Source organism: Ovis canadensis, chromosome 12 (genome assembly GCF_042477335.2).
Source record: "Ovis canadensis isolate MfBH-ARS-UI-01 breed Bighorn chromosome 12, ARS-UI_OviCan_v2, whole genome shotgun sequence".
NCBI classification, from domain to species: domain Eukaryota; kingdom Metazoa; phylum Chordata; class Mammalia; order Artiodactyla; family Bovidae; genus Ovis; species Ovis canadensis.
This window is the reverse complement of record NC_091256.1, coordinates 20861587-21005765: the sequence shown is the minus strand read 5'-3', so window position 1 is coordinate 21005765 and position 144179 is coordinate 20861587.

The window sequence follows — 144179 nt, the reverse complement described above, 5'->3', positions numbered from 1 at the left end:
AGAGTTTCAGCTTCAGTATCAGTCCTTCCAGTGAATGTTCAGGGTTGATCTCCTTGCAGTCCAAGGGACTCTCAATAGTCTTCTCCAAAACCACCATTCAAAAGCATCAATTTTTCAGTGCTCAACTTTCTTTATAGTCCAACTCTCACATCACTTCCCTGTAGCTCAAATGGTAAAGAATCTGCCTCCTATGCAGGAGACTAGGGTTCAATCCCTGGGTTGGGAATTTCCTCTGGAGAAGGTAAAGGCAATCCACTCCCATATTCTTGAATGGAGAATTCCATGGACAGAGAAGCCAGGCAGGCTACAGTCCATGGCTTTGCAAAGAGTCAGACACGACTGAACAACTAACACACACACTCATATCCATACATGACTATTGGAAAAACCATAGCTTTCACTAGATGGAACTTTGTTGGCAAAGTAATGTCTCTGCTTTTGAATATGCTATCTAGGTTGGTCATAGCTTTTCTTCCAAGGAGTAAGCATCTTTTAATTTCGTGACTGCAGTCACCATCTGCAGTGATTTTGGAGCCCAAGAAAATAAATTCTGTCACTGTTTTCCCATCTATTTGTATGAAGTGAATTCACTACCAGAATTAAAGCTAAGAAGTGAAGGATGTTGTAATATACTGTCTCCAGTTTTAAGGAAGTGACAAAGGAAGGGGAGCAAAGACTCTTGGAATGAGAATTTGAGTTTGTTACTTTTTATTGATGGTTTGTGATAAGAAGTATATGATCATTTCACTGATGAGTTTATTACTTTTAATATCCCAGATCTAGACCCCAAGTCTTTGAGAGAGGCAAGAAAACTTTCAGATTCAACCTTATTGTATTTTTTTTTCCTCCTCTAAGATTTAGGCCCAAGTCAGTTTATTCAAACTACAATAGCCTTGTTTCCTTTTTTCTTTTTCCCAGAAATCCACAGATCACACATGAGCCCCCTCAGATTTTCCTGTCCTTGAACTAAGGCTCTTCTCTACATGAAGACTTTACCCACTTTATTGGAGGAAAGAGCTAGAGCTTGTGAGTCACAGTCACCTGATATTTCTACCCCTCTGTTTTTGTCCTTGCAGCTTCAGGAAAGTGAAAGTCACTTGGTTGTGTTCGACTCTTTGTGACCCCATGGCCTGTACCTTTCATGGAATTCTCCAAACCAGAATAATGGAGTGGGTAACCTTTCCCTTCTCCAGGGGATCTTCCCAACCCAGAAATTGAACCAGGTCTTCTGCTTTGCACGCAGATTCTTTACCAGCTGAGCCATAAGCTTCTTTCAAATCATAGCATCATTAATGTCACCCCCCCGCCAGCTCACTTGCAGAGAGATTTTACTTTTCCATAAGTTGGTTGTCTGAGCATAATAGACTGATGATAGATAAACACATATGCAGATAGATAGCATGCATATTACAGACTGTTTACATGTAAACAGTAAAATATGTGTTTACATATTTTATATGTATAAATACCAGGTTTATATGAATTTTTATAATTTCTAGACATATATTTTAAGTATAAGTGTATGATGTATAAATGTATGATTCATGAACTAAATATAAACCTTATCCATAAAATATATGTTATAAAATATTCTTCAAAAGCCACTAAAAAGCAAAAGTTAAGTAGCCTTGTTTTAGACAAATTATTAAAGGTTTTTAGTAAACATTCTAATATAATGAAAACATTTATAAAGAAAACAAAAACAGTTTTTGATAATTTTGTTCAATGTGAAATAAATGTTGGAAAATCATATAAAGTCTGTGTTAGTGAATCATATTAAATAATAGAAAAAAATTTTCTATGTCTGATAACAAATATGATTGCAGATTTTTTTTATCCATACAATGAGATATTTCTTGGTATTTCATGAAACTTAAGATAATTTGCCCTAAAAATTTGATGCAAATTAACAAAAAGTTTGTTTCCTTCATGTAAGTATATTCAGACTTGAGTGGCAATGGCAAATAAAATACTAGATTTTCTCCTATTAGAGGTGTGCTTTAGAATATCACGGGCTTCCCTGGTGGCTCAGCTGGTAAAGAATTTGCCTGCAGTGTGGGAGACCTGGGTGCAATCCCTGCATTGGGAAGATCCTCTGGAGAAGGGGATGGTTACCCACTCCAGTATTCTGGCCTGGATAATTCAGTCCATGGGATTTCAAGAGTTGAACACAACTGAACAACTTTCATAGACACTTTAAAACATTATATTGTGAATTATTATGAAAGAAATATAGTGATGGCCTTGATTTTTAGAAGGTATTAGATAGAAAGATGGAAACTTTGCAAGGAAAAGTTCACTGGACTGGGAATTTCTAACTCTGGCACAATTCAAGTAAAAAATCTCTAATGCCTAAGAGAAAGACAAGTACATTTTATAGTTGCAAATAATATTTCTCAAAAGTATAAAAATAAATAGACCTTTTGGGTGACCGATAGGATAAATGGAACAGTGGTACCTTGTGGGATTCTTTTTTTAAGATATCTCAATCATTTATGCCCATAAAATGGTAGATTATATTTAGAACACTAAATTTATTTCTGTCAATTAGTAGTTTTTCAGTTTCATTGGGTGAGACAGAGGGAATGATATAATGCTTTTCTGAGAAGTTTGGGATATAATGGGCTGTTCCATGCAGATTTTAAATGTTCTGATAAGTGCCAGGTCATGAATTCATGACTACCTTAACAAAAACAACTGAATAAAAATTAAGCAGACTTGTATTCAAAATATTCAAATCAGAAGGGATGGGAAAACATCTTTCCTTTATAATTTTTTGTAAAGAAAATTGATGGGAAAACAGCTTTACTTTACAATTTTTTAAAAGTTGTCTTGTATAAAAGTAAGCACTGTTGGAAACTCAGGACTTAGGAAACAAAGGATAAAAATAAAATGAGAGACATAAAGAGCACATAAGGTTTTTGTAATCTATTATTAGGTCTCCTGGAAAAAATTAGTTAAAACTGATATAGAGTGAGACAGAAGAACAATTTTCTCTGATATTAAAACAGATTCACATAATTAATTTTGAGGTAATATATCAGAGATATGATAAGCATTTGTTGTTTTCTAATAACTTTTCAAATAATAGCTTCAATGAAAATCTTAAAAGCTGTTTAGTTATTAGTATAGGAAAAAGGTGACTTAAAATTAATATAAACATTTATTCAAACACAAGTTTATGAATTCATATAAAGTTTATCTGAATTCTAGCAGTTGGATTGCAGTCTTGTCAAAATCCTGCTCTTTTCATAAAACCATTTTATGTAATTATATCTCCTTAAACTAAGCAGTCTAAGTAGTGAATATTCTGTACTTATTTTTACATTTCCTGCTGGTTTGATGAATTTTAGAAATTTATTGAGGGAAAATTTGTCAACTATAATTGTATATATTTCAAGTGTACAACATGATGATCTAATGTACATACCCATTGTAGAATGATTACCAGATTAACATAATTAACATCCATCATCTCTGTGCATGTGTGTGTCTGTGAATGTGCGTGTGATGAGAATGCTTAACATCTACTCTCAGGAACATTCAAGTATATGAGTATTATTAATCATTGTAGCTATGCTATGTGTTAGATCCTCAAAATTTTCTGTTTTATAACTGAAAATTTACATTATTTGACCTATACTACCCTATTTCCTGCTCCCCTAGCCCCTTGGCAATCAGCATTCTAACCTCTTTTTGTTTGATAATTAGCTTTTTTAAAATATAAATTTATTTAATTGCTTTTTAAAAAGAGATTTCACACATTAGTTATTCCATACAGTCTCTGTCTTTCCCTGTCTGAGTTATCTCACTTAGCCTAATGACCTGCAGATTCATATTCATGTTGCTTTGTTATGGCAAGTGGCAAGACTTCCTTACTTTTTATGGCTGAATAAATAATATTCAATTATATGTACTTATATGTGACTTTTTCTTTATCCAATCATCCCTTAAAAGATGTTTAGCTCACTTCCATGTCTTAGCTATTTTTCATTGCTGCAATGAACATGGTATGAAGGCATCTTCTTAAGATACTGATTTTAATTCCTTTGGGTAAATAGCCAGACATGAAATTTTTGAATCATAAGGTAGTTTAATTTTTGAGAAATGACCATATTGTTTTCTGTGATGGTTGTGCTGTTTTACATTCCCACCAACAGTGTGTAATTGTTGCCTTTTCTCCGCATTCTCACCAGTGCTTTTCACTTGTCTTTTTGATAATAGCTATCCTAAAATGTGTGACATGATACCTCATTGTGGTTTTGACTTGCATTTTCCTGATGATTAGTGGTACTGAGCCCTTTTCATATACCTATTGGCCATTTGTATGTATTCTTTGGAAAAATTCCTACTCAGATTCTTTGTATATTTTTAAACTTCATTTTTTTTCTTTCTTTTTTGCTTTTGAGTTGTACACCCTCTTTTTATACTTTGGATATTAATCCCTTACCAGATATGAGGGCATTGTCTTCATTCTTTAGACTGACTTTTCAATTTACTGATTGTTTCCTTTACTGCACAGAAGGATATTTAGTTTTATACAGTCCCACTTTTTCACTTTTGTTGCTTTTGCTTTCAGTGTTTTGTCCATGAAATCACTGCCAAGACCAATATCAAGGGTCTTTTTTCACAATGGTTTCCTCAAGAATTTTTGTAGTTTCAGGTATTATTAATACATTGAAATCTTTGATCTATTTGGACTTAATTTTATGAGTGGCATAAGACTGGGGTCCAGTGTCATTCTTTTGCATGTGGAAATCAAGTTTTTTTTCCAGCAGCATCATTTATTGAGGAGGTTGTATTTCTCCATATTATGTTCTTATGTTCTTGTCAAGTACTAGTTGACCACATATATGGTGGCCTATATCTGAGCTCTGATTCATTAGTCTGTGTGCCTGTTTTTAGCCCATACTTTAGTGTTATGACAATATACCTTTGTGGTATACTTTGGAATCAGAGTACAACATCTCCTGATTTGTTCTTCCTCACAGTTGTTTTGGCTATTCAAAGTCCTTTTGCTTCTGCACAAATATTTGAATAGTTTTATTTTCTACTTCTGTGAAAAATGCCACTTAAACTTAGATAGAAATTACATTGAATCTTTAGATTGTTTCAAATACTTTGGACATTATCACAAATTAATTCAATTATTTCAATTCAAGAACATGGAATAGCTTGACGTTTATTTGTATCTTTTTAACTTTCTTTCATCAATATATTTAGCTTTCAGTGTATGGGTCTTTCACCTCCTTTGTTAGATTTATTCCTAAGTATTTTACAGCTTTTAATACTGTTGTGAATAGGACAGTTCCTTAATTTCTCCATAATTCATTAGTGTATAAAATGTAAGATTTTTGAAGTTAATTTTATATCTTGCAGTTTTATTATTTTATCCTAACAGACAGGCTCCAAATAGGAAAAGGAGTATGTCAAGGCTGTATATTGTCACTCTACTTATTTAACTTCTATGCAGAGTACATCATGAGAAACACTGGGTTGGATGAAGCACAAGCTGGAATCAAGATTGCTGGGAGAAATATCAATAACCTCAGATATGCAGATGACACCACCCTTATGGCAGAAAGTGAAGAGGAACTAAAATGCCTCTTGATGAAAGTGAAAGAGGAGAGTGAAAAAGTTGGCTTAAAGCTTAACATTCAGAAAACTAAGATCATGGAACTGCTTCCATCACTTTATGGGAAATAGATGGGGAAACAGTGGAAACAGTGTCAGACTTTATTTTTTTGGGCTCCAAAATCACTGCAGATGGTGATTGCAGCCATGAAATGAAAAGACGCTTACTCCTTGGAAGGAAAGTTATGACCAACCTAGACAGCATATTAAAAAGCAGAGACATCACTTTGTCAACAAAGGTCCATCTAGTCAAGGCTATGGTTTTTCCAGCGGTCATGTATGGATGTGAGAGTTGGACTACAAAGAAAGCTGGGCACAGAAGAATTGATGTTGTTGAACTCTGGTGTTGGAGAAGACTCTTGAGAGTCCCTTGGACTGCAAGGAGATCCAACCAGTCCATCCTAAAGGAGATCACAGTCCTGGGTGTTCATTTGAAGGACTTCTGTTGAAGCTGAAACTCCAATACTTTGGCTACCTCATGCGAAGTGCTGACTCATTGGAAAGACCCTGATGCTGGGAAAGATTGAGGGCAGAAGGAGAAGCGGATGGCAGAGGATGAGACAGCTGGATAGCATCACCAACTCAGTGGACATGAGTTTGAGTAAACTACAGGAGTTGGTGATAAACAGGGACGCCTGTCATGCTGCAGTTCATGGTGTCACCAAAAGTTGGACACAACTGAGTCACTGAACTGAACTGAACAGTTTTGTTTGGTGAATATTGTCAAGTTTTCTGTGTATAAGATTGCATCATCTGCAAATAGATAATTTTACATCTTCCTTCTCATATGGATAGTTTTTTATTTCTATTTCTTGTTAACTTACTGTGGCTAGCATTTCCAGTATTATGTTGAATAGAAATGGTAAGAATGGCCATCTTTCTTTTGTTTCTGATCTTAGAGGAAAATCTTTTAATTTTGAACCACTAAACATGATATTAGCTGTGGTCTTTACTATGCCAAGGAGCTTTCTTTCTATTACTTATTTGTTGAGAATTTTTATTATGAATGAATATTGAATTTTTTAAGTATTTTTTGATACCTATTGAAATAATCATATTATCTTTTTCCTTCATTCTATTAATGTGGTGTAATATCTTTGGTGATTTGCATGTTTAGAATCATCTGTATACTGCAAAATTAAGTCTCATAATGTAGATCATTTTGTAATGTATTCTTGAACTCAGCTTGCTGGTAAGTTGTTGAGAATGGCTGCACCTATGTTATCAGACATATCGACCTGCAATTTTCTTTTCCTTGCAGTGTCCTTGACTGTAAGTCTTTGTCAGGATTGTAAAGTCCTTGTCAGTCTTTAGTCAAGATAATGCTGATCTCATTAATGAGCTCTTTCCTCTTCAATTTTTTGTTAGACTTTGAGAAATACTTGTATTTATTCTTCTTTAAATGTCTGGTAGAATTCACCTATGGAGCCATCTACTCTTGGGCTTTTACTTGCTGGAAGATTTATAAATTATTGGTTAAATCTTCTTGCTAGTTATCAATCTCTTCAAATTTCTGTTTCATGATTCAGTCTTGGTAAGTTGTTTCTAGGAATTAATGCCGTTCTTTTAGGTTTTACATTTTCTTTGTATATACTTGGTTATAGTAGTATCTTACAGTCATTTGTATTTCTGTGGTATCACAATGATTTCCTCACTCATTTATAAATTCATAAAATGGCATCACCTCTGTTTTCTTCCTGGTGAGTCTAGCTAAAAATACTTATCAATTTTATTAACTTAGAAAAAACTTCATTTTGTTGGCATTTCACTGTCTTTCTAGTCTCTTTTTCAGTTATTTTGACATTGGTCTTCATAGTTTTTCTTTCTGTATATGTTGAACTTAGTGTGTTCTTACTTATTTTCCTTGAGATTTAAGATCAGGGTGAGATAATTTGATATTTTCAAAAAATGTAACCCTATGTCACTATAATCACCCATCTTAAAACTGGTTTTGCTCCACCATGTGAATTTTGGTATGTTGTGTTTTCACTGTTTTTTTCCCACAACATAATTTTTGACACTTTGACTAATTCTTTGATCCATTAGTTGGTCAGAGATGTGTTGTCTCATTGTCACATATTTGTGAATTTCTAGCATTTGTCCTGCTTTTGACTTCTAGTTTCATACCATTGTGGTAATAAAAGATACTTCTTATATTTTAATTTTCTTAAATTTCTTGGGACTTGTTTTGTGATCTAACATATTGTCTGTTCAGAATGTTCCATGTGTGCTTGAGAAAAATGTGTATTCTGGTGTTATTGGATGGGATTTTCTGTGTATGTCTATTCATTTGATATAAAATATAATTCAAATCTATTATTTTCTTTGATTTTCTGCCTGGATGATCTAGCAATGGTCAGCAGTGAGATATTGATGTTCTCTAATATTATTGTATTGCTATATATTTTTCTCTTCAAATCAGTTAATAATTAATATATTTATATGCACCATATTGAGTTTGTGTATGTTTACAAGTTTTCAATCTTCTTTGGGCTTCTCTGGTGGCTCAGTGGTAAAGAATCCTCTTGCCAATGCAGGAGATGTGGGTTCAATCACTGGGTCAGGAATATTCCCTGGAGAAGGAAATGACAACCCATTCCAGTATTCTTGCCTAGAAATCCCATGGACAAAGCATCTGGCATGCTACAGTCCATTTGGTCACAAATGAGCCAGATACAACTTATTAACTAAACAATAGCACATCCTTTTCAGGAACTGACCTTTGTGTTAATATATACTGACTTTCTGTGTCTTGTTACAGGTTTACACTTGTAGTCTATTTTGCCTGAAATAAATATAATTACCCCCACTCTCAGTGAAGATCTCTTTGAGTGGAATACCTTTGGGGATATTTGAGCTTTTGGTACTTGAATGACCATATCTTAACCACAGTTTGGAGGAAGATTTTAGCCATTATTTTTTGAAATAAATGGTTTGTCCCTTTCTCTCATTTTAATCTAAACTTCCATAACATGTTTAGTTTTGTTAGCTCGTGTCCCATAGTTCATGTAGATCTTATTTACTCTTTTCATTCCAGTATCTTTTTTCCTCCTCCTTCGACTGGATAATATCTAGAGATCTTTCTTGAAGTTCATAGGTTCTATCTTCTGTCTGATTGTGTCTGCTGTTGAAGTTCTCTATTTCATATTTTATTTTACACATTGTGTCCTTCATTTTAGGAATTTGTTTAGTTCTTTTTTTATGGTTTCTTTTTGTTGAAATTCTCATTTTGTCCATGCATTGTTTTCCTGAGTTTAGTGAATTGTCTATCTGCAGCCTTTTGCAAATTGCTCAGCTTTCTTAAATCAATGATTTTGATTTCTTTTAGATAACTTGCAGATCAACATTTTTTATGTAGAGTTATTGGAAAATTGTCACCCTGCTTATTTAACTTATATGCAGAGTACATCATGAGAAACGCTGGGCTGGAAGAAGCACAAGCTGGAATCAAGATTGCTGGGAGAAATATCAATAACCTCAGATATGCAGATGACACCACCCTTATGGCAGTAGGTGAAGAGAAACTAAAAGCCTCTTGATGAAAGTGAAAGAGGAGAGTGAAAAAGTTGGCTTAAAGCTCAACATTCAGAAAATGAAGATAATGGCATCTGGTCCCATCACTGCATGGGAATTAGAAGGGGAAACAGTGAAAACAGTGTCAGACTTTATTTTGGGGGGCTCCAAAGTCACTGCAGATGGTGATTGCAGCCATAATATTAAAAGATGCTTACTCCTTGGAAGAAAAGTTATGATCAACCTAGATAGCATATTGCAAAGCAGAGACATTACTTTGCCAACAAAGGTCCATCTAGTCAAGGCTATGGTTTTTCCAGTGGTCATGTATGGATGTGAGAGTTGGACTGTGAAGAAGGCTGAGTGCCGAAGAATTGATGCTTTTGAACTGCAGTGTTGGAGAAGACTCTTGAAAGTCCCTTGGACTGCAAGGAGATCCAACCAGTCCATTCTATAGGAGATCTGCCCTGGGATTTCTTTGGAAGGAATGATGCTAAAGCTGAAACTCCAGTACTTTGGCCACCTCATGCAAAGAGTTGACTCATTGGAAAAGACTCTGATAGTGGGAGGGATTGGGGGCAGGAGGAGAAGGGGCCAGCAGAGGATGAGATGGCTGGATGGCATCACGGACTCGATGGATGTGAGTCTGAGTGAACTCTGGGAGTTAGTGATGGACAGGGAGGCCTGGCGTACTGCAATTCATGGGGTCGCAAAGAGTCTGACATGACTGAGCGACTGAACTGGAAAATTGTTTTCCTTTGGTGTAATGTTTCCTGGATTTTTGTGTTTCTCATGCCTTTGTTCTGATGTCTGCACAACTGCGGGCACAGTCACCTCTTTAGGTATTTTTGAACTCGGGTCCGTGGGGAAAGACTTTCACCCCATGGTGGCAGTGAGGACACCAGCTGGATGGGTTGCAGTAGCTTTGGTTCTTTGTAAGGCATGGTGTCCCAGCAGCTCTGTAGCTGTAACTCTGTTAGGTACGGTACATGACTTGTGGGGAGGGGTGTCTTCTGTAGCCAAGACTTCATTGGTCATTTTGGCAGTTGTGATTAGGGTTATGAGTATCCTTAAAAACAAGGCTTGGAGAAGGAAATGGAAACCTATTCCAGTATTTTTGCCTGGAGAATCCCATGGACAGAGGGACCTTGCAGGCTACAGTCCATGGGGTTAGCAAGAGTCGGACATGACTTAGCAATGAAACCACCACCACCAGAGACAAGGTTACTAGGGTCCTCTTGTTTGTTTGTTTGTTTGTTTGTTTTTGCCTTGGAAAGGAGGTTGTAGCCAAGGGGATCCCTCCTAGAATCTGGTCTCACATGCTGGCACTCAGAGCAACAGCAGAGCTAAAATCCTGAGATCAGGCACATGCAGAGCTAACATATCACGTGGATACTGAGGTACAAGTTGACTTGCTGCAGAAGTAGTACTGCAGTCTAAGGTGGGGTCATGTGTAGATCTCCTGTGGAACCAAGGGTCTGTGTCTCTAGAGATCACCATGGTAACTCTGGCTGAGGGGTCAGTGCAGCAGCGGCAGAGGTCCTGAAATGACAAGGACTAGTGGGTTAGGTGCAGAGGGCAGGATGTGGTATCAACACAGCCTGGAGATGGTGGATCTAAGTCTCAGCTGGAGCTGCAGGGGACAGCAGCAAGAGAGCAGCAGCATGTCACGATGCATCAATGCCTTGTTTTGGAAACCTGTACCAGAGCTCAGAAGAGGCTACCCAGATATCCTGGGACAAATCTATGACCTGGAACTGTGAACAGGTCTGAGTATTGACAGCTTTGGTCTGTGTGTGCTGAGGCACTATGTAACCTGGTTTTGGAGAGCAGGGCCCAGCACTGACTGGGGCCCCTTGCAAGCAGATTTCATCATAGCGACACCCTATCCCCTGGAGTAGGTATAGCAGGGGGTTGGTCTAGGCAGCCCCATCAGCTGGGGTCAGCTTTAATGAAGTTTGTAGGAGATATTTTTATCAAAGTGTGCAAGAATCCACGTGGCTAGGCTTCCAGGGATCCTCCTGCTCTCTCTTTCCTGTGGGCTATCTTTCTTCTAAGGCAGTCCCACCTGGCACTGTGCTGTTCTTGACTGGAGGATGAGGTGATAGGGTGATGCAGGCAAAATGTTCCCTGTGATTTTCTATGTGGCCATTCTCAGTTTTTTATCTTGGTGGAATTTTTGCTGCTGCTTTTCTGTAATCCAGAGCTTCCCCTGAGCTATTTTTGTTGAATTGCAGCTGTTTATTTGTTGCCTTTTTTTGGGGGGGGGGGAGTTGGGTCTGTGAGATAAGTGTTAGAACCTCCTAACCCTCCATTTTGCTGACCTCGCCTCCCGTAATGTATTTTTAAAATTACACTGATCTATGTAGACTTGGGAACTTAGGCTAGGGACACACAGGTCCATTGCCTGGAAAATATCTTATGGTTAAGATTCCATTTGGATTTTCTTGTCTTATATATTTTGGTATTGAATTAAACACTCAGAGACATAACACATATTGTGCCTCAACTAATTCTTCATCAAATGTAGAAACAGCCTTAGGTCAGAAACATCAATATCCAAATTATCAATGCTATTTTAGTACATATTATGTTTAAGATACTGTTTCAAGCACTGTTTCAACTCTGAAGTTTTATGGTATGATCATTTTTCCTCTTGAGATGCCTAGTGTCTAGTTATGATATTGAAAGTATACATAAAAGATTACTATGACCCATTTGAGCTTTTAAAGTGAAAAAGCATTTATAATAGGAAGGAGAGTCTGTTTTGTGAAGGTACAGTGATGGACTAGGGTTATTACAGAATGTTTGTATTGTAGTTACTGAGGCTTTCCTCATATAAGCATTTTTAAAAGTAAGGATACATAATCTTTTTCCTTCCACAAATGTTTCCAATCCAGATATATTTAGGAAACTCAGGAAAATCACATTATTGAACTTCTTGCAGCAAATATGCATTGTGAGCATATAACCAATGGTAATTGTATTTTGATTTCCCAAACTAACCTGGCAGGAGAATCAATTTTTGGGCACAATATCTCAATATTCTGTATAAGATAGAGTGAAAATTGTTGCCATTGTTGAATGAAATTAAATAATACTTTCTTTCAAATGCGATATGAAGGGAAAGTTATGATATGCATTGCATTGATTAATAAAACATTAATATATACAAGACATGAACCTGGTACCTCTGTGTTACAGATGAGATGTTAATCAATCTCTACATTTTCTGAGATTACACAATCGTTGGCATTCTCCAATCTCATGTATATATTGATTTGTAGCATTAATGTTAACTGAGCACTAGAATGATGAATTTTCATTCAGCTGGTTAGTTCATAATAAGTACTTAAAGCTCGTCCCAGAGATGCATCAGAAATTTATGAACACTTGCAGATAGATGGTTTGCTGGCACTCATCAGGGCTCTCATCTCTTCAAATATTTAAGGATGGATTTTACTCAGTTAATATTCTTTTTTTATTCTAGGGAAACATTTATTTTTTTCAGTTGAGGGAAATTTGATGTACAGTCTTACCAGTTAAGAAGTGAGCTATACATTTGATTTTAAATAGACATGACTCCACACCTTTTATTTTTTGTGTTGTACCATGGACACACATTTGTTTGATTGCACTTCTGTGAGCCAAGAATTTGAAAATAACTAGTTTTTTAGAATGTAGTCAGCTAATCTCTTCTAACCTCCATTCTCTAGTTCATATCAAAATTCTGACATTTATGGGAAAAAGGCATATTTTAAAGAGTGCCACTAGCATAATAAAGTACATTTTTACCATTTTGAGTTTTCCAAAAGCAGTTTTTACAGTAAAATCATGAGTTTTAATCTTAGTCAACTGTTTTAGGAGGCCATTCATTTTAAAAAATATTTACTGATCATTGTCAGTCTTTCAAAGATGGAAGGTGAATTTTTATGTGTCATTTTTAATGTTCAATTGATGCACATGTAAAGACTATGTATTTTACATTGTCAACAATAAACTTTTACTTTAGGGGTCTCTCAATCTAAAAACTATATCTTGTGCACACATTAGCAAGAACAACTTAATTGATTATATAGATAAGTTCCTTATTTTAGTTTTACCAATTCTTTTGATACCTTCCCAAGCATGAATATTGTTTCACATATTTTGTTGTTTCATTCCACTTGGAAGTAAATATTAACTTTGTTTATACCAGACAATAGATATTTTCAGCAATAACATGACAAGCTATGGTATGCTTTCAAGTATGTATATCCATCAATCATTAAGAAATTATGTTCCATTATGTTTACATTTGTATAGCTTTTTACCATGTACTTTCATACACATAGTTTGGTTTCAAACTTTACTTTCTGCTCTCTTAGTTTTCCAAATTACATTAAATTCTCATATTGACTTTTTTGACAAATGTAATAGCATATGCGGTAATAAACTTTTTGTAAGGTATATATTAATCATTCAGAATAAAAGCATTTTTATTAACTTTATAATGAGAAAGCAAGAAAACTGAATTTTACAGTTATAGTCTAATTCAACAATATCATTTAAAGGATTTCAACTCCATTTTGCCTTTTTATTATTTTTATCCTCATCATGTCTCTGTCTCAGAAACAACCACCAGATTTCTGTGATAACAATTCACAATTACTTCCAAATTCCCTCTGCTGCTGCTGCTGCTAAGTCGCTTCAGTCGTGTCCAACTCTGTACGAGCCCATAGACTGCAGCCCACCAGGGCCCCCCATCCATGGGACTATCCAGGCAAGAGCACTGGAGTGGGGTGCCATTGCCCTCTCTGAAATTCCCTCTAGTGATACTTAATTAACAAATGCACATATAATTTATAAATATCAGTATAGCTCTTGTGTTCCATATTAGAAGAAAGAGTGTCTTTACATTTCTTTTCTTTTTCCACAGATTAGCTACCTTGACAGCTTGAGAACTATAAACAAAAGCATATTGTATTCTAATTAATTGACATGATTGAGCAGAAAAGCAAATGTACAGGAGTATTTTGAAAGTAAATGCAAAAGAAAGACAAGCATAATAAAACTTTCAAGAGGTTAAGAATTAAAATGAAATATAAGAACATTTTTATTTCTATTTTTAAATAAACTTTTTAGTATCCTTAGTTTCAGAAAAATTTAAAAAATAATACAGAGAAGTCCTGTATAACTACCTCATACCTAGTTTCACCTATTATTATCATCTTGCATAAGTTTGGAAACTTTGTTACAATTAATGAACAGATATTGATAATATTATTTTTACCCAAATACTATAGTTCAGATTTCTTTATTTACTTGTTCTGTTCTTGAATCCTATTCAGGATCTTACATTTAGTTATTATACCTCCTAGGTTCAAACATTCTTTGTTTCTCATAAAGAAAGGAAAAAGTTTTCCTTGAAATACATACGCCTATGACTGATTTATGTAGATATATGGTGGAAACCAACACAATTTTATAAAGCAACCATCCTCCAATTAAAACTAAATAATTTTCTTAAAAAAGAAAATTGCATGGCATATGTGTCAGCCATTTGTAACATGTCCTTCAACTGGGACCATTCCTGATGTTTTTCTCATGATTAGACTGCTCCTGTGTCTTTTGGGGAGAAAGACCACAGAGGTAAAATGCCACTTTGATGACATCACATCAAGGTTACATGCTTATCTGCCTGATTTATGTTGATATTGACCTTGATCACGTGACTGAGATTGTATTTGACAGTTTTCTGCACTGTAAAGTTTTTCTTTTTTCTTCCTTTTCATGCTCTAATCTTTGGAAATAGGCCACTACACTCACATCTAAAAATGGGAAGTTATGCTCCTTTTCCTCAAGGGAGGATTATTTACATATTTAAAAAAAAAAATTCTCCCTGAGATTTATCTCCCAATCTCCATTTATTTATTTATTATTTATATCTTCATGAACTCATGGATATTTTATACTTTGAAATATAATCTAACACTTTGTTGGTCAGATTATTCTAGCTTTGACCAGGTGGAGCTATTTTGCTTGGTTCCTATGCACCTTTGAAATGCCCTTTCTTAATGGATTGTGCACATTTGTGTGTGTTTTATTTTGCTTTTGAAGACTTCCATTAGCTGATTCTTGTCTATTTCCTGTTCCTGTCCTGGAATCAGTCACTTCTCCAAAAGTCCTAGCTTCTTTTAGTAGGGAATGATACTAGAAACCACAATCTTAAGTGCTAGATACAGTCGTTTAAATTATTTTGGCTTTACTAAGTCTTTTGCCTTTCCATATAGAATTTACAGGCAGTTGAGCATATGTACAAAATAGTTTTCTGAGATACTGATTGAGGTTGCATTGTATCTATAGGTGGATTTGGGCTGCGTGGGCGCAGGAGGGCCTAGAGGAGCTATCTGACATTGAAGGTCAGGAAGGGTGGCAGTGAGGCGATACCCCCTCATCCAACGTAAGAGGAGCAGCTGTGCTTTGCTGGAGCAGCCGTGAAGAGATACCCCACACAAAAGATAGAGAAACCCAAGTAAGATGGTAGGTGATGCAAGAGGGCATCAGAGGGCAGACATACTGAAACCATACTCACAGAAAACTAGTCAATCTAATCACACTAGGACCACAGCCTTGTGTAACTCAATGAAACTAAGCCATGCCTGCAGGGCAACCCAAAATGGGTGGGTCATGGTGGAGAGGTCTGACAGAATGTGGTCCACTGGAGAAGGGAATGGCAAACCACTTCAGTATTCTTGCCTTGAGAACCCCATGAACAGTATAAAAAGGCAAAATGATAGGATACTGAGAGAGGAACTCCCCAGGTCGGTATGTGCCCAATATGCTATTGGAGATCAGTGGAGAAATAACTCCAGAAAGAATGAAGGGATGGAGTCAAAGCAAAAACAATACTCAGCTGTGGATGTGACTGGTGACAGAAGCAAGGTCCGCTGGTGTAAAGAGCAATATTGCATAGGAACATGGAATGTCGGGTCCATGAATCAAGGCAAATTGGAAGTGGTCAAACGAGATGGCAAGGGTCAACGTCGACATTCTAGGAATCAGTGAACTTAAATGGACTGGAATGGGTGAATTTAACTCAGACGACCATTACATCTATTATTGTGAGAAGGAATCCCTCAGAAGAAATGGAGTAGCCATCATGGTCAACAAAAGAGTCCAAAATGCAGTACTTGGATGTAATCTCAAAAATGACAGAATGATCTCTGTTCGTTTCCAAGGCAAACCATTCAATATCATGATAATCCAAGTCTATTCCCCAACCAGTAATGCTGAAGAAGCTGAAGTTGAACGGTTCTATGAAGACCTACAAGACCTTTTAGAACTAACACCCAAAAAAGATGTCCTTTTCAGTATAGGGGACTGGAATGCAAAAGTAGAAAGTCAAGAAACACCTGGAGTAACAGGCAAATTTGGCCTTGGAATGCGGAATGAAGCAGGGCAAAGACTAATAGAGTTTTGCCAAGAAAATGCACTGGTCATAGCAAACACCCTCTTCCAACAACACAAGAGAAGACTCTACACATGGACATCACCAGATGGTCAACACCGAAATCAGATTGATTACATTCTTTTCAGCCAAAAATGGGGAAGCTCTATATAGTCAACAGAAACAAGACCAGGAGCTGATTGTGGCTCAGATCATGAACTCCTTATTACCAAATTCAGACTTAAATTGAAGAAAGTAGGGAAAACCACTACACCATTCAGGTATGACCTCAATCAAATCCTTTATGATTATACAGTGAAAGTGAGAAATAGATATAAGGGCCTAGATCTGATAGTTAGAGTGCCTGATGAACTATGGAATGAGGTTCGTGACATTGTACAGGAGACAGGGATCAGGACCATTCCCATGGAAAAGAAATGCAAAAAAGCAAAATGGCTGTCTGGGGAGGCCTTACAAATAGCTGTGAAGAGAAGAGAAGTGAAAAGCAAAGGAGAAAAGGAAAGATATAAGCATCTGAATACAGAGTTCCAAAAAATAGCAAGGAGAGATAAAACATTCTTCAGAGATCAATGAAAAGAAATAGAGGAAAACAACAGAATGGGAAAGACTAGAGATCTCTTCAAGAAAATTAAAGATACGAAGGGAACATTTCATGCAAAGATGGCCTCAATAAAGGACAGAAGGGTATGGATCTAACAGAAGCAGAAGATATTAAGAAGAGGTGGCAAGAATACACAGAACTGTGCAAAAAAGATCTTCACGACCCAGATAATCATGATGGTGTGATCACTGTACTAGAGCCAGACATCCTGGAATGTGAAGTCAAGTGGGCCTTAGAAAGCATCACTATGAACAAAGCTAGTGGAGGTGATGGCATTCCAGTTGAGCTATTTCAAATCCTGAAAGATAATGCTGTGAAAGAGTTACAATCAATATGCTATCACCATTTGTAAAACTCAGCAGTGTCCACAGGACTGGAAAAGGTCAGTTTTCATTACAACCCCAAGAAAGGCAATGCCAAAGAATGCTCAAACTACTGCACAATTGCACTCATCTCACATGCTAATAAAGTAATGCTCAAAATTTTCCAAGCCAGGCTTCAGCAATATGTGAACCATGAACTTCCTGATATTCAAGCTGGTTTTAGAAAAGGCAGAGGAACCAGAGATCAATTGCCAACATCTGCTGGATCATGGAAAAAGCAAGAGAGTTCCAGAAAAACATCTATCTTCTTCATTGACTATGCCAAAGCCTTTGACTGTGTGGATCACAATAAACTGTGGAAAATTCTGAGACAGATGGGAATACCAGACCATCATACCTGCCTCTTGAGAAATCTGTATGCAGGTCAGGAAGCAACAGTTAGATCTGGACATGGAACAACAGACTGGTTCCAAATAGGAAAAGGAGTACGTCAAGGCTGTATATTGTCACCTGCTTATTTAACTTCTATGCAGAGTACATCATGAGAAATGCTGGACTGGAAGAAACACAAGCTGGAATCAAGATTGCTGGGAGAAATATCAATAAGCTCAGATATGCAGATGACCCTACCCTTATGGCAGAAAGTGAAGAGGAACTAAAAAGCCTCTTGATGAAAGTGAAAGAGGAGAGCAAAGAAGTTGGCTTAAAGCTCAACATTCAGAAAACGAAGATCATGGCATTCGGTCCCATCACTTCATGGGAAATAGATGGGGAAACAGTGGAAACAGTGTCAGACTTTATTTTTGGGGAGCTCCAAAATCACTGCAGATGGTGACTGCAGCCATGTAATTAAAAGACGCTTACTCCTTGGAAGAAAAGTTATGACCAACCTAGATAGCATATTCAAAAACAGATATATTACTTTGCCGACTAAGGTTCGTCTAGTCAAGGCTATGGTTTTTCCAGAAGTCATGTATGGATGTGAGAGTTGAAATGTGAAGAAGGCTGAGTGCCGAAGAATTGATGCTTTTGAACTGTGATATTGGAGAAGACTCTTGAGAGTCCCTTGGACTGCAAGGAGATCCAACCAGCCCATTCTGAGGGAGATCAGCCCTGGGATTTCTTTGGAAGGAATGATGCTAAAGCTGAAACTCCAGTACTTTGGCCACCTCATGCGAAGAGCTGACTCATTGGAAAAGACTCTGATAGTGGGAGGGATTGGGGGCAGGAGGAGAAGGGGACGACAGAGGATGACATGGCTGGATGGCATCACTAACTCGATGGATGTAAGTCTGAGTGAACTCTGGGTGTTGGTGATGGACAGGGAGGCCTGGCATGCTGAGATTCATGGGGTCGCAAAGAGTTGGACACGACTGAACTGAACTGAACATGTTAGCAATATCAAATCTTCTACTCCATAAACATGAAATGTAGCTCCATTTATTTAGAATTTTGATTTCTTTTATAAGAGTACTCTATTTTTCCATAAATATATTCTGTACATAGTTGATTAGATTTATACCCACATATTTCACTTTTTGATGCAGTTTAACTTTTTATGTTTCAAATACATATTATATATTTTTCTGTATATACAAAATAATTGGTTTTTTAATGTGAATTTTGTATCCTACAGACTGGCTATATTCACTTTTAGTTTCAAGTTATTTTTGTTGATTCTTCAGAATGTGTTACATAGGCAATCATATCATCTGTGAACAAGGATAGTTTTATTTCTTTGTTTCTGATCTCTATAATTTCTCTTTTATAACATTCAGCACATTGTTGAATAGAAAGTAGTCAGAAAGGACCTTCTGCCTTGTTCCTGTCTTTGGGGTCAGAAGGTCAACTTTCTCTCATTAGTATTCCTTTAGCTATAGAGTTTCTGTAGAAGTTCTGAAGTCAAGGAAGTTTCCCTCTATTTCTAGATTTCTGCAAATTTTATAATAAAAGAATGCTGGAATTTTTCAAATAGTAGATGATGTTGTTGTTGTTTACATTGATCAATACAGTCATTTGTTTATTCTTCTTTATCCTGTTGATGAACTGGATCACTTTTATTAATTTTCAAATAACAGCCAGAATTGATTCCAGTTGGGTATGGTGTAAAACTTTTGTATGCATTTTTATGTTTAATTTGCTAATACATAGTTGAATTTTAGGTAGGTTTTAAGATAGCAAAACCCCACATAATATTATATAACATGCCATTTTTTGATATATGTTACTTTTGCTAATTATGTTAGTGAAAAACTATCTTCAATTATTGCTTTTATTTACCTAGGAGAGCCATGTATTTTTGTCACAATTATAGTTGTAATGTTTTTAAACATTTTGATTTTTCAAGCTTTCATTTTAAGAATAATTATTGGCATATAGATTTTTCTCTACTATAAATGTTCATATCTCTGGTTTACTCTTTATTTTTGATATTGTAGCCTTAATAGTAATAACCAGATGACATAATTTTTAACTTACATATCACTTTTTAACTAGATCTATTCACATTTTATTTTTTGCTAAGAAGTAATGTTAAAGGCTAAAGAACATTTTATGGTATGTATCAAATATACATGTATGAAGATAATTTCATTTCTATCCTTTGTAATTGTACATAAAATTAATATTTTTCTATTTTGGTTTGAATGTAGACAATATTTAGAGATTATTATTTAGAAACGTGTCTAGTCAAGGCTATGGTTTTTCCAGTAGTCATGTATGGATGTGAGAGTTGGACTGTGAAGAAGGTTGAGCACCGAAGAATTGATTCTTTTGAACTGTGGTGTTGGAGAAGACTCTTGAGAGTCCCTTGGACTGCAAGGAGATCCAACCAGTCCATTCTGAAGGAGATCGACCCTGGTATTTCTTTGGAAGGAATGATGCTAAAGCTGAAACTCCAGTACTTTGGCCACCTCATGCGAAGATTTGACTCATTGGAAAAGACTCTGATTCTGGGAGGGACTGGGGACAGGAGGAGAAGGGGACGACAGAGGATGAGATGGCTGGATGGCATCACAGACTCGATGGACGTGAGTCTGAGTGAACTCTGGGAGTTGGTGATGGACAGGGAGGCCTGGCGTGCTGCTATTCATGGGGTCGCAAAGCTTCAGACACGACCGAGTGACTGAACTGAACTGAACTGAATCTCTATTATGGAGCTTCCCTGGTGGCTCAGTGGTAAAGAACCAACCTGCCAATGCAAAAGACATGAGTTTTATCTTTGATCCAGAAAGATCCCCTGGAGAAAGAAATGGAAACCCATTCCATTGCCTAGAAATTCCCATGGACAGAGGAGCCTGGTGGGCTATAGTCCATTGGTTGCAAAGAGTTGGATATGACCTAGTGATCAAAAAGAAACAATCTCTTATTATATTTTTAGCACATACCTTTGGTAATAGTCAATATAAAGTATATGGTATATCATGACTTTTCTTATGTTTTTATATGTTAATTGCTGAGAAACATTCATGTGCAGTTCTGCTAGATAAATGATGCTTGCACTATGCAATCCAATCTAACTCTTTATTTTTCAATAGAAAAAAACACTCAAAAATCAGAATTATATAGTTATTATAGGATATATTTGAAAGTATAGAAACAAAGCAAATAAGCCAATGTTCTCTGGCTTCATGCTTGTTGTCACACATTGCAGGACTTCCTTCTTTTTAAGGCTGAATAATGATAAGAGCCATGTTTTCTGTATGCATTCATCCATCCATGAATTTTTAGTTTGATTCCACATTTGGCTATTGCGACCAAGGCTATAATGAATATAAAATTGTACTAGTTATTTCAAGATTTGCATTTCAGTTCTTGTGGATAAATACTCAGAAGTAGGATTGTTAGATCATATCATAGATATATTTTAATTCTTTGAGGAATCTCCATATTGTTTTCCATAGTGACTTTAGCATTATAACTTTCCACCAATACTGTGCAAGAATTCCAACTGCTCCACATTTTCACCAACATCTGATATCTTGTTGTTTTTTTTTAATAAGATTATTCTAATGGGTATGAGGTGACATCTCATTGAGATGTTGATTTCCATTTTCTTGATGAATAGTGATGTTGAGCATCTTTTTATATACCTGTTGACTATTTGTTTGAACATTCTTTGGCATTGCCCTTCTTTGAGATTGGAATGAAAACTGACCTTTTCCAGTCCTGTGGCCACTGCTAAGTTTTCCGAATTTGCTGGCATATTGAGGGCAGTATTTTCACAGCATTATCTTTTAGAATTTGAACTATCTCAACTGGGGATTCCATCACCTCCACTAGCTTTGTTCATAGTGATGCTTCCTAAGTCTCACCTGATTTCACATTCCAGGATGTCTGGCTCTAGGTGAGTGATCACACCATTGTGGTTATCTGGACCATGAAGATTTTTTTTGTATAGTTCTGTGTATTCTTGCCACCTCTTCTTAATATCTTCTGCTTCTATTAAGTTCACACCATTTCTGTTCATTATTGAGCCCATTTTTGCATGAAATGTTCCCTTGGTATTTCTAATTTTCTTGAAGAAATCTCTAGTCTTTCCCATTCTATTGTTTTCCTCTATTTTTTTGCACTGATCACCGAGGAAGGCTTTCTTATCTCTTCTTGTTATTCTTTGTAACTCTGCATTCAAATGGATATATCTTTTCTTTTCTCCTTTGCCTTTAGATTCTCTTCTTTTCTCAACTTTGTAAGGCCTCCTTAGAAAACTAGTTTGCATTTTTTGCATTTACCCCCCTTATGGCAGAAAATGAAGAGGATCTAAAGGGCCTCTTGATGAAAGTGAAACAGGAGGGTGAAAAAGCTGTCTTAAAACTCAACATTCAGAAAACAAAATCATGGCCATCTGGTCCCATCACTTCATGGGAAATAGATGGGGAAACAGTGTCAGACTTTATTTTTGGGGGCTCCAAAATCACTGCAGATGTTGACTGCAGCCATGAAATTAAAAGATACTTACTGCTTGGAAGAAAAGCTATTACCAACCTAGCATATTAAGACACAGAGACATTACTTTGCTGACAAAGGTCTGTCTCATCAAAGCTATAGTTTTTCCAATAGTTATGTATGGATGTGAGAGTTGGACTATAATGAAAGCAGAGCACTGAAGAACTGATGCTTTTGAACTGTGGTGTTGGAGAAGACTCTTGAGAGTCCCTTGTACTGCAAGGAGATCCAACCTAATGGAAATCAGTCATGAATATTCATTGGAAGGACTGATACTGAAATTGAAACTCCAATACTTTGGCCATCTGATCCAAAGAACTGACTCCCTGGAAAAGACCCTGATGCTGGGAAAGATTGAAGGCAGGAGGAGAAGGGGACGGTAGAGGATGACATGGTTGGATGGCATCACCAACTTGATGGACATGAGTTTGAGCATGTTCTGGGTGTTGGTGATGGACAGAGAAGCCTGGCGTGCTGCAGTCCATGGGGTCACAAAGAGTTGGACATGACTGGGCAAATGAACTGAACTGAACTGACTGTTTATATTCTTGGAGAAATGGATATTCTAGTGTTTTCTGCATTTTTAAAGAAACTAAATGCATAATTGAGAACATTCTAAATGTCTGTTGTTAGCCAAAGATAAGAATAACAGAAATCTTCATCAAGAGGGCATTGATTAAAAAACATTTTAGAAAAGTAGATTATAGAGAATTGTTCTTTGGGGCCTGTTGGAATTGTTCTGTATTAGAGTAAAATGGCTAATTCGTTACCTCTTCTCTATCATTGAAAATGGACCACCTCAGGTGTGAGCTTGGGGCAGGTTAGCCCTTTGAAGCTGAGATGTACCTTGAAGGGACTGACACTGACAACACTGAAGGTCACACACTGATGAGACTCCCAGAAGTTGAGCATAGTTTTGTTTTGTTTTTTTTTTTCCTTGCATTTCCATGTCCATCAAGGTTTACCTGTGATGCTTGCATCCATTGCCTTATATGCCTTAATGAAGAAGCTCCTCCAGGAACCACATGGGTCTCTATTCCCAGACAAAAAAGAAAGGCCTAGTGAGAAGAACTTCAGATTCTGTTGCCTCAGCTTGCCCTGGGACATAACTGATAATTATGTTTCATTGTCTACTTTTATTCTAAATTTTTCTCAGCCTCAGCTGGTCACGATGTGGGTCTTGGTGTCATACCTGGTGGGGGTAAATCAGATCTTTTTACTGAGGCTTCTGAGTCACTGGTCACCATTGTGTGTCTCATTCTGAGATTACTGCTGATTTTAAGGTATTATTAAAACTGGATAAGGGAGCAAACAAATGGGGAAACAATGGAAACAGTAACAGACTTAATTATTTTAGGTTCCAAAATCACTGGAGATGGTGACTGCAGCCATGAAATTAAAAGATGCTTGCTACTTGGAAGAAAAGTTATGACTAACCTAGGCAGCATATTAAAAAACAGAGACATTACTTTGCCAACAAAGGTCTGTCTAGTCCAGGCTGTTTTTTCCAGTAGTCATGTATGGATGTGAGAGTTGGACCACAAGAAAGCTGAGCACCAAAGAATTAATGCTTTTGAACTGTGTTGTTGGAGAAGACTCTTGAGTCCTTTGGACTGCGAGGAGATCCAGCCAGTCCATCCTAAAGGAAATCAGTCATGAACATTCATTGGAAGAACTGATGCTAAAGCTGAAACTCTAATACTTTGGCCACCTGATGGGAAGAAATGACTCATTTGAAAAGATCCTGATACTGGGAAAGATTTAAGGTGAGAGTAGAAGGGGTTACAGGATAACATGGTTGGATGGCATCACTGACTGAATGGACATGAGTTTGAGTAAACTCTGGGAGTTGGTGATGGACTGGAATGCTTGGCATGCTGCAGTCCATGGGGTCACAAATATTCAGACATGACTGAGTAACTGAACTGAAGGGTATACTGAACTGAAGCAGTATTACCACCTATTTCTTCTGCGCCCATTGGTTAACAGCAGTGCAATCCTAGTTCCCCTTTCAAAAATAGGAAGTACAAATTTCCCAGGGGAGTCTTTGGGAGTGGTAATAAGTGGGACCACCCCTGCTCTTGGCATCAGTATCATATATACTTCCAACTGGTGATGCAATACTAAATAAGGAACTTTGATTCAACTATTAACTGCAAGTTTTCAATCAGTATTGTTAGTAGCTTACACGTAACCTCTATCAGCCCTTTCTGTGAATGCAGAATGATACAGCCAGTGGATCTCATGATCATTAGCTTGTCTTACACCCCCTAATTCTGATGCTTTATTCTGTGGGATTACATGCTGGTGGAGCAAACACTCTGTAAGACCCTGGGTGGTTGTGCTGACTAAGGTCTGGAATAAAGCAGCTAAACCTTTATCTGGGATATGTATCTACTTTAGTCAAAATGCATGAGTTGTTTTAAAAAAGATAAGTAACTGTAGCTGGCCAATGCCATGACTTTCTCTGGAACACTAGGGGCCCATGAGGTAATTTTCCCACTGAGACCTTTCATGAATATAGCACTTTTGTACAAATACGACTAGGTTCTTTCATTTTCTTGAACATCGTAGTGTCTGCCAGGTTGTGTGGCCCAAACAGCAGGACTATTGTGGAGTAGCCTGTACTACTTGTGGATACTTTTCAGCTCTGTGTACCCCCTCCAAATTAAAACCCTTTGTGTTATTCATCATAAGACCCTAAGTTCCTCATATACAGATTGTGCCTTTTCTGGGTTTTGAAGAAACCTCCAACATTGTCCTTCTTTCTTTGTGGCAGGAAATGTAACTGACAATCATTTTTCTTAAGATGGGATGTCCTTGATTGCTAGGTCCCTAAATTTTACTGATGTGACTGGCCTCTGATCATTCTTCCTAATGATGGTGCGAGTTTAGCAGATCCTTGCTGTTCTTTTTCCTTTGAGTTCTTTGTTTTCTACTATCTCCACAATTTGCTGAAGCCTGGCCTGCTAGTTAAGCGAGTATATATTAATACCTTTTATGCAGTCTAGCTACTAAGTGTCATGAAGCACATAAATTGTTCAGTCCTTTATCATCAAAGAAATGCGTATCAAAACCGCAATGAGTTACCATTTCATACCTGTTAGAATAGCTCTTATTAAAACACACACACTTGTACACATTTGTAAAACCACAAAATAACAAGTGTTGGCAAATCAAACCCTCTTGCATTGCTGGTGGTGATGTAAAATAGTGTAGCCTCTGTGGAAAATAGTTTGCAATCCCTCAAAAAACAAATAAACAATTACTGTATGATCCATCATTATACTTCTGAATATATACCCAGATAAAAGAAAAGACTTTAACAGATATTTGTACACCTATGTTCATGACAGCATTATTCACAATAGCCAAACTGTGGAAACAATCCAACTGTCCACTGATGAACAGATGAATATATACATGTTTACAAGGGACTATTATTCACTCTCAAAAAGAATCAGATTCTGATGAATGGTATAGTATGGATGGATCTTGAAGGCATTATGCTAAGTGAAATAAACTAGTCACTAAAGGAAAAAAATATTGAATGAAACCACTTAAATAAGGTATGTAAAGTAGTCAAATTCATAGAAACAGAAATTAGAATGGTGGTTTTCAGTGGTTGGGGGAGAGTGGAAAGGGAGTTTATTATTTAATAGGTATAGAGATCCAAACTGGGAAGATGAGAAAGTTCTGGGCATGGATGCCAGTGATCGTTGCACAACCACATAAATATAGTTAATTCCACCAATTTGTCCACTTAAATATGGTTAATTTTATGCTATGTATAGTTTACTTTTTTGTTTGCATTCTCAGTTGTTTCCAACTCTCTGTGACCCTATGGACTATAGCCTTCCTGGCTCCTCTGTCCATGGGATTTCCCAGGCAAGAATATTGGAGTGGGTTGCCACTTCCTCCTCCAGGGGATCTTCCTGACCTAGAGATCAAATCCACGTTTCCTGCATTAGCAGGCAGATTCTTAGTTTACTAATGTGTGTGTTTACTAATACTTAGTTTACTATTTTGTTTGTTTACTATATATGCTATATAGTTTATAATATATATTATATATTTGTCCATTTTCCAAAAATAAAAAATATATAAATATTTTGTGTTCCTTCATTTCAAATGATACCACGTAATATTGCATGCTCTCAACGTTTTGTGAACTACATACCAATTCATTAAATAATAATCTCGTAACTTAATAAATACCGATAAAATATTCATTCAGAATTGTATAAAATAGTTTTTTCACTAAAGCATAGTGTCCTTAATATTTGAGATTGATTAATAATCCTCCCCCAAATAATAATAATATTTTCTTTCATTTTCTATAGTTTCTGGACTAATTATAGCAAGACAAAGTTGATTTTCAAGACATCTAAGTATCTTCTCTGTCTTTACTCTGTATCAGTCACTGCTTGCTGTCGTATTACTTATTTACTTCAATATTTTGTTATAACAGAGGGTAAACTCCATGAGGGAGAGATTTGTCCATTTTATTCTCTCAAATAATCCCATCCCACTCTCTGTAAGGGTGCTGAAAATATAATAGAGTTCCTAATAAAGTGGTCAAAGAGTAATAAATGTGATTTTCTTACTCTTGATTTCAAGTGACTATATTACTAGATACTATTCACTGGATGCTATTCACTTGTTAGGGCTTCCCTGATAGCTCAGTTGGTTAAGAATCCACCTGTAGTGCAGAAGATCCCGGTTTGATTCCTGGGTTGGGAAGATCCCCTGGAGAAAGGAAAAGACTACCCACTCCAGTATTCTGGCCTAGATAATTCCATGGACTGTATAGGTCATGGGGTTGCAAAGAGTCAGACATTACTGAATGACTTTCACTCACTAATTTATTCACCTGTTAAGTAAAATCTGTTATGAATTTTAACTCAAGACATGTAAGCAATTGCAATTACTAAGTGTATTTATGAATTTTGCTTTTTAAAGTGCAATTATTTTTTTTTTTTTGGTTGTGCAGTGAGGCTTATGGGATCTTAGTTCCCCAACCAGGGATCGAACCCAAGCCCTTAGCAGTGAAAGTGCCGAATCCTAACTACTGGACCACCAGGGAATTAGCAATACATTTATTTAAAACAAATTTAAACTAATATTTTTTTGTTTGTCTTCATGTGTTATTGACTATCCCTAGTTTCTGTATGCTCTCTTGGATTATTTTCAGAAATTCTGTGTTTGTAGTCAGACTCTGTTCAGAAATCTGGATAAACTTCTTTGGGAATATGAAGTTATGGTAGCATTTCAATTGTACTTGTTTTCTGTTTGTCTATTTGTTTCTGTCTGTGGTGACTCTATTGGATAATATTGTTACTTCTCTTGAAAAAATCTCTAGTACTATATGTGAATTGATTTGGATATCTGAATAGTTATGTAACTAGATGGAAACATTAGTGTGCAAATTTTCTTTATGCTGTCAGTCCGGCCCTGTCATGAGTCTGTGTCGTTTGTATTTACCTCATCTCTAATTATAAAAGATCCAATTTTCAATGAGGTGAATGGATAAATATAGTAAACAGCTATTATATAGGAAACAGCGTATCAAAGTTTTTCTTTGTTACTGAATATATGTCATTAGCTCCTAATATTCTGGTCCTGTAGAATAGCAGGAACTATAAGAACCAAAAGTGTTCGTCTCTGAGCCTTGTGTGTACTCTGTGAAGCAAATTCTTTAAAACAACAGAATCAACTTCAAATACATACCACTTATTTTTCAACAATCAGGAGTTAGTGTTAGGTTTATTCATTTATTTTATGTATAGCTTAAATGTTAATAATTTGTAAATCATCCTTCTATTATCTGTTAAACTTATAAGTAATCCAGTTGTTGTAAACTATTTTATTGTGTCTTAGATTATTTAAATTCTAATATGAAGACTTGGCTAAATGACAAACAGCATAGTTGTTTTCTCTAGTCAGAGACTTGCAAACATATTCTCACAAACGTATACTACTTGTCACCAAAGAAGTTAGATGCATGGGTAGAGATTACTCAGGGTAAAACTTTAATTGTAACTGAAAAAACAAAGAAATGTGCTTGCCCATTTTAAGACTGGTTAACAGTATTATCTCTATAAACAAAGAATAGCCTATTAAACACAGAGCAAATTGGTACGACACAAATAAAAATACTTATTTTACCAATAGAATAAGACTTGCATAGATTTTAATATTAAAAATATATTTATATACTATTTGCAGAAAATGTAATTAAAATGGAAATTGGATTTCCATTGAGAGTAGAAAAAAATAGCAATATTGGGTAAATTTATTGTTGCATGTATCTATGACATGTGACCGTAGCATAATTTTGGCTGTATAATTGGGTTTCTTACAAAAGTCAAAGACCCCAATTTTACCTTCAGTTCAAAGCAGAAGGTAGACATATGTTATTGGAAGTTTTATATGAAAAACAAATGATAGAATTTTACTTATTATGTTTATTTCATGCTAGCTACTGAAAAATATGAACAATATATTTTAAAACAAGCAGTATAATTTGATTATATGTTTTGGAAGGAAGTAACAAATACTTGGCATTGCAGCATTCTTTACAATTATCAATATTTTATAGTAATTATTCATAATTATATATGTTTACTTTGTTAATTAAACTACCATAAAAATGTCTCAAGCTATCACAGTGAGAAAAATAAACATGCTTTTATTTAGTATTTCTTGTTAGCCACAATAAGCATCTAAAATGTATGCTTTATATAAAGTTCTGTCACTGATTTTAGTAATTCTAAAGAAAAGGATATATTAGCTCCACTTTCAGATTCAAAATACAAATGTAGAGGCTTAGGTATTAAATACCTTTCTATAGTAAATACTGCTAGTATCTGAGACTCAAATTTACTAGAGATTCAGACATACTTTAATTTTGTAATGTCCTGATGCTTTTTCCAAGATACAAAACTGCTCCAGATTTTGCCGTATTTTCTGACATAGCTCTAAAAACTAGTGTAGCTATATTAGCAACGTAAGTTATCAGACCATGAGATAAGCATTAAAGTTGATTTTTAACAATATCACTATCTTTTTGCTAATATACTTTAAAAAAATACTCTCAGTACATAAAACATAGCCATGGGTCAAAATTCAAAACTTCAGGGACTAAACATTTACAGTGAATTCTTGTTATGCCTTGGTCCCCCATAACATTGTTTCCTTTCCTAGGGCAGCTTTTGTTCTCAGTTCTTCCTGAATGTAACTAGAGACAATTTATTCATAGAAAAACAAATAGTTATATAGTCTTGATCAGAACTGTTAATTATCTTGATAGAATCTTTACTAACTTAATTCATATGCATTGATTTATCTATGGATGGATAGATATGATTATCTATGGATTGATATTAAAAATAAAACTATGTAACTAGACAGATGTTTCAGTTCAGTTCAGTCACTCAGTCATGTCCGACTCTTTCCAACCTCATGGACTGCAACAAACCAGGCCTCCCTGTCCTTCACTGACTCCCAGAGTTTACCCAAACTCATGTCCATTGAGTCAGTGATGCCATCCAACCATCTCATCCTCTGTTGTCCCCTTCTCCTCCTGCCTTCCTTCTTTCCCAACATCAGCATCTTTTCAAATGAGTCAGCTGTTCGCATCAGGTAGTGAAAATATTTGAGTTTCAGCTTCAGTATCAGTCCTTCCGATGAACATTCAGGACTGATCTCCTTTAGGATGGACTGGTTGGATCTCCTTGCAGAGAGATAGGTATGCAGAATCTGGAGAAACTGTCCTTTTTGGATCATCATTCTATGGTAGTAACTCAGTCATATTTTCTTTTCTTGCATTTATTGATTTCCACCTGTGGTAATTCTGTTGGATAAGCTTTACCAAGTGTTGCAGTGATGTTCAGGGTTCCACAAAGCCTGTGATAGGAGAATGCAGCCAGTCAGTGATTTATCAAAATATTCCTATTAAGTCCCTATTTAATAGGACTTGTTGTTACTCTTGACATTAAGTAGAGCTTCACTGGGCAAGCAATTGAGAGTGAGGCTAAGGTTTCAGCTACTTTGAAGATCTACAGTTAGGAAACATGCAATGGCAACCACTCCAGTATTCTTGCCTAGAAAATCCCACGGACGGAGGAGCCTGCTTGCTGGTCCAAGGGGTTGCAAAGAGTCGGACACGACTGAGCGACTTCGCTTTCACTTTCAGATACCTTCGAGGAAGCCAAGATGGATAAAGGGAGAGGTTTGGAGGGTGAGGTGCAACTTAGAAAGTAAGAAGTAGTGTTTCCATGTGTTAATTGTGAAAGAGTTTAGTGTCCAGATAATGCAGGGCTTTCTCAGTCATGTGAACTATTCAGATAGCACATAAATATCACGGAAGATTTTAAAAGGAATGATGAGACCAAATGAAGGTGTTCAAAAGTTCACAAAATAATGAATTAACCTTAGTGTGAGAGTGAGAGACACAGACACAAAATAATTAATAGGAAGATGGCATAGAAATTGAGGCAAGATTTGGCATAAGCCTCTACAAAGTGGTGGTATTTGACATGGAGGGCAAAGGTTTTCAGAGAAGATAGGAAATTAAAATTGGTAAAAAATGGTAGTGATTTTGAAGACCAAGTGAGAGCCTCTATCAGTGCTTTGTGCTTTTTATCTGGCATGCTTCTCTGTGTTCTGGAAGAGAACAGACCACCCTAGTTTATCTCATGAGAACAGGAAATGGAAATACTGGATCTGGGGACCCAGTGTGTGATCCAGTTTGCTGGATTTGACACAATTCCTTTAGTTCTTTTTAGAAAATAGTTATCTGTTTTTGTTTTTTGCTTGGAGATTAATTTCTAAAAACCAGATATAAGAAATGAGGCAGAATACAGTAAGAGTTTGTTTATGCCATATACTGATCTGACTACCAGAATCCTCCTCTGAAATCCTAATTATTATTTTTAGCAGCCACTGTTTCCAGAGCACAACCCTCTCCTGGGTTCAGTAGGCAAATCGAACTCCTTCTTTGCTGTCTTGGTTGTTGCTCTTCAGTTATCGACACATATCCTACTCTTTGTGAACCCATGGACTGCAGCACACCAGGCCTCTCTGTTCCTCACCATCTCCTGGAGTTTGCTCAGACTCATGCCCATTGAATCAGTGATGCCACTCAACCATCTCTCCCTCTGTCATCCCCTTCTCCTCCTCCCCTCTGTCTTTCCCAGCATCACGATCTTTTCCAATGAGTCAGCTCTTAGCATCATGGGGCCAAACTATTGGAGTTTCGGCTTCAGCATCAGTCCTTCCAATGACTATTCAGGGTTGATTTCCTTTAGGGTTGACTCGTTTGATCCCCTTGCTCTTCAAGTGACTCTCAAGAGTCTCCTCCAGCACCACATTTTGGAAACATCAGTTCTTTTGCACACAGTCTTCTTTATGGTCCAACCATCACATCCATACCTGACTACCGGAAAAAGCATAGCTTTGACCATATGGACATTTGCCAGCAAAGTGATGTCTTTACTTTTTAATATGCTGCCTAGGTTTGTTGTAGCCTTCTTTCCAAGAAGTGTCTTCTAATTTGAAGGTTGCAGTCAACATCTGTAGTAATTTTGGAGCTAAGAAGAGAAAATCTGTCACAGTTTCCATTGTTTCCCCATCTATTGGCATTGAAATAAATGCAAATCACACTGTTGGCAATTTGATCTCTGGTACTTCTGCCTTTCCTAAACCCAGCTGTACATCTGGAAGTTCCCAATTCAAGTACTTCTGAAATCTAGCTTGAAGAATGTTGAGGGTAACCTTACTAGCTTGGGAAGTGAGTGAAATTGTCTGATAATTGGAACAATTTTTAGCACTGCCCTTCTTTGGAATTGGGATAAAAACTGACATTTTCCAGTCCTGGGGTCACTGCTGGGTTTTCCAGTTTTGCTGACATGTTGAGTGCAGCACTTTAATACTGTCAACTTTTAGTATTTTAAATAGCTCAGCTGGAATTCAGTCACTTAGACTAGCTGGATTGATGGTAATGCTTCCCAAGGCCCACTTGACTTCACACTCCAGCATGTCTGGTTCTAGATGTGTGACCACACCATCATGGTTATCAAGACCTTTTTTGTACAGTTCTATGTAGATGGTGTATGGTTGAGTTTTAAATGGTGGACCACAAGCTTTTTTCTTCAACTATTCTAGACAATTCTTTCCTAGCATTTAATATTTGGATTTGAAGTATGATGATTTCCATTTTAAAAATTCTTTTTCCATACACGGATGCTTGAATGACTTTGTTCTATTTAAATTTCCATGCTTTTAATGTCTAATAAGGAAAATTCCTCTTGTCAGACATAATTGTTAAAATTATAGCAATTAATTTTGATAACTATTCTCCTGAGAGTCACATGTACCCTTTATTTTTACATCATTTTTCTGTAAATATATTTGAAATAATGATAGACCGAGCTGGAGGAATACAATAAATAGTATTTAATGCTTTAATAAAGTTATTCTATAACACAAGATAATTGGAATCCCAGAGAATCTCTCTCTCTCCTTCTTCATGGTGAATTCCTACATTTATGAGGTTTCATCTTGAAGGTGAAAAGCAGATTCTATCACTAATTGTTGTTTCTGTCACTAATTTTTGGAACCCTTTCGTGCCTGTCTTTCTTAAATGAATTCCATAGCAGACCGTGTGTGTGTGTGTGTGTGTGTGTGTGTGTGTGTGTGTGTGTGTGTGTGTGCAGTCAGTCACATCAGTCTTGTCTGACTCTTTGTGACCCCATGGACTGTAGCCCCTCAGGCTCTTCTGACCATCGGGTCTTTTTCCCAGCAAGAATACTGGAATGGCTTGCCATGCCTTCCTCCAGAGGATCTTCCCAACCCAAGGGCTGAACCCAAGAGTCTCTTGTGTCTCCTGCATTGCTGGCAGATTCTTTACCTACTGATCCATCAGGAAGCCCAAAGCAGGCCTTGGATTGTATGCAAATAAGCCTATTACTGCAGTGCCTGCTATCTCCAATTCCCAGAGCAGCAGTCTTCTTTTCTTGTACCCTGTACTTCAGTTGTTCTGCTAAAAAGAGATATATTATCTATTAATATGCATAAAATATTATAAAATATAAGATTTTTGATGAATTCATAGTACTGTATGTGTGTGCCTATAATCTTTTTCATTGCCAAAGACATTGCATTTTATGTTTAAAATATATCTGTCCTTTATTTTGCTGAAGTACTTCGTGGACATATTACATGCCTCTGATTGGGGTTGTCAGACTAGCAAGGAGATCAAATCTGTCAATCCTAAAGGAAATTGGGCTTTCCTCAAGGCTCAGATGGTAAAGAATCTGACTGCAATGTGGGAAAACTGTGTTTTCTCCCTGGGTTGGGAAGATCCCCTGGAGGAGGGCATGGTAACCCACTACAATATTCTTGCCTGGAGAATCCCCATGGACAGGGGAGCCTGGCTTCTTGCCACCCTGAATATTCACTGGAAGGAATGATCCTGAAGCTGAAGCTCCAATAATTTGGCCACCTGGTGCAAAGAGCCAACTCATTGGAAAAGACCTTGCTGCTGGGAAAGATAGAGGCCAAGAGGAGAAGGGGACGATAGAGGATGAGATGGTTGGATGGCATCACTAATTCAATGGACTTGAGTTTGAGCAAACTGTGGGAGATAGTGAAGGACAGAGAAGCCTGTCATGCTGCATTCCGTGGTGTTGCCAAGAGTCAGACATGACTGAGTGAACAAAAATGACGACGTGGCTCTGACAGTTTGATAGACAGACACTAGTGTTGCCTCCAGTTACAGCTGCTTACTGGCACAGTTGTTAATCCTTCCTGCCCTTATTGTTTGCTAGACTTACTGATTCACTTCTTATAAAAACTATGGCAGAAATTATGGGATGTCAGGCTGAAATTAATTTATCAAAATTGATGGCCACAAAAGCGGTCTTTGGTGTTATCTTTGCCTTGCATTGTCCTATGGAAGCCATTAGCTGTGACATTAGGAAAGCTCCAGGAGATATCCACATGATAAGAAACTTTCCTACCAGTAACCACAGGGCAACTGGGATGCAGACTCTTACTCTCAGTTAAGCCTTCAGAGAAGACCACAGCTTTGGTTGACATCCTGCCTGCAAGTTCATGATGAACATTGAGCCCAAGATATGTGCTAAATCATGACTGGTTTCATGCACTACAGAAACTGAGCTAAAGGATGTTGGGTATTTTGACCCAGTGTAGGTTAAAAATACAGTGTTTTTCCTGTTTAAATTATTCTTCTCTCCAACTCAGTAAGAGTAGTATTCCGATATACTAGGGTGGGGGAACCTATTAGAATACAATTAATCACTGACAAGTTTTGTAATCAAAGTAATTACCCAAATTAATCAGAAGTAGATAATTTCCTATGTTATCTGAACTGTCATTTGATAATCTGATTCAATCTGAACTAATTTTGTTTTTTCAAAATATTTCCTTCGTTATCCTTTACCAATGTAAATTCCCACTTTATTTTTGTTTTTGTCATTATTGTTGTTACTGTTATTCAATTTGACAGAAATTCTTCAAGAGCTAGGCTTTATTCAAATGAAGCAAAGAATTAAATTTGGGAGAGTTATACATATTCTTAATTTCCTTTTTTTAGACTAGTTTTAAAAAGCAATGAAAATTGCAGAAGATATTTCTGCTCCTTTATGTCAATAATAAGTGTAAAAAGATCTAATGCATGTATATTTTATATGTCATTTTTGGGAATTGAAAACAGAGACTATATCAATCTCTTTTGGAAAATACCTTAACATTTTGAAGTCATTAGAAAAAAGATTATATAATGCCAATGCAAAAAAAAAGAACTGATTTAGGGTAATTGTGTGTTTCAAAATTTATTTTCATAAATATTCGTCTATCCTAAATTGCCCTTGACAAGCATTTTAAAATGTTTTTGGTGTTAATATTGTTGTTTTAAAGCACTTCAGATAGCTGTCATAAAAACAGCCTTCAAAATGTCATGAAATGTTAAATCACAATGTCAGATAGGAAGTTCATGAAGTCAAAAGGTCAGGATTTTAAAAACTGCCAGAGACTATGTGATACATGCTGTTATGTTGAGTGAAAATTAATCCTTCAGTTCAGATCAGTCACTCAGTCGTGTCCAACTCTTTGTGACCCCATTGACAGCAGAATTCTAGGCTTCTCTGTCTATCACCAACTCCCAGATTTTACTCAAACTCATGTCCATCGAGTGGGTGATGCCAGCCAACCATCCTCTGTGGTCTCCTTCTCTCTCCACCTTCAATCTTTCCCAGCATCAGGGTCTTTTAAATGAGTCAGTTCTTCACATCAAGTGGCCAATGTTTTGGAGTTTCAGCTTCAGCAACAGTCCTTCCAATGAATATTCAGGACTATTTTCCTTTAGGATGGACTGGTTGGATCTCCTTGCTGTCCAAGGGACTCTCAAGAGTCTTCTCCAATACCACAGTTCAAAAGCATCAATTCTTTGGCACTTAGCTTTCTTTATAGTCCAACTCTCAAGTCCATACAAGACTACTGGAAAAACCATAGCTTTGGCTAGACGGACACTGTTGGCAAAATAATGTCTCTGCTTTTAAACATGCTGTCTAGGTGGGTCATAGGTTTTCTTCCAAGGAGCAAGAGTCTTTTAATTTCATGGCTGCAGTCACCATCTGCCATAATTTTGGAGCCCAAGAAGATAAAGCCTCTCATTGTTTCCATAGTTTCCCCATCTATATGCCATGAAGTGATGGGATTGGATGCCATGATCTTAGTTTTCTGAATGTTGAGTTTTAAGCCAACTTTTTCACTCTCCTCTTTCACTTTCATCAAGAGGCTCTTTAGTTCTTCTTCACTTTCTAACATAAGAGTGGTGTCATCTGCATATCTGAGGTTATTGATATTTCTCCTAGTGATCTTGATTCTAGCTTGTGCTTCATCCAGCCTGACATTTCACATGATGTACTCTGCATATAAGTTAAATAAGCAGGGTGACAATATACAACCTTGACGTACTCCTTTTCCTATTTGAAACCAGTCTGTTGTTCCATGTACAGTTCTAACTGTTGCTTCTTGACCTGCACACAGATTTCTCAAGAAGCAGATCAGGTATCTGGTATTCTGATCTCTTGAAGAATTTTCCAGTTTGTTGTGATCCACACAGTCAAAGGCTTTGTCAGTGAAGCAGAAATAGATATGTTTCTGGAACTCTCTCACATTTTTAATGATGCAGTGGATGTTGGCAATTTAATCTCTGGTTCCTCTGCCTTTTTAAAATTGTGTTTGAACATCTAGAAGTTCACGGTTCACATACCGTTAAAGCATGGCTTGGAGAATTTTGAGCATTATTTTTCCGGTGTGTGAGATGAGTGCTTTTGTGTGGTAGTTTGAATCTTCTTTAGTGTTGCCTTTCTTTGGGATTGGAATGAAAACTGACCTTTTCCAGTCCTGTGACCACTGCTAAGTTTTCCAAATTTGCTTGCATATTGAGTGCAGCACTTTCACAGCATCATATTTTAGGATTTGAAATAGCTCAACTGAAATTCCATCACCTCCACTAGCTCTGTTCATAGAAGGCCCACTTGACTTTGCATTCTGGGCATGTCTGGCTCCAGGTGAGTCTGGCCCTTGCAATCTTTCAGTCTCCCCTGTCCATGGGATTTTCTAGGCAACCAACTGGGTTGGTTGTCATTTCATTCTCTAGGGGCTCTTCCTGACCCAGGGGTCAAACCTGGATCTCCCACATTGGAGGCAGGTTCTTTACCATCTGAGCCACCAAGGAAGAATGTTGTAACTTTTCAAACCCCACTGAATAAGTAGAAGAGGAAACATATTGACTTCTGTAAATGAGTGTGGTAGGTAGTGAATGGGCAATAGGGTGGTAAGGTAGCCACATAGGAGGACACTTAGGTGCCAAGTCATGTACATTTTGTTTTTTTCATCTTAAAGACTGAATGTCTTCTCAATTTCTCTTTAAAGCCTCCAGGCTCTTTACTTTTTACTTTCTAGGAATTCTTCAGCTTTACCTAATTCTAGTCACACATAGTTTTCAGCAAAGTGGTTTCTGAATGGAAGAAATAAGTGATAAAACAGAAATAACCATAAACCTCAAAATAAGATAAAAAATTAAATTCTTCCAGTTCTTATGGAAATGTTTCCTTATTTCACTTTGGGGAACATTGAATCTTCATTTCATTGAACTTTTATTACACAAAAGCTTTGTTATATTTAACCACCTTTTTCTTACTTTGATCTACATAGAGTTTCAGTTCAGTTCAGTAGCTCAGTTGTGTCCTACTCTTTGTGACCCCATGGACTGCAGCATGCCAGGCTTCCCTGTCCATCATCAACACCTGGAGCTCACTCAAACTCATGTCCATTGAGTCAGTGATGCCATCCAACCATCTTATCCTCTGTTGTCCCCTTCTCCTCCTGCCTTCAATCTTTCCCAGCATCAGGATCTTTTCAAATGAGTCAGTTCTTTGCATCAGGTGGCCAAAGTATTGGAGTTTCAGCATCAATCTTTCTAATGAATATTCAGGACTGATTTCCTTTAGGATTAACTGGTTGGATCTCCTTGCAGTCCAAGGGACTCTCAAGAGTCCTCTCCAACACCACAGTTCAAATACATCAGTTCTTTGATGCTCAGCTTTCTTTAAAGTCCAACTCTCACATCCATATATGACTACTGGAAAAGACATAGCTTTGACTGGATGGACCTTTGTTGGCAAAGTTATGTCTGCTTTTTAACATGCTGCCTAAGTTGCTCTTAGCTTTCTAAGTGTAGAGTTTAGGGGATATAAAATACTGATTTTGTATTACCCATGAAAGGGAAGAATATGGTAGAAATGTAGAGAAAGTACATAGATTTATGTTATGGATTGAATGTTTGTGTCCAGCCCCAATTCATACCTTGAAATTATAATCCCTAAAATAATGGTATTAGTAGATGGGGCCTTGGGAAGTAATTAGGGCTAGATGAATCACTCAAGTAGAATCCCCATGATGAGATAAGTGATCCTATAAGAGGAGAAAGACACCAGAGTCTCCCTCTGTATTATATGAGGGTATAGCAGGAAACAAACAAACAAAAAAAACATCTGCAAGTCAGGAAGAGAGCTTGCACTGGAACCCAATCATGCTGATACCCTGATCTTGGACTACTCACCCTCTAGAACTGGGACAGATAAATGTCTAAATTCTTAAGCCACCAATATATGGTGCTTTATTATAGCATCCAAGCTAAGGCAGAGATTAATACTTCAAGTGTGTCACATGACCACTTAATCAAATACTGAAGAATGTTTCTGGGATATCCACCTGTTCACCACACTTAACAATTGTTTGAAAATTTTACGAAACAGCATGGAAACTGAACTGAGCTGAAGAGACTTTGATGACTTTAAAGTACTCTATTGGAAATAGCAATGTACAGGGCACAGCATTTTGTTCAAAGATGCAAACCTGGAATTGTTGGAACCATGGTCATTGCTTCATGAAATCTTGTCCAATGAACCACAGTAATCTCTCATTTAATAATCTGAAATAACAGTGTGATTACTTTGCCATTTTCTAAAATTACAAAATAGATGAACTATGTAACCAGTTCTGATGAAAGAAGCATAATAATGCTGCATTAGCAAGTGGAAGCCTAATTAACCAAATACAAGTAACAACTGAATAATTACTTCTAATATTAAAATAATTATTATATAATTACATAGCTTCAAATAGACTAAACTGCATTGTACAAAGCCCATCAAAAAGTAAATGTCACATCTTACTGTATATAATTAAAACCCTGTACAGCACTTTCATTTTATTTATAGACAACTATATGTTAGTATTTTATTTTTTAACTGTATCCATCATACTTTATAGAACTAGCTTTTTGTGTCAACAGATGAAATCTCTAATGAGTTATGATCAGAAAACGGAATACAGATGTACCGTACATCAAATTATCCTTTCCTAATTAGCACAGCAGCTGTTTGGCTGACAGTTTGAATGATGTTTTTTGTGTTTATTCTAAATTACCTGTATAATATATGGACATTTTGGTTGGAACTTGCCATATTCTTTTGATTTCTTTTCATAAAAAGCAGGATAAACTAACCTTAGGTGAATTACCTATTCTATTATTAAACTAAGGTTATATACACAATGGCCAAATAACCAAATAGTATAAGTTGTATTATAAAAATGCAACCAAAAAACAAAAGACAAAAGTATATTTCAATATATAAATATATGTGATTTGTGAAATCTGTATAACTATGTAACATCCTACAAAGAATATAAAGTAGAACTATGCATCTTAGCTATTTTAAGAAATACATTATCTCAAGCATATTCCTGTATACAATAAAATTCAAATAAAAAGCTAACAGATTTACATGAGAAAGTGATTAAAAAATTTTAGGACTTATATGTATGTTAAAAATGCAATAACAGTCTAGAAATATCTGGAATATAGAAATAATATTGTGGACAAAAAATACCACCTGCTATTTCAATAAGCCAAGAATGTTACCACTATCAAGCCATCAGCCACCCCAGTTGCCCTCATGGCTATGCCCTGATAGGAATTCAGGATAGAGAAAAACAGGATACTGGTCCTAGATAGTCGAGATGCATATCAAATGAATAATTTTAATGAGCCCAGACACTTGCATCTTCCTATATAGTAAAGCACTAAAATCATTAACTTGAGATGTCTATTTTTTGTGATTAGCTGTAATCTTTGGATATTCAGGACTTCCCTGGTGGCTCAGACAGTAAAGCATCCACCTACAATGCAGGAGACCAGGGTTCAGTCCCTGGGTCAGAAAGATCTCCTAGAGAAGGAAATGGCAACCCACTCCAGTATTCTTGCCTGGAAAACCCCATGGATGGGGGAACCTGGTAGGCTACAGTTCATGGGATCACAGAGAGTCAGACACGACTGAGTGACTTCACTTTCTTTCTTTGAATGTTCAACTACCTGTATTATTTTCAGCAAAAACTCCTATGTATCCTGGATCCAGGCTTATCTCTTTAGCAGTTCCTCATCTGAGAGCTGTATCCCAGGCTATAGTCCTTAGTCATACCCTGATTAAAACACAATTCTAAACTTTCAGATTGTGTAATTTTTTGTTTTTCCCTTGATAATATACTATAGAATAATTTGTCTTAAAATATATAACTAACAAGAACCTACTATAAAACACAGAAAATTCTATTCAATACTCTGTAATGACCTATATGAGAATAAAATCTAAAAAAGAATTGATATATGCATAGTTATAACTGACTCACTTTGCTGTATAAAGAAATTAATGCAGCATTATAAATCAACTATACTACAAAAAATTAATTAAAAATGAAATATAAAATATTACTTATTGGTGCAGAGATGAGCATACATATTGTGAAAAGATAAAAGATGCAAATACAGTTTCAATTACATATAAAATGTACTATATGATACAGTTATCACGTATCAGTTCAGTTGCTCAGTTGTGTCCAACTCTTTGTGACCCCATGAACTGCAGCACACCAGGCCTCCCTGTCCATCACAACTCCCAGAGTTTACTCAAACTCATGTTGATTGAGTCGGTGATGCCATCCAACCATCTCATCCTCTGTCATCTCCTTCTCCTCCCACCTTCAATCTTTCCCAGCATTAGGGTCTTTTCCAACAAGTCAGTTCTTTGTATCAGGTAGGCAAAGTATTGGAGTTTCAGCATCAGTCCTTCTAGTGAATATTCAGTACTGATTTCCTTTAGGATTGACTGGTTGGATCTCCTTGCAGTTCAAAGAACTCTCAAGAGTCTTCTCCAACACCACAGTTCAAAAGCATCAGTTCTTTTAGCTTTCTTTATGGTCCAACTCGCATATCCATACATGACTACCAGAAAAACCATAGCTTTTGCTAAACGGACCTTTGTTGGCAAAGTAATGTCTCTGATACAAGTAGCACTTGAATGAGAAAATGACACTTTATATTAAATCTAAATTTATTCCTGATGCATTAAAGAGTTATTTTTGTTTTTAAATCAGCCTTGCTGCTGCTGCTGCTGCTGCTAAGTCACTTCAGTCGTGTCCGACTCTGTGTGACACCATAGATGGCAGCCTACCAGGCTCCCCCATCCCTGGGATTTTTCCAGGCAAGAACACTAGAGTGGGTTGCCATTTCCTTCTCCAATGCATGAAAGTGAAAAGTGAAAGTGAAGTCGCTAGATCGTGTTCGACTCTTAGCAACCCTATGGACTGCAGCCTATCAGCCTCCTCTGCCCATGGGATTTTCCCAGGCAAGGGTACTGGAGTGGGGTGCCATTGAGGAAAATACATGTAAAATTTTGCTCCACAGATTGATTTAACATTGAAAGATAATTAGTATGAGTGACTGGCCCAGGGAACCATAACATTACCCATAGCTTGACTTAATTTTAAAGAGGCTATTTCCTAACTCTAGACCCCTGACTTCCCTTTACTTTAGAAAACTTGTCACTATAAATCCTTTCTCTGCATCTTTGAAACGTAAATCTTTTAAACAGCCTTTGCCTTTTACAACCTAGGAATATCTTTCTCAAGGACTTGGGAGCCATCCTTTTGATAGGTAATCATCAAGAAAGATAGCACTTCTATCTCCCATTTCCTGTGGGGGAGGGCAGGAGCCTAACTTCTCTTGACAAGGGTGTCTTACTCCAAGCTGCTTCTAAACATGAAGCTAAGAGAACACGTACTATTTTTTTTTCAGCCAATAAGCAAACACAGAGGGAGTAAAGTAGTCTCATTCCAGCTTTTAAAACTCTATCATAGTTTGCTTTTTCTTTGATTTTCTTTATTTTCACTGAAGTATAGTTGATTTATGATGTTGTGTTACTCTCTGCCCTACAGCATAGTGATATGGTTAAATGTATATAGATATTCTATTTTATACTATTTTCCAATAGGTTTTATTGGAGGATATTGACTATATTTCTCTATGCAATACAGTAAAACCCTGTTTTTTATCCAACCTGTAGGACGTTTTCAGACTCATATGTTGACCATGATGGCTACTCCATTTCTTCTAAGGGATTCCTGCCCACAGTAGTAGATATAATGGTCATCTGAGTTAAATTCACCCATGCCAGTCCATTTTAGTTCGCTGATTCCTAGAATGTTGATGTTCACTCTTGCCGTCTCCTGTTTGACCACTTCTAATTTGCCTTGATTCATGGACCAAACATTCCAGGTTCCTATGCCATATTGCTCTTTACAGCATCGGACCTTGCTTCTATCACCAGTCACATCCACAACTGGGTATTGTTTTTGCTTTGGCTCCATCCCTTCATTCTTTCTGGAGTTATTTCTCCACTGATCTCTAGGAGCATATTGGGCACCTACTGACCTGGGGAGTTCCTCTTTCAGTATTCTATCATTTTGCCTTTTCATACTGTTCATGGGGTTCTCAAGGGAAGAATACAGAAGTGGTTTGCCATGGACCACAATCTGTCAGACCTCTCCACTATGCCCCACCCAAGTCTATGCCACAACCAGTAACGCTGAAGAAGCTGAAGTTGAATGGTTCTATTTAGACCTACAAGACCTTTTAGAACTAACATCCCAAGAAGATGTCCTTTTCATCATAGGGGACTGGAATGCAAAAGTAGGAATTCAAGGAACACCTGGGGTAACAAGCAAATTTGGCCTTGGAATATGGAATGAAGAAGGGCAAAGGCTAATAGAGTTTTACCAAGAGAATGCACTGGTCATAGCAAACACCCTCTTCCAACAACACAAGAGAAAACTTTACACATGGACATCACCAGATGGTCAAAACTGAAATGACATTGATTATATTATTTGGAGAAGATGGAGAAGCTCTGTACAGTCAGCAAAAACAAGACTGGGAGCTGACTGTGGCTCAGATCATGAACTCCTTATTTTAAAATTCAGACTTAAATTGAAGAAAGTAGGGAAAACCACTAGACCATTCAGGTATGACCTAAATCAAATTCCTTATGATTTTACAGTGGAAGTGAGAAATAGATTTAAAGGACTCGATCTGATAGATAGAGTGCCTGATGAAATATGGACTGAGGTTCATGACATTGTACAGGAGACAGGAGTCAAGACCTTCCCCATGGAAAAGAAATGCAAAAAAGCAAAATGGTTGTCTGGGGAGGCCTTAAAATAGCTGTGAAAAGAAGAGAAGTGAAAAGCAAAGGAAAAGGAAAGATTTAAGCATCTGAATGCGAGTTCCAAAGAATAGCAAAGAGAGATAAGAAAGCCGCCTTCAGTGATCAGTGCAAAGAAATAGAGGCAAACAACAGAATGAGAAAGATTAGAGATCACTTCAAGAAAATTAGAGATACGAAGGGAATGTTTCAGGCAAAGATGGGCTTGATAAAGGACAGAAATGGTATGGACCTAACAGAAGCAGAAGATATTAAGAAGAGATGGCAAGAATACACGAGGAACTGTACAAAAAAGATCTTCACAATCCAGATAATCACAATGGTGTGATCACTCACCTAGAGCCAGACATCCTGGAATGTGAAGTCAAGTGGGCCTTAGAAAGCATCTCTATGAACAAAGCTAGTGGAGGTGACAGAATTCCAGTTAAGATATTTCAAATCCTGAAAGATGATGCTGTGAAAGTGCTGCACTCAATATGCCAGCAAACTTGGAAATCTCAGCAGTGGCCACAGGACTGGGAAAGGCCAGTTTTCATTCCAATCCCAAAGAAAGGCAATGCCAAAGAATGCTCAAACTACCACACAATTGCACTCATCTCACATGCTAGTAAAGTAATGCTCAAAATTCTCCTAGCCAGGCTTCAGCAATACGTGAACTGTGAACTTCCAGATGTTCAAGCTGGTTTTAGAAAAGGCAGAGGAACCAGAGATCAAATTGCCAACATCTGCTGGATCAGGGAAAAAGCAAGAGAGTTCCAGAAAAACATCTATTTCTGCTTCATTGACTATGCCCAAGCCTTTGACTCTGTGGATCACAATAAACTGTGGAAAATTCTGAAAGAGATGGGAATACCAGAGGACCTTACCTGCCTCTTGAGAAACCTATATGCAGGTCAGGAAGCAACAATTAGAACTGGACATGGAACAACAGACTGGTTCCAAATCAGAAAAGGAGTATGTCAAGGCTGTATATCTTCACCCTGCTTATTTAACTTCTATGCAGAGTACATCATGAGAAATGCTGGACTGGAAGAAGCCCAAGCTGGAATCAAGATTGCCGGGAGAAATATCAATAACCTCAGATATGCAGATGACACCACCCTTACGGCAGAAAGTGAAGAGGAACTAAAAAGCCTCTTGATGAAAGTGAAAGAGGAGAGTGAAAAAGTTGGCTTAAAGCTCAACATTCAGAAAACAAAGATCATGGCATCTGCTTCCATCACTTAATGGGAAATAGATTGGGAAACAGTGTCAGACTTTATTTTTGGAGCTCCAAAATCACTGCAGACGATGATTGCAGCCATGAAATTAAGAGACTGTTACTCCTTGGAAGAAAAGTTATGACCAACCTAGAGAGCATATTCAAAAGCAGAGATATTACTTTGCCAACAAAGGTCCGTCTAGTCAAGGCTATTTTTTTTCCCCCAGTGGTCAATTATTGATGTGAAAGTTGGACTGGGAAGAAAGCTGAGCACCAAAGAATTGATGCTTTTGAACTGTGGTGTTGGAGAAGACTCTTGAGAGTCCCTTGCACTGCAAGGAGAGTCAACCAGACCATTCTAAAGGAGATCAGTCCTGGGTGTTCTTTGGAAGGACTAATGCTAAAGCTGAAACTCCAGTACTTTGGCCACCTCATGCGAAGAGTTGACTCATTGGAAAAGTCTCTGATGCTGGGAGGGATTGGGGACAGCAGGAGAAGGGGACGACCGAGGATGAGATGGCTGGATGGCATCACTGACTAGATGGACATGAGTTTGGGTGAGCTCCGGGAGTTGGTGTTGAACAGGGAGGCCTGGCGTGCTGCAGTTCACTGGGTTACAGAGAGTCAGACACAACTGAGCGGCTGAACTGAACTGATAGGATATTTTGCTTTCTATTTCAGTAGAGGTTGAGTTTATACTCAGTTTTGGCAAGTGTTCCTTATTGCAATAGTCTTAAATTAAGTCTTCCTTGTCTGCTTGTCTGGTGCTGTTTTTGCATTGACACAAGACTTCAGACCAGTCCAAAGACTTGTTGTTTTGGCTGTAAAATTGGAGGAAAGATTACATGGCAACTGTATAATTTACATCAGAATATGCATAGATAGTAGTAAAATAATTTGAAAGTGATGATTTTTGAGTATTTTTTTTATCTTTGCTTTTGATATAATGTATTTACTTGAGATCTCTGTGGCCTGAGAAGGAATTTATGCTCTTGTGTTTACTCTCATTGCTATGGACTCTCCAAGCATTTGCACACAATCCACAAGTAATTGATGACATCTTCAGAACACTGTTGAGCACCTTCTTGAAATAACTAGTGAAGAGTTAATTGAAGGTCATTTTCCAGGCTGACCAACACACTAACAGGATAAGTGACTTCTATGCCAGGTGTTGTGATTAATAGTGTAATAGTGCAAATGAAATTACGTGATAAATATAGATAATCTTCTACTAAGCTAAAAGACATCTGAAACAGTTTGGGGGTTGAGGGAAATGCAGTGTATAAATTAATACATGGATTAAACACATAGTGTTGGGAGGATATAATAGACTTTGGGTTGAGTATATAAATTCATTACAAAAAATAGTTTTAAAAATCCAAACAAACTCTTTTTCATATATATCATTATTATACCAAGCTTAAACACATGACTGGAAGAATTTTTATGAAAAGTATCTTAACTTCCCAAATGCATTGATAAATCTGACTTTACTCTTAGAAAGAGTAACGAGAGTTCTTAAGTATATTTCTTTCACAAAATTTATCTTATGTCATAAGTAGTCATGGTGACATATTAGAATCTTAGGTAAAAAAAATCACTGTAAACCTGTTATAGACATGAGGAATTTATATGTAAATAAATACCTATGAATGTAGTTCTTTTTTAAAGTGTTAGGATAGTGCTTTAAACAATTTTTGAACTTTATGTATTTTACCCATTTCAGCCTAAGATCATTAATAGTTCTGTATGCAATAGAAGCAGATGAGTTGTTCAGTTGTTCAGTCACGTCTGACTGTTTGCGACCCCATGGACCGCAGCATGCCAGGCTTCCCTGTCCTTCATCAGCTCCTGGAGTTTGCTCAAACTCATGTCCATTGAGTCAGTGATGCCATCCAACCTACTCATCCTCTCTTGCCCCTTCTCCTCTTGCCTTTAAACTTCCCCAGCAGCAGGATTTTTCCAGTGAATTGGCTCTTCACATCAGGGGCCAAAGTATTGGAGCTTCAGTCTCATTTTTTCCAGTGAATATTCAGGGTTGATTTCCTTTAGGACTGATTGGTCTGATCTCCCAAGGGACACTCAGGAGTCTTCTCCAGGACCACAGTTTGAAGGTATCAATTCTTTGTCACTCAGCCTTTCTTTATTGTCCATCTCTCACATCTGTACTTGACTACTGGAAAATCCATAGCTTTGACTATATGGACGTTTCTTGACAAAGTAATGTCTCTGCTTTTTCATATGCTGTCTAGGATCCTCTAGTGGTTCAGATGCTAAAGAATCTGCCTGCTATGTGGGAGATCCGGGTTTGATCGCTGGGTCAGGAAGATCTCCTGGAGAAGGAAATGGCAACCCACTCCTGCAATTCTTGCCTAGAAAATACCATGGATGGAGGAGCCTGGCAGCCTACAGTCCACGGGGTCACAAAGATCTGGACATGGCTGAGCAATTTAATTTCATTTCACTTCTAAGTCTGTCATTTCTTTTCTTCCAAGGAGCAAATATCTTTTAATTTCATGGCTTCAGTCACCATCCACAGTAATTTTGGAGCCCAAGAAAATAAAGTCTATGACTGTTTACATTGTTTCCCCATCTATTTGCCATGAAGTGATGGGATCAGATGCCATTATCTTAGTTTTGTTGAATGTTGAATTTTAAACCAGCTTTTTCACTCTCCTCTTTTAACTTCATCAAGAAGAGTTTATGTATAATTATATTGAAATATTGAGCCATTGAGTTAGTTGTAGGAAATAATGATTTGAGGTTGAAAAAACATGATAAATTATTAAATTTTTAATTTCAGAATCTGTCAATGATAATCCAATTTCTATGCTGATTCAGGATGTTCTGCTTCATTCAGGTGAGTGATTTCATTTTAACACTATCAATAAACACAAATTTAAAGGTAGAAAATTACATTGGTTTAAAAATGCTAACTCTCACTAGAGATTTTACTTCAAAGTATAAAATGACAGAAAGATTGCATCATTTAATTTATCTTTATTTGCATACTAATTTAGTAACTTTCATTTTAAATGACTCTTAGACAACTTAAACTTATAGAAAAATGTATTAGATCTTGTTTTGAAAAATGTAACCCATAACAATTTGAAAAAAATTAGGAAAATGCAAAAAAGTACATATAGAAAAATTATGTGAGCCTATTACTATTTAATGTTCTACCTACTTAGCTTTTAAAATTTTTATATGACCATAGAGAGCAAGATGTTTACTGATTTCTTAGTATTAAAACATTCATAAGCTTTCATTTTTACTCTTATTCATGTGATAAAATGTTTCCTTTATCATTAATGCATAGCCTAATACGGTTTTCTATACGTAATCTAGAACAAGTATCTACATTACATAGATACTTAATTTGTCAAAGTTCCCCTGATTACCTTGCCATTGTTACGTCCTTGGGTTAAGTCATTTGTTTTCTTTAAAGTGAGAGAGTGAAGGTTTCTTACAATTTCACATACCTGATGCTGTCAGAGGAAGTCACTTCCTTTCCCTTGTACATAGAGCATCTTGTAATAAAAACAAGCAAAAAGAATAGTAAAAATTACTTCTGAACAACATTGCGGGAACTGTTTCATTAGAGCAAATATCTTCAGATTCTGGTGGCTCAGATGATAAAGAATCTGCCTATAATGCAGGAGACCTGGATTCCATCTCTTCATCAGGAATATCCCCTGGAGGAGGGACTGGCGACCCATTCCAATATTGTTGCATGGAGAATTCAATGGACAGATGAGCGTGGTGGGCTACAGTCCAGGGGGTTGCAAAGAGTTGGACACGACTGAGTAAACACACACACATCCCTCCATTTTTATTTCTGTCTAGGTATTGTTAGAAATTGTGATTTAATTTATAGCACCTATAGTATACAGAGGAGTATTAGAATGTATTTACAATGTCTGTGTATAATTGTCATTTAAATAAAAGAACAAAAGGATAGTAAGGAAATGGAGCAGGAGAAAACTAAGATAGTTTAGAGTCAGTGAGAAATGTACTTATGAAGGATAATCATTTTCACATTCCTAAATTAATGTGTTTATATGAGCAATATGTTTTTAATAGACCAGGCGCATAATCCAAAGTTTCTGGAGCATAACACTCTAAATATAACAAGAGTATTAGTTGTACTTCCTCAAATTGTCACATTTTTAGATTGATTTCACTTTTACGTGTCAATATTTGATCATGAAAATTTATGGACAAAATTATAGAAAAGAGTATGGGTAACAGAGGCAGAGAAATAAAAATATTTAAATATAAATTGAGAGTACTTTGCTTCTGTTTAAAACCTATAGAAACCCAAGGGAAATATTTTGTATTGTAAATATGAAAGCAGCAAAATCTCGAAACACATAGCATCATTGAAATGCTAATATTTTTTGGGGTAAGAACATGATTTCCTGGCTTCTGCAACAACCCATTTTTTCCTAAAGATGTATCTGAAATATATGCTGTGTTTTAAACATAAAATAGTTTTATATTACTAGTTGATACATTTACTTTCATCTATTTTCTTTTCATAATTTTTTTCTTTTTCACTCTTTGTATATGTTTGCTGTTCTTAGAATTGTAAAAACTCAGAAGTATTAGTAGGTTTACTTAATTTTTCCCAAGTCAATTTACCATTGATGCTTTTGCTCCCTTTGCAATCTTTCTAGAAATTTAATTGCAGTCAAGTAGCGGCATATAAAATTGTCTCTTTAAAATAGAGCAAAACAATACAAAATGTCCTTAGAATCTACCGGCAGCCATAAACCTAATTTGGACACTCTGCTCTGGTTTTTATTATTGCCATTTTCAATTCCCTGTTCAGTTATTACATAGCCACTTAACATTTCTATAACTATATTCGATGACAGTAGATTTTTTGTATCATATACAATTGTGAATACATTGCAAAATTAGTAAATGTAAGAACAAGAATTTGACCATAGAATGTTGTTCATTCAGTTACTACAATAAACACACTGTCCCATAATACGTGCACATTTTAATCACCAATTTCTTTGGTCATATAGTTTATAGAGTAGCAATAGTATTCCCCAATCACCACTAGTGTGGATTTCTAAATTGCTGGACAGGTATTTGTGCCACTGAATAATGTTAGCATATTTAACTTATGGGGTTATTATTTTTCTCATGAAAATCTTAAGTGGAAAATTTGTGTTAAAAAGTAGAATTCCTCAAGAACCATTGTTATGCAATGATTCAGTTCCATATTGTGTCCTGTGCTTGTTGAACTCTGAGTTGGTACAATTTGAATGTGGAAAGCAGAGAGGATTTTCCTTTGGAATCATCCTCCCCTGATGGAGTCGACCTTCCCAGCACAGGTGCTTCTTTCACCTCCTCTCTTGTACTCCGAGTATTCTGCCTCCTCTGTCACCACTCAGGGGCTGTTGTCGTGTTAGACGACGCTCTACATCAGTTGTCCCCAACCTTTTTGGCACCAGGGACCAGTTTCATGGAAGACAGTTTCCCATGGGCTTCGGGTAAGAGGGAATGGTTTTGATAATTCAAGTGCCTTACATTTATTGTACAGTTAATTTCTTTTATTATTACATAAGCTCCACCTCAGGTCATAGCATTAGATCCTGGATGCTGGGGACCTCTGAGTCTAAATAAAACGCAAAACCTACAGCAGTGGATGCAGAATCAAAGCCAGAATGGTACAGTAGGAGTCCTCTGCCAGTGTTTCATACCATTCTTTCTTTTAACAGTTGCTAAGTTCTTCCTCTTTCTTGGCCTCCTTTTCCCCAGATAACTATGTCTTTGGGGGTGGTGTCTCCAATATTCTTTTCGAATTTATTTCTCTTTTAGCGTTTCATCGGAATGCTTTTATCATGATGACTTCCTAAATATCTTACTTTAATAGATAGAACTTGCAGTAGAGAAGAAGACAATTCCAGATATTTTTTACTTTTAAAAGAGAGGTAAAATATGTTGGGATAAGTCACATACAGAGGTAGATAACTAAGAAAATAAAGATGAGATGTAATCATTTTATATCATTTTGATTGAAAAAGTTCTAGGTTATTGTAGATTATAAAATAAACTCCTGGGAATTATATAAGTTTTAGACATTATAGTAGCTTTTCAGCAATGAGAGTGAATTAATAGACATTAGAATGCTTCCTCAAGAAATTACTTTAATGGCTAGATTTTTTATTTTATTTTATACCATCTGAAGACAGATTATATGCTTAAAATTACCTTTAAATCAAATGAATTTGTGTACAAAATTTGCACTTGTTAATTTCCCCTTTTAAAGACATAAGCCTCTTATGAATTTGAATATGATTTAGACCTTTTCATGTGTGGGCATTTTAAATATAAAAACATAAATAAACTTTCTATCAGTGTGACTATTATTTAGAGATTTTCATGTTTAAATTAGTTCATATTTGAGTGTCTTCTTTAACATCATAATATAATAAATAGGATTAAGAGTATACTAATGGCAGAAAGTGAAGAGGAACTAAAAAGCCTCCTGATGAAAGTGAAAGAGGAGAGTGAAAAAGTTGGCTTAAAGCTCAACATTCAGAAAATGAAGATCATGGCATCTGGTCCCATCACTTCATGGGAAATAGATGGGGAAACTGTGGAAACAATGTCAGACTTTATTTTTGGGGGGGCTCCAAAATCACTGCAGATGGTGACTGCAGCCATGAAATTAAAAGACGCTTACTCCTTGGAAGGAAATATATGGCCAACCTAGATAGCATATTCAAAAGCAGAGACATTACTTAGCCAAGAAAGGCCTGTCTAGTCAAGGCTATCGTTTTTTCTGTGGTCATGTATGGATGTGAGAGTTGGACTATGAAGAAAACTGAGCACCAAAGAATTGATGCTTTTGAACTGTGGTATTGGAGAAGACTCTTGAGAGTCCCTTGGACTGCAAGGAGATCCAACCAGTCCATTCTAAAGGAGATCAGCCCTGGGTATTCTTTGGCAGGAATAATGCTAAAGCTGAAACTCCAGTAATTTGGCCACCTCATGCGAAGATTTCGCTCATTGGAAAAGATTCTGATGTTGGGAGGGATTGAGGGCAGGAGGAGAAGGGGACAACAGAGGATGAGATGGCTGGATGGCATCACCTATTGGATGGATGTGAGTTTGAGTGAATTCCGGGAGTTGGTGATGGACAGGGAGGCCTGGTGTGCTGAGATTCATGGGTTCACAAAGAGTCGGACACAACTGAATGACTAATCTGAACTGAACTGTATGAGTCTTTCATTGTTAGTAAGAAAAGCAGAGTCATTCTTCAAAACTCCCTCTAAAATAATTAAAACATTATTTTGCATGTGAACACCTACATATAAATACACAAAGATGTATATGGGATAGTCCAAAAAATACATAGTAACATATAAATGGCAACAACTTCTATTCAAGATAAATGTGGAAAACAGGGATGCTTAGAATGCCTATACTGGACAGGCAGGGGCAAAATGGCTCATTATTGAACTGGGAAATCAGAGAAGACTAGATGGAAGAAGCCACTTCTGATTGGCTTCTGATTGGCTTCTGATTGGCTTAAGAATATGGGCAGCTTCGTAATATAATGTGTTATTTGTGAGGCAAATTAATTGCACTCTTTGAATCACACAGTAACCAGATGGTATAATGGATTAATAATATAAATTTGCTCACAAAAGCTCCGAAAGCTATTTGAGCTCAGTCAGTTCTGTTGAATCTCTCCACAAAGTGTTTTGCAATGAGAATGGCTCTATGCCTGGTGATATTAAGTTGCTTTTGAAAAAAAATACTGCATATTTTGATTAGGGTGAAAATGAACACATTTTAAAGAAGGCACCCTTATAGATGGTTGAAAGTAACATTTGTGACCAAATATATCTGACCTTTGAATGTCACAAAATGTCATTCTAATGTTGAAGCATAGAGTGAAAAAGTTATATTTCCTATGGTTAGAAAATGATACATTTAGTTCCTTGCTTATATATTAGCATGCCTAGAGCACCTAGTAAAAGTCTATTTCATGTTAAATGAAAAGAATCACAATTGCTATATTTCAGTGCAAAGATTTTTTTTTAAATTCTCATCATATTTTGAATGATCAAATATTAGATACAATAGAGGACATTATCATTTCCGTTTCTAGCATACCTTGTAGAGATACAACCATTGTAACAAAATAGGAATCAGTCAATTTTTATGTAAGTATTGATTATATATTTTGTGCTGAAAAACATTTTACTTGGTAGGAATATGAACAAAGAATTGAAAAACATGACTTGAGAAGAAGTAAAGTACAATTGAAAATGAGAACAAAACAAGACAAAGCATGCATTGCATTTATGTTAAAGGATTCATATGGATCTTGCACTCTTGGAGAATTAGTAATTTAAGGTGAAATCACTGTAAAAGTTAATAACTTTGGAATATTGCAAATTGTTAGACATAGATAGGCAGAGCCGGTAACCATAGAGAAAAGTTCAATAGAGGATATTTTATGAAAAGTGGTACAAAATATAATTTTTATAAAAGGAAGGAGAAGCAAGCTGAACTTACTGAGTACCTACTATTACTACATCCCAGATAATGTGTTACCTTGGGGTTATTTATTACTATCACTAACATCTAAAAACATTTTTAAAGCCCATACACCTAACAGATAGCTGCCTGTATTGAGATTAAAATTCAGGTTCATCACTGACTTGTGATTCTACTGCTCTGGTCTTACCCCTGCCTCTAACTTGTGAGTAGTTTTAAATGGAATGGCTCTAATGACAAAGAAATTTATACAATCTGACAGACCATTGTTTTGTTTTCAGAGTTGGATTTATTCTATTTTTATTTAATTTACTACAATGTGACAATTCATATATTCTTATACACTCACCAATTGGCTCGATGTGGAAACAGATGTTAGTGAACATAATGGCCAAGTATACATAAATAATATAACTGTATTAGGTAATAAAAGTGTAAGCATACTTCAACTTGCAGTATAATCTTCAAGAAAAGGTATCCTTATATCTTGGCCATAAAAATAATTTGAGTCACTGTAGACATAAAATATGAAACATTATAGGAATAAACTGAGTACAGGCACACACAGATTTCTGAGAAAAACTATGCTTCTCAGTAATTAGTTATTGGTAGTCATGTACAGATGTGAGGGTTGGGCCATAAAGAAGGCTGAGTGCTGAAGAATTGATGCCTTTGAACTATGGTGTTAGAGAAGACTCTTGAGAGTCCCTTGGACTGCAAGGAGATCCAACCAGTCCATCCTAAAGAAAGTCAACCCTGAATATTCATTGGAAGCACTGATACGGACTCTAAAGTTCCAATACTTTGGCCACCTGATGCGAAGAGCTGACTCATTGGAAAAGACCCTGATGCTGGGAAAGATTGAAAGCAGAAAGAGAAGGGGATGACAGAGGATAGGATGGTTGGATGGTATCATCATCTCAATGCACATGAGTTTGAGCAAACTCTAGGAGATAGTGAAGGACAGGAAAGCCTGGCATGGTACAATGCATGAGGTTGCAAAGAGTGAGACATGACTGAGTGACTGAACAACAAAAACAATAAGTTATGAATTTTTGATAAATAAATTACCCTACTACTTAGCATATCAAACACCAAATGCTTAACATGTTTTAATTTCTGTGGGTCAGTAATGTGGTAATAGTTCAACTGGGTGGTTCTGCCTCAGGGAGAGTGATGCCGTTGGGTATGTGGTCATGTCAAGGTTCTACTGGGGCAAAAGAATCTGCTTCCTGCTTCACTGCCTTGGTTGTTTATGGCCTCAGTTCCTCACTGGAATCTAACAAAGGCTTCTCATCCCTACCATGTAAGCTTTCTCCACAGGGCTGCTTACAACATCACAGCTTGCTTCCCTCCAACAGGTGATCCCAGAAAGACAACTCATGGTGAAAACCATGGTCTCTTTAAAACCTAATGTTGGAACATACCATCGTTTCTGCCAAATACTATTGGTTGCAAAGACTATAGTCTTGAGGTCATCCTAAAGATAACCTAAAAATGGATGACCTAAAGAAGTTGTGAACAGCAGGAGGCAGGGATGTTTGGCGGCCTTTTAGGAGATTGGCTACTTACACAGACCAGGGAATTCTATACAACCAGGAGCAATACCACTCACTCTTCTCCAAGAAACATTTGCAACATCTGCAGACAACTGGGTTTGTCAGAGCTTCTGGTTCCTAATGAGTAGAGGCCTGAGATGTTTTTTTCATATAAATTCTTTCCCATGGTGGTTTATCATGGGATACTGGGTACACTTCCCTGTGCTATACAGTAGGACCTTGTTGTTTATCCATTCTGTATATACTGGTTCCCATCTGCTAAGCCCATACTAGCGCTCCATCCCTCCTCCTAGCCTCCTTCTGCTTGTAACCACAAGTCTGTTCTCCCATCTGTGAGTCTGGTCCTGTTTCATAGATAGGTTCATTTGTGTCAGATTTTAGATTTCACATATAATTGATATCATATGGTGTTTATCTTTTCTTTTTTTTTTTTTTTTGCTCTTTATTTTATTTTTTTTACTTTACAATACTGTATTGGTTTTGGCATACATTGACATGAATCTGCCATGGGTGTACATGAGTTTCCAATCCTGAACCCCTCTCCCACCACCCTCCCCATATCATCTCTCTGGGTCATCCCAGTGCACCAGCCCCAAGCATCCTGTATCCTATATCGAACCTAGATCTTTCTGACTTACTTTACTTAGTATGATAATCTCTGAGTTCATCCATGTTGCTGTAAATGGCATTATTTCATTCTTTTTTTGTTTGACTGAGTGGTATTTCATAGTATATATGTACTGCATCTTCTTTATCCATTCATCTGTTGATGGATGTTTAGGTTGTTTCCATGTCTTTGCTGTTGTGAATAATGCAACATTGAGGAGCATTAACCATCCTACAGTGCACAGGACAGGCCTCCAAGCAAATTATCCATTGCAAAACATCAATCTTCCTAAGTTTAAGAAACACTGTTCAAGAAAGCTAGAAAGTGTGAAAGAGGCCATAATATAAACAATTTATGACATATGAATTCCCTAAATATTCTTCGTATGCACCATTCTGAGGGAATTAATGAAGGAGATACTCGAGGAAAACAAAAGAATTGAAAATAATACCAAAAATAAAGTGAGTTAAAATGATCAAAAATAAAAAAACATGTATCCTCAGGTAATATGATTGTACACATACACACACACACACACACGTATATGTAGAATCAATTAAAAGCTTTTGACAAATGAACTAAAAATTTTGAGAGTTGCAATAAAAATTGCTTTTACATAAACTAAAATATATAACTTGCAAGTAAATCTTTTCTTGCCTTTTTGATTTTCCTCTTTTATCCATGATTTACAAATGTTCCCATCAAACCTGGAAGTAAGGTTATCATGTTGTTCTAGTTTTTTTTAATATTATTTAGATTTTCCCCTGCCTAGCAGAAATTGCCATCTGTGTATTTCTATACTTTTAAAGAAATAACTGAGCTTATTTTTGTTTTATAGTATACAGTAAATTTTATAACCTTATATATTTTTTGCATCATATTTTGCCAAGTTTTTCCAAAATTTCAACCAATTTAACTGATACTTTACATTTCACTTTTGTGGGTATTATAATTAATAATACATAGTTTAAAATATTAGTATTTTTTGAGAGAATTTTTTATAAGAAATCTTTCTCATGTTAAAATGTTCTCCAAAGTGGTAACTGAAATTTATAATTGTGCTTGAAGTTAATGCCATTTAGAAACACAAACATAAGAATGACAACTCTACCCATTCAGGAGGAAGTGCAAGTTTATCAGCAATGAATTCATAATCAACTGATAGTCAAAAATGAAGCATCAGTTGAGAATGTTTTGATGCAGAAATCAGCATTCTCCCGGAAAGTAGACTATGTACAGAGTAGTTCTCTTTCAATGCTAGTTACTCATATGTAGTCAAGATGCAGAAATATCTTTACAAGCTTTGTAAAACAACCCTTAGGTAGTTTATATGAATGATACATTCTTAAGGGAACTTAACTTGTTAGTCCTTGAGACAAATTCAGGAGACCAGTATATTTTCTCTTCATCTGTCTCCTGCCTTGTGAATTTAGCTTAATAGACATTCACCATGGGAATGCTCTGAGGAGTAAGGGACAGGTCATTTGTATGTGTAGGAATCTGCCTACAATGCAGGAGACCCAGGTTTGATCCCTTGGTGGGGAAAATCTCCTGGAGAAGGGAATGGTTACCCACTCCAGTATTCTTGCCTGGAGGATTCCATGGACAGAAGCCTGGAGGGCTACAGTCCAAGGGATTGTAAAGAGTTGGACACTACTGACTAACACTTTCTTTTTCACTCTTTGCTGTAACCAGGAGACAAGCAGATAGAATAGTTAGCAGCAAATATAGATTCTTTTAGACATTCAGCAAAAAAAAAGAAAAGAAAAAAGTATAATTCTGATTCTATACCCAAAGAGCCATGGGGGAATTTATTCCTAGGATAAAGTAAATAAACTCAGCCCTGCATGTATCAATGAGATATTAAAAACTTCTGCGACTTCAAAACACACACCATAAGAGTTGTGAGTTTATTCAGGGGCCCTTCGAGAACTATAGCCCAGGAGACATCCTCTCAGTAGCTCTAAGGGAACTGCTCTGAGGGGTAAGGGGCAAGTCATTTGTATGTGAATTTTTGGCTAGGGCATGCATGTAATTGAGCCTACATCTTGGTAAAAGATTTCTTGCCAATCACAAAGAACACATATCTCAAGTTAATGATTTTAAGTGATTTTTCTGTGTATGGGAAGATGCAAGAATCAGAGTTCATAAATTTTTTTTCTGGGAAATCTCATTATTAAAGAGGCCTGTTTTTCCAAACACAGGTGCCTCATCCTGCTTTTCAACCTAACTTCCTCTCAGGGGGCTTGTCAATCAGCGACTACAGTGGCTAATGGTTTAATCCAATCCCTCTTTTCTTTGTTTAACACTGATTCAGCTTAGAATCTTTGATGGATAAGTTTGTCTTGTGTGGGTTGAGATGCTTAGACTGAGTTTTAAAAAATTATTTATATATTTGGCTGTGCCAGGTCTTAGTTGCAGCATGGAGGACTTTTTTTTAAGTTGAGTATGGAAACTCTTAGTTGCAGCCTATGGAATCTAGCTCCCTGACCAGGAATTGAACCTAGGCCTTCTGCATTGGCAGCGCAGAGCAGAGTCTTAGTCAGTGGACCACTAGGGAAATCTCCCTGAGTTGTTTTGTGCTGGTCTTAGCCTGTTGATAGTACTGTTAATGGTTAAAAATGCCTAGGATCACTCACCTGGGCTCCAGGTGAACTTCCCACAGACATCTCTGCTTTCCAAACCAGTGAGACCACTGGACTGACCCTTGGAGCTCTTCTTATGATTTCAAGATGATTTGCAGTGATAACCAACAGGGAAATTTGATGGAAAAGAAAATGTATTACTTACAACGACTGGGGCATATGAGGGACACTCAGTGAGGTCATAAGTTGAGAAAGAAGAGTACACTTGGGTCTGGGGTTCTTCTTTTATTGGAGTTGAGAATGTGGGTCTAAGGTTTCCCAGGCTTAGTCTTTATTAGCAAATTTAAAACATTAGAGCAGGTATTAAAGCATAGGAAGAGATATAAAGGAGGAAAGGGAATGCATGACCAGTTATATAGACCAATCAGGGTCTTTCTATCAAAGGCAATTGCCTGAGGGAAGGGGGTCATGAATGTCCAGTTGTCCTGGCTCTTTAGTCCTGTGTTGGGAGTGTGTTTTCTGTTTATTAGAGATCTACTTTGTTGAAATGGATGCTCTATGAAGTGGATACATTGGATAAAACAAAAAACAAGAAACGTCACCTGTCAGGGCATCCACTCCCTGAGTCCACAGGTGTGAAGATGTTGGCCAAATCTGGTAGAAACTTTCAATCCTTAAAAGCCCATTAGGCAATTGCTAACAGAAACACCTCTCTACTTAGTTTGCCTAAATGCTTAGTGACCTGACAGGGAACATATAACAAAGAACAGGAGAGTGTTTCAGAAAAAGTAAAGTAAGACAACATACTTAAAAAAAAAATTGGGGAGACTAGAATCAGTCTTTCTTTGGTCTTGGCAAAGTGAGTCAGGTTGCAAAAAGAGTTGGAAGTTGCTTGAGCCGTAAGTAGAATGCATGAGGCTGTGGAATTGCTGTTAAATCAGTTTGCCTATAATAGTCTAAAATGATGAGTCTGAATGTGCTGCTTCAGTATTTGTCTTTCATATCAGGTTAATTTTTTTGGAAGTCACGATACAGTTTTCCAAGTTTCGGTTTCTATGTCTGCTCTTAGGGACTTGTTTTTACTTTATACACCATTTCTATGTGACATGTAGTACATGTTTCTTTAAGATATCTCACATTCAATATTGATAGAAATGAAAATGTCACATTATTTTGAAAATGACAAAAGAAAAATATTTTAAATATATGAAAACCATACATTTATCTTCACTCATGAATGGCTCTGATGTTGATTGCTGGTGTATTCCTCTTTTCTTGCATCAACACATACCTGAATAAGTAGGATTCTTAATTCAAGCATATCATTCAAAGACAGATCACATCTAAGTAAACATAAAACAGCTGAATCACTGATGCTTGAAGTTAGGAAGGTTGTTTAATATTACACAGTGTCACTGATTTTGCATATTTTAAAAAATTTTGCTGTGCACTCAACCTAAAAATTATTCTATTTTTGCCCAAGTTCAGTCTGGCATAATACATATTTTCTACTTCAAAAGAGCATAGAGAGAGGAATCATTTTCAGGCATGGCCAACAGATGAAATTTCAAAACATGTTTTCAAGAAAGGTAAATTTTATTGCATGAAATTGGTCAATTATTGAATAGTTTTACAGCAGTTGGGGAATATACATAAAATCTGAGTTTTTATATTTTAGGCAAAGTTAATTACTTTCTCTAAATTTGAAATATCTATCCTTTAAAAGCCTTATTCTTTTGGTCCTTCAATGACTGTAGCACTGAGGATTCTGGTGGTCATCATACTTATACTCTGTAACAATCATCAGAAATAGAAGATGATTATTTCTACTTGAGGTGATCCAAGTTAACAGTGCTAATAGAGAGTGAAGAGGAAGAGACTCAAAGGATGGATTTATGTCTATGTCTGTGTGGGTAGTGTGTTTGCACTTTATATAAGAATATAAAGGGAGTTTTCTCGGGTAAAGCCCATCTGCATTTGTAAGTTAGATACTTCTGTTAAACTCCATTATTCTATATATAAACAACATGGATAATGTAGGTAAATAGTTATAATACACATTTATAATCATAAATGAAAGCTGAAACCAAACTTTACTAATGTCCCAATGCAACTTAATCTTTTTAATTTATTATTTTTATTTTTTTTCACTGGGTCTTAGTCGGAGGATGTGGGATCTTGTTCCCAAACAAAAGATTGAACCTGGGCCCTTTGCATTGGGAGTGAGGAGTCTTAGCCACTACACCACCAGGGAAGTCCCTCATTGCAATTTAATTAATATGTGTGAATGAAATTTGAAATCCACATATATTAAAAATAGATATATTAAATATATTTATAAAAGCATTTTTCTAATCAATGTGCTAGGAGATAAACTGCAATTTATTAGAACAGTAAGAGAGACAAGTAAAAGAGCCATTTATTGTGTACTGAAATATATTCTGATATGTATATCTTAAAAATTATTCTATTATATATAACAAATTCTATAGAGGAATCCTGGAGTTATAAATCAACAATATTAGAGTCTGAAATAATTATCTTCCCAACAATTATTGAGGCATTTTAAATATTGATGAACTTAAAAATATATGTGACAAATTCATGTTTATTTTATTAAAGTTAGTTATACCAAATAAAGAAAACAATGGTATTGAACTAGCACGCCAAGAAAGAGAGGAAGCTGTATTGGTCGACATAAGCTCAAGAACAGAAGGAAAAATTCGTCTGGATCTCTTTGAACACTTGTTTCTCTTCAGTTTCAAATTGACACTCAGAGGTATATGTCACCAAAGTGACTAATGTGCTCCAGAACAGAAAGTAAAGTGCCAGAAAAATTCTTTTTCAGATTATGTCAAGATTAAAAATAGCAATTTTAAAAAATGGTCTGTGTGTATGCCAGTTTCAAAATGTCAGCTTCAATGTGGTGTGGTGGCTAAAAAGAAATGAAGAGTGGCATGGAGCAATGATTTCACAAATAGGAAAATAACTTGAAATAAATATAAATGTCTCTTTCTGATATGAGGTACCATTGTTCACAGCTAAAATACATACCATTATCCCTCTGATGTTAATTTCCATTCTAATTTTCAATATATCTATGAGCTTTTCTAATTGAATATATAAAATACATATTCTAAAGACAGGCATAGTTATATTTAATACCTCCATGATTATTCAAAACATACTTCAAGGTATTTTCATATGGTTTAGTAAGCATTAGCTTGCATAAATTAAATGATGGAGAGCATAATTAGAGATTGAATACAGCTCTGCAATTTTTATATATCCGAGGGAGAAGTTAATCAGTAACCAATATGATGTTTTATTTTACAATGATTGCAGACACATTCTGTAGAAAGTATATGCTCTTTTTTCATTCATTTTCTGTTTTTATTATCTAAGTTAAAGTTATAAAATTAGATTTAATATACATTAAGCCTTATTGGTTGCAAAAATAATACACTGAACATTGATTTCACATATTTGCCAAAGTGAAAATTTTGAGTGGTTTATGACGGAAGTTTACTAATTACATATAACAGCTTTTCAGAGGAAATGAGGGTATTGCTCACGTGTTGACTCCTGATGCTTTTTAGCGTTTTATATTTAACAACAGTGTATGTAAAACTTGTGTCAATGAATAAATAAAATAAATGAGGAGTAAAAACTGGTGTCAAGAATAACAATATCAGATTGGGTATTTTTATAGCTATTCTGATAGATATCCTAATTAACCTTACTGTGATGGTGATTTAGTCACTAAGCTATGTCTAACTCTTGTGACCCCATGGACTATAGCCCACCAGGCAGCTCTGTCCATGAAATTTCCCCGGAAAAAGAGGGTGGGATGGTTTGAGAGAATAACACTGAAACATATACATTACCATATGTAAAGTAGATGACGAGTCCAAGTTTAATGCATGAAGCAGGGTACTCACAGCTGGTGCTTTGTTACAACCTAGAAGGATGGGGTGGGATTGGATGGGGAAGTTCAGCATGGGGGAGCCCATGTGTAACTATGGCTGATTCATGTTGCTGTATGGCGGGGACCATCACAGTATTGTAAATTAATTATCCACCAATTAAAATAAATAACTAAATAAAGTTTAAAAAAATACTGGAGTGGGTTGTCATTTCCTTCTCCCGGGGATTGTCCTGACCAGGGATGGAACCCGAGTCTCGTGCATTGCAGACGATTCTTTACTGACTGAGCCACCAGGGAAGCCTAAGCTTACTATAATTATATTTACAAACAAAAACATGTGTTACAAAGTAGTCTTTCAAAGTTTATAGTAATATTCACTACCAAGGAGAGAGCCTGTCTGCCTTAGCCATTGATATACTTTTAGATTTTTCTGCATCTTAGCTACATGGCATCTTCTTTGAACATGCCTCTATAAAACTCTTCCTCTCTGTCTTATTTGATTGCAATACCCTGTCTGTCTAGCTCATCACCAGATCGTTTATTTATTTTCTCATGAATAAACTCGAATTTGATGCTAGACTTGTTTGACCTCATGCAAGGAAGTACCAAGTTGAGTAAGGGGTTGGTGGTGAGGAAGAATCACAGTAGACATGCATCTAGGTGAAAGCCAAACTGAAATCAGAATGTACTGAACTCAGGAGAGGCACTGGGGTTGGGTAGCAAAGCCTAGTCAGGGCATATCAATAGACTGACGGGAAAGATCCATGGAAGCCAACAGTTGCAAGGGTTCAATCAATAATTAGATGAATTAATACAAATATTAAAACTAGGAGGCGGAAAATGAGGTTACATAGGTGAGGTTAAGCAGGAAGAGGAGTCATGCCATGTATTCACAGGAACCAAAATAAAATCCTGCCAGAGAACTAGATGCTAACTTATTATGTATTCTTTTAATTTCTGAATAGTACATATGCATTCTGAGTGAAAAAGAGAGAAAAGTGAAGCTGCTCAGTCAGTCTTTGCAACCCCCTGAACTGTAGCCAGTAGGCTCCTCTATCCATGAAATTTTTCAGGCAAGAATACTAGAGTGGGTTGCCATTTCCTTCTCCCAGGGATCTTTCCAACCCAGGGATCAAACCTTGGTCTCCCACATTGTGGGCAGATGCCTTACCATCTGAGCCACCATGGAAGCCCCATTAAATATGTGTTAATAATGAATGTATTGGTCCTTATAATGTTCTTTCTTTCAGTGCATCTTCTTACTTACTTCATAGATAGATTTTCTCTAAGAAAGGCATTAATCATTTATGTTAAATGAGAAATTTTCTAGTCCAGAAGTAGAGAAAAATGCTCTCAGAAAGTTGCTTAAATATTTTGGGGAACTCGAGGAGGGAAGTCATGTTTATATTGACCATATCCATGAAAGTGTACTTTGCGTACATATTGGTCTAGTATGCTTTTGGTATGTAAAGCACATTGCCAGTCGACCCTTGTGTATGAAGCAGCCAAAAATGATAGTTCAATGCCACTTCTTCAAATGATTGTCAGTGGTTTGATGAAAACTCTATTTGGAAAAGTGAAGATATATTCAAGTCTAGATCACATTCCCTACCTGTTAACATTCCATTGAAAGGGAATTAGAATGAACAATTTATATAATACATTTGGATATAATATGCTTCACTATCAAGAAAGATACATTATAGATATGGTTAATGACTACATAAATGATTACTTTCACTAGGCACATTTGGAAGCATTTAACTCACATGAACACATACAAATATATATAATACATTCATATATACACTTATTTTTCACAGTAAATTTTCATAACAGTGATGTGGAGTAGGTACATTTATTATCTTTATTTAAAAAATGAGAACACTGAGATGCAAAGAGATCATAATACCTGCCCAGAGGCAAATAGCTCATTAATGTTGGAGCTGTTATTTTAAGCACTGTTTGGCTCCACTAACCGGCTCTAAACCATTCTAAAGGAGATCAGCCCTGGGATTTCTTTGGAAGGACTGATGCTAAAGCTGAAACTCCAGTACTCTGGCCACCTCATGCGAAGAGTTGACCCATTGGAAAAGACTCTGATGTTGGGAGGGATTGGGGGCAGGAGGACAAGGGGACGACAGAGGATGAGATGGCTGGATGACATCACTGACTCAATGGATGTGAGTGTGAGTGAACTCCGGGAGTTGGTGCTGGACAGGGAGGCCTGGCGTGCTGTGATTCATGGGGTCGCAAAGAGTCAGAACTGAACTGAACTGAACTGAACTGAACCCAACACTATTTGCTTTTCCTTCAGTTCATTTCAGTCACTCAGTCCTGTCTGAGTCTTTGAGACCCCATGAACTGCAGCACGCTAGGCTTGCCTGGCCATGACCAACTCTCAGAGTTTACTTAAACTCATATCTACCCATTTGAGTCAGTGATGGCATCCAACTGCCATCTGTCGTCCTCTTCTCCTTCCGCCTTCAATTTTCCCAGCATCAGGGTATTTTCTAAGGAATCAGTTCTTTACATCATGTGGCCAAAGTACTGGAATTACAGTTTTAGCATCAGTCCTTCCAATGAATATTCAGGACTGATTTCCTTTAGGATGGACTGCTTGGATCTCTTTGCTGTCCAAGGGACTCTCAAGAGTCTTCTCCAATACCATAGTTCAAAAGCATTAGTTCTTTGGTGCTTAGCCTTCTTTTTAGTCCAACTCTCACATCCAAACATGACTACTGGAAAAGCCACAGCTTTAACTAGATGGACATTTGCTGACAAAGTAATGTCTCTGCTTTTTAATATACTGTCTAGGTTGGTCATAACTTTTCTTCCGAGGACCAGGCGATTTTTAATTTCATGGCTGCTGTCACTGTTAGCAGTAATTTTGGATCCCCCCCCCAAAATAAAGTCTGTCACTGTTTCCACTATTTCCCCATCTATTGCCATGAAGTGATGAAACTGGATGCCATGATATTAGTATTCTGAATGTTGAATTTTAAGCCAACTTTTTCACTTCATTCTTTCACTTTCATCAAGAGACTCTTTAGTTCTTCTTTGCTTTCTGCCATAACTGTGGTGTCATGTGCATATCTGAGGTTATTGGTATTTCTCCCAGCAATCTTGATTCCTGTTTGTGCTTCATCCAGCCTGATATTTTGCATGATGTCTCTGAATATAAGTCAAATAAGTAGGGTGAAAATACACAACCTTGACATATTCATTTCCCAATCTGGAACCAGTCTGTCCTTCATGTCTGGTTCTAACTGTTGATTCTTGACCTATATACAGGTTTCTCAGAGGGCAGGTAAGATGGTGTGGTATTCCTATCTCTTTAAGAATTTTCTGCAGTTTGTGTGATCCACACAGTCAAAGGCTTTGGTGTAGTCAATAAAGAAGAGTAGATATTTTTCTGGAATTCTCTTGCTTTCTCAAAGATCCAATGGATGTTGACAATTTGATCTCTGGTTCCTCTACCTTTTCTAAATCCAGCTTGAACATCTGGAAGTTCATGGTACATGTACTGTTCCTTGCTCGGAGAATTTTGAGCCGTACTTTGCTAGTACGTGAGATGAGTGCAATTGTCCGGTAGTTTCAGCATTCTTTGGCATTGCCTTTCTTAGGGATTGAATGAAAACTGACCTTTTTCCAGTCCTGTGGCCACTGCTGAGCTTTCCAAATTTGCTGGCATATTGAGTGCAGCACTTTCACAGCATCATCTTTTAGGATTTGAAACAGCTCAACTGGAATTTCATCACCTCCACTAGCTTTGTTCATAATGATGCTTCCTAAGGCCGACTTGACTTTGCATTCGAGGATGTCTGGCTCTAGGTGACTGATCGCACCACCGTGATTATCTGGGTTGTGAAGATCTTTTTTTGTACAGCTCTTCTGTGTATTCTTGCCATTTCCTCTTAATATCTTCTGCTTCTGCTTCCACACCATTTGGGTCCTTTGTTGTGCCCATCTTTGCATGAAAAGTACCCTCATTATCTCTAATTTTCTTAAAGTCATCTCTAGTCTTCTCCTTCTATTGTTTTCCTCTATTTCTTTGTATTGTTCACTGAGGAAGGCTTTCTTATCTCTCCCTGCTGTTCTTTGGAACTCTGCATTTAAATAGGTGTATCTTCCTTTTTCTCCTTTGCCTTTTGCTTTTCTTATTTTCATAGCTGTGTGTAAGCGCTCCTCAGACAACCATTTTGCCTTTTTGCATTTATTTCTCTTGTGGATGGTCTTGAGCCCTGCCTCCTGTACAATGTCATGAATCTCTGTCCATAGATTTTCAGGCACTCTGTCTATCAGATCTAATCCCTTGAATATATTTGTCACTTCCACTGTATAGTGGAATTAGGATATAGTGATTTAGGTCATACCTGAACGGTCTAGTGGTTTTCCCTACTTTCTTTAATTTAAGTCTGAATTTGGCAATAAAAAGTTCATGATCTGAACTACAGTCAGCTCCCAGTCTTGTTTTTGCTGATTGTATAGAGCTCTTCCATCCTTGGCTGCAAAGAACATAATCAATCTGATTTCAGTATTGACCATCTGGTGATGTCCATGTGTAGTGTCTTGTCTTGTGTTGTTGGAAGTGGGTGTTTGCTCTGACCAGTGCATTCTCTTGGCAAAACTCTGTTAGCCCTTGCCTTGCTTCATTCTGTACTCCAAGGCCAAATTTTTCTGTTGCTCCAGGTATTTCTTGATTTCCTACTTCTGCATTCCAATCCCCTATAATGAAAAGGACATTTTTTTTGGGTGTTAGTTCTAGAAGGTCTTGTAGGTCTTCATAGAACCGTTCAGCTTCTTCAGCATTACTGGTCAGGGCATAGACTTGGATTACTGTGATATTGAATTATTTTCACAGATGTAGATATAAAGATAGATAATGAAACTGAAATTATAAAGCATAAATGTACATACAAAGCAGATATAGGGGCCAATGCCTTTCGCTACATTATCTGGAATAGTCTAGAATGGTGCCTTAGGAAGAGACACCAAAGCAAACTCAAAAATAAATTGTAAAATGTGTGAGGGCTGAGATAGAAGAAAGAAATAAAAACATTAAAAACTATGGAATAATGCAATTTCCCTCCATTTTAAGAACAAAAATTTTGTTATATTTCTTGTCACTTTATAAAAAGATGATCTAAAATGTATATTTACCATAAAAACCTTCCCATTGTTTTTGCAGATGGAATAATGTGAATACACTTATACTTTTCTAACTGCATAATTATTATTTTATAGGCACTAGAAATGTGAGCGGTATTTTTTTATTTGCTATGTTTGTTCAGTAACACTGATCCTGACAAGAAATGTTGACTCAAGTAAGCTGAAATATATTTTTAAGGAAAACCAAAATAATAAACAGCTTACCCAATTCTAAGAGTTCAAGCAAGCTGTTAGGATCAGCTTAGGCTTATCCTTATTCATACTTACAAATAATCCTGGAGCCTGACAGACAATATCAACAAAATAATTGCTTACTGATTTATTTATTCTCTAAATAAAAAGTAGGAAAAAAAATTTAAAGTATTTGATAAATTAAGCCTTCTATACACCATATCTTATATGTGAGTGAGTGATAGTCACTCAGTTCTTTCTGGCTCTTTGTGACTCCATGGACTGTAGCCTACCAGGCTCCCTTGTCCATGGGATTCTCTAGGCACAAATACTGGAGTGGGTTGCAATCCTATATCTTGTATAGAATGCCACAAAGATCAGATCTCACTCATGAAATATTCACTTTAATGAATAATATAAATGCAAAAGGATGCATTTTATAAATGAACTTATAGGGAAACTGAAGGAAGTTAAAACATAGGTTTGCTTTTTAAATTGAAATACAATAAAGTATTATATTACTGTATATTTCAACCATTGTCATTAGAGTTTCTAGTTTTCCACTAAGTTTAAGGTACTGATGAGAAAAGAAAAACCCTTCAGAGGAGCAAATGTTACTCAGTTGATAAAGAATCTGCCTGCAATGCAGGAGACCCAGGTTTGATCCTTGGGTGGGGAAGATCCCTGGAGGAGGAAATGGTTACCCTCTCCATTATTCTTGCTTGGAAAATAACATAGACAGAGGAGTCTGGTGGGCTGCAGGCTGTGGGGTTGCGAAGAGTCGGACATAACTGAGTAATTAAAACACCAACTTACAATCCAAGGTAAAATTCAATTGAATTGTTAAAACATTTAAAAATACCCTGTTATATTTCATTATTAATAACTTAATGTACTGAAATACGGAAAAGGCAATGGCAAGCCACTCCAGTACTCTTGCCTGGGTGGATGAAGGAGTCTGGTGGGCTGCAGTACATGGGGTCACGAAGAGTCAGACACAATTGAATGACTTCACTCTCACTTTTCACTTTCATGCATTGGAGAAGGAAATTGCAACCCACTCCAGTGTTCTTGCCTGGAGAATCCCAGGGACGGGGGAGCCTGGTGGGCTGCTGTCTATGGGGTCGCACAGAGTCGGACACGACTGAAGAGACTTAGCAACAGCAGCAGCACTGAAATAAATTCCTCTATAGATATAATATATGAGCAGTTTGATCACATACTTTCTCCTGATGAGAGCAGAGGCACACAAAAGTAGCTTTTGAATTAGAACTTCTAGAAGGCTGCTTTGTGTGAATTTTAGTCCCACTTAACAAGCTAATTCCAGCTCACAGCCCGCTCCCTGCCACCCTCCCATTAGCTTCCCATCTGGCAGGCTTCCCTCGTTTGTGCTGACTGGGTTCCTTTGATTGCTTCATTTGGGATGAAATCAGGACAGTGCCGCTGACATCAGCCTATCTCATCTAAGTTGGGCCGATCAGGTAAAATCAGAGATGAGGGAGGTGTGTGCCCTCCTGGGAGCTTGGACAGGAGTACATGTTGTCCTTGTTCCTCCTTCAGGTTTTACATATCTAAACTGATAGATGAGAGGAAAATCTTTTGCAGAGAAGGTTTTGATAAAACTTACTTCAAAAGTGTCTCAAAATTATCTAATCTCACCCAAGCCTCCTCCACCCATATTCTTATGATGTAAATATCTGTACCATTCAACTAATCTCCCAAGTTAGAAAGTGTCTCTCCATTGTCTTCCCACACTACCTCCCAACCAGATTATGCTCTTTGTTAAAATATTATTCTATTTGTTGTAACTTATTAAAAGCAAGCTACCATCTTAGAATTCCTGTACTAGTCTGTGCACTTTTTTCATGAAAAGCTTGTGGGACTTCTCTAGAGATGAAGGTTCTCAAACGTCAAGATTTTGTGCCATGCATACTTATCATTTCTCTGGTTACATGCCTAACTCCTGTTCCTGTAAATGAGAGTTCCTTTTTATTAATTTAAAGCTATTGCACAGTAATGAATGTGAAATTTATAAAAAAATGGAAGTTAGTCATAAACATAATATCTTCATTCTTAGCTTCAAAAAGGCTCTGATTCTCTTCCCGACCTGGGAATCAAACTTGCGCCTCCTGCGTTGCAAGTGGAGTCTTTACCGCTGACCCACCAGGGAAACAAGCAGAGTTTTCATTTGTGTTCATCTATTTTGTACCCCCTACAGCCTGTGAAGGGAATGAGGGGGTCACCAAGGTGAATGATGTGCCCCTGGTGGTTCTACAGCCCAGCTAATGAAACAAGATTGTGGCAATCCTGTATCACTTATAGGAGATTGTAGCAAACTGCCCATTCTGTCTTGCAAGCATCTTTCTTGTTCTGGACAGTAAATAAATCTCTCCTTTATTTTAGGGTAAGGCACTAGCTCTGTCTTCCAAGGTTGTTTGCTATGCAAACATCCTTGACATGATCACCCAGAATGAAAGATAAGATGCACAGAAACTGGGAAACCCATGAAGAATTGTTTCCTAATATGCATTAATTACTGAATAGTGGTTTTAAAAAATTGCAAAAGGCATTTGAAATTTTCTATTCAAATAAAGGGAAATACGCAATTTAAATGAATTTTTGTGGTAGCTTGTATTGTATTTAAACTGTGTATCAAATTTTCCATAGTAACAACATAAGCATTCATAATTATTTTCACTTAACAGAGTCCATGTACATATTCTTATCAATTGTCATCAAATTATTTGGCCTTTTGATCTGTTAAATGTAGTAATCTTCAAGAGCAGGGATGGCTAATAGGTGTAAACTCACATTATATGTTTACTAGATTGGTGTTCCAGTTCCCTGAAATGAGTTAGAAAAAGTTTGAAGTTCCAACTGTGCTCAGTATATATATATATATATATATATATATATATATAAACTTAATGTCTAAGTCAAACTGTTTTTTTTTAATTTTTATACTAGCTTAAAAACAAAGCAAACAAAATACCATTTCATTAAAACAACATGCTGAGACTCACACAGCTATTGATTTTATGAAGCATTTTACTTAATGTAAAATATAGAATACAAATATTATTTATAGCTCTTTCCTTTTTCCTATGTGTTCAATTACCCTCAGTAAGAGATAGTTCTAAAGCTAAGACAAAGATTGAGCTATTTCATTAGTGTGCACATAGAGTATTTTGATGAAAACAAAAAATATTTAGAAGTTGAAACAGTCTGGACAAAGCAATCTGTCTCTGAGAACACTGAAAATATGCAGTGAATTCTTCAGTTGATGAAAGAAAGAGAAACAGATGATTCAGAATGAGCTGAATAAAGAAGATTTGAATCCTGTTTTTGGTGTAGAGTTAATGTGAGTCATCCTCAAGCTTTGCCTAATGGTTCCTTTAATTTCCCTGAATTTAGTTCTAGTCTCCACTCAGTTCTGGGAGATCTGCTCACTTTTTTGATAAATGTATGCTTTTTTAAAAATTATTATTATATCTGTCCATACTCTTCCACACTCTTGATGTAGCTTTTAAGTTGTATATGTTTAGTAATAGCACATATTTGAAACAAGCTCTGTGGCATTAGTAAGGTTGCTTGGGAAATACCATGCGTCCTAAAAGACAATTTACATGTAGATATGACTGTCTAGTCAAGGCTATGGTATTGCCAGTGGTCATGTATGGATGTGAGAGTTGGACTGTAAAGAAAGCTGAACGCCAAAGAATTGATGCTTTTGAACTGTGTTGTTGGAAAAGACTCTTGAGAGTCCCTTAGACTGTAAGGAGAGCCAACCAGTCCATTCTAAAGGAGATCAGTCCTGGGTGTTCTTTGGAAGGAATGATGCGAAAGCTGAAACTCCAGTACTTTGGCCACCTCATGCAAAGAATTGACTCATGGGAAAAGACTCTGATGCTGGGAGTGATTGGGGGCAGGAGGAGAAAGGGACGACAGAGGATGAGATGGCTGGATGGCATCACTGACTCGATGGACATGAGTTTGAGTGAACTCTGGCAGTTGGTAATGGACAGGGAAGCCTGGCGTGCTGCAATTCATGGGGTTGCCAAGACTCAGACACAACTGAGCGACTGAACTGAACTGATGATGGACTTCCCAGGTGGCTAAGTGGTAAAAGAATCCACTTGCAATGCAAAAGATGCCTATAGGAGATATGAATTCAATCCACAGATTGGGAAGATCCCCTGAAGATGGAAGGAAATGGCAACCCACTCCAGCATGCTTGCTTAGCCATCCCATAAACACTGGAGCCTGGTAGGCTACAATCTGCGGGATCGCAAGAGTTGTACACAACTTAGCAACTAAACAACAACAAACACATCAGTACTATAAGGTGAAATATAACATCTCTATACCCACCAGAGGGAGGGGATGCTGTGTGAAAGAGTTACAGTAGGCGTTAGCAAAGCAACTATATATATAGAATGGACTAGCTGGATCTCCCTGCAGGACAAGGGACTCTCAAGAGTCTTCTCCAACACCTTAGAAAATAGGGTGAAATAATTCAAGATTGACTTCTGTGTGTTCTTCCTGAGGGCTCTTAATAGAGCTTGGAATGGAACACTGTAGATTTTAGCCCCTAGTTGCCGGGTGGGGGGAAGGAGGGTGGCTAAACTTTTGGCAACCGTATTGTTGACCTGGAGACTCATATGTAGCAAAACAAACAGTAGTACATCAATTGAGTGATGCAAAGGATTGTAAGATTCACTAGTCCTGTCACAGAGCCCATCATACAAAATTGTTTGGTTTTAAAGTGACAGCCAACATCATTACATTAAGAAGCTGCAATGCTGCCTGGAAATATTTCTGATAATTTGATCTTTCCAATAGAAATGACACTGCCAGTTTTCTGTTTGTACCATTGATTTTATATAGGCTATGTTGGTAGTGATTAAATGTAACATTTATTCCCTAGACTGAAGAATCCTAGGGAGCAAAACTAAGATTTGGGAATAAAATTAGAACGGAACTGGAAAACTGGATGCTCTAAACTCTGAGACTAATCAAAAATAAAATAAATTTGGCCCTATCTACACCTTGGAATGAATTATATTGAATTGACATTGGATTGCTCTCTGGATTGGGAGTAAATTAATGAACCTGTTGATTCATCATTGCTTAGGTCATATTTAGTGGGAAATATTTCAAACTATATGCATTGGATGAAGAATGTGTTGATAGTTTCCAACCAAGAGAGTGTATAATGTGCAGTATTAAGAACAATTGCATTATGGTTTACTGCACAGAGTATTTGTAAAACACTGTTTTTGCACAGGAGCATGCAATTTTTTGTTTGTTTTGGTTGACTATTGTATTTGTTTCCTGTGATTCTAACTCCAAAGGACACAAATAGTTGATCTAAATATAGGCCCCTGAGGCAAAAACCAGAACCCATCTGTTGGCCAGCAAATTAGGGCTTGACCTAGTAGAGTAGGAAAATAGCAACCCACTCCAATACTCTTGCCTAGAAAATTCCATGGACAGAGGAGCCTGGCAGGCTACAGTTCATGGGGTCCCAAAGAGTTGGACACAACTGAATACACACACACACACGCACACACACACACACACACAGATATACACACATACTAGTGTGAACCCATTTTTCAAAAACAAGCACTAAAGTTATTTGTAATTATGGATAGGGTTCATTATCTATGTGAATTAGGCTTTCTTAGGTATTTCAACAGAGAATACAGTGAAGCCTTTAAACTTTTGATGACAATTCATGTGTGAGTTCTCAGTCATTTCAGTTGTGTCCAACTCTTTGTGACCCTTTGGCCTGTAGCTCACCAGGCTCTTCTGTCCATGGAATTCTCCAGGCAAGAATACTGGAGTGGGGTTGCTATGCTCTCCTCCATGGGATCTTCCAACCCAGGGATCACACCTGCGTCTCCTGCATTGCAAGCGTATTCTTTACAGCTGAACCACTGGGGAAGCCCCTTTGATGACAACAGCAAAGATCAAAGGAGAAAAAAGCAGGTTTACAGGGAGTTCTTCAGCCCAGGTTAAAAGTGATGCCCTTAAGGCCTGATTCTCAGCCCTCATGGTGATTGCAGAATCACCTAGAAAGATTTTAAGAACTGCCAATGCCCGGCCCACTTTCCAGAGTCCTTTGGTCTTGGCTGTTACCTACATGTCAGAATATTTTTTAAAAAAACTCCCCAGTTTTGATGTGCAGCCCACGCTGAGAATAACTGCACTAAACTCCAATTCCTGCAACAAAACTCCCTAGATCAGTAGGCTTGCATTTGTTTTCAGTTCAGAAAGCCTGCTGGATCAGGGTGAGTTTCAGCTCTCAGGAACAGAAAAGTCCCCAAACCAAAACACAAACACACAATACCTTTCCCTCATCTAGAAACCCAGTCAGACATTTGAAAAGGTGACTGTTCTTATCAGGGACCAGCTCTCTCTACTGGGATCTGTTTCATGAGACAGAAGTAGAGAACACACAGAGAGGGGGGACCAGCATTTCCAGTGACTGGAAAGGGCTGTTTTCCTGCTCTCCGATTCCCTCTCAACTCTGTTTAGGAAATATTGTGTAGAACAAAGTAAAACACTTTCCTTCGTGGCTGAACTCTTCCATCTGAAATATACAGGAAACGTTTCTGAACTGCCAAGAGAAATAGAATGTTTGGCATTTACCAAATTTATTTGAAGAGTCTTTAAAATCTCACTTGACTCTTTCTCTTTCATTCTTTCTCTTTCTCTTCTCTCTCCTCCTCTTCCCATCCCTCCCTCCCTTCTTTCCTCCCTCCATCCCTTTCTCTGTCTCTCTATCTTTGGAAGGCAGTTTAAACAGGCAGAAATCAATTTGAGAAACACTATAATACACATTTCGATCATGGTTACAAATATACAATAATTATTCCTTTCTTTCTCTTTCCTTTCAGTATAGGAGTTTTACTGGATTTAAACATTTTAAGGTATCAGAAATAAGTTTTAAAATTACTCAGGTTATTCTATATGCAGTTATAATTTTATAGGAACCTATATTAAACTTGCTCCATTTTCATCTAACCCCAGGGAAAATTTTGCAGATAGTCCTGGATCACATTGGGCTTTGTTCACTCTTTTTACTGGAGTTTGAGCAGAGTGTCCTGGTTAATACATGAAATAGAGATCATGATATACTGTTCTAAGGAATTAATTTTCATGTTATGCATCAAAGGAATAATAATGTCCCGTGGAGAAGAACTTAAAATACCTCTTCTTTTATAAGATGCAGCCTCATGGTGCTTATTCCAGTGAAACTGTTCCTAACATTATGACAGACATGCAGGATCAATGTATGTTTAAGACTAAAGGCTTGGACTTTCACATTCAAGTCAATTCAGAAACTAGCTCATTTAAATAATAGTTATTGACACTAACATGAATGGTTATTGACTTTTTAACAAATGATGATTTCTGCATCTAATGAATATTTCATTTTTCTATTTATTCTGGTAGTGGGATAAACAGAATAGATTGATTTTTATATGTTGAATTGATCTTAATTTCCTGGAATAAATCAAAGTTGGTCATCTTGCCAGTTTTAAATTTGCAGAATCAGTTTATTAATATTTGTTTAGGATTTTGCACCTGCATTAATGAACAAGTTTGACAAATAAACTTTCCTTCATTTTTTAATTCTTTTTCTCTATTTCCAGCAGTATTGAGATATAATTGACAAAATTTATTTATATTTAAAGTAATGTGCTGGTTTAATATACACATACATTTTAAAATAATTACTGTAAATAAACAGCACGTTAATTTCCTCATATAGTAAACATTAAAAAAAAAACAAATTATTCACTTAGCAGAATTCACCTATACAATAGACTATTATTAGCTATGGTCATTATTAACTATAACCCATCTAATAATGTATTTTAGGTTCCCAGAACTTGTTCATCTTGTAACTGAATTTTTGTACTGTTTGACCAATATTTCTCTACTACCCCTATCCTCAAGTCCACAGTAACTTCAGTGGTAGAAATTCAACAGTTTTAGAATCCACATATTAAGAGTTAATACAGTATATGCTTTCTTTGCCTGGCTTACTTCACTTAGAATAATGTCTTCCATGTTCATCCATGCTGAAACATATAGCAAGATTTTCTTATTTTCTATGGCTGAATAATATCTCCTATGTGCACAATTTATCCATCACATTTTCCCATATCTTGGCTATTTTTAATAATGCTGCAAAAAGTATGAGAATGCAGATATCACTTTGAGACAGTGAGTGTATTTCCTTTATATAATTACCAATAAATTACTTGCTAGATCATATGTTAATTCTATTTTTAATACTTTGAGGCATTTCATACTGTTTTCATAATGGCTGTCTCAGTTTATATTTTCATCAACAATATATTAAGATTCAATTTTTTTCTGTACTCTTACCAACACCTGTTATCTCTTGTAATTTTAAGGACATAACCATATTAATAGGTGTGAGGAGAAATTTCATTGTGGTTTTAATATACATTTCCTGATGACTAATGATGTTGAGAAACTTTCATCTATCTGTTGCCTATTTGTATGTCTTCTTGAAAAACATGTCCATAGATACTTTGCTAAATTTAAAATAAGATCTCTTGATTTTTTTGTCTTGTGAGTTGTATGAGATCCTCATATATTTTTCATATTAACCCCTTATGAGATATGAAATTTATAAATGTTTTCTCCAATTCTGAAAGTTGACCCTCCATTTGCTGATTATTTCCTTTGCTGGGCAGAGGTTTTTGGTGAGTTGTAATTCTACTTGTTGCTTTTTCTTTTATTGTTTGTGCTTTTGGTGTTTTATACAAAAATTCATTGCCACACCAATTCCAAGGAGGTTTTTCCTATGTTTTCTTCTTGGAGTTTTATGGTTTTATGTCTTAAATTTAAGTCTTTTAACTCATTTTAATTTGATTTTTATATTTGGTGCAAGATAAGGAGTCCAATTTCACTGTTTGGCATATAGTTATCCACTTTTCCAAAAGCCATTTGTTGAAAAGGCTACCTATTCCCTATGTGTTTTCTAGGCATTCTTGTAATAGATTATGTATACATGTATAGATTTATTTCAGGACTCAATTTCTATTTTATTATGTCAATTTTTAACATCCACACCCACACCATTAGTTCAGTTCAGTTCAGTCGCTCAGTCGTGTCCGACTCTTTGTGACCCCATGAATTGCAGCACACCAGGCCTCCCTGTCCATCACCAAGTCCCGGAGTTCACTCAAACTCACATCCATCGAGGCGGTGATGCCATCCTACCATCTCATCCTCTGGGGTCGTAAGAGTGGGACACGACTGAGCGACTGAACTGAACTGAACACAGTCAAAGGCTTTATACAGTCTTTATTACTATAGCTTTGTGAAATCAGGCAATATGACAGCTTCAGTTGTTCATTTTTCTCAAAATTGATGTGATTATTCCGGGTCTTTAGTGGTTCCACATAAGTTTTATGATAGTTTTTTTTTTTTTTTTAACCATTCCTGAGGGGAAAAATACCATTGGAGTTTTGATGGTCATTTTATTCATAATGAAATTATCTGTGAGCCTTTATTAGATTGAAGTATATTCTTTGTATTCCTAATTTATAAACAGTTTTTATCATGGAAGGGTATTGAATTTTTTCAGGTTGTTTTTATGCATCTATTGAGAAGATCACATATTTTAATCCTTTATTTTGTTAGAGTTTTGTATCATATTTATTGATTTGAGTATGTTGAACTATAATTGCATCCCAGGGATAAATCCTACTTGATTGTGGTATATATTTTACTGTGTTGTTGAATTTGAGTTGCTAGTATTTTGTTGAAGATTTTTACATCTATGTTTTTTCAGTGATATTGGTCTATAATTTTCTTTTCTTATAGTGTCTTTGTCTGGCTTTGGTATCAGGGTAATGCTGATCTTTAAAAATAGATTTGAGAGTGCTCCCACCTCTTCAGTGTTTTTAGGAGAGTTTGAAAAAGATTGACATTAATTCTTTAAATATTCAGTAGAATTTTACCATCTAACCTGAGCTTTGCTGTATTGGGAGATTTGGAGTTAGTGATTTAATTTCCTTACTTGTTATTGGTCTGTTCAGATTTTCTATTTCTTCCTGATTCTGTCTTGGTATTTTTTCATCTCTAGAAATGTATTCATCTAGGTTATTCAATTTAATGCATGCAGTTGCTCAGAATAGTCTATTATGATCTTTTGTATCTCTGTTGAATCAATTGTAAGGGTTCATCTTTCATTTATAATTTCACATTTGAATCCCTTCTGGTTTTCTTGGATCATCTAGCTAACAGTTTGTTATTTTTCTATATTAAATAAAATTCTTGAGTTTTATTCCATTTACTTTCTGGTTACTACATCATCTAGGTCTGCTCAGTTATTTTTTAGTATTTCCTTTCACCTGCTAAATTCTGCACTTATTTTATTCTCTTACCAGTTCCTCAAGATATGAAGTTAAGTTATTTATTCGAGAATTTTTTCTAACTGTAGCCATTTTTTCACTATAAACTTCTCTTTTAGAATGTTTTGGCTGCATTCCATAAATTTTTACATGTGTGATTTTTATCTGTTTCAAGGTACTTTTTGCTTTCTCTTTTATTTCTCCTTTGACTTATTGGTTATTGAGTAACACATTTTTTAATTTCAATATGATGGTTAATTTTTCAAATTTGATTTCTAGTTTCATATTATTATGGTAATAAAAATGCTTGATATTTTAATCTTCTTGTCTTTTTACAACTTTCTTGTGATCCAACGTATTGTCTATTATGAAAATAGAAGATCCTTCCAATGATCCATCCATTGTTAAAAGTGGGAATAGAAATATATTTCTATTTCTCCCTTTAGTTCTGTTAATACTGTTAATATTTAGATAGTCAAATGTTGGATTCAAATATATTTAGCATTGTTATATGCTCTTGATAAACCAATCTCTTTAACACTATTTAGTAGCCTTCTTTTTCTCTTCTTACTAATTTTGACTGAATATATATGCATTTTGTTTGATGTAAATATTGACAATCTGGTTCTCTTTCTGTAAAAATTTGTATAGCAATTCTTTTTCCATGCCTTCATTTCAACCTTTGTGTGGTTAAAGCTAATGTGAATCATGTAGGCAGCACATTGTTGGATCTTATTTGCTGTAAATTCAGTTGCTTTGTTTCTTTTGACTGGAGAATTTAATCCATGTACATTTAAAGTAATTATTGATAGGTAAAGACATTATTTTCACTTTATTGATTGATTTCTGACATTTTGTAGTTTCTTTGATCCATTCTTGCTTTATTTGTATGTTTTAATTCCTTTCTCATTAATTTTTTATATCTACTATAGGTTTTTTCTTTTTTCTTTGTGTTTATGATGAAGCTTACATATAACTCTTAGACATAACAGTCTATTTTAAGACAGCAACAATTTACTTTCAATTGCATATAAAAGCTCTAGACTTCTCTTCCCCACATATTTTATGCTAATGATGTCATGCTTCACATCTTTTTATATTATGCATCCATTACAATCTACTGAAGCTATACTTATTTTAGTACTACTACTTTAAACTTATATTCTGGAGTTAAAAGTGTACCATAATTATATTACAACAATCTGACTTTATATATTTACCATTACCAGTGAGTTTTATATTTTCCTATATTTTCATATGGTTACTTAGTTTCCTTTACTTTCTATTTAAAAGGCTCCCTTTTTAGCATTTATTTTCTTGTAAGACAGTTAAAGAATCTGCTTGCAACACAGGGGTTGCAGAAGATGCAGGTTTGATCCCTGAGTAAGTAAGATCCCCTGGAAGAGAGCATGGCAGTCCACTCCAGTATGCTTGCCCAGAGAATTACATGGATAAAGAACCCTGGCAGGCTACAGTCCATAGTGTCACAAAGAGTCAAACACAGCTGAAATGACAGCCTGCAAAACAGTTCTAATAGTGACGAACTTCCCCAGCTTTTCTTTGCCTAGGAACATCTTTACTAAACCTTCATTTCTAAAGCACATCTTTTCCAAATACACTGTATATTTTTTGTTGGCAGGTATTTTTTGTTTGTTTTCAAGGATTCAGGCAGACACTGATTTGTCTGGTCCCTTCCTGGATGAAACTTCCTGCAGACCTTATTTGATATCAAGGTAATGGTGAGATGTTGTTTTTTAAAAAAATTCCCTGTGGGTCTCTTGTATTTCTGCATATTTATTACATAAGGCCCAGACTGTCCATTGTTTCAGACAATTTTTCAATTTGTAACTAAAAAGCCTTGGAAAATAGAAATATTGTCTCACTTTGGCACAGGAAGGGGGCTATTACTGTCCAGTATAAACAGATAATGGGACTTCCCTTGTGGCTCAGTGGTAAAGAATCTGCCTGCCAATGTAAGAGACAAGGGTTTGATCCCTGGATTGGTAAGATACCCTGGAGGAGAAAAACACAACCACCTGAATATTCTTGCCTGGGAAGTCCCATGGACCAAGGAGCCTGGTGTGGTACAGTCCATGGGATTACAAAAACAATTGAATAAGAGTTAATGACTAAACAACAACTATAAAGATAATTTCTCCCTCTAAATCAAAGATTAGGCAAACTTCCAAAAGACTTGGATTCCTAAGCCTGATATTCCTATCCTATAATAAAACTCATTGTGTGTACAGATGTCAAGCAGCCCTCTTTACGTTACACTGTCATAATGGCCTCAGTTCAGTTCAGTAGATCAGTCGTGTCCGACTTTTTGTGACCCCATGGACTGAAGCATGCCAAGCTTCCCTGTCTAGCACCAACTGCCGGGACTGGCTCAAACTTATGTCCATTCAGTCAGTGATGCTATCCAACGATCTTATCCTCTGTTGAGTCCTTTCCCTCCTGCTATCAACATTTCCCAGTATCAAGATCTTTTCCAATGAGTCAGTTCTTCACATCAGGTGGCCAAAATATTGGAGTTTCAGCTTCAGCATCAGTCCTTCCAATGAATATCCAGGACTGATTTCCTTTAGGATTGATTGGTTTGATCTCCTTGCAGTCCAAGGGACTCTCAAGATTCCTCTCCAACACTGCAATTCAAAAGTATCAGTTCTTCGGTGTTCAGCTTTCTTTATAGTCCAAGTCTCACATCCATACATGACCACTGGAAAAACCATAGCCTTGTCTAGATAGACATTTGTTGACAAAGTAATGTCTCTGCTTTTTAATATGCTACTAGGTGGGTCATAGCTTTTCTTCCAAGGAGCAATTATTTTTTTTTTTAATTTCATGGCTTCAGTTACCATCTGTAGTGATTTTGGAGCCCAAGAAAATAAATTCTCACATTGTTTCCATTGTTCCTCCATCTATTTGTTATGAAGTGATGGTTCCAGATGTCATGATCTTAGTTTTTTGAATGTTGAGTTTTAAGCTAACTTTTTCACTCGCCTACCTTAAAATATGTATAAAATTAAACTGCATGATAACAGTGAGTAAAAGGTACACAGGATATAAATGGAGTTGTATCTATATGTCTTACAATTTAAAGGAATTTATAAAATGATTTTTGTAAAGATATATATATATAATTTTCTTATATAAAATTATTAATCTTATAACTCATATAAACACAAAGAAAGAATTTTAAGTCAATATACAGTTAACCAGAAAATAAAAAGGAAAGTGAAATAATAAAAATATATCATTCATTCAAAAATGTTTAGAGAGAAAAGTAACAAATAGATGGCAGAATTATTAAACATGTAATAAATGGCAGACTTAGCCAAAACATGATAGTTATATTAAATGTATATGCACTAGTACACATAGCTTAAAATCTGTTAGTCCATATCAAGACTGACAGATATTTTCTGCAAAAAGCCAGGTAGTATTTTAGACTTTGTTTGCCACGTGGTTTTTATCACTACCTGCTCAACTTTGAAGTTATAGCATGAAAACAGCCACAGATGATACATGACTGTATGAGCATCATTGTGTTTTAATAAAATTGAATTTAAAAAATAATGGCAAGCAAGACTTAGTCAGTTTAACATAGTCTGCTGACCTTGATCAAGAGTTTAATAAGCTGTTTACTAATGACTTCATAATCATTCATAAGAAATACCTTAAATATAAGCATATGAAAGCTTGAAACTTGCAGGATAAAAACGGTAAGTATTAAACATACAAATGTTTAGCCATGCTAATGGCATATAAAGGGAATTCCTCCATGCACTAGCTATAAAGAACCCACCTGCTAATGCAGCAGACATAAGAGACATGAGTTCGATCCTTGGGTCAGGAAGGTCCCTTGAAAGAGGGCATGGCAATCACTATGGTATTCTTTCCTGGAGACTCCCATGAACAGAGGAGCCTGGTGGGCTACAGTCCATAGAGTCGCAAAAGTCAGACGCGACTGAAGTGACTTAGCATGCATGCATATAGCATATAAATTATGATTACAGATAAAACTCATTACTTGAGATGAAAAATAATCTCACAAATGTTGTTATCAAATATCAGCAAAAATAAAATGTGAAATTGCTATAAACCTAACTATATATCCTGAAAATATTTTGATCAAAGTGATAGGGCAAAAATAGGAGAAAGAGACAAATTTGGAAAGTAAGAGATTGATTAAAGTAAGAGGTGGATTAAAGTAGGAGATTGATTAAAGTAAGAGATTGATTATTGTTTTGGAAAAAAAAGACCAAAATTCAATAAATATATGAAAGAATTAGAATACCTGAAAATAATAGAATACATGAAAATAAAAATTGTCTTAAATGACATTCAACTACTGTTATCATGAATTTCATTGAGTATATATTTTAAATTTATTAAGATATTATCATTGCTAATAGATATTAGATTTGTTTGGTTAGTCTTTCATTGCTTTCTATTTATCTTTTCTGAATACCTGTATTCAATCTGTGACTCTATATCAAGATCGACAAATATTTTCTGCAAAAAGCGAGATAGATAGTATTTTAGACTTTGTTGGCCATGTGGTTTTTATCAATACCTGCTCAACTCTGAAGTTAAAGCATAAAAACGGCCATAGACAATACATGACTGCATGAACATCACTGTGTTTTAATAACATTTAATTTCATTTAAATTTAATTTTTAATCTAATAAAGTTGAATACAAAATTCAGTGTTAGTATGCATCTGCCGCAAGAACGCCTTCATTGCATTCTCCACCGCAGTTTTTTTGGTGACAGTCTCTCAGATTTTGTTTACTAGAAAGTTTACTTTTTTACCATCATTTTTGAAGGGCAGCAGTTTGTAATATATCAAATTCTTAGTTAGTAGCTGCTTTGTTTGGGTACTTTAAAGATGTAATTCCATGTTCTTTGTGACTCAATTTTCTCTTAAGAAGCCAGATATAAATGTTCCCTGCTCACCTATTTGGATGCTTCTAAGGTTTCTACTTTATCTTTGGTTGTCAGTGTTTCATGATTTGCCTACATGTGGTTTTAGTTGTATTAGTTGTATTTAGTTGTATTTAGTTGTATTCATCATGAATTTGGTTCACAGAGCTTCTTAAAACCATGTCTTTGTGTCTTTTAACAAATATTGCTTTGGTTATCTTGGGAAGTAATTTTAATGTATTAGAACTTTGTTACCATGTTCCATATATATTTTTATTTCACTTTTTCCAGTCATCTTTCTCTGCTTATACAAATCAGCATATTTTCTACTGCGGTAATTTTCAGTTCACTGATTTTTTTTTTTCAACTGTGTCTTATCTAATACTGCTGCTAAGTAACTTCAGTCGTGTCTGACTCTGTGTGACCCCACAGACAGCAGCCCACCAGGCTCCACTGTCCCTGGGATTCTCCAGGCAAGAATACTGGAGTGGGTTGCCATTACCTTCTCCAATGCATGAAAGTGAAAAATGAAAGTGAAGTAGTTCAGTCGTGTCCGACTCCTGGCAACCTCATGGACTGCAGCCCACCAGGCTCCTGCATCCATCGGATTTTCCAGGCAAGACTACTGAAGTGGAGTGCCATTACCTTCTCTGTCTCTTGAGTATAATCTGAGATAATTTTCCATATTGCTTATTTGCATGAGGTGTGCTATTTCTTACAGCAGAATGCATCAGTTCAGTTCAGTCCCTCAGTTGTGTCCGACTCTTTGCTACCCCATGAATTTCAGTACGCAAGGCCTCCCTGTCCATCACCAACTCCCAGAGTTCACTCAAACTCATGTCCATTGAGTCGGTGATGCCATCCAACCATCTCATCCTCTGTTGTCCCCTTCTCCTCCTGCCTTCAATCTTTCCCAGCATCAGGGTCTTTTCAAATAAGTTAGTTATTCACATCAGGAGACCAAAGTACTGGAGTTTCAGCTTCAGCATTCAGTCCTTCCAATAAATATTCAGGACTGATTTCCTTTAGGATGGACTGGTTGGATCTCCTTGCAGTCCAAGGGAGTCTCAAGAGTCTTCTCCAACAACACAGTTCAAAAGCTTCAATTCTTCAGTGCTCAGCTTTCTTTATAGTCCAACTCTCACATCCAAACATAACCGGAAGTAGGAAAATCAATATGGGGCTAAAAGAGTTGGCTTTGAGCTTGACTTTAAGAGAAAGTGAAAACTAACCAAATTCTGATCTTGACAACATATGCGTACATATTATATAATAGTGTCTATAAAAATAGAGTCAAATAGACAATGTCATTTTTAATCTATCCAATTTGTTCTTTCTGTTATTGTTTGGGTTCTTAAATTACCAGTTGAGAATGTTTTATATGTTCCAAGCATCTCATGCTCTCCAGGTTTCTGTTTATGTATTGAATTTATTGATCACAGAGATTGCATTTGTTTAAAAGCAAGTTTGAGTTTTGATAAGAATAATTGTTTCATAATTCCTTTGTATGCCTGTGTTACAGCCTTTGGGAGTTCCAAGTGAAAACCCAAGCTATTTTTCAGTGATTCTCCTTCTTGCTGGTATTTGAACTGCAGCTTTGTCTACCCATCCTCATGTGAATGTCTAAATCTCAATCCAGCACTGTAGCCTCTCCTAGTTTCTTCTCATATCCTCAGCCTTAGCTTTATAACTGTCTAATGCCACCCTGTTTCCCCTTCTCTCTAAGGTCTAGGCATCCCAAGTCCTTCTACTTTACTGGCACTTTAACACTTTCATATAAATTTTATTTTCCAGTTGTGTCTACTTTTTCTAGGTGCTCACAGTGGGAATATATTCACATCAAGCTTATTTATCTTCCCCCAAAACAGAATACTCCTAACTCAGGGTTTTGGTGCTGACTTTACCGAGATGGGAAAAAATAGAAAACTCTTAGTTTGATGTTTATAATTAATTCCATCTTGAGCAAAATAAAGGTGAGGCACTAGCGGGATACAATAATAGAAGTTTCCAGATGGAAGATGCTGTTGTTCAGTCATTCAGTCATGTCTGACCCTTTGTGACCCTATGGACTACAGCACACCAGGATTTCCTGTCCTTCACAATCTCCCAGAGTTCGCTCAAACTCATGTCCATTGAATCGATGATACCATCCAACAGTCTCATCCTCTATCACCTGCTTCTCCTCCTGCCTTCGATCTTTACCAGCATCAGGGTCTTGTCCAGTGAGTTGGCTCTTTGCATCATGTGGCCAAATAGTGGACCTTCAACATCAGTCCTTCCAATGAATATTCAGGATTGATTTCCTTTAGGATTGACTGCTTTGATCACCTTATGGTCCCAGGGACTCTCAAAAGTATTCTCCAATACCACAGTTTAAAAGTGTCAATTCTTCAGCACTCAACCTTTTTTTAATGAACTCTCACATCCATACATGACTACTGGGAAAACCATAACTTTGACTGTTAAGAGGGTAACAGGCAGGAAAGATGTTAAATAAAGGAAATAGGCTGCAAAGGGTCAGTTATTTTTTTATCTTTATTAAACGGCAGGAGGAAACAAACTACAAGTGTCAGATTTTTCTTCTCCCTTCTCTTAAATGAAGTGAGTGAAAGTCGCTCAGTCGTGTTCAATTCTTTGAGACCCCATGGACTCCAGAACCCCAGTCTCTCACATTGCAGGTGGATTCTTTACCAGCTGAGCCACAAGAACACTGGAGTGGGTAGCCTATCCCTTCTCCAGGGGATCTTCCCTACTCAGGAATCGAACTGGGATCTCCTGCATTGCAGATGGATTCTTTTTTTTTTTTTTTTTAGTTTTTTATTTTTTTAATTTTAAAATCTTTAATTCTTACAGGCGTTCCCAAACATGAACCCCCCTCCCACCTCCCTCCCCATAACATCTCTCTGGGTCATCCCCATGCACCAGCCCCAAGCATGCTGTATCCTGTGTCAGACATAGACTGGCGATTCAATTCTTACATGATAGTATACATGTTAGAATGCCATTCACCCAAATCATCCAACCCTCTCCCTCTTCCTCTGAGTCCAAAAGTCCGTTATACACATCTGTGTCTCTTTCCCTGTCTTGCATACAGGGTCGTCATTGCCATCTTCCTAAATTCCATATATATGTGTTAGTATACTGTATTGGTGTTTTTCTTTCTGGCTTACTTCACTCTGTATAATCGGCTCCAGTTTCATCCATCTCATCAGAACTGATTCAAATGAATTCTTTTTAACGGCTGAGTAATACTCCATTGTGTATTACTGTGTATTAGCTGTGTACCACAGCTTTCTTATCCATTCATCTGCTGATGGACATCTAGGTTGTTTCCATGTCCTGGCTATTATAACCAGTGCTGCGATGAACATTGGGGTACATCTGTCTCTTTCAATTCTGGTTTTCCTCAGTGTGGTTCCTCAGTGCTGATTTCCTCAGCAGTGGGATTGCTGGGTCATAAGGTAGTTCTATTTGCAATTTTTTAAGGAATCTCCACACTGTTCTCCATAGTGGCTATACTAGTTTGCATTCCCACCAACAGTGTAAGAGGGTTCCCTTTTCTCCACATCCTCTCCAGCATTTATTGCTTGCAGATTTTTGGATCGCAGCCATTCTGACTGGAGTGAAGTGGTACCTCATAGTGGTTTTGATTTGCATTTCTCTAATAATGAGTGATGTTGAGCATCTTTTCATGTGTTTGTTAGCCATCCGTATGTCTTCTTTGGAGAAATGTCTATTTATTTCTTTGGCCCATTTTTTGATTGGGTCATTTATTTTTCTGGAATTGAGCTGCATAAGTTGCTTGTATATTTTTGAGATTAGTTGTTTGTCAGTTGCTTCATTTGCTATTATTTTCTCCCATTCAGAAGGCTGTCTTTTCACCTTGCTTATATTTTCCTTTGTTGTGCAGAAGCTTTTAATTTTAATTAGATCCCATTTGTTACTACAAAGCCACAGTCATCAAAACAGTATGGTACTGGCACAAAGACAGACATATAGATCAGTGGAACAAAATAGAAAGCCCAGAGATAAATCCACACACATATGGACACCTTATCTTTGACAAAGGAGGCAAGAATATACAATGGAGTAAAGACAATCTCTTTAACAAGTGGTGCTGGGAAAACTGGTCAACCACTTGTAAAAGAATGAAACTAGATCACTTTCTAACACCGCACACAAAAATAAACTCAAAATGGATTAAAGATCTAAATGTAAGACCAGAAACTATAAAACTCCTAGAGGAGAACATAGGCAAAACACTCCCAGACATAAATCACAGCAGAATCCTCTATGATCCACCTCCCAGAATTCTGGAAATAAATGCAGATGGATTCTTTACCAACTGAGCTATCAGGGAAGGTGTCCCTTCTCTATACAAATTTAAAAGATGGTTTCTCTTAAAATTCTGTGTTGCCGTGATGACACCTGGTTCCACCTGAACTTAACTTTTCTCAAACCTTGAGCTAAATGGTGTGTTTTTCTTATGGAAATGTTTTTCTTAAGCTATACTAATGAGCTAAGTACTTACCCTCAGTTCAGTTCAGTTCAGTCGCTCAGTTGTGTCTGACTCTTTGCGACCCCATGAATCGCAGTACGCTGGGCCTCCCTGTCCATCACCATCTCCCGGAGTTCACTCAGACTCACGTCCATCGAGACCGTGATGCCATCCAGCCGTTTCATCCTCGGTCGTCCCCTTCTCCTCCTGCCCCCAATCCCTCCCAGCATCAGAGTCTTTTCCAATGAGTCAACTCTTCGCATGAGGTGGCCAAAGTACTGGAGCTTCAGCTTTAGCATCATTCCCTCCAAAGAATTCCCAGGGATGATCTCCTTCAGAATGGACTAGTTGGATCTCCTTGCAGTTCAAGGGACCCTCAAGAGTCTTCTCCAACACCACAGTTCAAAAGCATCAATTCTTCGGTGCTCAGCCTTCTTCACAGTCCAACTCTCACATCCATACATGACCACAGGAAAAACCATAGCTTTGACTAGACAGACCTTAGTCGGCAAAGTAATTAGACTCTGTCTTTCTTCAAGTCCATTCCACTTAAGACTCAGAACCAGAACCGATAAGGGCTCAACAAACCAGTATGTTTTTCTCATACATTGTTCCCCTAATCTAAGTTAATGAAACTATATATTTATTTGGAAACCTGCCTTTCTTCAAGATTTATGTTAAATGATTTATGGTCCAGAATGACTCACCTAAAGCCAATGTTATCTCAAAATGCATGTTGTGGGTAAGGGGCCTGGTGCCAGTCTCTGAGATTTGAGATATTCCTTTTTTCTAATTAGCAGTCTACTAAAGCTAGTGGAGGTGATGGAATTCCAGTTGAGCTATTTCAAATCCTAAAAGATAATGCTATGAAAGTCCTGCACTCAATATGCCAGCAAATTTGGAAAACTCAGCAGTGGCCACAGGACTGGAAAAGGTCAGTTTTTATTCCAATCCCAAAGAAAGGAAATGCCGAAGAATGCTCAAACTACCACGCAACTGAACTCATCTCACACACGAGCAAAGTAATGCTCCAAATTCTCCAAGACAGGCTTCAGCAATATGTGAACCATGAACTTCCACATGTTCAAGCTGGTTTTAGAAAAGGCAGAGGAACCAGAGATCAAATTGCCAATATCCGCTGGATCATCGAAAAAGCAAAAGAGTTCCAGAAAAATCTATTCCTGCTTTATTGACTATGCCAAAGCCTTTGACTGTGTGGATCACAATCAACTGTGGAAAATTCTGAAAGAGATGGGAATACCAGACCACCTCACCTGCCTCTTGAGAAACCTGTATGCAGGTCAGGAAGCAACAATTAGAACTGGACATGGAACAACAGACTGGTTCCAAATAGGAAAAGGAGTACGTCAAGGCTGTATATTGTCACCCTGCCTATTTAACTTGTATGCAGAGTACATCATGAGAAACGCTGGGCTGAAAGAAGCACAAGCTGGAATCAAGATTGCCAGGAGAAATATGAATAATCTCAGATATGCAGATGACACCACCCTTATGGCAGAAAGTGAAGCAATTTTGAGAACTAAAGAAACTTAAAAATCTCCCACTTTAAAAACACCAAGTAATACTATACAGAATATAACTGGCATTATTTCAAATGCATAAATGAATTTGTTGGAATATAAAAAATTCCTAGAGGCTAGAAAGAACAAAGGACTGAAAACAAGACTTTAAGTTGAAATAGAAATCCCTATTGTCCATCTCTGTAATAAAAGGCTTGCATTTTTAACACTGAATAATACTACTATAAAATATAATGCATGTTAGACAATTCTTGAAAATAAAATTACGTACAAAATGATTTAGGTTGAGTAAAAACAGAATGAAACATTTCAAAATGCTTTAGACAGAAGACTAAAAATAATGAACTAAACTTAGATACAGAAAGTAAGAAAAAGATAAACAGAATAAATCAAAAGGAGTAAGACGAGGAAATGATAAAATTCAAAGAAAAATTAATAAATTAATTGAGAAACACGACACAGCTAAAAATTAGCGCTTTAAAAAGATGCAAAGTTCTCAGTTTTGGCAAAACAAATAAAAGCAAATGATGACTGAGAAGGAAGAAAAAATCACTTAAAAATTACAGCATGTGTTTTTCTTTCTGGCTTACTTCACTCTGTATAATAGGCTCATTTCATCCACCTCATTAGAACTGATTCAAATGTATTCTTTTTAATGGCCGAGTAATACTCCATCGTGTATATGTACCACAGCTTTCTTATCCATTCATCTGCTGATGAACATCTAGGTGCACTGGGACGACCCAGAGGGATGGTACAGGGAGGGAGGAAGGAGGAGGGTTCAGCATGGGGAACACATGTATATCTGTGGCAGATTCATGTTGATGTATGGCAAAACCAATACAATATTGTAAAGTAATTAACCTCCAATTAAATAAATTTATATTAAAAAATTAAAAAAATACAGCATGTGAACTGTTTAAATAGTGGATTTGGCATGTTGATTATTAAATAAATTTTCAACTTTAATTTTATCATAGAAAGAAAGAAAATGGAGTTGCTCAGTTATGTCCGACTTTGTGATCCCGTGGCCTGTAGCCCACCAGGCTCCTCCATACATAGAATTTTCCAGGCAAGAGTTGTGGAATGGGTTGCTATTTCCTCCTCCAGGGCATCTTCCAGACCCAGGGACTAAACCCAGGTCTCCCTCATTGCAAGCAGAATTTATCATAATTTTATCATAAACTCCTAATTAGGAATATTTCAAAAGGTATATAAAACCTGAATAAACTTGCATTGACTAGAAAACTGGGTTCAGTTATAAAATTATCCACAAATATAAAATGAGAAAACAAAGCATTCAATAATGAAAATCACATAGTAATTTCATGAGAGGCTTTATCAAGCATTCTAAGGCCATATTATTTTGAAACTGTACATACCCTAAGATGATAGATATTAATTTTAATGATTATAAAAGCTAGATTGAGAAACTACCTAGGTGGTTATAAATTTCAAATTACAGCCACTTTTTCCCTATTAGCAATTATGTCAATATGCAAAATGAAAAATAAACTCTAACCCATCAAAGTATAAAAAAGAGTATATATTGATTAAATTTGGTTCTTACAAAGAATAAAAGTCTGTTTTGACACTTAAAAAAATCTATCAGTGTAATTTACCACATTAACATACTAAGCAGGAAAAAATGATAAATGATTCATCTCAATAGACATAAAAAGGGTATCAATAAAATGAAAAAGTCATATAATTTAAAATATTTGATCAAGTTAGTTTCTTATTTTAATGAGAAATATTGAACAAAAGTCTATACAAACTACATATGTCATGATCAAATATTAAAAACACTTCCTTTAAAAACGTAAGATAGTTAAATTGGCACTTTTATTCAGTATTGCCATACTAGTTCTCCAAATACTGTAAAACCAAGAAGACATAAATTAATAAGGAGGAAGAAAGACAATCATTGTTTCCAGGTCATCTGTCTAACAAACACATGAAAAGATGCTCAACATCTCTCTTTATCAGAGAAATGCAAATCAAAACCACAATGAGGTACCATCTCACACTGGTCCGAATAGCTGCTGTCAAAAAGTCTACAAACAATAAATGCTAGAGAGGGTGCTGAAAAAGGGAACCCTCTTAGACTGTTGGTGGGAATGCAAACTATCACAGCCACTATGGAGAACAGTGTGGAGATTCCTTAAAAACTGGAAATAGAACTCCCCTACGACCCAGCAATCCCACTGCTAGGCACACACACCAAGGAAACCAGAATTGAAAGAGACACATGTACCCCAGTGTTCATCACAACACTTTTTACAATAGCCAGTACATGGAAGCAACCTAGATGTCCATCGGCAGATGAATGGATAAGAAAGCTGTGGTACATATACACAAGGGAGTATTACTCAGCTATTAAAAAGAACTCATTTGAATCAGTTCTAATGAGGTGGATGAAACTGGAGCCTATTATACAGAGTGCAGTAAGTCAGGGAAAAAAACCCACTAATACAGTCTATTAATGCATATATATGGAATTTAGAAAGATGCTAATGATGACCCTATATGTGAGACAGCAAAAGAGACACAGAGATGAAGAACAGCCTTTTGGACTCTGTGGGAGAAGGCAAGGGTGGGATGATTTGAGAGAATAGCATTGAAACGTGTATATTACCATATGTGAAACAGATCACCAGTCCCAGTTCGATGCGTGAAACAGGGCACTCAAAGCCAGTGCACTGGGATGACATAGGGAGGGAGGTGGGAGAGGGGTCAGGATGGGGGACACATGTGCACCCATGGCTGATTCACGTCATTTTATGACAAAAACCACTATAATATTGTAAAGTAATTAGCCTCCAATTAAAACAAATTAATTTTTAAAAAGCATGAGATAATAATGACAAAATTTTGGGGTCTCTTGAAATGTAAGATCACATAAAATATACTTCGTTTTGATACACTGCTACTGCTGCTAAGTCACTTCAGTCATGTCCAACTCTGTGCGACCCCACAGACAGCAGCCCACCAGGTTCCCCTATCCCTGGGATTTTCCAGGCAAGGAGACTGTAGTGGGTTTCCATTTCCTTCTCCAATGCGTGAAAGTGAAAAGTGAAAGTGAAGTCGCTCAGTCATGTCCGACTCTTAACGACCCCATGGACTGCAGCCGACCAGGCTCCTCCGTCCATGGGATTCTCCAGGCAAGAGTACTGGAGTAGGGTGCCATTGCCTTCTCCTTTTGATACAATATCACCTAATTATGGAAATAGGCTTATATTAAATATTTATAATAGCAGCATAAACAACCATTGTTGCAGCCTAGTGGAGCAGAGACCAGAACCTGTCCCCTGACTGGAGGGTGCAGCAAACTGAGTCCTCCTAATTGTCCTAGTAAGCATGCTGAGAGGACATTCTCTCTCTCTGCTCCACTTCACTTCCTGCCCCTGCCTCCCTCCCCATGGAAAGAACACAAAATGTTCCTGATCAACAGCAGAACCTTAACTTTACTCCCTGTTTATGGTACGCTGATCAAACTCCCCAGTCTAGATATTTCCTAGTGATCTCGTGTTTTTATTCTGCCAATAAAAGCGTGAGGTGAAAGGAGCCATTTTGTCTTCCTGGCATAGAGAGCAGGAAGGACCCCTGATGCCCTGCTTGGCAAATTATATGTGTCTGTCTTTTCACTAGTGCTGGCCCCATTTCAGGGCTTTCTCACCCACTGTGCTCGACGTGGCAAACAATGATAAAAATTAAGTCTATCAGAATATAGTTTTATAGGCATAATTGTAAAGAATTGGGAACCTCTAGATTGCCTAATGCACCAATGGAAACTTGAAAAATAGCAAAGTTAGCATTTCAGATCATGGTGAATATTCAGTAAATAGTTTGGCACAACTGACTGTATTCCTAGCAATTAACACCATATAAAAATTAGTCTAGAATTAAATTCTTCAATATAAAAGTATCCATATGTATGATATTTATGTTTTATAATACATATTACATGTGCAAATATATTTATAATTCCCCTGGAAGGAAAATTTCCTCCAATGGCACATGAATTGTAAACAACAAGAAAATGATTGATGCATTTTATTACATTTATATTAAAGTTATAAAAACAGTCCTGAGGGATATGAAAATGCCAGTCTCAGTCTTGGAAAAGTCATTGGACACATATACATATTAATGTTTAGAATTCAAATGTGTAAGGAGAGTCCAATTAAAGTATCATTCTTTTAGTCAGCTATTGCTGAGTAACAAAAACCCTTCAAAAAAGAAGCACACAACAAATACAAAATGAAAAATGTTTCTGAATGATCTCTGCTGTTATACACTGGCTCTCTAGAGGCGAATTCTGATAAATTATTTAATTGGCAGCTACTCAGCAAGCATTTTATCCACCCTTCTTCTTGACCCCTATCCAGTAAAGTATTTGGGTTCCCCCAATATCCTGTGAGGAACATGAATTCTATTTTTGGTACAGTTAACACATAGAAACAGAATAATATATTGTAGTGGCAAGCACATGCATTTTATTCCCATAATTGATTGACTAAAATATTAAATCAAACAACCAGAAAGTCTTGTCCTTTGTGCCTTCTCCCTCATGAATGACACAGTGGTATTTTTAATGCCTCATGTACCTGCCATGAATTCTTGCTTTAAAAATAGATGCAGAGTATAATGCCATTCAGGGTTTATTGTTTGTAAAGAATCACCTGCCAATGGAGAAGATATAGGAGATGCGGCTTCAGTCCCTGGGTTGGGAAGATTGCCTGGATGATGAAATGGTGATCAACTGCAATATGCTTGCCTGGAAAATTCCATGGACAGTAGATCGTTGTGGACTGCAATCCATGGGGTTACAAAGAGTCAGGCGGGATTGAGTGAGGACCCATGCACACACAACATTATTGGGAAAACAAAGATTACATTTAAAGCGTTGAATACTGTAAGAGTAATGAAATTTATAGACATTCTTAAATTTAAAATAAAGATGGAAACATTTCTGCAATCTCTCAAAGTCCATTTAATAAAAAATAAATATAGCACTTCATTTTGGAAATCAACTGCTATTGATTTTCATCAGTATTCAACATGAGTTTACACTGAAGAAAGCTGTAGTCTGGAATGGCATTGCAAGTTGATATATGTGAAGATTACACAGATTTTTGATGTATAAGACAATTGTTATAAGTATTATGCTATAATTTGTGGCCTTTATGCTTAATAGGATATTATAACAATAGAGAGAGCAATAAAAGCTTAGAGCCATCCAGAAAAAAAAAAGGAAAACGTTTAAAATGGGACAATACATAAAAGGTAATTGTGGGAAATAATATCAGCAATTCAAAACCTCAGAATTTTCTGAGGAAGTAGACTGAGCAGAGAAAGATTTCAATCTAAAATTTGAGCATTTATTTTGTCTAAGGACTATAGCACACATGTGTGTATTAGTTGTTCAGTCATGTCCAACTCCTTGAGATCCCATGGACTGTAGCCTGCCAGGTTACTCCATCCATGGGATTTTCCAGGCAAGAATTCTGGAGTGGATTGCCATTTCCTTATCCAAAAGCACACATAAATATATAGAAATGAAAATATAATCTTTAAAATAGAAAGATCTGAGAGCTATCTATAAAATAAAATGCAATTTTTTTTAAAGTTCTCAAATACACAATCTGCATAATCAGAAGAAGATAAGTATAACAAATAGTTGTAAACATTGAGACTAAAAATATTGTGCTCTGGGGTTTATACTAAATACTAAAATCATCTTTGTGCATGTATGCTTGCAAACATTGAGGCCAAAATAGAATGCTCTTTCACAGGCAAGTGTAATACTATTCAAATACTTGTTTAAAGAAAACAAGTAATTTTTAACAGGCTTTTATAAAAGAGTTAAAAAAACAAAATTCTCAGGATATCAAGAGTTCTACAGTGGATGTTCTCAAAACCAATATGTTACTTATTTTATATATTTTTCTAACAAACCAAAAATGTAGTTATTTTCTCTATAAGTTTAAAAAAACAGCACAAGTCAGGTTAAAAATAAGTATGTGAAGTTAAAGTGCTCAGTTGTGTCTGACTCTTTGTGACCCCATGGACTATACTGTCCATGGAATTTTCCAGGCCAGAATACTGGAGTGGATAGCCTTTCCCTTCTCCAGTGGATCTTTCCAACCCAGGGATTGAACCCAGGTCTCCTGCATTGCAGGTGGATTCTTTACCGGTTGAACCAAAAGGGAAGCCCAAGAATATTGGAGTGGGTAGCCTATCCCTTAGCCAGAGGTTCTTCCTAACCCAGGAATCCAACCGGGGTCTCCTGCTTTGCAAGCAGATTCTTTACCAACTGAGCTATCAGGGAAGCCCTACAAATAAGTATAGAGTATATAAAATACAAAAACAAAAGTGTTCATTTACAGTACCTCACCCAAAATTTGTAGTAAATGTAGTGAATTCAGTAACTTACTAATGATATGAAAACCTGAAGTGGCCAAATAAAGTCAGTTTTAGCATAGGAACTTAATATTGGGTTCAACACCTTATGTCATAGTATAAAAACAATTATATGATACACAGAGAAAATAAATTTCATAAAACCCATATACTCCAAGTTGAAAATATATTTAAAGCTGGAAAGAAAATTCTTTTTAATATGAAAAGAAATAATATGTACTTTAAATCATATATGGTGAAGTTTGAAGAAAACGTGAGGTAGCCCCATTGTTTTGCACAATGATTTTAAATGTTACTCTGCATGCATGCTTATATTTACTTCAATCGTGTCTGACTTTTCCAACACTGTGGACTATAGCCCTCTAGACTGCTGTGTTCATGGGATTCTCCAGGCAAGAATACTGGAGTGGGTTGCCACGTCGTCCTCCCAGGGATCTTCGCAACACAGGGATCAAACCTGCATCTCTTATGTCTTCTGCATTGCTTGTTGGGTTGCCACTAGTGCCACCCAGGAAGCCCAAATGTTATACTAAAAATATTTTAATTCTTTTATTTTCTTTTTATTTCCAACTCCACTTGCTCTTCCCTATTATTTTGTCCACACTCTCTTCCTGAGCAACTCATGCTTATAACTTGATGTATGTCCTTTCAAACAATCTTAAACTGATTATGTATATGGATCTAGCTCAACCTGTATGTTTATGTCAAAATTACCTATCTAAATACTTGACTAAACAACCATCTTAAAAGAGACAGAAATCATACTGACTATTTTCACAGAAAGGAATTTAGTATCAATAATTGTCAACTAGATGTATAGAATTAGGAAATTAATACAAAAACTTGCAATAGAAAGAGAATATTAGTATATCACAGAGGTGGCAACCACAGAAAACAGCCAGCACCCTCCTAAGGATGGGGAAACATGAAAAAATGGTGAAACCAATGGCACCCCCAACTCCAATACTCTTGTCTGGAAAATCCCATAGACAGAGGAGCCTGGTAGGCTGCAGTCCATGGGGTTGCTACTAGTTGGACATGACTGAGCGACTTCACTGTCCACTTTCATGCATTGGAGAAGGAAATGGCAATCCACTCCACTGTTCTTGCCTGGAGAATCCCAGGGACGGGGGAGCCTGGTGGGCTGCCGTCCATGGGGTCACACAGAGTCAGACACAACTGAAGCGACTTAGCAGCAGCAGCAGCAGCAGTAAAGAGTGGGTCTTTGGCAGAGGAATTCAATGGAAGGCATTTTTTTTTGCCAAGAAAAAAATTACCTTTTAATTACCCAGAGGAAGAGCAGCTGGGCATCCAGGACTCTCCAGATTTGCCCATTCTTACTCATCCTATTCCAAATGCATGATGTTCTTTAATATAAAAACAAAAAGTCATAAAGGATACAAGAAAAAAAAAAGCATAAATTATGATGTTACCTTGGGTGGAAATGATCTTTGTATCAGACACCAGGCATATAGTTATGTGAAAAAGCAGATGCTAAATCAGCAGACACCTTCTTTATTAAAATGAAACATTGTTAGGATATAGAGACACTGAAACCTGTAAGAACATTTTGTCTTTCTAATCCAGTTTCTAAGACTAGCATAGACTTTTCTTGTTATGGTGAAAAATAAAATAAACATTTTTTATGTTTTTAAGTGTTATGTATAAATTACTTGTCAGCCAACTATTGTCTTTAAACATTGAGAGAACAAATGATTCCTAGGTTGCATACACTAAGCATAATGTTGTGTTTAAAAATAATCAGAATAATGCAAAAACGGTAATTTTACAGGATGGAAGCATTAGAAGAAATTTAAATTGGTATAATCAGTCTATTATTTTTAAATGTGGCCAGCACAAATTGGAATGGGACTCATTCCTTGGAAGACTGTCCCTGTTTCCACCCTCTCCAGCCATATGGAGAAGCATATGGCTGTAATTGCCTTCAAGTCTTCCCTTAAGTGTTGCCTTATCAGAGAAGTCTTCCCTGACCTGGGAATTGGAGATATTGGACATGATATCTCTCCTTTGTTATGGATTTCTCTTTTGTGCTATCATAACCTGATACATTAATTTTATTTGTTTTTTTTTGTCTTTGTGTCCCATCAGATTATAAATTATAGCAGGAATTATGTGAGTTTTATTAGCTATCATATGCCAAATGAGTAGAACTGAGCAATGGATGTGATAGGAATTCAACACTTTGGAATGGTTAAATAAATGTAAAAATTGAATATTCATTGATCACATTTTACTTTGGGAGAGGTCTTGACTCTTTCAAAGTACTTTTCCAAGGGTTTTACTCTTCCTGTTAAGTAAAGAAGGCTATTTTGTCTCGTGATGGCAACAGAGTGAGACATTAAGCTACTGACAGTTGGCAGCTCTTAGAAATATTACGGTAAAGGATGGTCTAAAATAATGAGACTGACATAAGGAAAAAACAAAGATAATCTAAGAGAAAGCCCACATAAGAACAGAGTTGCTTATTCCAGTCATACTTAAATTTGAGCTGTGTGTGCCCTTACCATGGTTTATTTATATGAGCAATATATTCTTCTTTTGCCTACATTTGTAACATCTGGGTTTCTGTCACTTTCAAATAACATATTCCTGACTGATGCTATTAGAAGTATATAATATGCTATAAGGATATAAAACTATAAGGCTTTGAATAATTAGTAGAGTTGAAAAGTAAAATTTAAAAGCCCATCAGGCTCCTCTGTCCAGGTGATTCTCCAAGCAATAATATTAACTGGGTTGCCATGCCCTCCTCAGGGGATCTTCCAAACCCAGGGATCAAACCCACATCTCTTTATATCTCCCGCAATCGCAGATGAGTTCCTTACTACTAATACCACCTGGGAAACCCTATAAAATTAAGTAAAATGTATAACTAATGAAACCTATTGGACTGAAGAAATGAGGAAGACAGTTGAATTTATAAGAGACAAAATTATGGTACTCTGATGTTTGATTTTATTATCAACTTTAAGCTCCTCATTATTAGGGAAAATGTGTAACTCCAAAACAACTTTGACTAAGGTCTTGTAAATATCTCAATCCTTTCCAAACTTGCTCATGCAAAGTACACAGGAAGAGGTAAACAAATGTTATTTATTGTTATCAACCACAGTAATTTCATTATCAATATATTTTCTTCAAATATAGTGTGCAATTGTTGAATATTCATTCATTTTATTAAAAACACTGCTTTTTTTTTCTATTTTCTTTGTAAAACATCAGCTTTTAGGGTTCTGTTTTAGGAGAAATATCTGTGTAATGGTACTTCTCTCTCTCTCTACTTCAATTTGTAATTAGAATATAGGAAAATGGAGGGCATGCATTCTCGATACTAGATATAAAAAGAAGAGCATTTTAAATCCTTTATGGCAAATAATCTTTGCCTCATAAAATTAGAAGTGAAAAGAGCCTCTTCATTGATCAGCACCACGGTATTTTGTTGGACCATTAAATATACTAATTATTAGTAATAAGTGCAGAGATTTCCTGACTACACATTTAAAGCTAACCACAATTTACTCTCAAAACATCTCTCATAATTAAACTAATAATCTTTCTAATCATAAGAATTTGATTTACCTTTGTAACTTAGAGGTATACATAGAACATGGCACACAGTAGGGATTTGGGAAATATTTCTCACGGCTATCTTTAGATTGAGTTGATCATTAACAAACTAGAAATTTTCCTAAACGTTTTATAAATAAATTATTTATTTATTTTGGCTACACTGGGTCTGGGTTGCTATGTAGCCTTTTCTCTAGGAGCAGGAAGCAGTGGCTACTTTCTAGCTGTGTTGCACAGACTTCTCATTCCAGTGGCTTCTTATTGTGGAGCATGAGCTCTAGGCATACAAGCTTCAGTAGTTATGGCATGTAGGCTCAGGAGGTGTGGTTTCCAGGCTCTAGAGCTCAGGCTCAGTAGTTATGGTTCATGGGTTTAGTTGCTCCTTGGCATGTGGGATCCTCTCAGCCCAGGGATCAGACTGGTGTCTCCTGCATTGGCAGGTGGACTCTACACCACTGAGCCACCAGGGAAGCCCTAAACTTTCAGTTTTAGAGTTCTTGATTTACAGAAAAATTTCAAAGATACTACAAAGTGTTCTTGTGTAACACACCCGGTTTTCCCTGTTAACATATTAGATTTTCTTAATATCTTTTTCTATTCTAGGATCCTATTAAGGGTACATTTTGTTTGACCATCAGGTCAGGCTAAGAAAATAAGTAGTAACTGGAACTTGGGAGACTTTAAATGTCATGGTTTTTCCGGTAGTCATGTATGGATGTGAGAGTTTAACTATAAAGAAAGCTGAGCACTGAAGAATTGATGCTTTTGAACTGTGGTGTTGGAGAAGACTCTTGAGAGTCCTTTGGACTGCAAGGCGATCCAACCAGTCCATCATAAAGGAGATCAGTCCTGGGTGTTCATTGGAGGGACTGATGCTGAAGCTGAAACTCCAATACTTTGGCCACCTGATGTGAAGAGCTGACTCATTGGAAAAGACCCTGATGCTGGGAAAGACTGAAGGCTAGAGGAAAAGAGGATGACAGGATGAGATGGTTGGATGATGTCACGGACTCAATGGACATGAGTTTGAGTAAACTCCAGGAGTTGGTGATGGACAGGGAGGCCTGGCATGCTGCAGTCTATGGGATCACAAAGAGTCAGACACGACTGAGCAACTGAACTGAGCGGTGTGATTGCTTTTCTTAATAGAATCCCACGGTTCATATAGGACTTATTGATTCTTTTTCATTCTTTTTCTTTTGTTCTCTGAATAGATAATTTCAAAGGTCCAGCTTTGATTTCATAGATTCTTTCTTTGGCTTGACCAAGTTTGCTATTGACACTGTTGCATTTTTCATTTCGTTCATTATATTTTCATCTCCAAATCTTTTTCAAGTTCTTCCTTATAATTTCTAAGCATTCTGTTAAATTTCTCATTTTGTTCATGTATCATTTTCCTAATTTCATTGGACTGTGTTTCTATGTTTTCTTGCAGCTCACCAAACTTTCTTAAATCGGGTTTTTTGATTCCTGCATTCAATAAACTACAGCCTCCATTTCTTTGGTATCAATTACTGAACAATTTTTTGTGTTCCTTCAGTATCCTTCACTGGTATTTTATCAAAGTCTTGTGCTGCTGTTTTCACATTTGGGGCGGGGGCGGGGGGGGGGAGGGGGGAGTCATGTCTCTAGTCTTTACTCACTTGTTTTGATGAAGAAAAATCTGTCAGTCTTGATAGGGGTTATGACATTTTCTATGAGTCCATCTGCTCCACATATCTTATTTAATTATGTGGCAGAATTCATGGACTTCTGTGCTTTGTCTTGATCCTGCCAAACCAGGCCCTGTGCAGAAAACCACCTTTTTGCTACCTCTCAGGCATTGATACAGGCTCAAGTATGCTATTTCTCCCAGTCCTGAAGAATTGGCCTCTATGTGTGCTTACTAGTTATTTATAACAGCTGCAATTGGAAACACACAGGGAGGTGTCCAGGGTATGAGGGTGTGTGTGTGTGAGGCCCACAGGGCACTGAGGGTGCCTTTGGGTCAGCTGGAGGGATTTGTAGGTGAGGCATCCCAGCAGCTCATGGGCTGGCTTTCTGGTAGAGTCCAAGATGTCACTAGGAGGATCTAGCTCTCTTGATATGCTCCATTCGGATCCCTGGCCACTGTTCTCCCAGGCATTCACTGCCCTCTGACAGTGCAGTTCCTCAGTATTCTTGATGACATGAGATAAAAATGGGCCTCTTTGGTGATGTCCCACACAACTAGGGAAGCCAGATGCTCACCCACATCATTTCACCATTCTCATGGGAGAAATCAGGGCTAAGAAGGTTGGCTTTGGCAGTGAACATTGTCATCTTGCTTCCCTGGTGGCTCAGATGGTAAATAGTTTCCCTGTAGTGCAGGAGACCTGGCTTTGATCCCTGGTCTGGAAGATCCCCTGGAGAAGGGAAAGGCTACCGCTCCAGTATTCTTGCCTGGAGAATGCCATGGACACAGGAGCCTGGCAAACTACAGTCCATGAGGTTTCAAAGATTTGGAAACGACTGAGTGACTAACACTTTGGCATTGCTTTATTGCCACCTTGCAGGAAGGGTGATGTGGGTGAAGTAAAACTCTTCCTTTTGCAATCCTCAGTGTGTCTATCCTCAGATTTCATATGCTCCAACAGCATGCTGCACTCCTGGACTTCCAGAAAGACACTTTCATTGTTGTGATTGTTAAAATAGAAATCAATGTTCTTTGGGAGAAGATGGTATAAAACTCTTTTTCTGCCATGCTGAGAATGTCACTCTGTGCAACTGAGTTGTGTGTGTGTGAATCTTATATCCTATGACTCCACTATAGTGATTCAATATTTCCAGATTTTGTTGTTGTTGATACCTTAGAAATTTCTATATATTCAATCATGTAATCAGTAGAGTTTTATCTCCTTTTTTTCCCAATCTGTGTGCCTTTCTAGCCCCTGAATACTGTAAGGTTTTAAGTCAGTATTGATTATGCTAAGAGAAAAAGAGGAATGCTTGATGTTTTCTGATCTTAGGAGAAAAGCATCTAGTTACTCACCATTAAGTCATTATTAGCTTACAGGCTTGTGAGTACTCTTTGTTAACTTAAGATCTGTTTTACTACTATATTGCTGAGAGTTTTTATCATCAGTGAATATTGATAAATTATTTTTGTTTATCAATTAATATGATTATACGAGTTTTATTCTAAAGTTACTGTAGTGTAATACATTGATTTATTTTATTTTTTATTTTATTTTATTTTTTAGTTTTTTTTATTTTTTAAATTTTAAAATCTTTAATTCTTACATGCGTTCCCAAACATGAACCCCCCTCCCACCTCCCTCCCCACAACATCTCTCTGGGTCATCCCCATGCACCAGCCCCAAGCATGCTGTATCCTGCGTCAGACATAGACTGGCGATTCAATTCTTACATGATAGTATACATATTTACCTGAATTATCTTTGAACATTTGGTGTAGATCTCACTTGGTCATGCATATAACGCATTTTTTTAATACCTGCTAATATTTTCTTGAGAATTGTGTATATCATCATAAGAAATGATGATCTATAGTTTTTCTTTCTTGTAACATTTTTATTTGATTTTAATATTAAAGTAATGCTGGTCTTATTAAATTAGGAAGTGTTCCCCTGCTTCTAATTTCTGCAAACAGTTGTAGACAATTAATATCCTTTCTTTCTAAAATGGTAAAAGTTATCAGTAAGCTGTCTGTGTTTTTGCTCTATTTTTAAGAATATTACTAATTATTGGTTGAATTAATCTAGGGTTTTACCTATATATCCTTTGTGAGATTGGTTAGATGTATCTCTCAAGGTATTAGTTCATATCATCTATGCTTTAAAATTTGTGGACATAGAGTTGATCATAGTATTCCTTCATGATCATACGTTCATGAGACGAGATTTGGGAAATGTTGCCTCCTGTTATATAATTTAGAAAGTTTTGTGTGAATTGATGTGTCTTCTTTTAAATATTTTGTGGAATTCCCCAGTTAGGCATTCAGGGCTTTTTTTTTCTTCTTCTTATGAGAACTTTTAAGATCAAAACTTACTTTATTTAATAAATGTACAGTTACTAATGTTTTCTTCTTCTGTAGACAAATAGACAAGTTGGGGGTCTCTATCTTCCTCTCTCATCAGTCTGATGACAATTATTAATGTTATCAATCATCTCATTGAACCAATGTATGGTTTTAAATTTTCTCCATTATTTTTTCTTTCTCCTTGTTTTTATGTCACAGTTATTATTTCCTTATGCTTATGGCTGATTTTATTTGCTCTTCTATCACAGACATATAAGTGGAAGCTCGGTCATGAATTTGAGACCTTTAACTTTTCTAGCATGAGTTATCATATTATAAGATGTTATATATATTCCAATCTCAGCTTTAGTTTCATTCAGTGAGATTTGATATGTTCCTCTCTTGCTTTCATTTCCTCAAATTTCTCCTTTGGGTTATGAATTATTTGCCCCAATTTCTTGGATCACTCAGTCAATGCCAACATCTTGTTATATATATTTTAAATATTTGGATACACTCCTGACATACTTTTGATCTTGGATTTGAATTTAGTATTTATGTAGTCAGATAGAATTGTCTCAGTTCAGTTCAGTTGCTGAGTCATGTCCAACTCCCTGTGACCCCATGGACTGCCGCAAATCAAGCTTTCTGTCCATCACCAATGCCCAGGGCCTCCTCAAACTCATGTCCATCAGGTTGGTGACTGCATCCAACCATCTCATCCTCTGTCATCCCCTTCTCCTCCTACCTTCATCTTTCCTAGCATCAGGGTCTTTACCAATGAGTTAGTTCTTCACATCAGGTGGCCAAAGGATTGGAATTTCAGCTTCAGCATCAGGCCTTCCAATGAATGTCCAGGACAGATTTCCTTTAGGATGGACAGGTTGGATGCCCTTGATGTCCAAGGGACTCTCAAGAGTCTTCTCCAACACCACAGTTCAAAAGCATCAGTTCTTCAGAGCTCAGCTTTCTTTATAGTCCAACTCTCACTTACATACATGACTACTGGAAAAACCATAGCTTTGATGAGATGTACCTTTGTTGGTCAAGAAATGACTCTACTTTTCAATATGTTGTCTACACTGGTGATAGCTTTTCTTCGAAGGAGCAAGTGTCTTTTAATTTCATGGCTGCAGTCACCATCTGCAGTGATTTTGGAGCCAAAAAAAAAAGAAGAAGAAGAAGTCTCTCACTGTTTCCATTGTTTTTCCCATCTATTTGCCATGAAGTGATGGGACCACATGCCATTATCTTAGTTTTCTGAATGTTGTGCTTTAGGTCATCTTTTTCATTCTCCTCTTTCACTTTCATCAAGAGGCTCTTTAATTCTTCTTCACTTTCTGACATAAGGGTGGTGTCATCTGTGTATCTGAGGTTATTGATATTTCTCCAGTCAATCTTGATTCCAGCTTGTGCTTCATCCAGCCCAACATTTCACACGATGTATTCTGCATATAAGTTAAATAAGCAGGGTGACAATATACAGCCTTGATGTGCTCCTTTCCTGATTTGCAACCAGTCTGTTTCATGTCCAGTTCTACCTGTTGCTTCTTTACCTGCATACAGATTTCTCAAGAGGCAGGTCAGGTGATCTGGTATTCCCATCTTTTCAGGATTTTCCACAGTTTGTTGTGATCCACATAGTCAAAGTCTTTGGCATAGTCAATAAAGTAGAAATAGATATTTTTCTGGAACTCTTTTGCTTTTTTGATGTTGACAATTTGATCACTGGTTCCTCTGCCTTTTCTAAATCCTGCTTCAACATCTGGAAGTTCATGGTTCATGTACTGTTGGAACCTGGCTTGGAGAATTTTGATCATTGCTTTGCTAGCTTTGTCTACATAATTTTAATTATTTAAAATTTGGTAAAGCTTGAATTTTTTGGTCATAATATAGTCTATCTTGATGAATGCTCCATATGTATTTCAAAATAATGTGTATTTGCTTGCTTTCTATATATAAAATTTAAAATATATGCATGATTTGGTTTATATTAAGTATAAATATTCATTAAAGAAGGTCATTTTTCTTAATGTTGCAATGAATATAGGGGTGCATTTGTGTTTCCAAAATAGTATTTTGTTTTCTTTGAAAATACTCAAATATTGAATTGCTAGATCATATATAGTTATGTTTTTCATTTTTTGAAGAACTTCCATTCTGTTTTTAATAGTTGCAATAGATATGCTACAATGTTGGAAAAAAGACTTGTTCCTCAATCATATTCTGTGTATATTTGGCACCAGTGGTGGATTCTTCTGTTTTCATTGTTCTTCCTCCAGACCCATGGTGAACAAGCATCCACTAGGTAGAGCTTTTCTGGTCTCAGTTCTGTTTTTCACCTAAATATATGATTTTTTAACATAACCCTTGCCAGGAATCATAAAATTATGGTGTTAAAGAAGTTAAACATACACTTCAGTTCAGTTCAGTTCGGTGGCTCAGTCGTGTCCAACTCTTTGCGACCCCATGAATCACAGCATGCCAGGCCTCCCTGTCCATCACTAACTCCTGGAGTTCACTCAGACTCATGTCCATGGAGTTGGTGATGCCATCCAGCCATCTCATCCTCTGTCATCCCCTTCTCTCCTGCCCCCAATACCTCCCAGCATCAGTCTTTTCCAATGAGTCAACTCTTCGCATGAGGTGGCCAAAGTACTGGAGTTTCAGCTTTAGCATCAGTCCTTCCAAAGAAATCCCAGGGCTGATCTCCTTTAGAATGGACTAGTTGGATTTCCTTGCACTCCAAGGACTCTCAGCCTTCTTCATAGTCCAACTCTCATATCCATACATGACCACTGGAAAAACCATAGCCTTGACTAGACAGACTTTTGTTGGCAAAGTATTGTCTGTGCTTTTTAACATGCTATCTAGGTTGGTCATAACTTTCCTTCCCAGAAATAAGCATCTTTTAATTTCATGGCTGTAATCACCATCTGCAGAATATGGGAAAATTTCTTTATAAAAACTAATAAGCAACTAATTTTTGCAATATAGAACAAAAATTGTGTCTATAACTTAACAGATTTAATTTTAATAAAAGCTTTAAAAGAAAATTGTATATAATTTGTAATTTTAAAATAGAAGATTCAATTACAGAAAGGAAATCATGACATTGAAGGAGATTATAGGCCCAGATTTTGGAGAGAGATATTATATTATGAACCAAAGGCAGCTATTTTGAGGTAGTAAAACAAAAGCATGAAATTCACTTAGTATCAGTTATCTAATTTAAGAAGAATTAGCAGATATCAACTTTATCGGAGATGGTGCTTGTGGTGTGCTCAGTTGTGTCTGACCCTATACAATCCTCTGGACTGTAGCCCACTAGGCTCCTTGGACCATGAGATTTCCCAGGCAAGAATACTGGAGTGAGTTGCCATTTCCTCCTCCAGAGGATTTTCCCAATTCAGGGATCAAACTCACATCTCCTACATTGCAGGTAAATTCTTTACCACTGAGCCACCTAGACAGCCCATAGGGGTATTGTATAAGTTAAATAAGTATATTGTATCATTATAAATTTAATACAACCTTGAGTAGAAACAGCTTGATAAGAAAATATCAGTATTATTAGGCCATTAATATACAGAGCGAAGGCAGTGGCACCCCACTCCAGTACTCTTGCCTGGAAAATCCTACGGACGGAGGAGCCTGGTGGGCTGAAGTCCATGGGGTCGCTAAGAGTCAGATATGACTGAGCGACTTCACGTTCACTTTTCACTTTCATGCATTGGAGAAGGAAATGGCAACCCACTCCAGTGTTCTTGCCGGGAGAATCCCAGGGACGGAGGAGTCTGGTGGGCTGCCGTCTATGGGGTAGCACAGAGTAGGACACGACTGAAGTGACTTAGCAGCAGCAATATACAGAGGGTTTTAAGAGAGAGTGTCTAAAATTCTAAATGTTCTTAGTGCCCAAATGTGCCTCTAGGGCTTCCCTCGAAGAAGGCAATGGCACCCCACTCCAGTCCTCTTGCCTGGAAAACCTCATGGGTGGAGGAGCCTGGTGGGCTGCGGTCCATGGGGTCGCTAAGAGTCAGACAAGACTTAGCGACTTCACTTTCACTTTTCACTTTGATGATTGGAGAAGGAAATGGCAACCCACTCCAATGTTCTTGCCTGGAGAATCCCAGGGACGGAGGAGTCTGGTGGGCTGCCGTCTATGGGGTCGCACAGAGTCGGACACGACTGAGACGACTTAGCAGGGCTTCCCTGGTAGTTCAGAAGTTAAAGCGTCTCCCTGGAAGGCAGGAGACCCGGGTTTGATCCCTGGGTTGGGAAGATCCCCTGGAGAAGGAAATGGCAACCCACTCCACTCTACTCTTGCCTGGAGAATTCCATGGAGGGAGGAGCCTGGTAGGCTACAGTCCATGTGGTCGCAAAGAGTCTGAGTGACTTCACTCACTCACTCTCAGTGCCAAAATGAGTGAATGTAATTCAGTTGTGTCTGACTCTGCAACCCCATAGACTGCAGCCTGCCAGGCTCCTCTATCCATGGAATTCTCCAAGCAAGATTACTGGAATGGGTTTCCATTTCCTTCTCCAATTGCTAAAACATTTAAATTTTTAAAAGATCTATCATTCTCCTCTCAACCTTACTTGATACTTGAAACTAAGTTTTAAAGGGAGAAAGGTTATTTTAAAATCAACATTATAATTTTATTTACTTATGTACTTTAAGGAACTTTTAGAATCCTGCTTATCCAATTGCTTTGTAAAAACAAAATTACTTTGCATTGTGAATAGAGCACAACATACTTTGCAAAATACATTATTTCCTAAAGAAACTAGTTCATGCCAATAAGAAAAGAAGATTTTCATTCAAAGCAAACCATTTTTTTCTCTGAAAATTATTTCTACTTGTAGGATAGAAAACTGTCTCAGTGAAAGATCATGATTCCTTGGATGCAGTAATTACATGACTTTGAATCATATGTTAGTTTGAAAATATGTTCTCTTACTTTAAAATGCACAGTTTTCATTTTATCTCATTGTCATGGCTAGGCTCTTTGTAAATTATAGGATGTCCTGTAGTATCTGTTGAATTTGCAGATGTTAAGAATTGCGTCGATTCATAGTAAGCATTTTCATCAAGCTGAACAAATGTGTCCTACACTTTTCTGTGTAATATAGAGCATGCTGGCCCCTATTACTGGCTCATTACTGTGCTGAACATTTTATTTCATTAACACATATACTGGCAACTCTTACCATTCATTCTGTAGGTTGCATAAAAAATAGAAGTGATTAAAAATATGGACCAAGTTCAAATCAGTGCCTTGCACATTGCCTAGCATTGGTAGACATTCAGTAAATGTTGAATATTTAATAAGTCAACAGCATTGCAAATCCATTCTTAGTCACATTGTGGAACTATAATGCATTTGATTTCTAGAAAACAGTCCCTTAATTAGTGTGGTAATGTTTCAGCTCTTTGTGCCATTTAATCTTTACAAAATATATTATATGAAAGCAAAGATAAATAAGCAAAAATAATTTTTTATATGTGCAATGCCTGAAACACAATCACGTGCTATTTCATATTCTGAGAGGCAGGTTTTCATCCTGTGTTTTATGGCAAGGTTATACAGTAATTATTTGCTCATAAAGGTTCACCCAGTTATCTTCAGGGAAAGAGGCTACATTTGAACAATATTTCATATCTGCAATGTGTCTTACACTTTTTATTTTGCTTCTTTTGTTTTGTCAGAGCTGCATGACGTGTAAAATCATAATTCCCTAAACAGAGATTGAACCTATGCCTTTGGCAATGACAGCACACAGTCCTAACCACTGGATCACCAGGGAATTCCCAATACTTCTTACTCTTTATAAAATAAGTTATTTATATAAGAATAGAAAGAACAGCTTACCCCTTTAAATTATAGTATGAAGAAATATATTTAAGTAAAATAAAGGCCCCCCCAAAAATTCAAGGAACTCCTGGAAATTCTATGACCACACTGTAATAGACTTTCAAATTGATTTTTAAATAATTACGAATTTCTATAATGTTGTTGTTGTTCAGTTGCTAAGTTGTATCTGGCTTTGCGACCCCGTGGACTGCAGTTAAGTCAGACTCCTCTGTTCTTCACTGTTTCTCAGAGTTTGCTCAGATTCATGTCCATTGAGTTGGTGATGCTGTTTAACCATCTTATCATCTGCCACCTCTTCTCCTCTTGCCCTCAATCTTTCCCAGCATCACCGTCTTTTCCATTGAGTCAGCTCTTTGCGTCAGGTGGCTCAAGTATTAGAGCCTCAGCATCAGTCCTTCCAATAAATATTCAGGGTTGATTTCCTTTAGGATTGACTGATTTGATCTTGCAGTCCAAGGGTTTCTCAAGAGTCTTCTCCAGGAACACAGTTCCAAAGCATCAGTTCTTCAGTGCTCAGCCTTCTTTATGGTTGAGCTCTCACATCCATACATATTGTAGTTACGTTCATCATTAAAATGCATGTGTCGTTCATTATTATTTTTTAAGTTCTTTATTTTCTCAGCTAACCTCCCTCTGCTTCTCTCTGTAAAAGGATTTTTCACTTTATGAAGTAGGAACAGGTGAATTACATTTAGTTGTGACATTAAGGGAAAAGAAGCACCTAGGCTCATGGTGCATTTTGGGAGTGACTTAGCTGGCATGACCCACTTATCATTACATATGCAGCTTACCTCTAAATATAAGCTTGCATTTCAGTCTACCAGCTTATGTCACACTCTTGGGTAGAATTAGTGGTTCTCACTTCCTCCATCTCTCTCTACCTTCAGCCCATGTGATATCCGCTACACCTTCCATCCACCACTGATGGGGGTTGTTGTTGTTCAGTTCCTGAGTCATGTCCAGCTCTTTGCAGTGCATGGACTGCAGAACACCAGGCTCCTCTGTCCTCCTGGAATTTGCCCAAGTCCATGTCCGTTGAGTCAGTGATGCTACCTAACCATCTCATCCTCTGCCACCCCCTTCACCTTTTGTCTTCAATCTTTCCCAACATCAGGGTCTTTTCCACTGAGTCACCTCTTTGCATCAGTATTGTATCTGAAGCTCCAATAGCTTGGTCACCTGATGCAAAGAACTAACCACTGATGGGCCACACCACAATCTCTGTCTTATTTCCTGGCATCAGAATTCATCTCAGTGACAACCATGGAGAGAACACTGGTTCTCTGTAGGAAACACTAGGAAGTCAATGATATGAAAAGAAGAAATCACTCTTGTAATCTAATTCAATCTAATCTAATGTAATGAATTCTAACTCTAATCTGATCTAATGGATTGTATATGGATCTGAGCTTAGTATCAGAGATATATTAGCACTAAAGACAATAAAGGGTAAAAGAATTTGGCAAAGAAAAGAAAAGAGGTGGATTCTAGGGATAAAGATTAAAATTATGCTCTTTGGAAGGTGCAGGGTGGTGATGAACTCTAATAGCAGTAGGAGGAAAGCCTATTAGATAATTTTAAATTTTATTTGGATATAGTTAATTTTTGGTTAAGGCAATGGCACCTCACTGCAGCACTCTTGCCTGGAAAATCCATCCATGGGGTCAATGGGGTCACTAAGAGTCAGACACGACTGAGCGACTTCACTTTGACTTTTCGCTTTCATGCATTGGAGAAGGAAATGGCAACCCACTTCAGTGTTCTTGCCCAGGGTCGGGGGAGCCTGGTGGGCTGCCATCTATGGGGTTGCACAGAGTCAGACACAACTGAAGCAACTTAGCAGCAGACTTAGCAGCAGACTTAGCTGCATAGTTAATTTACAGCATTGTGTTAGTTTCAGGTATACAGCAAAATGACAGAGTTATACATATCCATATATTCATTCTCTTTTACCTTCTTTTGTCATATAAGTTGTCCTAGAATATTCAGTATAGTTTCCTGTGCTATACAGCAGTAGGTCCTTTTTGGTTATTTATATATAGTAGTGTATGTATGTTCATCCCAAGCTTCTGATTTATTCTGCCCCTTCATGTTTCTCTTTTGGTAACTATAACTTTGTTTTTTAATATTTGTAAGTCTGATTTCATTATATAAATAAATTATTTAATTTTTTTAAAGTTTCACATATGAGTGATACCATGTGATATTTGTCTTTATCTGTTGGAATCTCTAGGTCATGCATGTTGCTGCAAATGGCATTCTTTCTTTATTTGTGGCTGAATAATATTTCATTGTATACATATATGACTGTTAAAAATATAGAAACATATTATTTCACTATTGCCGTAACTCAGTACCTGATGATCTCTTTCATTTCCTATTGTTACTTTCTATTTTCTATTGTATTATATTTTTACGTGTGTATCCATGCTATTAAAATATTATCATTTATCTGTAGAGCTTCCTTGATAAAATATTTTCATATTATACCTTCTTAAAAGGTACTCAATATAAAGTCATGTAAGAATTGAATCACCAGTCTATGTCCAATGCAGGATACAGGATGCTTGGGGCTGGTGCACGGTGATGACCCAGAGAGATGTTATGGGGAGGGAGGTGGGAGGGGGGTTCATGTTTGGGAACGCATGTACACCCGTGGTGGATTCATGTCAATGTATAGCAAAACCAATACAGTATTGTAAAGTAAAATAAAGTTAAAAAAAAAAAAAAAGGAGCCTGGGAAACACAGCCTGCAGGGGAGGGGACGGGGGTCTAAGACCAGCCCACCCTTGTTCCCTCAGTTGCCCTAGAGCAAGGGCTGGCACTCTATGGCCCAGGGGCCAAATCTAGCCTGCAGCATGTGTTTGTAAATAAAGTTTTATTGTCACACACACACACACACACAAATAATTCTATAGATTTTAATATAGAAACAGGTACTGTGAATAATTTAAAAATTACTAGATTGTTTATAGTTCCACCTCCTTATTTACTTAGCAAAGTTTATTTAGTGTCCCTTGGCACAAAGATATTTCAACTAATAGTATATGTGAAACACCTTATAAAAACACTGTGAAAGTGGCATTGCTATTATGATTATTTACTTGAGAATAGAAAAAAGAAAGGCACATTTTATTGCCATGTCTGTTTCAACTTGTCCAATTAAAGTTGGAATTAATGTCTTTTTTCTGAATATTATCCACAATCTATTTATAATTTGATTATTCCATATCTACTGTAATGTGTTTTGGAAATCTTATATTCACATGGTGGAATACTGTACCGCAACAAAAATAAATTAACTTTAAATATGCACAAAATAAAAATCAATCTGAGAACTATAGTAATGATCAAAAGAAGACATTCACAAAAGAATATATTATTATATGATTTCATTAAATAAAGGTAACTAAAACTACAATAGTTTACTAGAAATTAGAGTAGATATGATCCTGCATGGAGAAGGGGTGGTACACAGAAAATGGAAGGGAACATGAGAGGCGTTTCTGGAGCACTCATATATTATTTAATCTGGTTACTGCATTTTGTGAGATTGCAACAAACTGCATACTTTGATATATGTACCATTCTGTGTATAAAAGATTTAGAAGGGAAAATAGAGTGATCAGCTAGTCACTTAAGGCTGTGATTTTTAAGGTGGATACATAATTTTGCTTCTATTCCTTCTGGCCAATCTAGTATCATGGCCATAATTAGCTGGAAGAAAGATTGGTAATGTGGTCAGTTTTCTGACAGTGAGGTACTGGGCTAAAACTCTGGTGTTCCATTACCCTCCCTCCTTGAGGGACAGCTATGAGTTTCTGCTGCTCTGAGTCAGGCTTTGTTTTCAGAAATGAAGTTAAAATGATATTTCAGTAGTGCCTTTGCTCAGCATTAAAAAAGCATATTATAAATTGAAATGAAATTCAAGGGATAATGAGGGAGTAATTTTCTCAAAAGAAAAAAAATCTTGATGAAATATTATTAATAGAAGGTTACTTGTGTCTTTATAAAAATAATCACAATAATGTCCCACAGCATTTTACCCACCTATTTTTTATATTGTATAAAAAATAGTTTATATTTTAACTGTTTTTTGTGTGTACATACAACTCATCTGGAAAATTGTTTTGTGTGGATCATTTAAAATCAACACCATCTGTACAGTCAGCTAACAACAGATATCATCGAGTGAGGATTTTATTTAACTTGATGCAAAAATAATCATTTATACTAGATAGTTTTACATTTCCATAATAGTTTGTGGTACCAAGTTCTCAAACAAAGTTTGTTTTTTTTATAGCTTTTATATCACTGTTATATATTTTTTTTCTTTGGCTGAGGAATCTCCTCCACCTTGGCTCATTTAAAAGTTAGTCTAATAAATATAAACTATAAGATTAAGCATCTTATTATAATTTTTCAGTTTTAATAACTAGTGAATGTCTTAAATGTCTTTTATTGTGTGGCCATGGCATATGTCAATCAAAAATAATAGGTATGAACGATGCTGAAATAACTTATTTGAAGAACTAGGACTAATTTATCTTTATCACTTGAAAGAGTAAAGCTATGTAGGAAAATGTGTAGGTTATTATCTGGTTTTATGTCATTCATACCAGGCTTTCCCCGTAGTTCAGGTGTTAAAGAGTCTGCCTACAATGCAGGAGACCCAGATTTGATCCCTGGGCCAGGAAGATCCCCTGGAGAAGGGAATGGCAACCCACTCCAGTATTCTTGCCTGGAGAATTCCATGGACAGACGTTGGGGTTGCCAAGAGTTGAACATGACTGAGCAACTAACACTCATTCATATTAGATAATATTAAATCTGAAATATTTTCAGAATCATTTCTCATAAGTTAACATAATCCATTAACTGTTTGGCCAAATAAGTAATACAAAGGAAAATAAGTCTAATGTGACACAGGGTAATGGGGTGGGGGGTGGAGTGCGGCCATCCAAGAGTACCTGGCCAGGGAGACGGGCATCTTCCCTCCTGGTCAACTGTCAGTATGTGATGAAATGTGAGCTCCGAGGTTCTGAAAATAAAACAGCAACCAAAACAAACTCCCTCACCTATTGTGAGATACCTTGCTATAAAAAATACCAGCAAAACCCCTGATAATTAATTTGATTTTAAAATGGCTAAAGTGTATCTAACAAATCTGTGGCAGAGCTGATCTGTGGACCATCACATTGTACATGCTGCATTAGATTTTGAAGTTTATATGAATGTATTTCAGGTTAAATAGGTCACTCCAAAAAATGTTTACTGATTTTCATTATGATTTCTTAATCTTGTTATTGTTGGTCCTTCTTATTTGAAGAACATTTTGGAGAATTTTTTATAGGAAAACTAATATATATATATATATATATATTAGTTCTATATATATATAGAATGAGAAGTGGGTAAGAGACAGTAAGAGGGCTTCCCAGGGTGGCTGAGTGGTAAAAAAATCTGTCTGCCAAGCAGGAGATGGGGGTTCAATCCCTGGGTCAAGAAGATCCCCTGGAGAGAGAAATGGCAACCCACTCCAGTATTCTTGCTGGATAAATCCCATGGATAGGGGAGCTTGGCAGGTTGCAGTCCATGGGGTCACATTCATGGGGTGCCTGGTCAGTCATGTCTGACTGACCAAGAGGCAGTGAATTCATACACTTAAAGAAATTAAAAGGATGTGGACATAACATTGATGAATTTTCACACATAAAAAAAATAGATTTGCACTATACAGCAACAGGATAATTTATAAGCAAGATGCCATATTACTAATGTTTCACTTGTATCTAATTAGGTTTTCTAGATTTAAGAACATTTAAAATCTTAGGGTTAAATGTAAATATAATAAATTTATTCCTACCGTTCAGTCAATAAAACTTTTCAGGAGGTACCTTCATAAATAGTACATTTCCATAACCTTATTTTCCTTCTAAAGGTGTGTAAGATACTTACATACATAGACTATGTAAGCAAGGGAGAAAAAAAATCTCTATGTATATGCATAATTTTGCCTCTCTGAAATTCTGTACACTGAACTATGTATTTTCTATAAGTGATCTATGAAAGTCCCCTTTTCATCTTAAGTGTGTTGTTAACATTTTGAATTTTTAGGTAACTTTATCCTGATTCTAAATTTCATCTTCAGAATCAACCGAATTTTCAGGCATGGCAACATATTTTGGAGTTAGGGTATTGAACTGATTTTACACCATTACTTTCTAAAAGATTGCTAATTGTTTTACTTTCATATTTCTGTTTTTTTTTTTTCTTCACACACTGAAAAGTATGTGTACGTGTATGTGTGTGTGTGCTTGTATGCTCTCAGTTGTATCTGACTCTTTGTAGGCCCATGTACTGTAGCCCACCAAGCTCCTCTGTCCATGGATTTCTCGGGCAAGAATACTGGAGTGAGTTGTCCTCTCCTACTCCAGGAATAAATGTAAGAAGTAACAAATCATGGAGAAAGGTGAAAGGTCTGGAATTTTGCAAATGGAATGTGGAAAATTAAGCAGGGAATGAGGAAAGACTAGGAATCAGCTAGTCCAAAGCAGTGGTTGTAGTAAATCACAGAGCAAGAGCTAGAATGAAAAAAAAGAGTCAGAAGAGCATAGAGAAGAAGCCAGATTTTAGTGATACCTGACAAACAGAGGCCTGAGAGGGATTCCAGAAAAAAAAAACAAACAACAACAACAGACATAAGAGTATTGCATCAGGATATGCAACAGGTCCAAAAGACAGCTGATTCAGTCAGGCACATCATGAAGTTTTGGGGAGGTATTAAAACCCAGTTAAGTAAGGGGTCTGTAATGCAGAAGGAAAATCTTCACAGATCAGTTCCCCAAATGCGAGGTTCAAAACAGATTCAAAATCAATAATGCTTGGTGATTAAAAAAAAAAAAGGTACAATTTAAAAAGTTTGACATATGAATTTCATATATAATCTTCTTTAGCATGATGTTTCTGAAAGGTCAGGATTATTATACCTATTTTGTCATTGAACAACCAGTTTTAGGAATCATGCAGTCTGCCGCTTCTGCTTCTGCTGCTGCTGCTGCTGCCGCTGCTGCTGCTGCTGCTGCTAAGTCACTTCAGTCTTGTCCGACTTTGTGCGACCCCATAGACGGCAGCCCACCAGGCTCCCCAGTCCCTGGGATTCTCCAGGCCAGAATACTGGAGTGGGTTGACTTTTCCTCCTTCAATGCATGAAAGTGAAAAATGAAAGTGAAGTCGCTCAGTCGTGTCCGCCGCATAGCGACCCCATGGACTGCAGCCTACCAGGCTCCTCCATCCATGAGATTTTCCAGGCAAGAGTACTGGAGTAGGGTGCCATTGCCTTCTCCGATCATGCATACTAGTACTAAATAAATAGCAAAGCTGAGAACTGAGTTCCTGTTCCACAGGACAGTGTATTAGCTTCTGTCTACTCTGTATGGGACTTCCCACATGAAGTGGTGGTAAAGAATCTGCCTCCAATGCAGGAGACTCTGGTTAGAGTCCCTGGGTCAGGAAGATCTCCTGGAGAAGGAAATGGCAACCCACTCCAGTATCCTTGCCTGGGAAATTCCATGGACAGAGAAGTCTGGCAGGCTACTGTCCATGGGGTCACAAAAGAGTTGGACACAACTTAGCTACTAAACAACAAGCAATCTACTCTGTCTACTATTCACTGTAGATCTCTACTTCCACTAATTTGTTCCTGTAGCAGATTGCTACCAGTCTGTTTCCAGTAGTACAGATCTGTTACTTTCGAGTTCTAAGGTCAGAAGTCAGAAATGGATCTCCTGGACAAACATCAGGATGTCAGCAGAGCTGCATTAATTCTGGAAGCTTCTGATAGATGGTCTAGTTATGCTGAATGCATTGTCCAGTTTCCAGAGGGTGTCCATATTTCTTGGCTTGTGACCCTGTTCCCACATTTTCAAAGCCAGTGACTCTGGACTAAGGCCTTCTCACATTGTCACCTCTCTGGTTCTCCTTAGTCACAGCTTCCTCTGCATCTTCTTAGGACTCTTGTGATTACATTGGGTCCCTTTGGATAATCCAGGATAATCTTATGGTAATATCAGCTGATTGGCAAACTTACTTCCACTGCCTGCACACTTAATTCAGCATTGCCATGTAATATAAGATACTGACAAGCTTCAGTTATCAAGGTGTTGAGCATTTTTTAGGGAGGCAGGACATTATCTGCTGAGCCTAGATGTAGAAGCCTTTGTGTATTCTCAGCTCTAGGGCCTGAGGAAGCTCTTAGGACATGATCAAACTCCAGGAGATGTTAGAGGACAGATGAGCCTGTAGGGTTGCAAAGAGTCGGACATGACTTAGTGACTAAACAACAACCTCAAAAGGCCTCACTCAGTTAAGGGGCCTTCACATGGGTCATAAAGCTACCAACAGAATGTAAAGTTTCCACCCCACTTTTTGTCACAATTTTTCTAGCTTAAACTTTCAACCCCTGGACTAATCTTAAAAAATGTCTAAATTAGAAGAAAGTGATAAAGTATAAAGCTCTGGTCAGAAAAGAGAATGCATGTGTATGTGTGTGTATCCTGATGAAGAAAAAATGATGAGTATGAAATATAAGGACTTCAGTCAGAAAAATGAAAAGAATAATTTCATATATACCTGCTCATATAATATCTTTTTTTTAGAAAATAAGAAAGATAATGAAGAGACATATAGGGGAGCGATTTTTTTTTAAGTAAGCTCTAAATAGCTAAGAGGACATTGTGTTGAATATAAATATGTCATCATTTCTGATCTCAGATTTCTCTTTAGTGAATTCTAGCATAAATTATGAAAATAATAGTATGATAGGATATTTTAAGATAATTGAGCAAAATAGAATTTTTAAGAATAAAGAATAAATGTATAATAACAAAATGACATTAAAGATAAAATATAGAATCCTACTATTAGAATGAAGACTCCAAGATTCTTAACGTTTTTTGCAAATAACAAATTTAAGTAAAATGAAGATTTTTCCAATCTTGTCCAAGAGCTATGCTGAGTTGGAAGTAAATAGCTATAAGGTTTAGCAGTATGTAATAGATCATGTAGAAAAAAGAGTTGTTCTGTTACTCTGTTGACAAAACTAGAAATAAAGGAAATGAAATTTGCTGATCATGGGACCAGAGGGAGAGAGAAGTATGTGATAAGGTAGGAGAAATGCCATGTGGAATTGGCACCTTACACTCAGATCCACTGGGCTTTAAAGGTCCAGTGCAACAATGTGTTTTATAAAAGAAACATGGTTGCCACCATAGGCCACAATGATACCCAAAATGTTCTATATTCCTTAGAATTAAGAAAAAAAAAAGAAACATGCTTAATTAGCAGATCACTTGTTTCACAGAACTGCTTTATGAGTGTGTGCAATGAAAGCACCTGAGTTCTACTATCTTAGCAAATATCCAATATATGATAAAGTAATAATGCCTAGAGTCATCATGATGTATATTAGGCTCTGGAGAACTTATTCATCCTATGTAATTACCACTTTGTATCCTTTGACCAGTATCTCCTTACCTCCCCACATCTTTTCCCCTGGTAACTACCTGTCTAATTTCTGCTTTTATGTATCTCACTTTTTTAGATTCTGCATAAAAGTGAGATGGCTCAAATGGTCAAGAATCCACCTGCACTGCAGGAGATCTGGGTATGATCCCTGTGTTGGGAAGATACCTGGGGGAAGGAAATGGCTACAGACTCCAGTATTTTTGTCTGGAGAATTCCATAGGCAGAGGAGTCTGCTGGGCTCCAGTCCATAGGGTTGCAAAGAATCAGATCTGACTGAGCAACTAACAGACAAACATGCATCAATTCTGTTCAGTTCAGTCGCTCAGTCGTGTCTGATTTTTGCAACCCCATGGACTGCAGCATGCCAGGCCTCCCTGTCTGTCACCAACTCCAGGAGCTTATTCAGACTCATGTCCCTGGAGTTGATGATGCCACCCAACCATCTCATGCTCTGTCATCCCCTTCTCCTTCTGCCTTCAATCTTTCCCAGTATCAGGGTCTTTTCAAATGAGTCAGTTCTTCACATCAGGTGGCCAAAGGATTGGAATTTCAGCTTCAGAATCAGGCCTTCCAATGAATATTCAGGACAGATTTCCTTTAGGATGGACTGGTTGGATCTCCTTGCAGTCCAAGGGACTCTCAAGAGTCTTCTCCAACACCACAGTTCAAAAGCATCAATTCTTTGGTACTCAGCTATCTTTATAGTCCAACTCTCACATCCATACTGACAACTGAAAAAACTATAGCTTTGACTAGATGAACCTTTGTTGCCAAAATAATGTCTTTGAGTTTTAACATGCTGTCTAGTTTGGTCATAACTTTTCTTCCAAGGAACAAGCGTCTTTTAATTTTAAGGCTGCAGTCACCGTCTGCAGTGATTTTGGAGCCCCCAAAATAAAGTGTCTTACTGTTTCCATTGTTTCCACATCTATTTACCATGAAGTGATGGGACCAGATGCCATTATCTTAGTTTTCTGAATGTTGAGCTTTAAGCCAACTTTTCACTATCCTCTTTCACTTTCATCAAGAGGCTCTTAGTTCTTCTTTGCTTTCTGCCATAAGGGTGGTGTCATTTGCATATCTGAAGTTATTGATATTTCTCCTGGCAATCTTCATTCCAGCTTGTGCTTCATCCAGCCCAGCATTTTGCACAAGGTAGTCTGCATATAAGTTAAATAAGCAGGGTGACAATATACAGCCTTGACATACCCATTTCCCAATTTGGAACCAGTCTGTTGTTTCATGTCCAGTTCTTATTGTTGCTTCTTGACCTGTATATAGATTTCTTAGGAAGCAGATCAGGTGATCTGTGCCTTTATCCAATTCCTCCTGCTTCTTTAAATTCATAGACTTAACACTTTATTGTTATTAAAGCAATGTTATCAATGCTGTAATGACTTCAAAAAGATGTAATTAACATCAGGAAGCAGATAGGAAGATAGATCATAATTAAATTTGAAAAAATTCAGAATGTTTGTATTTGGAAGTTCATTAAGCCTATAATTTAGTTGTAAACAATCGTCATTGCTGCCATTCACTGTTTTATATTTTTTATTTGGGTACATATAGAAAACGTACCCAATGTCCTTCTCAGTCTATCAAGTCAAAGGTTTTGACAACTTTTTTTTTCTTATCATATAGATTTTGAACATACACTATCAATATTGTGACTAAATTATTAATTTCTTGGTGTTTCTTACATGGCATGCTTTTCTATAGCCTGTTTAAAATTGCTATTTATAATAGACTGGAAAAATATGGAACTGTAATTGTTTAGTTACATAATTATGTTTCACTTGATTGGGGGGATTTCTTTATACACCACAAGATTTTCTGTGGATAATTCAATTCTGCCAGTGTTGTCAGGCCCTTGAAATTGTCCATCTATGAAAAGCATGAAATCTTCTATGAATAAAATTAAGATAATTTAGAAATTTTAAAAATATACTGACTCCTCATCATGACATGGATAATTGAAGGCTGACATGTGACTAGGTAGTGATCTGCTAATCCTTTCTGGTTTATATTTCTATTAAGGATGTGCTGTTGTTCAGTCACTAAGTTGTGTCTGACTCTTTCTGACTCATGTGTGACCCCATGGACTGTAGCACACCAGGCTTCCCTGTCCTTCTCTACATCCAAGACATAAAAATATTAAAACAAACTATTTTAGATCACTGTGAATGTGAAATACATTGGGTAAGGGTTAAAGAAAATAAATAGACATGACTACATGTTATTTTATGAAGATTTTTTTAATACTTGAATAATTGTTTAAATGATTCCATGAGAAATCTTGTGTTTTGTAAATTAATCTCATGGGGTGAAACATAAAGTGCACACGGGGTACTAAGATGGAACTTGTGAGACTAAGTGTGGCTTGTGGCATAGTCGATTTATTCTCACTTGAGTTATGTACAGATTATTTGTCACCAAATTAAACAGTGATTCAGTGTGATTATTATGAACCTCAAGATAGTATTTTCATCGAATTTCCTATTTTAAAAGCTCAGCAAAATATGCAAATCTACTACTACTATTACCAATTATAGTTTGTAGATGTAGAAGCTAACTAACTTCATCTTGAACTAGTAGCATGGAAAATCTAGGATTAATTGAAGAAGCTACATGGAATGTCCAAGGATAGTAGCCTTCCTTTCACAGATCTACCTAGTCCCAGTTAAAACTAGTATAAAAGCTTTTTAACATAAAGGAAAGTTGGTGGTTCTATCTTTGAAATGTAAGTATTTGTAAGTATGTATGAAGTTCAAAGGTGATAACTCTAAATTATTTTAATAATAAATGAAAGATAAGAAAACTATGTTCACGAGGACCCTGTGAGAAAGTAATTAAAGTAGGCATTCATCAGGCTTTTGAGCTTACTGTCTACATCTGTCCATCCATCTCTCCATCCCTCTATCATATCTATATCTATTTATAATATCAGTATATCTGTATCATTAGGTGAATTAACCTTTGGCTTTGTGGATTCCATCTAAGAATTATGTTGATTCATATTCCCAAGCATCTTTTAGAGCATTCCAAATATGAGTATTCCACCTCATTTATAACATGAATGACTGACACAGATAGCCACTGTCATTTGAGAATCTTTTTATCTTTTGAAAAGGATACAGTAGATAGAATATAAATCAAATTTTTACAAAGAAATTCTGAGCACATTTGATTGGTAGTCATTATTCATGTTCCTGCACTTGAACATTGTTGTACAAATTTCTTAGATGTATGTAGCTAACAATATTCTTGATTATCAAATAATTGTTCCATGTTAAATGTATTATTTTCATTCTGTATTGTACTCTCTCACTTTCTCTCTGAGATTCTCTCTGTTGTTGTTGTTGTTGTTGTTGTTGTTGTTGTTGTTGTTCTTCTTCTTCTTCTTCTTCTTCTTCTTCTTCTTCTTCTCTCGCTCTCTCTCTCTCTCTCTCTGTCTCTCCCCCCAACCCCCAGCCATCTTGGCAGAAATATGTTCAACTCAAAATATAGCCCTGATAAGTAAGAAATGAACAATAAGCTTTCAATTATAAATGCTATATAGTTCACAAATACTTATTGCCCTGCTGATTACGAGCTTTGTTAATTAAATCCGTGAGTAAATATTATTTCTTTGAAACTGTATGTGATTACATGGGATTATATTTTTACTAGTTCTCATTGTCCAATGGAAATGATAGTCAAGACTAATCAATAGCAGGAGGTAACTATAGGAACAATGAGCCAGTTTGTTTAGTCATGAAAAACCCAACTGAATCATCAGCCCATCTAGCCATGTGTGAAACAAATATCTATCATTTCTTGAAAAAAAGATAAGTGCATATCCAAGAATAAGAATATTCTTTAGGTGAAGGCAATCCCTCATAATATTTTTTTCACATTCTATCTCTTGAGTTGATGAAACTGATTAGGGAAATATTTGTATGCCTCACTTAAAAGACAGATCCTTTATTTCCAAAAGTTTTATGATCAAAGGTTTTGACTGAAGTTACTAAGGCAGCATTGATTTGTTTTATTTTCCATGCTTTATTCAGCAATATCAATGTCTGAAAAATAAACAAATTGACTATTTGCAAACATGCTTGATGGCAAAATATATAGAAGCTTGGATGCTGGATAGTAGCTGGTGGGAACTAATATAAAGACTAGCCTCCCTTTCTAGTCATGTACCTGTTTATTTCAAATGCAAGGGATTTGGTTCCTAAGTAATACATTGACCATTCAGTAATGTAACTACCCCTCTAGAAAATTTCAAATGTATTTTAAATGTCAAAGTTGACTAGAGATATTTTCTGGTAGATCAACCACTCAGATAATTAAAATTTTTCTCCTTAAAGAAGACAATTCTAGTTCACAAGCTTAGAAGATAAAATGCACAGTCAATAAACAGTAAATAGCATAATGCTGATATGTGGCATATGGTGCTAAAAATCTAAGAAGTTGACAATTGATCATAAATCAATTATTATATCTATTATTATGTCTATTAACTTATATTTTAGCAGAATATTTAATGTCTCTTGAGTATTTTATAAAATTAAAATCTCTGACATTACTTTTTCTAATATTTATGGATGCCTACAAACAATTATAAAAGTAATGTATAGTCACACACAAGCACAAACTTAGTGACAAATTAAAGGTAAGTGTAATTGGTGATTCAGATGGTAAAGAATCTGCCTGAAATGCAGAAGACCCAGATTTGATTCCTGGGTCAGGAAGATCCCCAGGAGAAGGGAATGGCACCTGACTCCAGTATTCTTGCCTGGAGAATTCCATGGTCAGAGGTGCCTGGTGGCCTATAGTCCATGGGATCACAAAGAGTTGGACACAACTGAGTGACTAACACACACACACACAGTTTTTTAAATTTTTATTTATTTACTTTTATTTTTGTCTGTGCTGGGTCTTCATTGCTGTGCAGGCTCTTCTCTAGTGGTAGCAGACGGGGGTGGTGTGCAGGCTTCTCGTTGTGGCGAGCAAGCTCTAGGACACATAGACTTCAGTAGCTGTGGCTCCCAGGCTTCGGAGCATGGGCTCAGTAGTTGTGGAACATGGGCTTAGTTGTCCCATGGCAAGTGGGGGCTTCACGGAACAGGGATTAAACCCATCTCTCCTACGTTGGCAGGTGGATTCTCTACCACCAAGCCAACATGGAAGACTCAAGTGAAGGATAATTTACTGTAAATACCGTGCTTTGTGTGCCAATGATCAGATTTTAAAATGTATGTTGATGGCTGTGTTTGTATAGTTTGTGAATAATGAACAATTGCAATGTTTGTTTTTGATACCTGTTTAGATTATCGAGCTTAGATTTTGGAGAAGGCAATGGCACCCCACTCCAGTACTCTTGCCTGGAAAATGCCATGGATGGAGGAGCCTGGTGGGCTGCAGTCCATGGGGGTCTCTATTAGTTGGGCATGACTGAGCGACTTCACTTTCACTTTTCACTTTCAGGCATTGGAGAAGGAAATGGCACCCCACTCCAGTGTTCTTGCCTAGAGAATCCCAGGGACGGGGAAGCCTGGTGGGCTGCTGTCTATGGGGTCGCACAGAGTTGGACACGACTGAAGCGACTTAGCAGCAGCAGCAGCAGCAGCAGCAGTAGCTTAGATTTATGTTTCCATACTATCACTACTCTTAGTAATAGTAAGAAGTATAAAGTTTAAATATCTACATATAATGCAATTTATTGTAATACTAAATATTTCAAGAGTCAAAGTATCAGAAACAGATGGTTCCTGGGTCAAGAGTTCCCAATAGATAAATATTTTGAAGCCTATACATCCCTTTAACATTAGGAATTAGTATGCCTTTAATCTGGTAAATACTTGATGTATGTCAAAGAATCCTGTATTCTCTATTATTTTATCTTTTTCCAGTCTCAAAATTTTGTTTTGACTGCCTGATCCTTGTAGGCATTTGATTTTCCTACAGGAAAATTGTTTTCTATGATCTCTGAGAATCAGTTACTTAGTATTTCCTCCTCATGTGTGATACAGAAGGTGTGCAATATTACAGGCTAGGTAGCGTTTGAAATTAATCCTTGGCTGGTACCCAGCCCTTCATATAAAGACATGTTTGTTTCTAATACTAAGAGGGTGACATCAGCAGAATTAATGGGAAACATTATAGAATTTACATGGACTTAAATGTTTTCAAACTAGCTCAAAAGAGTTGTATCATTGACTTTCTCAGTGCCATTCTTTCTCTTCTGGCCCAAGATGCTATAAATGCCTCTACTTAATTAAAAGCAGAATTATTACTGGTCATTTTGTCTCTCCTAGCTTAATCAAGACACTCTCATTACTCTAACCAAAAGATGACTTTTTTTTTTTCTTGAAAAAATGTTATATCACCTTATGTTACAGTAAGTATGATTTCTTCTCAGATATACTCCTTTTGTAATTTTGCAACTAGATAATAATTTCACTTGGATTAACTTTCTCAACAATATTTATGTGTAAGGCAAAGACAAATTTCAGCAAGGTTAGTTCACTCAGGAGTGTCTGATGCTTTGTGACCCCATGAACCGCAGCACGCAAGGCCTCCCTGTCCATCACCAACTCCCGGAGTCTACCCAAACCCATGTCCATTGAGTCAGTGATGCCATCCAACCATCTCATCCTCTGCTGTCCCCTTTACTTCCTGCCCTCAATCTTTCCCAGCATCAGAGTCTTTTCCAATGAGTCAGCTCTTCACATCACATGGCCAAAGTATTGGAGTTTCAGCTTCAACATCAGTCCTTCCAATGAACACCCAGGACTGATGTCCTTTAGAATGGGGTTGGATCTCCTGGCAGTCCAAGGGACTCTCAAGAGTCTTCTTCAACACCACAGTTCAAAAGCATTCGTTCTTTGGCTCTCAGCTTTCTTTATAGTCCAACTCTCACATCCATACATGACCACTGGAAAAACCATAGGCTTGACTAGACAGACCTTTGTTGGCAAAGTAATGTCTCTGCTTTCCAATATGCTATCTAGGTTGGTCATAACTTTCCTTCCAATGTATAAGTGTCTTTTAATTTCATGGCTGCAATCACCATCTGCAGTGATTTTGGATCCCCCAAAAATAAAGTTTGACACTGTTTCCACTGTTTCCCCGTCTATTTCCCAAGAAGTGATGGGACCAGATGTGATGATCTTCGTTTTCTGAATGTTGAGCTTTAAGCCAACTTTTTCATTCTCCTCTTTCATTTTCATCAAGAGGCTCTTTATTTCTTCACTTTCTGCCATAAGGGTGGTGTCATCTGCATATCTGAGGTTATTGATATTTCTCCCAGCAATCTTGATTCCAGCTTGGGCTTCCTCCAGCCCAGCTTTTCTCATAATGTACTCTGCATATAAGGTAAATAAGCAGGGTGACAATATACAGCCTTGACGTACTCTTTTTCCTATTGGGAACCAGTCTGTTGTTCCATCTCCAGTTCTAAGTGTTGCTTCCTGACCTGCATACAGATTCCTCAAGAGGATGCTGGTCAAGTGTTCTGGTCTTCCCATCTCTTGAAAAATTTTCCGCAGTTTGTTGTGATCCACACAGTCAAAGGCTTTGCATAGTAAATAAAGGAGAAATAGATGTTTTTCTGTGACTTGCTAGCTTTTTCAATGATCCCAAGGGTGTGGGCAATTTGTTCTCTGTTTCTTCTGCCTTTTCTAAAACCAGCTTAACATCTGGAAGTTCACGATTTACATATTGCTGAGGCCTGGATTGAAGACTTTTAAGCATCACTTTACTAGCATGTGAGATTAGTGCAAATGTGTGGTAGTTTGAGCGTTCTTTGGCATTGCCTTTCTTTAAGATTGGAATAAAAACTGACATTTTCTAGTCCTGTGGCCACTGCTGAGTTTTCCAAATTTGCTAGCATATTGAGTGCAGCAATTTCACAGCATCATCTATCAGGATTTGAAATAGCTCAACTGGAATTCCATCACCTCCACTAGCTTTGTCCACAGTAATGCTTCTTAAGGCCCACTTGACTTCACATTCCAGGATATCCAGCTCTAGATGAGTGATCACACCATCATGATTATCTGGGTTGTGAGTATCTTTTTTGTACAGTTCTTCTGTGTATTCTTGCCACTTCTTCTTAATATCTTCTGCTTCTGTTAGGTCCCTGCAATTTCTGTTCTTTATTGAGCCCATCTTTGCATGAAATGTTCCCTTGGTATCTCTCAAGAGTCCAAAATGCAGTACTTGGACGCAACCTCAAAAACAACAGAGTGATCTCTGTTTCCAAGGCAAACTATTCAATATCATGGTAATCCAAGTCTATGCCCCGACCAGTAATGCTGAAGAAGCTGAGGTTGAACAGTTCTATGAAGAGCTACAAGACCTTCTAGAACTAACACCCCCCAAAAGATGTCCTTTTCATTATAGAGGACTGGAATGCAAAAGTAGGAAGTAAAAAACACCTGTAGTAACCTAGATAGCATATTTAAAAACAAAGACATTACTTTGCTGACTAATGGTTTTTCTTGTGGTCATGTATGGATGTGAGAGTTGGACTGTGAAGAAGGCTGAGTGCCGAAGAATTGATGCTTTTGAACTGTGGTGTTGGAGAAGACTCTTGTGAGTCCCTTGGACTGCAAGGAGATTCAACCAGTCCATTCTGAAGGAGATCAGCCCCGGGATTTCTTTGGAAGGAATGATGCTAAAGCTGAAACTCTAGTACTTTGGCCACCTCATGCAAAGATTTGACTCATTGGGAAAGACTTTGATGCTGGGAGGGATTGAGGGCAGGAGGAGAAGGGGATGACAGCGGATGAAATGGCTGGATGGCATCACTGACTTGATGGACGTGAGTTTGAGTGAACTCCGGGAGTTGGTGATGGACAGGGAGGCCTGGAGAGCTGTGATTCATGGGGTTGCAAAGAGTTGGACACGACTAAGTGACTGAACTGAACTGAACAGACAACTTTGGCCTCATAGTACAGAATGAAGCAGGGTGAAGGCTAATAGAGTTCTACGAAGAGAACGCACTGGTCATAGCAAAACCCTCTTCCAACAACACAAGAGAAGACTGTACACATGGACATCAGCAGATGGTCGATACTGAAATCAGATTGATTATATTCTTTGCAGCCAAAGATGGAGAAGCTCTGTACAGTCAGCAAAAACAAGACCGGGAGAAGACTGTGGCTCAGATTATGAACTTCTTATTGCCAAATTCAGACTGAAATGGAAGAAAGTGGAGAAAACCTCTAGACCATTAGGTCATTTGGGTATGGCCTAAATCAAATCCCTTATGACTATACAGTGGAAGTGAGAAATAGATTTAAGGGACTAGATCTGATAGACAGAGTGCCTGATGAACTATGGTTGGAGGTTCATGACATTGTACAGGAGACAGGAATCAAAACTATCCCCAAGAAAAAGAAATGCAAAAAAAAAAAAAAAAAATACCCAAAATGGCTGTCTGAGGAGGCCTTACAAATAGCTGTCAAAAGAAGGGAATTAAAAAGCAAAGAAGAAAAGGAAAGATATACCCATTTGAATGCAGAGTTCCAAAGAATAGCAAGGAGAGATAAGAAAGCCTTCCTCAGTGATCAGTGCAAATAAATAGAGGAAAACAATAGAATGGGAAAGACTAGAGATCTCTTCAAGAAATTTCAGCAAAATTTCACCCAAATAATTGTAAAAAGATATTTGACATGTTGTAAAATTTCTATACAGCTCGAATTATTTGTGATAATTTTATATATATAGGAAATCATTAGCTAGAGCTATAAATATATCCATGTCTTTGAATCAGTAATTTCATAATTCCTAGAGAAATCTGAACAGTTGAATTTAAAAAGTGTTATGAATAAAAGTGCACACTGAAAAGGTATCAATGTAGTAACAATTAGTATGGATTAGAATTGTGAGAAAATACACCAGCTGAAACAAGAGATGTGTGTGTGTGTGTGTGTGTGTGTGTTTGCCACTCAGTCGTGTCCAACTCCTTGTGACCCCATGGGCTGTAGCCCACGAGGTTCCTCTCTATATGATTTTCTCCAGGCAAGAATGCTGGAATGGGTTGCCATTTCCTTCTCCAGGGAATTGCCTTTCCTGACCCAGGGATTGAACCCCTGGTCTCCCGCATTGCAGGCAGACTACAATCTGAGCAACCAGGGAAGAGAACCAAGGGATGGGCTCAGAGAAATGAAGCACAGTGAAAATGACACTTTGAATGATGGTTTTGCAAGATTGGGTGTCTAGCCAGCAGGCACACCCAGGGCGGTTACAACAAGCAATTTATTCCCTAAACATAGGTCCCACCCCCTGGTTCCTCATTGATTGAGTACTATGGTGTGTACAATCTTTCTGGACTTTGCCTAAGTTTCATCATTTCTTTACAAGGTATCCTTTTTTCTCCTTTTCCAACTTACATCTTTTTCAACAAAGAATTTCTTGTTAGTTTATCCCTTCTGCCAACATCCTGTTTGCTTAGGAACCCTCCAGGCACATGAGCTATGTCACATCCATAGGTCCTTAAGTAAGTTAACAGTCAGGGCACAGGCATTGGGTGGAGTCCTATCTCTTTAGGATCCAGTCTGATCTCTCAACCTGAACTTGAAATTTTCTAGAGTCCTGGCCTCAACATTCTCATGTCTACAAGTTTAGCTGTTATTTATTTATTTATTTATTTATTTATTTCCATTCAGAGTTAGCTACTTTGTCTTGAAAATGGACCTCTTCAAGTTTCTATTTCTTACAGAATGATTTAGAATGTTTTTAAATGCAATGAACAAAATTTGATCTTTACTACACTAATCATAAAGACTACAAAAATATCAAAATATAAAGACCTAAATGAAAGACTATTAAAAACTATATAAAAAACTAAGACCGAAACTATAAAACTCTTAGAAGAAAACACAGGCAGAACACTCTTTGACATAAATCAAAGAAAGATCCTCTATGACCCACCTCCCAGAGTAATGGAAATAAGAACAAAAATAAATGGGACCTAATTATACTTTAAAACTTTTGTACACCAAAGGAAACTACAAACAAGGTGTAAAGACACCCCTCAGAATGGGAGAACTTAATAGCAAATGAAAGAACTAACAAAGATGTAATCTCCAAAATATGCAAGCAGCTCATGAAGCTCAATACCAGAAAAACAAGCAACCCAATGACAATGTGGGCAGAAGACCTAAACAGACATTTCTCCAAAGAAGACATATTACAGATGGCTAATAAACACATGAAAAGATGCTCAGCATTGCTCATTTTTAGAAAAATGAAAATCAAAATTACAATGCAGTATCAACTCACACTGGTCAGAATGGCCATCATCAAAAAATATACAAATGATATAATGCTAGAGAGGTTGTGGAGAGAAGGGAATTATCCTGCATTGTTGGTGAGGTAAATTGATGCAGCTACTATGGAGAACAGTATCAGTTCAGTTCAGTCACTCAGTCATGTCCGACTCTTTGCAACTCCATGAATCGAAGCATGCCAGGCCTCCCTGTCCATCACCAACTCCCGGAGTTCACTCAGACTCACGTCCATCGAGTCAGTGATGCCATCCAGCTATCTCATCCTCTGTCGTCCCCTTCTCCTCCTGCCCCCAATCCCTCACAGCATCAGAATCTTTTCCAATGAGTCAACTCTTTACATGAGGTGGCCAAAGTACTGGAGTCTCAGCTTTAGCATCATTTCTTCCAAAGAAATCCCAGGGCTGATCTCTTTCAGAATGGACTGGTTGGATCCCCTTGCAGTCCAAGGGACCCTCAAGAGTCTTCTCCAACACCACAGTTCAAAAGCATCAATTCTTCAGTGCTTAACCTTCTTCACAGTCCAACTCTCACATCCATACATGACTACTGGAAAAACCATAGCCTTGACTAGATGGACCTTAGTCAGAAAAGTAATGTCTCTGCTTTTGAATATGCTATCTAGGTTGGTCATAACTTTTCTTCCAAGGAGTAAGTGTCTTTTCATTTCATGGCTGCAGTCGCCATCTGCAGTGATTTTGGAGCCCCCGAAAATAAAGTCTGACACTGTTTCCACTGTTTCCCTATCTATTCTCCATGAAGTGATGGGACCGGATGCCATGATCTTAGTGTTCTGAATGTCAACCTTTAAGCCAACTTTTTCACTCTCTACTTTCACTTTCATCAAGAGGCTTTTTGGTCCCTCTTCACTTTCTGCCATAAGGGTGGTGTCATCTGCATATCTGAGGTTATTGATATTTCTCCTGGCAATCTTGATTCCAGCTTGTGTTTCTTCCAGTCCAGCGTTTCTCCTGATGTACTCTGCATAGAAGTTAAATAAGCAGGGTGACAATATACAGCCTTGACATACTCCTTTCCTATTTGGAACCAGTCTGTTGTTCCATGTCCAGTTCTAACTGTTGCTTCCTAACCTGCATACAGATTTCTCAAGAGGCAGGTCACGTGGTCTGGTATTCCCATCTCTTTCAGAATTTTGCACAGATTGTTGTGAGATCCCTTAAAAACTAGAAATAAAACTACCCTGTGACCATACAATCCCACTACTGGGCATATACCCTGCTGTTGCTGCTGCTAAGTCGCTTCAGTCATGTCCGACTCTGTGCGACCCCATAGACGACAGTCCACCAGGCTCCCCAGTCCCTGGGATTCTCCAGGCAAGAACACTGGAGTGGGTTGCCATTTCCTTCTCCAATGCATGAAAGTGAAAAGTGAAAGTGAAGTCGCTCAGTCGTGTCTGGCCCTTAGCGACCCCACGGACTGCAGCCCACCAGGCTCCTCCTTCCATGGGATTTTCCAGGCAAGAGTACTGGGGTGGGGTGCCATTGCCTATACCCTGAGGAATCCATAATTGAAAAAGATACATTTCCACCAAAGTACAAGGATGTAGAAACAATCTAGATATCCATCCACAGATGAAAGGATATAGAATTTGTGGCACATATATACAATGGAATATTACTCCGCCACAGAAAGGAACACATTTGAGTCAGTTCTAGTGAAGTGGATCAACCTAGAGCCTACAGAGCGAAGTAAGTCAGAAAGAGAAAACCAAAAATAGCATATTAACACATATATATGGAATCTAGAAAGATTAGAATCTAGAATTCTAGATTCTATCTAGAATTAGATTAGAATCTAGAATATCACTCCGCCACAGAAAGGAACACATTTGAGTCAGTTCTAGTGAAGTGGATCAACCTAGAGCCTACAGAGTGAAGTAAGTCAGAAAGAGAAAACCAAAAATAGCATATTAACACATATATATGGAATCTAGAAAGATGGTACACATGAACATATTTGGAGGGCAGCAATGGAGACACAGATGTAGAGAACAGACTTGTGGATACAGTGGGGGAAGGAGAGGGTCAGATGAATTGAGAGAGTAGCTTTGAAACGTGTACATTACCATATGTAAAAGATATGGCCAGTGGGAATTTGACACAGGAAGCTCAAATCTGATGCTCTGTGACAACCTAGATGGGTGAGAGGTATGAGGGAGGTGCAAGAGGGTGAGGATATATGTATAGCTATGGCTGATTCATATTATTATATTATATATATAATATTCAGAATATATATATATTATATTCAGAATATTATAAAGGCTTTATATTCTAATTAAAATTAAATAGATGAAAAGTATTTTAAGAGATATATAAAATTTAAGCACATTAAAATTCATATAAGCAATATTAGTAATTGCATCATCTATTACAGTAACATATAGTAAATAGTATAGCTGCTAAGTAATAGTTGGGTAATTAACATGTTTATTAACATAACTATTAATAATTACTTTGAGAAGAAGGAAGTAAACAGATACATTTATGAAATCATTGTTACTTATGAAATAAGAATTCCTGGGAAGTATTTCCCCTATTGAGTCTCTGCATTTAATATGTTTTTAAATAATACTCTTGATTTTTCAAGGGAAGATTTTTTAAATTACTCTTTTAAATTGCAGAGTATTCAAATATATAATTTTACACAAAAATAAGGAAACATTAGAAATACCATATGTTGTCAACAATAATTAGATAAAATACAAGGAAATTAAGAGCTATAAAATTTTTGTGTCATTGTTCAAACTGCAATCAACAACTGTAATGTGTAAAATCAAAGCCACCACTCACCTCATTTGCCATATAAAATAGAATATTGAATTTTATTTTTTACTTTCTGTTACTTTCTCTCCATTTGTAAAGAGCTGTTATTTTTAAGTGCAAGACATATACGATTCGCATTAATTTGGTCTTCAGGAAATTTTTAAGAGCAAAGCCTTTTTGTTAATGCTTTCAATTACGTTTTCGCTACTACTACTAATAAAATGATAAACTTGTTTTGATCAAGGAAATAATGATGGTATAACTTACATTTTAAAACTTTTTCTGATTTTATTATAAAACATTATGAGTTATTTAATTCTGGTCACCTCGTAGGAAAAATCTAAAAATAAACACAGATAAAACTTAATAAACATAATAACATCTACTCACACTCATAGAGCATTTTTACATACTGATAAAATTTACAGCTACACTCCGCACATAATTTTTTTTAAGTCAGGTTTATTGGGTTAAATTTTACATGATGTAGGTACATCATTTGCACCTAGTTCTCTGAATTTTTACAAAAGAGTTGTAATTGCTACCAAGGTGAAGATGCATGTAGTCTTTAATATCACAAAAGTCGTCTTGCTCCATGAAGTTCCTCTCCTTCCTCTTTTCCCTAATGTTCTGGCAACCGATATGTTTCTTATACCAATGTTTTTGCCTATTCAAGTATGATATAGGAATTAAATATTCGATATCTAATCCTTTGAGTCTAGCACCTCTCACTTAATCTACTGGGATCTAATCTCTGTTGTTGAATGTATCAGCAGTTCATTCATTTGTTGATCATTAACTGTCCATTACATGGCTGAATCATAGATTGTTCAAACGTTAGAGTCATACACATTTGGGTAGTCTTCATGTTGTGTTTAAACCGCTGTAACCTCTATATACAAATTTTTATTTGGACATATATTCTTATATTGCTTGGGAAAATAGCTAATCAAAATACAGAGCTGTATGAATAAGTTTTAGTATAGGAGGAACATTCCAATTGATGTAATTTTCTTTATTCACATGTTATTCCGCTGTCTTTTCCAACTTTTAACACTCCAGGTTAAAATTGGGTCAATTATATTTTAAAACTCATTATAGTTCTTTAAGTATCTACATATAAGTCCTTAGTTGTGAATATTTTATTTTTTCATGTTTTTGAATAATCTTTTGATAAACTTTTTTAAAATTTAATGAGATCCAATATATCAATGGGGCCCAGGTGGTACTGTGGTAAAGGACCCACCTGCCATTGCAGGAAACTTAAGAAACACTGGTTCAATCCTTGCATAGGGAAGACTCCTTGAAGAAGGAAATGGCAACCCACTCTGGTATTCTTGCCTGGAGAATCCCATGGACAGAGGACCCTGGCAGACTATAGACCACTGGGTCCTAACAAAGAGTCAGACATGACTGAAGCGACTTAGGGCACAGCACAATATATCAATGGGCTTCCCTGGTAGCTTAGATGATAGAAAATCTACCTGCAATGTGAGAGACCTGGGTTCAATCCCTGGGTCAGGAAGATTCTGTGGAGAAGGGAATGGCAACCCACTCCAGTTTTCTTGCTTGGGGAATTCCATGGGCAGATAAGCCTGGCTGTCTATAGCCCAAAGAGTCAGACACAACTGAACAGCTAATACTAACTAACACTAATATATCAATAGTTTTTAATCCTACACACTGTATATTGCTAATTTATGTGCTTAGTTACTCAGTCATGTCTGAATCTTTGTGACTCTACGGACTGGAGGCTGCTAGGCTCTCTGTCCATGGGATTCTCCAGGTAAGAATAGTGGGGTAGGTTGCCATTCCCTCCTCCAGATCTTCTCAACTTATGGATCAAACCCAGGTCTCCCTCATGACAAGTGGATTCTTTACTATCTGAGCCAGCAGGAGAGCCTAATTTATGTATTTAGCTAATTGTACTGTATATCTATGTCTGTATCTGTATTTATCTACAATTATTTATCCATGTATCTAATTAACATCTTCACTGGTTGTCTCATAGACATTACAGAGTATTTTACAATGCTTGAGCTCATTAATCAACCTCTTAATTTTTATCCTTTCCAGACTCAGTAAATTACATCTTAATCCATGCAGTGGATCAATCTAGACTACCTTGGTTTCATGCTTTACGTATTCTTTTCCTCACATGGCACATCCCATTCATCATCAACACTGTGAATTAGGACCACAAATTCTGTCTTGGCTCCTTGTATTTCCTTCCACATCAGACCTGACCTCCATCATCCAACTTCCACCACCTCTCCTCCACGATGGTTGATAGATTTCCTGTTGACTATTACAGTGTCTTGTTGTTGTTGTTATTCCTCATCAGCTTTCTATACAGAACCTAGAGAGAGATTTAAGTGTTAATTGGGCACCCATTTCACTTGGAGTCAACTAAAATTCCTTAACTCTATCAAGTAGTCCAACCTCAAGTTTTGTGTAATCCTTTTCATTTTTTTCAACTAGAATCTTGATGGATCATTAGTTCCTGAAAAATCCCAGGTTTGTTTCTATCTGTGGTCTTAACATGTATTGTATGTCCCATTAGACATGCTGTTTTGATCTTGCAGACTCTTTCTTCAAGTAGTAGGTCACTTATCTTGTCCTCACCAGAAACTTAGCAGCCTCCACTGTTAAAATTTTGATGACAGTTTGTATCCTAATGTGCCGTGTATAGCTTGCTCACAGAAGCTTTACCTAATATTGTTTACCCCTAATATACCTTCAGAGTAACTTAAAAGATGCCTTATCAGAGATGTTCTTAAAAAAGAAGACTCATTAACCATAAAAAATATTCTGAATGAAAAAGTTTGAACTCATTCTTTCTTTTCATACTTTGGAAAGCAAGCTGAATCTCCCACTAATAAAATTGCCAAAGACAATAGTGCCAAAAGATAAAATAATGGAATGCAGAAAATATAGGAACCTGTAAAATATTGAAACCAATAAAAATAAAATATGTATATTCTTTTGTTTATTCTTTCATTGGTTGTTTCCTCATTGGTCTCATCAATTTTTATCAGTCACACAAATCAAAAAAATGTTTTGTCAATCACAAAAATAAAGTAAGACTACTTTATACCCATATTGTGATTTACTAACAGCCAAGGGGATAAACATTTTAATTAACTTGTGAGCAGTCTATTGGATTTATTACAGCATAGTAGTAAAATTATATACAGACAGCAATGACTTTTTTTTAGTTTTTTATTTTTTAAATTTTAAAATCTTTAATTCTTACATGCGTTTTCAAACATGAACCCCCCTCCCACCTCCCTCCCCATAACATCTCTCTGGGTCATCCCCATGCACCAGCCCCAAGCATGCTGTATCCTGCGTCAGACATAGACTGGCGATTCAATTCTTACATGATAGTATACATGTTACAATGCCATTCTCCCAAATCATCCCACCCTCTCCCTCTCCCTCTGAGTCCAAAAGTCCGTTATACACATCTGTGTCTTTTTTTCCTGTCTTGCATACAGGGTCGTCATTGCCATCTTCCTAAATTCCATATATATGTGTTAGTATACTGTATTGGTGTTTTTCTTTCTGGCTTACTTCACTCTGTATAATCGGCTCCAGTTTCATCCATCTCATCAGAACTGATTCAAATGAATTCTTTTTAACGGCTGAGTAATACTGCATTGTGTATATGTACCACAGCTTTCTTATCCATTCATCTGCTGATGGACATCTAGGTTGTTTCCATGTCCTGGCTATTATAAACAGTGCTGCGATGAACATTGGGGTACATGTGTCTCTTTCCATTCTGGTTTCCTCGGTGTGTATGCCCAGAAGTGGGATTGCTGGGTCATAAGGTAGTTCTATTTGCAATTTTTAAAGGAATCTCCACACTGTTCTCCATAGTGGCTCTACTAGTTTGCATTCCCACCAACAGTGTAGGAGGGTTCCCTTTTCTCCACACCCTCTCCAGCATTTATTGCTTGCAGATTTTTGGATCACAGCCATTCTGACTGGTGTGAAGTGGTACCTCATAGTGGTTTTGATTTGCATTTCTCTGATAATGAGTGATGTTGAGCATCTTTTCATGTGTTTGTTAGCCATTCGTATGTCTTCTTTGGAGAAATGGCTATTTAGTTCTTTGGCCCATTTTTTGATTGGGTCGTTTATTTTTCTGGAATTGAGCTGCATAAGTTGCTTGTATATTTTTGAGATTAGTTGTTTGTCAGTTGCTTCATTTGCTATTATTTTCTCCCATTCAGAAGGCTGTCTTTTCACCTTGCTTATAGTTTCCTTTGTTGTGCAGAAGCTTTTAATTTTAATTAGATCCCATTTGTTTATTTTTGCTTTTATTTCCAGAATTCTGGGAGGTGGATCATAGAGGATCCTGCTTTGATGTATGTCTGAGAGTGTTTTGCCTATGTTCTCCTCTAGGAGTTTTATAGTTTCTGGTCTTACATTTAGATCTTTAATCCATTTTGAGTTCATTTTTGTGTGCGATGTTAGAAAGTGATCTAGTTTCATTCTTTTACAAGTGGTTGACCAGTTTTCCCAGCACCACTTGTTAAAGAGATTGTCTTTTCTCCATTGTATATTCTTGCCTCCTTTGTCGAAGATAAGGTGTCCATAGGTGTGTGGATTTATCTCTGGGCTTTCTATTTTGTTCCATTGATCTATGTGTCTGTCTTTGTGCCAGTACCAGACTGTCTTGATGACTGTGGCTTTGTAGTAGAGCCTGAAGTCAGGCAGGTTGATTCCTCCAGCTCCATTCTTCTTTCTCAAGGTTGCTTTGGCTGTTCGAGGTTTTTTGTATTTCCATACAAATCTTGAAATTATTTGTTCTAGTTCTGTGAAAAATGTGGCTGGTAGCTTGATAGGGATTGCATTGAATTTGTAGATTGCTTTGGGTAGTATACTCATTTTCACTATATTGATTCTTCCGATCCATGAACATTGTATATTTCTCCATCTATTAGTGTCCTCTTTGATTTCTTTCATCAGTGTTTTATAGTTTTCTATATATAGGTCTTTAGTTTCTTTAGGTAGATATATTCCTAAGTATTTTATTCTTTTCGTTGCAATGGTGATTGGAATTGCTTCCTTAATTTCTTTTTCTACTTTCTCATTATTCGTGTATAGGAATGCAAGGGATTTCTGTGTGTTGATTTTATATCCTGCAACTTTACTATATTCATTGATTAGCTCTAGTAATTTTCTGGTGGAGTCTTTAGGGTTTTCCATGTAGAGGATCATGTCATCTGCAAACAGTGAGAGATTTACTTCTTCTTTTCCAATTTGGATTCCTTTTATTTCTTTTTCTGCTCTGATTGCTGTGGCCAAAACTTCCAGAACTATGTTGAATAGTAGCGGTGAAAGTGAACACCCTTGTCTTGTTCCTGACTTTTGGGGAAATGCTTTCAATTTTTCACCATTGAGGATAATGTTTGCTGTGGGTTTGTCATAGATAGCTTTTATTATGTTGAGGTATGTTCCTTCTATTCCTGCTTTCTGGAGAGTTTTTATCATAAATGGATGTTGAATTTTGTCAAAGGCCTTCTCTGCATCTATTGAGATAATCATATGGCTTTTATTTTTCAATTTGTTAATGTGGTGAATTACATTGATTGATTTCCAGATATTGAAGAATCCCTGCATCCCTGGGATAAAGCCCACTTGGTCATGGTGTATGATCTTTCTAATGTGTTGTTGGATTCTGATTGCTAGAGTTTTGTAGCAATGACTTTTGTATAATTTCCTTTTGGAAGAAACTGTTGAACAGATAAAAGAAATAAAAAATCATTACCATATATTAATAGGGAAGATTACTATTCTCAATATAACTTGCTTTATCCATCTATTGATTATAGCTCTTCATTCACAAATAAAAATTTTTTAATAAATTTCATTTATAAAGTCTATTTGGAAGTTTTGGCAATAGTGATAGATATTTAATAAAAATTCATCATATAGAAATTCAAAACCTATGATTCTTCATAAGATGTTTTAAAAAAAAACCTGAAGATGAGAATTAATAGATGATTAATCTATTAAATAGCTCTGTATATATGTAAATATAAAATGTTCAAGTAAGAGGCACTTATTTAACAACCTGTAGTAAATGTTCATAGGAATATTTTAATGTACTTGTATTTGAATTTACTAAAGAATAAACACATTTAAGTTTAATATCTCTAATTTCTCTATACTGGTCTGTTTTGCATGAAGTCTTTAAAGGAGATATGAATCATCACAAAAAGAAAAAGTATTTTCACTGAATTGCTTTGGCCTTCTCTTCTTGATTTCCTCTTTCCCACCTCCTTCTTCCTTTGGTTCTGAGGCTATGACCATCTGCTCCTAGAACTTTACTAATTTTATTTTTTTCATCCTAATGTTGCATGTTCTCATTCTGCCCTACTTTTGACCTGTACTTTTTCTTGAACATCATTTGGTAAATGGCTTACCCTCTATTTAGGCTGTCTGGGACAAACAGCAGGTAGCTCAATTTTCTGAAAGGGACTAGAAAATATTCTAAACATCTCAACACAGAAGAGATTGAATGAACATACAGTGTGCCATCATCATGCCTCTTACTAATGGCAAGAAAGCATATAAGAAGCATTTGTGATCAGTCTCTTTTTATAACCTGGAATTTTAAAAATAGTTTTAGAGTACAGATGATTTACAATGTTGTGTTAATTTATGCCATGCAACAAAGTGAATCAAGTATACATATACATATATCTACTTTTTTAGAATTTTTTTTCCCCATATAGGTCATTACAGGGCATTGAGTAGAGTTCCTTATGCTATACAGTAGGGCTTTACTAATTATCTGTTTTACACATGAAGTGAAAGTGAAAGTTGCTCATTGTGTCTGGCTCTTTGCAACCCCCTGGACTATACAGTCCATAGAATTCTCCAGGCCAGAATACTGGAGTAGAAAGCCTTTCCCTTCTCCAGGGCATTTTCCCAACCCAGGGATCAAACCCAGGTCTCCTGCATTGCAGGAAGATTCTTTACCAGTTGAGCCACAAGGGGATCCCATTTTACACATAGTAATGTGTATATGTCAATCCCCATCTCTCAGTTTATCCCTCCCACTGCCCCCCTTCCTGGCAACTGTAAGTTAGTTTAATACATCTGTGACTATTTTGGTTTTGTAAATAAGTTCATATTTACCATTAAAAAAATAAATTCCACATATAAGTGGGATAATTTGTCTTTCTTTGAGTTACTTCACTCAGTAGCACAGTTTCTGAGTCCATCCATGTTGTTGCTATTGATATTGTGTTCAGTCTTGGAGAACAGTGCTATGTGCCACTCAGGGTGAGAAAGAGAATGGTGAGATGGTATTATCTTCTTTTGCTAAAGAGATAGAGCTAATGTCAAATTTACAACAGGAGGAAAGGAAAACTGGAATTCTTCCAGGCATATCTTTATCCACATTAATTTTTACACAAAAACAATTTGAAGCCCAAGGTATCTTTTCTTCCCAAGAAACTCAGTGTTTCACAATAAACTGCAAATTTAGCTATAGATCAACTCCTCCATAATATAAACCATTTAAATTATTTTCATATAGTACAAAAGAATACACATAATCAGAAAATAATCCGCTTCTATATATTTAATGATACTCTCAATAAAAGAACAAAACTAGCCAATTGTTAATAGTTTAAAACTAATACTACAACCTGGCCATTCTATTCATGGTAAAGGAAGTCAGAGTGAGCCAGTGGAGAGCAACATTGAAAAAAAAAAAGGCAGATAAAGTCAGATTCACCGCATTTTATTACCAAAAGTAAAATACATTGTTGTCTATTCTAAACTTCTTTTAGAGATGAGGATACTAACACATAGACCATTACACAATTTGCCATAATAGAAAATGTAATTACAGAGTCAAGATACTCCTGATAAAACAAGAGCAATCACAAAGAACAACATAGAAGCAATGAACAATATTCTGTTTTTTGGAATTAAGAGACATTTGCATTACAAGATTTCTGTTTTACAATGAAGGAAAGTAATTGTCCATTGGGTCATAGTAAAAAGAAAATATTCACTTTTTTCTCTGAAAGGGTATTAAATGATATCATGGTAACTTGATCAATGCCAAACTCATAGATGTGAAAAATAATTTCATGCATATGAAAGCCATCACTGGAAAATATATGGAGAGAAAATGAAAACTGCAGCCCTAAAGAACAGCAATCCTAACAGAAGCTTTCAGTAAAAGATGTGATTCTGGTGCCCCACACTGTTCGGCTGATTCCAAACTCACCACCATGTAAGCAACTCTCAAAAGCAAGTCTCTATCATCTCAACCTTCAGTGTATTCCTCAAAGTTGTTGGCAATGCCCTTGTTTACAAGAATATTTGTAGAATTATGGGGGCTTTTTCTGTATGCTTTCTCCATTAATGATTATCATGCAGCTCTTGGACTCCATAATTAATTTGAGCTCTTAGCTTTTTTTGTCAAGGTTGATTAATCTCCATTGTTCTTCAGTGTGCCTGAAGAACTATGGACAGTGGTTCATAATATTGTACAGGAGGCAGCAAACAAAACATCCCAAAGAAAAAGAAAGACAAGAAGGCCAAGTGGTTATCTGAGGAGGCTTTACAAATAGCAGAAGAATGAAGAGAAGTGAAAAGCAAGGGAGAAAGGGAAAGGTACATCCAATTAAGTGCAGAGTTCCAAAAAACAGCTAGAAAATACAAGAAGGATTTCTTCAATGAACAGTGCTTAATAATAGAAGAAAACAACAAAAGGGGAAAGACTAGAGATCTCTTCAGGAAAACTGGAAACATCAAGGGAGGATTCCGCCCAAAGATGGGCACAATAAAGGATAAAAATGGTAGAGTCCTAGTATATGCTGAAGAGATCAAGAAGTGATGGGAAGAATACACAGAAGAACTGTCTAAAAAAGATCTTAATGAACCAGATTACTACAATGATGTGTTTAGTCACCCAGAGCCAGATATTCTGGAGTGTGAAGTCAAGTGGGCCTTAAGAAGCACTGCTGTTAATAAAGTTAGTGGATACGATGAAATTCCAGTAAAGCTACTCAAATCCCTAAAGGATGAGGCAATCAAGATTTTGCATTCATTATGTCAGCAAATCTGAAAGACCCAGCAGTGGTCACAGGACTGGAAAAATTCAACCTTCATCCCAATATCCAAGAGGGTGGTACCAAAGAACATGCTAACCATCAGACAGTTGCATTTGTCTTCCACCTTTAAGTAGGGTCATGCTTAAAATCTTGCATGCTAGGTTTTAACATTATGTGAACCAAGAACTTTCAGATGTCCACACTTGGTTTAGAAAAGGAAGAGGAACTAGAGATCAAATTGCCAGCATTCACTGGATTATAGAGAAAGCAAGGGAATTTCAGAAAATCATCTATCTTTATTTCATCAACTACGCTAAAGCCTTTGACTGTGTGGATCATGGCAAAGTGTGGAAAGCTCTTAGAGAGATGGGACTAGCAGACCATCTTACCTGTCTCCTGAGAAACCTGTGTGCAGGCCAAGAAGCAACAGTTGGAACCCTGTATGGAATAACTGATTGGTTCAAGATCAAGAAAGCAGTACAACAGGGCTGCCTGCTGTCACCCTGTTTGTTTAACCTATACACTGAGTGCATCATGAGAAATGCTGATCTGGGTAAGTAACAAGCTGGAATCAAGATAGGAAAGAGAAACATCAATGACTTCAGATATGTAGATGATACCACTCTAGTGGCAGAAAGTGATGCATCCTAGATGCAATAAACATGAACTTGGGCAAACTCCAGGAGATGGTGAAGGACAGGGAGGGCTGGAGTGCTGCAGTCCATGGGGTCACAAAGAGTTGGACATGACTGGGTGACTGAACAACAACAACAACATTAAAGTATTTTTGTCAAGATTGGTTAATGTTTTTGCAGATTTAGTGAAATATGAACTTTGCTTTTCTCTTCAGCTTCCTTTCATGTACTTAGGTTCAGACACACCCTTCATTATTTGGATAATCAGCTAACTGGGGTCAGGATCTTACTTCCAGTCTCTGGACTATGTCCTTACTGCAGTCACCTCTAACCCATCCCATCCCACAGTCTGGGTCTGGGTATCTAGAAGGAGGAATCTTGAGATCACAAGCTTCTGAGAAGGCCACAATTGAGAGTTTAGTATTGATTATTTCAAGTTATCTTTAAAAGTTTATGATTCATATTAAAATGTAATAGTAATAATAAAATAACTCACATATAAACGTATTAAATGAGTATCTAGTATTAAATCCTCTGAGTTTTACTAGTATGCTTTAACCTTTTACACAGGAGAAAGTAGTGTGTTAAGTGAAATTAAGATTAATTGTTGAGTTAATTTTAATGTTAATTTGTATCAAACATTAACATTTTGATTTCCAAAATACCCATGTAAAACAAGACACATAATCCTGAGCATAGATTTAAATTACAAAATGGACATATTTACATAAACCTTTTCTTTCCTATGTCTATGTGCATGTATGTAAGTTTGTATTAGATATTATTGTTCATTATTATTCTTTTTGCAATAAGAGAATAATGACAAAATTATAAATTTTTAAATAGTAAAATAATGGGCCAGGAGATAATAATTTTACTTTAAAAATTTATAATAATTATAAAGCACAGAAAAATATTTTTTCTATCAGACAACTTGGTATGCATATGATGTTTTCCTTCATACATTAGTTCAAAATGATACTTTCCTGAATAAATGATTTTTTCATTTCAAATATTATTTTGGATGAAGATATTAGCCATAAACTGCATGATTCTGGATTTCAATATTTAATTCTGGCAACTTTTTTTTTCTTTGTCCCATGCTGAACTTTTTTTCTAAATAGTCTGAGGGTAAATGTGCCAGCTGAAGAAAATATGTGTGCTTTATTTCATTGTGAGATTTAAGAAACATTTCTGTAAGCACATTAAAGTTATTCGGCAGTGAAATTAATGCTTTATATACAGTATCAACATTTTCCAGACTGCCTTTCTGATTGGCATGACTCAGATTTGGCTTAAGCTGAAAGTTTCAACTCTGGCAGGATCTTGATTCATTCTTAAGAAAATAATTCAAACTAAATAACAATGCATGTGTAAGCATCTTACATCAGATACAATTATCTTAAACATACACATTTTGTATACTGAGAAAGAAATAATCTAGACAAGCAGTAGAATTAAGTTTCCTATCTTTAATTGCATTTATATATAATGGGTGTTTAGTTGCTAAGTTGTGGCCAACTCTTTGCAACCCTTTGAACTGTAACCCACCAGGCTCCTCTGTCCATTTGATTTCCCAAGGAAAAAGACTGGAATGGATTGCTACTTCTTTCTCCTGGGGATCTTCCTGACCTAGGGTTCAAACTCTCATCTCTTGTGTCTCCTCCATTGCAGGCAAATTCTCTACCCACTGAGCCACCAGTGACTCAACTGAAATAATTAATTCATGGATACATATTTACATATATATGTAAATAGTTGAGAATATACACAAAGCATAACAATGAAGATAGATAACCATCTATTTCTGCACTTGTTTCTCATCAAAATTTTAGTTTTGGCATCTACTATAAATTGGAAGTGGTCAAACAAGAGATGGCAAGAGTGAAGGCCGGCATTCTAGAAATCAGGGACTAAAATGGACTGGAATGGGTGAATTTAACTCAGATGACAATTGTATCTACTATTGAAGGCAGGAATCCCAGAGAAGAAATGGAGTAGCCATCATGGTCAACAAAAGAGTCCAAAATGCAGTAATTGGATGCAATCTCAAAAATGACAGAATGATCTTTGTTCGTTTCCAAGGCAAACTATTCAATATCACAATAATCCAAGTCTACGCCCCAAGCAGTAATGCTGAAGAAGCTGAAGTTGAACAGTTCTATGAAGATCTACAAGACCTTTTAGAACTATCACTGAAAAAACTATGTTCTTTTCATTCT